A 144,179-nucleotide genomic window follows, 5' to 3' on the forward strand; every position below is an offset into this window, starting at 1 on the left:
GATCTTTAACTTCCGCTTCCAACTTTTCAAGTTCAAGTTTTTTCTGTCTTAGTTGTTCACAAACCGCTTGCAATTGGTCCTTTGTACTGGTCAGGTCCCTATCATGTTGGGACCGCGTCATGATTTCATTCCACTGTCGGATCTGTCCCATAATGGCTAGGGACCATCTGGTTCGTTATTTATTTTTCATTTTTTCTCCAGACCCTTTTGATCTCGTCCAAGGACCATTGTCCTTGGAGGTACCATACTTTTGTTCGATCTTGATACAGGTTTTAGATAAGTCGAATTGTTGCTCTATGTATTCTTTCAACTGTTGGAGGATTTCATCTATCGAAACCTCAGGTGGGGCCCGCCCGTCTTTAACAGTTGTAGGCAATTCTTTGCTCTTATCTTCTGCTGTCATAATACTGATTTCTTTACTGGGGTCTCGAGTCGTAGGCTTTCCAGCCGGGTCAGTGGGTCGGTAATTAATTAACGAACACACCGCCGAAATTAGACGTCTATATGGAACTTTGAGCCGGCTACCAACCGGACAGTTCGCAAACCGGAGACTTTCGGAATTGCGCAGAGGGGCGGTGGGGGTGGGGGGTGGGGGGGCGGGGGTGGTGAATTTAGACAATTGACCGAGGACTTTTATAAAGAGGAGTCCTTACCTCAGTATGCAGGTCCGATGTCCAAAATTCAGTTTCTTCCCTCAGCTATCCTGTTCATAACGCCAAAATTGTTAGATCTCTTAATTCTCAATGAGATTCGAATTCCGGTTGTAGTTTAAAGTAACTTTATTTCAGCAGCAGCAACAAGCTTCTTGGCAGCATGCCAGGTCTTTGTTATACTGGCAGCACATGGCTAAAATGGCTGAATTTATACCTGGATTAGCTTACAACTATGAACTCGGCCCCTTTGATCTTATTGGCTCAATTGATTCAACAGTGTATGTTGTTAACCCATGGTTGGCTCTCAGCCCAAAGTCCTGAGATCTCAAGTGTGATTGATAGCCCAATGCATCGTGCCAGTTCACACGTACACATCCAACTGTTTCCTCCCAACTTAACAACTTGCTTGTATTCTCTATCACTTTTGATAGTTGAAAAAGTGCTTCATAGAAACATAGAAACATAGAAAATAGGTGCAGGAGTAGGCCATTCGGCCCTTCAAGCCTGCATCGCCATTCAATGAGTTCATGGCTGAACATGCAACTTCAGTACCCCATTCCTGCTTTCTCGCCATACCTCTTAATCCCCCTAGTAGTAAGGACTACATCTAACTCCTTTTTGAATATATTTAGAAACACAGAAACATAGAAAATAGGTGCAGGAGTAGGCCATTCGGCCCTTCGAGCCTGCACTGCCATTCAATGAGTTCATGGCCGAACATGCAACTTCAGTACCCCATTCCTGCTTTCTCGCCATACCCCTTAATCCCCCTAGTAGTAAGGACTACATCTAACTCCTTTTTGAATATATTTAGTGAATTGGCCTCAACAACTTTCTGTGGTAGAGAATTCCACAGGTTCACCACTCTCTGGGTGAAGAAGTTTCTCCTCATCTCGGTCCTAAATGGCTTACTCCTTATCCTTAGACTGTGACCCCTGGTTCTGGACTTCCCCAACATTGGGAACATTCTTCCTGTATCTAACCTGTATAAACCCGTCAGAATTGTAAACGTTTCTATGAGATCCCCTCTCATTCTTCTGAACTTCAGTGAATACAAGAACAGTTGATCCAGTCTTTCTTGATATGTCAGTCCCGCCATCCCGGGAATCAGTCTGGTGAATCTTCGCTGCACTCCCTCAATAGCAAGAATGTCCTTCCTCAAGTTAGGAGACCAAAACTGTACACAATACTCCAGGTGTGGCCTCACCAAGGCCCTGTACAACTGTAGTAACACCTCCCAGCCCCTGTACTCAAATCCCCTCGCTATTAAGGCCAACATGCCATTTGCCTTCTTAACTGCCTGCTGTACCTTCACATGAGTTTTTATCATTTGCAAAGGCTGTATAGGTGGGTGGGGGAGATGGAGTGATTTTAAGCCCACTCGCTCATCAGAAACCTGGCAGGTGAGCAGTTAAAATCGTCCTGGCTCTTACATGTCCAAAAGCCGCCATGGTTGCAACATCTGCAATTGTTACCTGCTCTCCTAAGCAGGCAGCAAGAGCATGTGCCTGGAGCTAACAGGGTCCTTCTTTACATATCCATGTTGCGGCCCACATATCCATGACATCATTGAGACCAAACTGTAATGTGAACTCAGGTCTGGGCAGAGAATCCATCTGTTGTTAAAATTGGGGCCGGTGATCTTTGAAAAAAATTTAAGAAAACCCAATGTGGAAACATGAAATAGAGTGTTACAAGTTGGCTGCAAGTGTCTATGCTGTATGATGACAAAGAAATGAGCAAGCTGAGCCAACACACTCCCAGCAGGCGGGTCGACCATATTATAATAGAGCAGTGTGAGTCAACTCCCATAAAAGTAAGATACTCAGACTGCTTGCACAAGTGATTGGTGCCACTGAACCCAAGAAGGTATCAACGGCAGATAGGAATTTGTAATGAGTGAGTACCAGGTGGTCACTCTGCATTGGAGCTTGCTTGTGAGTAAATGAGCGTGCGTCATGCAGGGTAGTTATGTGGTAAGCTTGCTTTGTAGGGCATTATGTCAAGTGATCAATTGACAACAGCAATAAATGCTGGCCTTGCTAGCGACTCTCATACCCGAGAAACATGTTTTTTAAAGTTTCAGCAGGAAACATGCCCTCTTGCAGTATGGGCATACATGTCAAGCTGCAACCATTCCTCATCCTTTGATGATGCAGTGAGACAAGTGACTATTTCATCAGTTTCTGTTGATGGTGGATTGCCTTAACTGAACCTGACATGCCTGCATATTTTGAGACAAGCATTCACTTGCATGATGCTCACAGATGACTGGCACACTGATGGAATAAAAGCCCTTGCATTTACAAAAGTGATGGGATTGGTTGCAGGGGCCGGTAGGGCCACTTGAGATGATGTGAGAGTGACTGCCCTTGACATCAAGGCAGCATTTGACTGAGTGGGGCATCAAGTAAAATTGAAGTCAATGGGAATCAGGGGGTGAAACTCTCGACTAGCTGGAGTCAAACCTAGCACAAAGGAAGATGGGTGTGGTTGTTGGAGGTCAACTAGCTCAGCCCCAGGACACGGCTGCAGAAGTTCCTCAGGGCAGTGTCCTAGGCCCAACCATCTTCAGCTGCTTTATCAATGACCTTCCCTCAATCATAAGGCCAGAAATGGGGTTGTTCACTGATGACGGCACAGTGTTCAGTTCCATTCGCAACTCCTCAGATAATGAAACAGTCCAGGCCCGCATGCAGCAAGACCTGGACGACATTCAGGCTTGGCCTGATAAGTGACAAGTAACATTAGTGCCACACAAGTACCAGGCAATGACTATCTCCAACAAACAAGAGTCTAACCACCTCCCCTTGACATTCAATGGCATTACCATCACCAAATCGCCCATATTCAACATCCTGGGGGTCACCATAGACCAGAAACTTAACTGGACCAGCCACAAAAATACTGTGGCTATAAGAGCAGATCAGAAGCTGGGTATTCTGCGATGAGTGTCTCACCTCCTGACTCCCCAAAGCCTTTCCACCATCTACAAGGCACAAGTCAGGAGTGTGATGGAATACTCTCTACTTGCCTGGATGAGTTCAGCTCCAACAACACTCAAGAACTCAACATCATCCAGGACAAAGCAGCCCGCTTGACTGGCACCCCATCCACCACCTTAAACATTCATCATCATCGTAGGCAGTCCCTCAAAATCGAGGAAGAATTGCTTCCACTCTAAAAGTGAGTTCTTGGTGACTGAACAGTCCAATACGGGAATTACAGTCTCTGTAACATGTGGGACAGACAGTCGTTGAAGGAAAGGGTGGGTGGGGAGTCTGGTTTGCCGTACACTCCTTCCGTTGCCTGTGCTTGCTTTCTGCTTGCTCTCGGCGACGAGACTCGAGGTGCTCGGCGCCCTCCCGGATGTTCTTCCTCCACTTAGGGCCTGATCTTTGAACACTCTGTTCCTCAGGCAGCCGAAGGCTGCGTTGGTGCACTGGAGGCGGTGTTGAACCTCGTCGTCGATGTCTGCCCTTCCTGATAGTAGGCTCCTGAGGTATGGAAAGTGGTCCACGTTGTCCAGGGCCGCACCGTGGATCTTGATGACTGGGGGGGCAGTGCTGTGTGGTGGGGTCAGGTTGGTGGAGGACCTTTGTTTTACGGATATTTAGTGTAAGGCCCATGCTTTCGTACACCTCAGTCAAGATGTTGATAATGGTTTGGAGTTCTGCCTCTGAATGTGCGCAGATGCAAGCATCGTTCGCGTACTGTAGCTCGATGATGGGACGGTCTTGGATCTGGCCTGGAGACGACGAAGGTTGAACAGGTTCCCACTGGTTCTGTAGTTTTGTTCCACTCCAGCGGGGAGCTTGTTGAGTGTGAGGTGGAGCCATTGCAGCGAGGAAGATCGAAAAGAGGGTTGGCGCGATGATGCAGCCCTGCTTGACCCCGGTCCGGATGTGGATTGGGTCTGTGGTGGATCTGTTGGTCAGGATCACGGATTGCATGTCGCCGTGGAGCAGGTGGAGGATGGCAACAGACTTTTGGGGGCAGCCGAAACGGAGGAGGACACTCCATAGTCCCTCGCGGTTAACAGTGTCAAAGGCCTTTTTTAAGGTCAAAGAAGGCCGTGTCCAAGGGTTGGTGCTGTTTCCTGCATTTCTCTTGAAGTTGTCGTGCCGCAAAGATTATGTCCATTGTACCCCATAGTTAACAGAATCCACACTGTGACTCTAGGTAGAGCTCCTCAGCCACAGGGAGAAGACGGTTGAGGAGGATTCTAGCGATGACCTTCACAGTGGCTGATAACAGTGAGATTCCTCTGTAGTTGCCGCAGTCGGACTTGTACCCTTTTTTAAAGATGGTCACGATTACTGCATCTCTGAGATCTCCTGGCATACTCTCCTTCCAGATGATAGAGATGAGGTCATGCAATCGTGTCAATAGTGCCTCGCCGCCATACTTTAGTGCTGCAGCGGGGATTCCATCTGCTCCCGATGCCTTGTTGTTCTTGAGCTGACGGATGGTCTTTGGGGTTTTGCTGAGATGGTGACGGGGAGCATGCTGCGGGCTGGAGTCGAGGACACTCAAGTCAAAGGAAGAGTCTCGATTGAGGAGATCTTCGAAGTGCTCCTTTCAGTGGGTCCTGTCTGCCTCGGTGTCCTTGATGAGTGTCTCCCTGTTCTTGGCCAGCAGTGGGGTGGGGCCTTGGGTGCTTGAGCTGTAGGTGGACTTGACTGCAGTGAAGAATCCTCACACATCATGGCTGTCGGCCAGCTGCTGAATCTCCTGTGCTTTCTCCACCCACCATCTATTCCTTAGGTCGCGGGTTTTTTGTTGGACTTCGGACTTAAGCCGTCTGTAAAGCTGCTTTGCTGCTCCCGAGTTGGTTTTTTTTTAGGTTCAGAAATGCCCTGCGCTTGCGATTTATTCGTTCTTAGATGTCCTGGTCATTCTTATCAAACCAGTCTTGGTGTTTCCTGGTTGAGTGACCGAGCGTCTCTTCACAGGCACTGATTATGGAGGCCTGGAGGGCAGACCAATCGCTGTGGGCATTCTGCATCTTGGGGTTATCAAGGGTCGCCAGGTTAGCAGTGTGGTGCTGGCTGTATAGAGCTCTCTTAGCTGGGTCTTTGAGTGCCCCGGCGTTGAATTTTTTGTGGCATTGCTTCTGCTGCCGTCGTTGCTTTAGGGCTATATTGATGTTGATGATGGAACGGATTAGGCAGTGGTCCGTCCAGCAGTCATCAGCTCCTGTCATGGCAAGGGTGATGCGCACATCCTTGCGATCCCTGGCTCGAAGAATGATGTAGTCGAACAGGTGTCAGTGTTTGGAGCGAGGATGCTGCCACGCTGCCTTGTACTTGTCCTTCTGGTGGAACAAGGTGTTAGTGATGACAAGGTCATGTTCTCGGCAGGGTATCGCAGAGTTAGTTTCCCCCCCCCCCCCCCCCCCCCCCGCTCTCTGTCGATCAAGCCTCCCCAGAAGTCTGTGTCCTTACTGACCTTGGTAAACATTCACTCTCTCCACCACTAGCGCACCGAGCCTGCAGTGTGTACCATCTACAAGATGCACTGCATCAACTCGCCACGGCTTCTTCGGCAGCACCTCCCAAACCCGCGACCTCGACCACCTAGAAGGCCAAGGGCAGCAGGCGCATGGGAACACCACCTGCAAGTTCCCCTCCAAGTTGCACACCATCCTGACGAGGAAATATATCGCCATTCCTTCATCGTTGCCGGCTCAAAATCCTGGAACTCCCTCCCTAACAGCATTGTGGGAGTACCTTCAGCACAGGGACTGCAGCGGTTCAAGAAGGCGACTCAGCGCCACCTTCTCAAGGGCAATTATGAATGTGCAATAAATGCTGGCGACACCCATACCCCAGGATCGAATATAACAAAAAACCATGGGGGTTATCAATGATGCCCTGGGCTTTAGAAAGTCCTGTTATGTGAAAAATAGCACTGCAATTTCATCCAGTTGCCAGCTGCCCATGAGAAAAGTGATGATAATTTTTGCTCTGACGACAGCACGTTGGTCATCTGCTTGATGCCGCTTTGAACTATAGATTGACTGATACTGGTGACGTCCCTGTGGCAGCTTGGAATGTGTCAGACATATAAAGGTTCAGGGCTGTGACAGCCACTATCAGGTAGAGGTTGGCTGAAGGTCAAATTCTGGGTGATGGCGCAACTCGATCACAACCTCACTTGCGAAACATAGTCTGCAAAAGTAGCTTTCCTCTGACTTTCCAAGGCAGGTGTGCCTTGATCTGAGATTTATGGCTTAATTTTCACCACCATTGGGTGCCGTTTTTTTGGCGTCCCCTGATTTATTTTGAGCACTCGTGAATTTTCCTGAAAGTTTGTATGCCGGCAGCGACTGTCAGAGCTGGATTTTTTGTACGCCAGACTTTTTTGGCGTAGGTCTGGGTGAAAACTGATTTCCGTGCCATTGTGGCCCTTTTTGGCCCTGTGGTCATCCCCCTGCAAAACAGATACACTGCTTTGAGTACTGTTGGGGGGGATGACTCATCAGGGGAGGGCAGCAGCAGCCAAGTTCATGGCACCGTGGCTGGCTGTGCTGCACAGGAGGGCAGGAAAAAGATTGGGAGCGCGATAGTGATAGGGGATTCGATGGTGAGGGGAATAGATAGGCGTTTCTGCGGCCGCAACCGAGACTCCAGGATGGTATGTTGCCTCCCTGGTGCAAGGGTCAAGGATGTCTCGGAGCGGGTGCAGGACATTCTGAAATGGGAGGGAGAACAGCCAGTCGTCGTGGTGCACATTGGTACCAACGACATAGGTAAAAAAAGGGATGAGGTCCTACGAAAAGAATTTAAGGAGCTAGGAGCTAAATTAAAAAGTAGGACCTCAAAAGTAGTAATCTCAGGATTTCTACCAGTGCCACGTGCCAGTCAGAGTAGGAATCGCAGGATAGCGCAGATGAATACGTGGCTTGAGCAGTGGTGCAGCAGGGAGGGATTCATAGAAACATATTCCTGGGGCATTGGAACCGGTTCTGGGGGAGGTGGGACCAGTACAAACCGGACGGTCTGCACCTGGGCAGGACCGGAACCAATGTCCTAGGGGGAGTGTTTGCTAGTGCTGTTGGGGAGGAGTTAAATTAATATTGCAGGGGGATGGGAATCTATGCATGGAGACAGAGGGAGACAAAAATGAGGCAAAAGCAAAAGACAGAAAGGAGATGAGGAAAAGTGGAGGGCAGAGAAACCCAAGGCAAAGAACAAAAAGGGCCACTGTACAGCAAAATTCTAAAAGGACAAAGGGTGTTAAAAAAGCAAGCCTGAAGGCTTTGTGTCTTAATGCAAGGAGTATCCGCAATAAGGTGGATGAATTAACTGTGCAAATAGATGTTAACAAATATGATGTGATTGGGATTACGGAGACATGGCTCCATGATGATCAGGGCTGGGAACTCAACATCCAGGGGTATTCAACATTCAGGAAGGATAGAATAAAAGGAAAAGGAGGTGGGGTAGCATTGCTGGTTAAAGAGGAGATTAATGCAATAGTTAGGAAAGACATTAGCTTGGATGATGTGGAATTGGTATGGGTGGAGCTACGGAATACCAAAGGGCAGAAAACGCTAGTGAGAGTTGTGTACAGACCTCCAAACAGTAGTAGTGATGTTGGGGAGGGCATCAAACAGGAAATTAGGAGTGCATGCAATAAAGGTGCAGCAGTTATAATGGGTGACTTTAATATGCACATAGATTGGGCTAACCAAACTGGAAGCAATACGGTGGAGGAGGATTTCCTGGAGTGCATAAGGGATGGTTTTCTAGACCAATATGTCGAGGAACCAACTAGGGGGGAGGCTGTCTTAGACCAGGTGTTGTGTAATGAGAGAGGATTAATAAACAATCTCATTGTGCGAGGCCCCTTGGGGAAGAGTGACCATAATATGGTGGAATTCTGCATTAGGATGGAGAATGAAACAGTTAATTCAGAGACCATGGTCCAGAACTTAAAGAAGGGTAACTTTGAAGGTATGAGGCGTGAATTGGCTAAGATAGATTGGCGACTGATACTTTAGGGGTTGACTGTGGATGGGCAATGGCAGACATTTAGAGACCGCATGAATGAATTACAACAATTGTACATTCCTGTCTGGCGTAAAAATAAAAAAGGGAAGGTGGCTCAAACCGTGGCTATCTAGGGAAATCAGGGATAGTATTAAAGCCAAGGAAGTGGCATACAAATTGGCCAGAAATAGCAGCGAACCTGGGGACTGGGAGAAATTTAGAACTCAGCAGAGGAGGACAAAGGGTTTGATTAGGGCAGGGAAAATAGAGTACGAGAAGAAGCTTGCAGGGACCATTAAGGCGGATTGCAAAAGTTTCTATAGGTATGTAAAGAGAAAAAGGCTAGTAAAGACAAACGTAGGTCCCCTGCAGTCAGAATCAGGGGAAGTCATAACGGGGAACAAAGAAATGGCAGACCAATTGAACAAGTACTTTGGTTCAGTATTCACTAAGGAGGACACAAACAACCTTCCGGATATAAAAGGGGTCAGAGGGTCTAGTAAGGAGGAGGAACTGAGGGAAATCTTTATTAGTCGGGAAATTGTGTTGGGGAAATTGATGGGATTGAAGGCCGATAAATCTCCAGGGCCTGATGGACTGCATCCCACAGTACTTAAGGAGGTGGCCTTGGAAATAGCGGATGCATTGACAGTTATTTTCCAACATTCCATTGACTCTGGATCAGTTCCTATGGAGTGGAGGGTAGCCAATGTAACCCCACTTTTTAAAAAAGGAGGGAGAGAGAAAGCAGGGAATTATAGACCGGTCAGCCTGACCTCAGTAGTAGGTAAAATGATGGAATCAATTATTAAGGATGTCATAGCAGCGCATTTGGAAAATGGTGACATGATAGGTCCAAGTCAGCATGGATTTGTGAAAGGGAGATCATGCTTGACAAATCTTCTGGAATTTTTTGAGGATGTTTCCAGTAAAGTGGACAAAGGAGAACCAGTTGATGTGGTATATTTGGACTTTCAGAAGGCTTTCGACAAGGTCCCACACAAGAGATTAATGTGCAAAGTTAAAGCACATGGGATTGGGGGTAGTGTGCTGACGTGGATTGAGAACTGGTTGTCAGACAGGAAGCAAAGAGTAGGAGTAAATGGGTACTTTTCAGAATGGCAGGCAGTGACTAGTGGGGTACCGCAAGGTTCTGTGTTGGGGCCCCAGCTGTTTACATTGTACATTAATGATTTAGACGAGGGGATTAAATGTAGTATCTCCAAATTTGCGGATGACACTAAGTTGGGTGGCAGTGTGAGCTGCGAGGGGGATGCTATGAGGCTGCAGAGTGACTTGGATAGGTTAGGTGAGTGGGCAAATGCGTGGCAGATGAAGTATAATGTGGATAAATGTGAGGTTATCCACTTTGGTGGTAATAACAGAGAGACAGACTATTATCTGAATGGTGACAGATTAGGAAAAGAGAAGGTGCAACGAGACCTGGGTGACATGGTTCATCAGTCATTGAAGGTTGGCATGCAGGTACAGCAGGTGGTTAAGAAAGCAAATGGCATGTTGGCCTTCATAGCGACGGGATTTGAGTACAGGGGCAGAGAGGTGTTGCTGCAGTTGTACAGGGCCTTGGTGAGGCCACACCTGGAGTATTGTGTACAGTTTTGGTCTCCTAACCTGAGGAAGGACATTCTTGCTATTGAGGGAGTGCAGCGAAGATTCACCAGACTGATTCCTGGGATGGTGGGACTGACCTGTCAAGAAAGACTGGATCAATTGGGCTTGTATTCACTGGAGTTCAGAAGAGTGAGAGGGGACCTCATAGAAACGTTTAAAATTCTGACGTGTTTGGACAGGTTGGATGCAGGAAGAATGTTCCCAATATTGGGGAAGTCCAGAACCAGGGGTCACAGTCTAAGGATAAGGGGTAAGCCATTTAGGACCGAGATGAGGAGAAACTTTTTCACCCAGAGAGTGGTGAACCTGTGGAATTCTCTACCACAGAAAGTCGTTGAGGCCAATTCACTAAATATATTCAAAAGGGAGTTAGATGAGGTCCTTACTACTCGGGGGATCAAGGGGTATGGCGAGAAAGCAGGAAGCGGGTACTGAAGTTTCATGTTCAGCCATGAACTCATTGAATGGCGGTGCAGGCTAGAAGAGCCGAATGGCCTACTCCTGCACCTATTTTCTATGTTTCTATTTCTATGTTTCTAATAACCGATTTTCGCCAAAAAAGATTTTTTTCAGTACGGATCACTAAAAAGTACTGATCAGAAAAACCCTACGTTAACTTAAGAAAATCGGCGCTGAGTATATTTGAGAGTTTTTGGAGCGAGAGTAGGAGACAATTTAAAACACAAATTCATGATGATTATTTTCAGAGGGAACTCGGAAAATGACTCGGAAAGTTAATTTCTCCCACAGAATGTTTTAAGAATGTTCCGTGAGAAGGCAAATTGTGACTCCACCACACCACTGAATCTCTGCTCACGGGGTTCCAGGCATGGATTAGAGGAGTGCCGGCCGGCAGGCGGCAGGATCGCTCCCTCGGCCAGACACAAGCACAGGATCTCGGCGCTTAGATTCCACCAACCCCCCCACCCCTCACCCCTTCCAAGGTTTCTTTCCAAGTTGAACGCCAATCTCCTGTGTTTCTGTCCGGCGGAGGGAGAGATCCTGTTGGCCGGCACTGTGCCTCAGAGACGGCACTACAGTTTTGTACACAGCAGCAAACATTCGCATTTTGGCAAAAGCTATAATTAAAGTGCCATAAATCACTATGCGTTGCGTCCCCATCGAGACAGAGCCTAGTGTTGCGCTGATGTTGGGGAGGGGTTAAACTAATATGGCAGGGGGATTGGAATCAATGCTGGGAGACAGAGGGAAGTAAAAAGGGGGCAGAAGCAAAAGGTAGGAAGGAGAAAAGTAAGAGTGGAAGGCAGAGAAATCAAGGACAAAAATCAAAAAGGGCCACATTACAACATAATTCTAAAAAGACAAAGCTGTTAAAAAAACAAGTCTGAAGTCTCTGAGTCTCAATGCGAGGAGCATTCGTAATAAGGTGGATGAATTAACTGCGCAGTTAACAGATATGATGTAATTGGGATTACGGAGACATGGCTCCAGGTTAACCAAGGCTGGGAACTTAACATCCAGGGGTATTCAATATTCAAGAAGGATAGACAGAAAGGAAAAGGAGGTGGGTAGCGTTACTGGTTAAAGAGGAGATTAATGCAATAGTAAGGAAGGACATTAGCTTGGACGGGCGAAACACCAAAGGGCAGAAATCGTTAATAGGAGTTGAGAACAGACCACCAAACAGTAGTAGTGAGGTTGGGGATGGCATCAAACAGGAAATTAGGTACAGCAGTTATCATGGATGAACTACAACAATTATACATCCCTGTCTGGCGTAAAAATAAAATGGGGAAGGTAATTCAACGGTGGCTAACAAGGGAAATTAAGGATAGTGTTAAATCCAAGGAAGAGGCATATAAATTGGCCAGAAAAAGCAGAAAACCTGAGGACTGGGAGAAATTTAGAATTCAGCAGAGGACTAAGGGTTTAATTAGGAGGGGGAAAATAAAGTATGAGAGTAAGTTTGCAGGGAACATAAAAACTGACTGCAAAAGCTTCTTTCGATATGTGAAGAGAAAAAGATTAGTGAAGACTAATGTAGGTCCCTTGCAGTCAGAATCAGGTGAATTCATAATGGGGAACAAGGAAATGGCAGACCAATTGAACAAATACTTTGGTTCTGTCTTCACTGAGGAAGACACAAATAACCAAATTTTATATGTTTCTATGAGATTCTGATGGGATTGGACAGGTTAGATGCAGGAAGAATCTTCCCGATGTTGGGGAAGACCAGAACCAGGGGTCACAGTCTAAAGATAAGGATGAGGAGAAACTTCTTCACTCAGAGAATTGTGAACCTGTGACATTCTGTACCACAGAAAGTTGTTGAGGCCAGTTTGTTAGATATATTCAAAAGGGAGTTAGATGTGACCCTTACGGCGAAGGGGCTCAAGGGGTATTTAGAGAAAGCAGGAATGGGGTACTGAAGTTGCATGATCAGCCATGATCATATTGAATGATGGTGCAGGCTCAAAGGACCGAAGGGCCTACTGCTGTACCTATTTTCTATGTTTCTATGTTTCTATGTAACTTCCCAAAAATACTAGGGGACCGAAGGTCTAGCGAGAAGGAGGAACTGAGGGAACTGATGGAAATCCTTATTAATCAGGAAATGGTGTTAGGGAAATTGATGGGATTGAAGGCCAATAAATCCCCAGGGCCTGATAGTCTGCATCCCAGAGTACTTAAGTAACTGGCCTTAGAAATACTGGATACATTGGTGGTCATTTTCCAACATTCTATGGACTCTGGATCAATGCCTATGGATTGGAGTGTAGCTAATATAACCCCACTTTTTAAAAAAGGAGGGAGAGAGAAAACAGGGAATTATAGTCTGGTTAGCCTGACATCGGTAGTGGGGAAAATGCTGGAATCAATTATTAAAGATGTAATAGCGGTGCATTTGGAAAGCAGTGACAGGATCGGTCCAAGTCAGCATGGATTTATGAAAGGGAAATCATGCTTGACAAATCTTCTAGAATTTTTTGAGGATGTAACTAGTAGAGTGGATAAGGGAGAACCAGTGGATGTGGTGTATTTGGACTTTTAAAAGGCTTTTGACAAAGTCCCACACAAGAGATTAGTGTGCAAAATTAAGGCACATGGGATTGGACAGGTTAATTGAGTGGGCAAATGGATGGCAGATGCAGTATAATGTGGATAAGTGTGAGGTTATCCACTTTGGTGGCAAAAACAGGAAGGCAGATTATTATCTGAATGGTGACAGATTAGTAAAAGGGGAGGTGCAACGAGACCTGGGTGTCATGGTACATCAGTCATTGAAAGTAGGCATGCAGGTACAGCAGACAGTTAAGAAAGCAAGTGGCATGTTGGCCTTCATAGTGAGAGGATTTGAGTATAGGAGTAGGGAGGTCTTGCTGCAGCTGTACAGGGCCTTGATTAGATCACACCTTGAATATTGTGTGCAGTTTTGGTCTCCTAATCTGAGGAAGGACATTCTTGCTATTGAGGGAGTGCAGCGAAGGTTCACCAGACTGATTCCCGGGATGGCAGGGCTGACATATGAAGAAAGATTGGATCGGCTAGGCTTATATTCACTGGAATTTAGAAGAATGAGAGAGGATCTCATAGAAGTGTATAATATTCTGATGGGATTGGACAGGTTAGATGCGGAAGAATGTTCCCGATGTTGGGGAAGTCCAGAACCAGGGGTCACAGTCTAAGGATAAGGGGTAAGCCATATAATATTGTCTATGTAAGCACTCTGTTAATGACTCCACGAGGCAGGGGTATGGCACTTGAACTGTACAGACTGTAATCCTTTATTGCAGCTCCTAGAGTGAGGACACCGAGGTGAGCTCCCTTTTATACTGGGTTACCTGCAGTGTACAGGTGACCCTTAGGTCTCCAGCAGCAGCACCCTCTGGTGTACAGGTATTGTATATACATTCAGGTCTAGTGTTACAGTATATCATTGACATGCATACATAACAACACTCCCCCCTAAGCCTTTCCCAAGCCCTTATTGCCATGACATGGGGAGGTGATCAATAGTGGGCTGTGGGAGGTTGTGGTGAGGGTTGTGTGGGTGCCAGGTGTGATCCCTGTACTTGTGGCTGCCCTCATCCATTTCCACCTCCCCCCAACCCCCTCCCCCCCCCCGACTCCCCCGACACACAGACCATGTGGGTGTCACTGTTGGATGATTCCTCGGTGGTGGAGCCAGTGCAATGGGTAGAGTACATACACTGTAGAATGGGTAAGTGGTGGTATTTGATGGTGGACAGGGCCACAAGGCTGTGTGGGCTCCTTGTCCTCCATTGATGGTGGAAGTCTGGTCATCCCAGGGTCCGCCGGGAAAGCTGGAGGGTACTGGCCTCTCACTCCTGGCGCTGGCCCTAGTGGCCAGGGGGTGTAGGGCCGATCTGGGGCAGGTTACCAGTGGTGGAGGCTGTGCTGCCCATTGACCGCTGTCCCTGCAGTGGGTCTCCTCTCACTGGGTGTGTGTGAGCCCTTCTTGGGGCATCACATTTGTCGCAAAAGCCCAGGCTACATGGTCAGGTAGCCCGCTGGACCTGAGTGTCTTCCACGGGGCATTTCCTCTGGCATTGACATTATACCATTAGAACCCGGTGTCCTTTAACAGTCTACTTTTTACATGCATGACACATTGGCTCCGATTGCAGCTAGTCGACTCTACACTGTTACCTCTCTTCACATTATCACATTTTGCACTTACAACACTTTCTTGTGTATCGGTGTCTCCATACAAGGTTACATTTATCATATTAGCATTTCTGGCATCATTATTTAATGGTACAAACTTGTTACTTACATCACTTTTAAAAGCATTCATTCCATTTTTTCCATTAGTTTTTCCAGCATCACCATTCAACATTACATTTGCATACCTGCATTTGCTTACTGCACTTTTAACTTTAATGTCATTGGCATCACTGTGCCTAGAATGAAACTGTCTCTTTAATTGCCTTGAGTTGCCGGTCTCCTTTAAGAGGGCCTTGCAATCTTTACCCCAATCCGGTTCGTCGCTCGCTGCCACATGTTGCTCCTCCAAAACTGCCTCTCGTGGTCTGGTTGCGGCCATTTTGATTCCAGGTTCTTCGCCTCGTGGTGTGGCCACCATCTTCACGCTCTCCTCGAGGTAGGCTGTGGTGATCCTATTCTCCCCAGGGTCGGCCACGGACGCTGGGATTCCAACTTTTTCACCAATCTTCTTCCCTCGAAGTCCTGCCACAGCCCGGAAGGTGAGGTCTGGACGTTCGGGTTTGATGATCACGCCACAGTGTTGTGCAGTCTGTGTCGCCGGCATGCAGTCGAGCTGGACAATAGGATTTCTAGGTGCTGTGATGGATCCAAGTTTGGGGCCGCGTAGGACGTCGATCGCTGGGGCCCGGAGGTTGTCGTCGCTCCGACCGATTTGGACCTGCTTCATCCAACTTCTTCCCAGCAGCGTTGGACCATCGCCGGCAACGATCCACAAGGGGAACTTGTACATCGCGTCGCCATGGGACACCTGTACCTCCACGCTGCCAACAACTGGGATGGTGCCTTTTGTATAGGTGAGCAGCTTTGCCTGAATTGGGGACAGTTTTGGTCGTTTGGCGGGATTGTTCCAGAGTTTTTCAAAGGCCATCTGACTCATCAACGACTGGCTCGCCCTGTGTCGATCTCCATCGAAACTGGAACCCCGTTGATGTCCACTTCCATTTTCCATGGGAAACTCTCGGTGGAGCAGGTATATATTCCGTACTCTTCTTCCAGGGGCTGAGCAGGTTCGTCTTCATCAGTATCGGAGCCCGGGTGATCGGTCAACTCTTCAGCGACGCGGTGAGTAAAACTTTTTCTACACATTTGCTGAAGGTGACTTTTCGCGTTGCAGCCTTTGCAGGTACATTCTGTGAATCGGCACTGGTGGGCCCTGTGGTTTCCTCTACAGCGCCAGGACGGGGCTAGCCGGTTGGCCCCATGTGGCGGACTCAGGGTTGCGGGACTTCTTGCCTCTGAAAGTCACTGCACTTTGGGTCATCATTCGCTTGGAGTCACAGACCGAAATCATGAAAGCCTGGCTCACTTTGATTGCCTTCTGCAGGGTGACCGTAGTGTCTGTAGAGAGCAGTTTATGGAGGAGGCCCTCGTGGCCGATTCCAATAACGAAAATATTCCTTAGCGCTTCGGTGAGTTGGTCGCGAAAATCACACAGTGCCGCCAACCTTCTTAGATCTGCAGCATATTTAGCAATTTTTTGGCCTTCGGGCCGCCGGTTGATGTAGAACCAGTGTCTGGCTGTGAGGATGCTCTCTTTGGGTTTCAGTTGCTCTTGTATTAAAGTTATGAGCTCCCCATAGCTCTTGGTTGTTGTCTTCGCTGGGGCTAGCAAGTCCCTGACGAGGCCATGGATAGTGGGTCCACAACCGCTGAGCAGGATGGCCCTGTGCTTGTTCGACGGTGAGATCGTTCGTGATGAAGAAGTGTTCTAAAATTTCCACGAAGGCATCCCAATCTTCCCCATCAGTGAATTGTTGGAAGTTGCTGAGATTAGACATGTTGTGCGTAGAATTTGTAACCTCGTCGCCAGTTATTGTCTATGTAAGCACTCTGTTAATGACTCCACGAGGCAGGGTATGGCACTCAAACTGTACAGACTGTAGTCCTTTCTTGCAGTTCCTAGAGTGAGGGCACCAAGAGGTGAGCTCCCTTTTATACTTGGTTACCTGTAGTGTACAGGTGCCCCTTAGGTCTCCAGCAGCAGCACCCTCTGGTGTACAGGTATGGTATATACAGGGTGAAGGCACATTCAGGTCTAGTGTTACAGTACATCATTAACATGCATACATAACATACAGGACCAAGATGAGGAGAAACTTTTTCACCCAGAGAATTGTGAACCTATGGAATTCTCTACCACAGAAAGTTGTTGAGTTCAGTCCATTGGATATATTCAAAAGGTAGTTAGATGTGGCCCTTATGGCTAAAGGGATCAGAGGGTATGGCGAGAATGTGGGAGTGGGGTACTGAAGTTGCATGATCAGCCATGATCATTTTGAATGTGGTGCAGGCTCAAAGGGCCGAATGGCCTGCTCCTGCACCTATTTTCTATGTGTCTATGTTTCTATGCGCAGACCAGGGTGTGGTCCATTCTACTAGGACATCACCCAGCAAAAGGGTATGTGCTTCAGTAAGTAATCTCACAATAACAATAATAACAACAATAACAATAATACTTCTGGGTGCAACTCTGACTATGTCTCATATCATAAGGTCGTTTTGCATGCATGCTGTGCAGAGGCAACGAATAATACGACGTCAACATTGCAGAAACCAGATAGCTCGGGGATTGATGGGGAAGAGGCCGTACCCTGATTGAATCTACAGGGAGAGGAGCTCATACCTACTCCTGAGTGAGGCAGACTACATTCACAGGCTGCGATTTAGAAAGGAGGTCATCATAGAGATCTGCCAGCTAATACAGTCAAGAAGTGGCAGGAGGACTGCCCTACCTGTGGAAGTGAAGGTCACTGCAGCACTTGCCTTCTATGCATCTAGCCCATTTCAAGCAGCAACTGGGACATATGCATTTTGCAGCACGCCATACATTGCTGCATTTGACAGGTGACTGCGGCACTGTATGCCAAAAGGGACCAGTTCATCAATTTACCTAGAACCACGCAGGCAATGCGAGACAGGGTTGTGGGATTCTCCAGAATTGCTGGCTTCCCCAAGATACAGGGTGCGATTGACTGTACCCACATTGCCTTGAGAGCATCTTTGGACAACTCCGAGGGTTATTGCAACAGGAAAGGGTTCCACTCCCTAAATGTACAGCTCGTCTGCAATGATCTGCATCGGATCATGGCAGTGAATGCCAAATATCCAGGTTGTATCCATGATGCTTTCAGCCTAGCTGAGAGCGTTATATCTGCAATGTTTCAGGAGCTGCCAGAAGGACACAGCTGGTTGCTCGGGGACAAAGGGTACGGGCTCGCCACCTGGCTTATGACCCTCCTACGCAATTCCCGCACTGATCCAGAGCGTCGGTACAACATGTCACACATAACGACATGGAGCATCATAGAGCGGACAATTGGCGTACTGAAGCAGCGTTTCCGATGTCTGGACCTCTCTGGAGGCTATCTGCAATATGCCCCTCAGTTCACTGTCGTCTGCTGCATGCTGCACAACTTGAGGGGACAGGTACTGGACATTGACGATCCTCCTGAGGAGAGAAGGGGGTGTGGGGAGGAGGAGAAGGAGGAAGAGGTGGAGGCTGATAATGTGGATGAGAAGGAGGAGGAGGAGGACCAGCAGCAGGAGGAAGAGGACGAACCCATGTCACCACCTCAACCCACAGTACGACGGCTGAGGAGGTGACCTTGTGCACCTGTAGCCATAGCTAGAGACTTGCGTCAGTGGATAATCCGTGATCGCTTTGCTGCTTGAAGGCTAAATGGCCCGACAGTGTTGACAGTTTGCAGCTGTTAGTGTGAAAAAATAATATACATAATAACATACATAATAATGTACGTAACGTGTTGGTTTATGTTGCTTTAATTCAAAAAATAATGTGCAGGATTCTGCTTAAATTTAAAAAATAATTAGATTTATTAAACATTTGTACAGTTTTACTTAACTTTAATAAAACATTTTGTATCAAGCTTTAAACTTTTCAATTAAGAAAACAACAAGCAGCAGCAACAAACAAACAAACAAACTCTAGCTGCAGCCATCTCTCCTCCCCCTTATTCAAAGACCTTAGGGCTGTGCGCCCCTCTTGCCCCTGTTGTTGTCTCTACCCCTACCCATATCCATTGTCGCAGACTTCTTCCTTACCCTGACCCCAAGGGTTTTTCTGCTTTCTGTGTGAAGGCATATTTGTTGTTGTTGGACAGAGACAGAGAGAAACCTAGCAGACAGCATTGTGGAAGGCCTTGGTTCATCGTCGGACTCTTCTTCAGCTTGTGGATGAACCCCCGGCACACTACCTGAGGTTGGTCTGGGGATTGGAAAGTGAGTGTCAGTAGTTGACGCTGCCAATTGCTGTTGGGCAATGACAGCCTGGGTGTGTCCACTTATTGCAGCAGCTTTCTCCGACATTCCCTCCCTCATCTGTCCCGACAGTGCATCAGCTGCCTCCGACATTCCCTCCCTAATCTCCGACATGCCCTCCCTCATCTGTCCCGACAGTGCATCAGCTGCCTCCGACATACCTTCCCTCATCTCCGACATGCCCTCCCTCATCTGTCCCGACAGTGTTCCCATTCCTCCAGACAGTGTGGCTACTTCTACTGACAGTCCCACCAGTTCTACCCTCACCCTCACCCATGGTGGCCAGGAGCGATCTCGTTCGCTCTCCACACTCATTCCCATGAGCTGTTCTATGTCCCCTGCATCCTGTATTTCAGGTTGAGCTCTCCTTCCCACCCTCCTCGGCCGTCTCCCAGGTGTGGCTTGCTGCAACCCACTGGGACCCATAGGGTCAGACTCTACCCCATGAAATGACACGTTGGTTGTATCGCTCAGGAAAGGACTTGGCATCCTCGGGGGTTTCACCGGCTCCAATTCCAATGTAACTGTTATGTATGTAAACCTGTAATTACTATGTCTAACCACCAGAGGGCTTATCCCCTGGAGTCCCAAGGGATCCCACAATCCCTTGGGAGCACCTGTATATAAGGAGGCCTCACAGGCTGGAGATGCACTCTGAGATCTGTAATAAAGGACTACGGTCACACATTACTTTGAGTTTGCAGTATCTAGTCTGACTCTTTATTTAAGACATAACAACTGGCGACGAGAAACAAATGATGAACCCTACTGCAAAAATGCAGAGAATCGTGGGCATCCTGGAGAAATTTTCAGAGGGAGATGATTGGGAAACCTTCGTGGAGTGACTCGATCAAATACTTCGTGGCCAACAAGCTGGAAGGAGAAGCGAATGCTGCCAAACGAAGGGCGATCCTCCTCACCGTTTGCGGGGCACCAACATATGGCCTCACGAAAAATCTGCTCGCTCCAGCGAAACCCACAGAGAAGTCGTACGATGAGTTGTGCACACTGGTCTGGGAGCATCCAAACCCGAAGGAAAGCATTTTGACGGTGAGGTACCGGTTCTGCACGTACAAGAGGTCTGAGGGCCAGGAAGTGGCGAGCTACGTCGCTGAGCTAAGGCGCCTTGCAAGACATTGCGAATTTGAAGGACACTTGGAGAACATGCTAAGGGACTTCTTTGTACTTGGAATTGGCCATGCAGTAATACTTCGCAAACTTTTGACTGTAGAGACCCCGACCTTGAGCCATAGCGATAGCCCAGGTGTTTACCACCACCAATGACAATAATAAACAAATTTCTCAGCACACTAGTGCTGCTGCAAGTACTGTGAACAAAGTAACGTTGTTTTCGAATCGAAATGTACAGGGTAGGACTTACACGCCTGCAGCTGCACGTCCGCAGATGACTCAGAATCCACCATCATGGGTGGTGAATACAAGGCCATTAACACCTTGCTGGCGCTGCGGGGGTGATCATCGTTTCCATTCATGCCACTTCAAAGGATATGTTTGCAAGGGCTGTGGAACAATAGGACACCTCCAATGTATGTGCAAGCGAGCTGAAAACCCTGCTAATCCTGCAAACCACCATGTTGCAGAGGAGGACAGATCCACGGCAGATCATGACGAACCAGAACCTCAGACCGAGGAGGCAGAGGTATATGGGGTGCACACATTTAGCACAAAGTGTCCCCCGATAATGCTGAAGGTTGAATTAAATGGACTCCCGGTGTCTACGGAGCTGGACACGAGCGCAAGCATGTCCATAATGAGCAAAAAGACTTTCGATAAATTGTGGTGCAGCAAAGCCTCAAGGCCAGTCCTGACTCCCATTCATACCAAACTTAGAATGTACACAAAGGAACTGATTCCAGTAATCTGCAGTGCTACCATAAAGGTCTCCTACGATGGAGCGATGCACGAGTTACCACTCTGGGTGGTACCGGGCGATGGCCCCACGCTGTTCAGCAGGAGCTGGCTGGGAAAGAAATGCTGGAACTGGGACGACGTTCGCGCGCTTTCGTCTGTCAACGACACCTCATGTGTCCAGGTCCTAAACAAGTTCCCCTCGATGTTCGAACAAGGCATCGGAAAGTTCCAAGGAGCAAAAGAGCAGATCCATTTGATTCCGGTGACACGGCCCATCCATTCCAAGGTGAGAGCGGTACCTTACCTGATGAGAGAGAGGGTGGAGATCGAGCTGGACAGGCTGCAATGAGAGGGCATCATTTCACTGATCGAATTCAATGAGTGGGCCAGTCCGATTGTTCCAGTCCTCAAGGGAGACGGCACCGTCAGAATCTGTGGTGACTACAAAGTAATTATCAATCGTTTCTCACTGCAGGATCAATACCCACTACCAAAGGCAGAGGACCTATTTGCGATGCTGGTGGGAGGGAAAACGTTCACGAAGCTGGACGTGACCTTGGCCTACATGACGCAGGAGCTGGAGGAATCATCGAAAGGCCTCATCTGCATCAACACGCACAAAAGTCTCTTCATTTACAACAGATGCCCGTTTGGGATTCGCTCAGCCGCGACGATATCCCAGAGGAACATGGAAAGCTTGCTGAAGTCAGTCCTGCACACCGTGGTCTTCCAGGATAACATGTTGGTTACAGGTCGGGACATCGACGAGCACCTGCAGAACCTGGAGGAGGTTCTTAGTCGGCTTAATCATGTGGGGCTCAGGCTAAAACGCTCAAAGTGCGTTTTCCTGGCACCTGAAGTATAGTTTCTGAGGAGAAGAATTGCAGCGGATGGCATCAGGCCCACCGATTCGAAGACGGAGGCAATCAAAAACGCACCAATACCACAGAACGTGACGGAGCTGCAGCCGTTTCTAGGGCTCCTGAACTATTTTGGTAATTTCTTACCGGGTCTTAGCACATTGTTATAACCCCTGCACTCTTTACTTCATAAAGGACATGAATGGATATGGGGTAAAAGCCAAGAAAATGCCTTTGAGAAAGCTCGGAAGCTGTTATGTTCAAACAAATTGCTTGTGTTGTACGATCCATGTAAGCGTTCGGTACTAGCATGTGATGCGTCGCCTCAGTGCTTGGACCCCAGCTCTTCACAATATACATCAAGGATTTAGATGAAGGAATTGAGTGTAATACCTCCAAGTTTGCAGATGACACTAAACTGGGTGGCGGTGTGAGCTGTGAGGGGGACACTAAGAGGCTGCAGGGTGAATTGGACAGGTTAGGTGAGTGGGCAAATGCATGGCAGATGCAGTATAATGTGGATATAAATGTGAGGTTATTCTCTTTGGGGGCAAAAACGCGAAGACAGAATATTATCTGAAAGGCGGCAGATTAGGAAAAGGGGAGGTGCAACGAGACCTTGGTGTCATGGTTCATCAGTCATTGAAAGTTGGCATAAAGGTACAGCAGGCGGTGAAGAAGGCAAATGGTATGTTGGCCTTCATAGCTAGGGGATTTAAGTATAGGAGCAGGGAGGACTTACTACAGTTGTACAGGGCCTTGGTGAGGCCTCATCTGGAATATTGTGTTCAATTTTGGTCTCCTAATCTGAGGAAGGATGTTCTTGGTATTGAGGGAGTGCAGCGAAGGTTCACCAGATTGATTCCCGGGATGGCAGGACTGACAGATGAGCAGAGACTGGATCAACTGGGCCTTTATACATTGGAGTTTAGAAGGATGAGAGGGGATCTCATAGGAACATATAAGATTCTGACGGGACTGGACAGGTTTGATGCGGGAAGAATGTTCCCAATGTTGGGGAAGTCCAGAACCAGGGGACACAGTCTTAGGATAAGGAGTAGGCCATTTAGGACTGAGATGAGGAGAAATTTCTTCACTCAAAGAGTTGTTAACCTGTGGAATTCCCTGCCGCAGAGATTTGTTGATGCCAGTTCATTGGAGATATTTAAGAGGGAGTTTAATATGGCCCTTACGGCTAAGGGGATCAAGGGGTATGGAGAGAAAGCAGGAAAGGGGTACTGAGGTGAATGATCAGCCATGATCTTATTGAATGGTGGTGCAGGCTCAAAGGGCCGAATGGCCTAATCCTGCACCCATTTTCTATGTTTCTATGTACGGGATCGGGTGTGTATTGCAACAAGCTAATGAATTTAGGAATTTGGGTTGCTTATACATCCAGAAGTCTGTCTAAGGCCGAGAGGGCCGACAGTATAATTGAAAAAGAAACGTTAGCGGGGGTTTATGAGGAAAAGAAAATGCACCAATACCTGTTCGGGCTCAAATTTGAATTGCAAACCAACCATAAGTCACTTATATCCCTCTTTTCTGAAAGCAAGGGGATAAATACGAATACATCGGCCCGCATCCAGAGATCGGCGTAATTGTCCGTATACAACTATGGCATCCGCCACAGGCCAGGCACAGAAAACTGCGCCGATGCTCTCAGTAGGCTGCCATTGCCCACCACAGGGGTGGAGATGGCACAGCCCGCAGATTTAGTTATAGTAATGGAAGCATTCGAGGGTGAGCAATCACCTGTTACCGCCCAATAGATTAGAATTTGGATGAGCCAGGACATCTTACTGTCCTTAGTAAAAAACTGTGTGCTCCACGGGAGTTGGTCTAGTGTCCCGTTAGAGATGCAGGAAGAAATAAAGCCGTACCAGCGGCGCAGAGATGAAATGTCTATACAGGCTGAATGCCTCCTATGGGGTAATCGGGTCGTGGTGCCAAAAAAGGGCAGGGACACTTTCATTGGTGATCTCCACAGCACCCATCCAGGCATTGTAATGATGAAAGCGATAGCGAGATCCCACGTGTGGTGGCCCGGTATCGATGCAGACTTAGAGTCCTGCATGCACAAATGCAAAACTTGTTCACAGTTGAGCAATGCACTCTGAGAGGCGCCACTAAGTTTATGATCCTGGCCCTCCAAACCGTGGTCCAGGGTGCATGTCGACTATGCAGGCCCAGTCTTGGGAAAAATGTTCTTAGTGGTTGTAGATGCGTACTCCAAATGGATTGAATGTGTGATAATGTCGGCAAGCACATCCGCTGCCACCATTGAAAGCCTACGGGCCATGTTTGCCACGCACGGCCTGCCTGATGTCCTTGTCAGGGACAATGTGCCGTGCTTTACCAGTGCCAAATTCAAGGAGTTCATGACCCGCAATGGGATCAAACATGTCACATCTGCCCCGTTTAAACCAGCGTCCAATGGTCAGGCAGAACGAGCAGTTCAAACAATCAAGCAGAGCTTGAAAAGGGTAACTGAAGGCTCACTGCAGACTCGCTTATCCCGATTCATGCTCAGCCCGCACAAGACCCCATTCGCTCACTGGGGTCCCTTCCGCTGAACTGCTTATGAAAAGGGCTCTTAAGACAAGGCTCTCGTTAGTGCACCCTGATCTACATGAACAGGTAGAGAGCAGGTGGCTTCAACAGAATACATATCATGATCGCGCAAATGTGTCACGTGAAATTGAGATAAATGATCCTGTATTTGTGTTGAACTATGGACAAGGTTCCAAGTGGCTTCCTGGCACTGTTCTGGCCAAAGAGGGGAGTAGGGTGTTTGTGGTCAAACTCTCAAATGGACTCACCTGCAGGAAACACTTGGACCAAACCAAACTCAGATTCACGGACTATCCAGAACAACCCACAATAGACACTACCTTTTTCGACCCTCCAACATACACACAAGTGGCAACCGACCCAGCGGTTGACCACGAAGCAGAACCCATCACCCGCAGCAGCCCAGCAGGACTCATCACTTCCTGCAGCCCAATAAGGTCAGCCGTGCAGCAGCCCAGCGAGGGCCCAACAAATGACTCACCAAAACCAGCATTTGCACCAAGATGATCAACCAGGGAAAGGAAGGCCCCAGATCGACTCACATTATAAATAGTTACACAATTGACTTTGGGTGGGAATATTATTATATATGTAAACCTGTAAATACCATGTCTAACCAGCAGAGGGCTTATCCCCTGGAGTCCCAAGGGATCCCACAATCCCTTGGGAGCACCTGTATCTAAGGAGGCCTCACAGGCTGGAGAGGAACTCTGAGATCTGTAATAAAGGACTACGATCACATCTTACTTTGAGCTTGCAGTATCTAGTCTGACTCTTTATTTAAGACATAACAATAACCATCTCAGTATTGGAGTCTTCCTGCTGCCCTTCATTCTCCAGCTCATCCTCGTCATGATCTTGATGAAGAATATCTGGACTGATGGCTTCCTGATCATGCTCTGCTTGTACTTCTGCTTCAGCTTCTGTCTCATCCTGATGCGCAACCTCTGCAAAACATAACAGAGCAGATATTTGGTTAGCAGCAGGGGAGGGGGCAGAGGGGCAGGGTGACATGAGTATGCGGGTCACACAGTGCAGGCTCTTTTCAAAGACCATGATAATAGAACATTGGATAAACCGAAGCGTAGCTGACTGAAAACATCTCATAAACCGAAGTGTAGCTAGCCTACACAGTACTTAACATTTGGCCAACCCAGACTGTGCAATTTGCAGGGCTTACTCTCTGTCGGTAACCTGGGCCCAGCGTCCACATTGGTGGTTGATCTTCTCTTGCGAGATTTAATCATATCAGTGATCCTCTGTTCCACGGCAATTGGTTGCAGCCTACTTGGCGCACCTCCTCCAGTTTTCTCGGTTGATCTGTAACACCTTCGCTGCAAAGATGAAAACAGAACTTTTTTAAGAGAGGGTCCTTCTGCTGTGGTGACCACACACACACACACACACACACACATTAGTCACATTTACAAATGTAATTGCAGAGCATAATAAAAATATTACTTACAGTAACTGCTTGGCCAAGGCCCTGCCACTTCTTTTTGACCTGCGTGTCACTTCTCGGGCCATGGCAACTGCATTAAACTTGGTCCCACTGCAACTTGGTCCCAAAGTTTTGTTAGAAGAGAGGGTTTCAGTTTCTTTTGTCCTATTCTCCCTTTATTCATACGCATATCCCACCTCCTCTCAATGATGTCTATCAGGGGCTCAATTTCTTCGGTTAGAAATCTCTTGGGCCTTCCCACTATGCCTTCTCCGTCCCCTTCCCCTTCCCTTGGATCCATCTATTTCAGCTAAAATTTAAATGTCCAGACCCAGCTCCGATCCGAATGTGTTCTCACAAGCTGCTGATCCAGACCAGGAAGTTCACTGTGGATGCGTGGACACACCCGTCATGTGGAAAAAGTGATTTTTTTTTCCTGGCGCATAGTCAGAGACTTTTTGACACACACTTGAAGCTCCACCCCCAAACTTAATTTCGGGTACCGCAGTGCCAAAATGAAATTTTACTTTGGCGAAAGTTGCAACATTTTTTCGACGCAATCGGGCATTATCGGCCGTTAATCCTCCTGGGCGCCAAAAGTCAGCAAAGAGGAAAATTGAACCCATAGCAAGTAAAGTATACATAATGGCAGTCCACCTTTGATGCAGTCTGACTTCCCTCATATCCTTTCTTTCATCCTCTTCCTCATCCTCCAAATAGCACAGAATAAGAGAACTCTCCATTCAAATACGCATTGACAAAATTATAATAGTCGTATCTAAAAATGGGCACCCCAAACTATAGAACAAAATTCTGCAAAGAAATGTACAAAATAATAGTGCTGGAAATAATATCTAGCACGACTAAAAATAAGTGACATTTTTAGTTATTTTTTTTCATAAATGGCAAGTACCTATTTAAATACTGACTTCCCATTAGTATAGAATGTGCCTGCCTCCAAGACTCATTTTATAAAGCAAACTCAAGGCATAGTCCATTCCTCATGAGAATCATGGGAGAATACACATGTGGTCACAAGCATGTATTAATAAAATATTTTGCCTGTTTTTGGCAAAGGCCTTAAGTTCTGATGAAAAGTTTGCAAGGGATATAAATTCAAATCCCATCATAGTAAGCTGTGAAATTGAATTCAATACATTGTGGGCTATCACCAAATAATTACCATGTAAGCTGTCAACATAACCTTCATTATCTCCAGGCCAGATCCAAGACCACCCCAACCTCTGTCATCGAGCTACAGTATGCAGATGACGCCTGTGTCTGCGCACATACAGAGGCTGAATTCCAAGTCATAGTCAACGTATTCACTGAGGCATACGAAAGTATGGGCCATACGCTAAACATCCGTAAGACAAAGGTCATCCACCAACCTGTCCCCGCCGCACAGCACTGCCCCCCAGTCATCAAGATCCACGGTGCGGCCCTGGATAACATGGACCACGTGGACCATTTCCCATACCTCGGGAGCCTCCTATCAACAAGAGCAGACATTGATGACGAGATTCAACACCGCCTCCAGTGCACCAGTGCAGCCTTCGGCCGCCTGAGGAAAAGAATGTTTGAAGGCAAGGTCCTCAAAACCGCCACCAAGCTCATGGTCTACAGGGCTGCAGTAATACCCGCCCTCCTGTATGGCTCAGAAACATGGACCACGTACAGTAGACACCTCAAGTCGCTGGAGAAATATCACCAACGATGTCACCGCAAGATCCTGCAAATCCCTTGAGAGGATAGACACACCAACATTGGCGTCCTCGACCAGGCCAACATCCCCAGCATTGAAGCACTGACCACACTTGATCAGCTCTACTGGACAGGCCACATTGTTCACATGCCAGACACAAGACTCCCAAAGCAAGCGCTCTATTCGGAACTCCTTCATGGCAAAGGAGCCAAAGGTGAGCAGAGGAAACATTACAAGGACACCCTCAAAGTCTCCCTGATAAAGTGCAACATCCCCACTGACATCTGGGAGTTCCTGGCCAAAGACCGCCCTAAGTGGAGGAAGTGCATCCGAGAGGGCGCTGAGCACCTCGAGTCTCATCGCCGTGAGCGTACAGAAATCAAGCGCAGGCAGCGAAAAGAGCATGTGGCAAACAAGTCCCACCCACCCTTTCCCTCAAAGGCCAACTGTCCCACCTGTGACAGGGACTGTGATTCTTATTTTGGACTGTTCAGCCACCTAAGGAATCATTTTTAGAGTGGAAGCAAGTCTTCCTTGATTCCGAGGGACTGCCTATGATGATGATGATGATGCACTAGCCATCAAATGAGCTCGGGGGATTTGGGGGCGGGGTGGGGGGGGAAGTTGGAAGGTGCTGTTGAATGCAATTGGAAGAAATCACAAGACTGTAATGAAGCTGGGGTGGGTTCCCGATCACTGCGCTTGCTCAGACTTGGGTGTGGTCCATACAGACCTTGGGGAGCGAGAACAAAGAACCTGTCCTGCCTTCTTGCCATTTTGAGCTTCTTGCATAGGTAAAATTGAGCAATAATGACAATGCCATATCTTGTGCGAGCCTTCTGCATCACGGTACTGTGGAGGAGACTATTGGTTCGACGTGCATGAGGAACTTCAGAACCTGTAGGGTGACGGGCAGGAGACCTTACCCACCTCGAGTATATCGAGACAGGTGTTTGTACCTGCACCTGAGTGATACAGACTGTGTCAGAAAGCTGTGTTTCAGCAAAGAAGTTGTAACTGAGATCTGTGTGTTGGTGAAAGCAGACCTGCAACCTAGAAGCATCAGGAGGACTGCTTTGTCTGTTGAAGTAAAGGTTACAGCTGCACTTTCATTCTATGCATCCGGATCGTTTCAAGCTACAACTGAGGATGTGTGCGCCATTTCTCAACCTGCAACATATGTCTGCATTCGGCAAGTGACTGCTGCACTATATGCCCGGAGGAATTACTACATAAAGTTCCGCATGACCATCCAGGCAATGCGTGACACGGCTGTGGGCTTCTCCAGGATTGCTGGCTTCCCAAAGGTACAGGGCTGCATTGATTGTACCCATATCACCTTGCGAGCACCTTTGGAGGATTCCGAGATGTACAGGAACAAAAAAGGCTTCCACTCTATTCATGTACGGCTTGTGTGTGATGGCATGCATTGCATCATGTCAGTCGATGCAAGATACCCTGGGAGCATCCTTGATGCGTTCATCCTATGCAAGAGCATTATATCTGTCATGTTTCAGCAACAGCAGGAAGGGCTGAACTGGCTACTGGGAGACAAATGGTACAGCCTTGCCACCTGGCTCATGTTGCCCCTACGCGTAACCCGATGGAAGCTGACCGGGAATACAACATGTCACACATTGCGACGCGCAGAATCATGGAGAGGACCATTGACATCTTGAAACAGCGTTTCCGATGCCTGGACCATTCCGGAAGCTACTTGCTATACTCCCCTGAGATTGTCAATCAGTTCACTGTTGTGTGCTGCATGCTGCATAACTTAGCCATCATGAGGCAGCAGCAGCTGGTAATAGAAGACCCACCTGAGGTGAGAGTGGCTATGATAAATATGAGTAAGATGCAGATGGCGATCAGGAGGAGGACGAGGAAGCCATGCAAGTACCTGAACCCGGAGCATGACAGCAGAGGAGGGTGTGTCATTGTGCCCCTTTAACAATTGCTCGAGCCTTGCCCCAGCAGCTCATCCGTGAACGCTTTGCCGCCTGAAGGTTCAGCGACAACTATTCCACATGGACCAAGTTTACTGTTTGGACCTGTTTCGTAATGTTGTGTTGTGTTAATGGAACAAATGATGGCAATCATAGAATCATAGAATCACAGAAGTTTACATGTGCAGGAAGTGTATCCAGCTGCAGCTCCTGACAGACCGCATTGCGGCACTGGAGCTGCGCATGGATTCACTCTGGAGCATCCGCGATGCTGAGGATGTTGTGAATAGCACGTTTAGTGAGTTGATCACACCGCAGGTAAAGGTTACACAGGCAGGTAAGGAATGGGTGACCATCAGGAACAGCAGTGGAAGGAAGGTAATGCAGGGGTCCCCTGCGGTTACCTCCCTCAAAAACAGATACATCGCTTTGGGTACTGTTGGGGGAGATGACTCATCAGGCGAAGGCAGCAGCAGCCAAGTTCATGGCACTATGGGTGGCTTTGCTGCACAGGAGGGCAGGAAAAAGAGTGGGAGAGCTATAGTGATAGGGGATTCTATTGTAAAAGGGTTTCTGCGGTTGCAAACAAGACACCAGGATGGTATGTTGCCTCCCTGGTGCAAGGGTCAAGGATGTCTCGGAGCGGCTGCAGCACATTCTGGAGGGGGAGGGTGAATAGCCAGCTGTTGTGGTGCATATAGGTACCAACGATATAGGTTAAAAAACAGGATGAGGTCCTACAAGCTGAATTTAGAGAGCTAGGAGTTAAATTAAAAAGTAGGACCTCAAAGGTAGTAATCTCAGGATTGCCAACAGTGCCACGTGTTAGTCAGAGTAGGAATTGCAGGATAGCTCAGATGAATACGTGGTTTGAGGAATGGTGCAAGGGGGAGGGATTCAAATTCCTGGGACATTGGAACCGGTTCTGGGGGAAGTGGGACTAGTACAAACTGGACAGTCTGCACTTGGGCAGGACTGAAACCGATGACCTAGGTGGAGTGTTTGCTAGTGCTGTTGGGGAGGGTTTAAACTAAAATGGCAAGGGATGGGAATCTATGCAGGGAGGCAGAGGGAAGTAAAATGGGGGCAGAAGCAAAAGGAAAGAAGGAGAAAAACAAGAGTGGAGGGCAGAGAAATCAATGGCAAAAATCAAAAAGGGCCACATTACAACATAATTCTAAAAGGACAAAGAGTTTAAAAAAAACAAGCCTGAAGGCTCTGAGTCTCAATGCGAGGAGCATTCATAATAAGGCGGATGAATTGACTGAATTAATGGGTATGATGTAATTGGGATTACGGAGACATGGCTCCAAAGTAACCAAGAACTCAACATCCAGGGGTATTCAATTTTCAGGAAGGACAGACAGGAAGGAAAAGGAGGTGGGGTAGTGTCACTGGTTAAAGACGAGATTAACGCAATAGTAAGGAAGGACATTAGCGTGGATGATGTGGAATCTATATGGGTAGAGCTGTGAAACACCAAAGGGCAGAAAACGTTCGTGGGAGTTGTGTACAGACCACCAAACAGTAGTAGGGAGGTTGGGGATGGCATCAAACAGGAAATTAGGGACGCGTGCAATAAGGGTACAGCCATTATCATGGGTAACTTTAATCTACATATTGATTGGGCTAACCAAACTGGTAGCAATACTGTGGAGGAGGATTTCCTGGAGTGTATAAGGGATGGTTTCTAGACTAATATGTCGAGGAACCAACTAGAGAGCAGGTCATCCTAGACTGGATGTTGTGTAACGAGAGAGGATTAATTAGCAATTTGGTCATGCAGGGCCCCTTGGGGAAGAATGACCATAAGATGGTAGAATTCTTCATTAAGATAGAGAATGACACAGTTAATTCAGAGACTAGGGTCCTGAACTTAAAGAAAGGAAACTGCGACGGTATGAGACGCGAATTGGCTAGGATAGACTGCAGAATGATACTTAAAGGGTTGACAGTGGATAGGCAATAGCAGACATTGAAATATTACATGGATGAACTACATCAATTGTACATCCCTGTGTGGTGTAAGAATAAAGGGAAGATGGCTCAACCGTGGCTAACAAGGGAAATTAGGGAAAGTGTTAAATACAAGGAAGAGGAATATAAATTGGCCAGAAAAAGCAACAAACCTGAGTACGAGGAGAAATTTAGAATTCAGCAGAGGAGGACTAAGGGTTTAATTAGGAGGGGGAAAATAGAATATGAGAGTAAGCTTGCAGGGAATATAAAAACTGACTGCAAAAGTTTCTATAGATATGCGAAGAGAAAAAGATTAGTGATGACGAATGTAGGTCCCTTGCAGTCAGAGTCAAGTGAAATCATAATGGGGAACAAGGAAATGGCAGACCATTTGAACAAATACTTTAGTTCTTTCTTCACTAAGGAAGACACGAATAACCTCCCGAAAATACTAGGGGACTGAGGGTCTAGCGAGAAGGGGGAACTGAAGGAAATCCTTATTCATCAGGAAATGGTGCTAGAAGAATTGAAGGGACTGAAGGTCGATAAATTCCCAGAGCCTGATAGTCTGCATCCCAGAGTAATTAAGGAAGTGGCCCTAGAAATAGTGGATGCATTGATGGTCATTTTCCAACATTCCATGGACTCTGGTTCAGTTCCTATGGATTGGAGGGTAGCTAATGTAACCCCACTTTTTAAAAAAGGAGGGAGAGAGAAAACGGGGAATTATAGACCGGTTAGCCTGACATCAGTGGTGGGGAAAATGCTGGAATCAATTATTAAAGATGTAATAGCAGTGCATTTGGAAAGCAGTGGCAGGATCGGTCCAAGTCAGCATGGATTTATGGAAGGAAAATCATGTTTGACAAATCTTCTAGAGTTTTTTGAGGATGTAACTAGTAGAGTGGATAAGGGGGAACCAGTGGATGTGGTGTATTTGTACTTTTAAAAGGCTTTTGACAAGGTCCCACACAAGAGATTAGTGTGCAAAATTAAGGCACATGGTATTGGGGGTAATGTATTGATGTGGATAGAGAATTGGTTGGCAGACAGGAAGCAAAGAGTGGGAATAAACGGGTCCTTTTTAGAATGGCAGGCAGTGACTAGTGGGATGCTGCAGGGTTCAGTGCTGGGACCCCAGCTATTTACAATATACATTAATGATTTAGACGATGGAATTGAATGTAATATCTCCAGGATTGCAGATAACACTAAGCTGGGTGGCAGTGCGAGCTGCAAGGAGGATGCTAAGAGGCTGCAGGGGGACTTGGACAGTTTAGGTGAATGGGCAAATGCAGTATAATGTGGATAAATGTGAGGTTATCCTCTTTGGTGGCAAAAATAGGAAGGCAGATTATGATCTGAATGGTGATAGATTAGTAAATGGGGAGGTGCAATGAGACCTGGGTGTCATGGTACATCAGTCATTGAAGGTAGGCATGCAGGTACAGCAGGCAGTAAAGAAAGCAAATGGCATGCTGGCCTTCATAGCGAGAGATTGAGTATAGGTGCAGGGAGGTCTTACTGAGACCACACCTTGATGAGACCACACCTTGAGTACTGTGTGCAGTTTTGGTCTCCTAATCTAAGGAAGGAAATTCTTGTTATTGAGGGAGTGCAGCGAAAGTTCACCAGACTGATTCCCGGGATGGCAGGACTGACATATCAGGAAAGCCTGGATCGACTAAGCTTATATTCACTGGAATTTAGAAGAATGAGAGAGGATCTCATAGAAAATTATAAAATTCTAACGGAACTGGACAGGTTAGATGCAGAAGAATGTTCCTGATGTTGGGGAAGTCCAGAACCAGGGGTCACAGTCTAAAGATAAGGGGTAAGTCATATAAGACCGAGATGAGGAGAGACTTTTTCACCCAGAGAGTTGTAAACCTGTGTAATTCTCTGCCACAGAAAGTTGTTGAGTCCAGTTCATTGAACATATTCAAAAGGGAGTTAGATGTGGTCCTTTCGGCTAAGGGGAACAAGGGGTATGGAGAGAAGGGGGGGGAGGGGGTGCTACTGAGGTTGCATGATCAGCCATGTTCTTATTGAATGGCGATGCAGGCTCGAAGGGCCGAATGGCCTGCTCCTGCACCTAGTTTCTATGTTTCTATGTTTACAGCATGGAACAAGACCATTTCGGCCCATCGTGTCCATGAGGGAAATTATTCTTGTTTACTTCAAAAGTTGTGTTAATGATGGAACAAATAATGTAAATGATTCAGTTATAATTTAAAATATATTTTATTCAAAAGTTAACATTTGTACTTAACAAATAAAAATATTCTTGTATCAAACTTTAAAGTTTTCATTTAAAATCACTTACAAACTTTAAGATCACTTACAAACTCTAAGATCACTTAAAAACGTTAAGATCATTTACTAACTTTAAACTTGTAAATTTACATAACTTACAAAAACTTTTAATTTGAGAACAACAGTTACAACAGTAACAACAATGATACTAACAACAACAACAGCAGCAAAGAAAGACTGCACCCATCTGTCCTCCACCTGCTTCTAAGACCGCCCGCCGTGCTTGTTCTTGGTGACTCCACTACCCCTGCCTTCAGGCGGTGGTGCAGCATTTCTTGGGTTGGTACCAAGCTTATTCTTTCTAACATCTCGGGTAATGCGCACCTGTTGGCGGGGTGGGGGTAGTGGGGGCAGGCAGCAATGTGGAGAGCCCATCTTGGGGCTCTTCAGAGGCTGGTCTGAGGATTGGAATGTGAGTTGCAGTTGAGTCTGTCAATGGGCGTGGGGTTGGGGCGTGTTCCCTTATTGCAGCAGCTCCAACATTCCAACTCCAACATTCTCTCCCTCATGTTGAGCAAAAGTGTCTCAACTACCTGCAACATTCCTTCCCTCATATTCACTGAGTGTCTGAACTATCTGTGACATTCCCTTCCTCATGGTCACTGTCAGCGCATCAGCTACCTGTGACATTCCCTCATGTTCACTGATATGGTTTCAGCTGACTGAGATATTTCCTCACTCATGGTCCCAGACATCATTCCCATTTCTTGTGAGAGTGTTGTTACTTCTCCTGACAGTCCAGATACCTCATCACCCACCCCACTGATGGTGTCCAGGAGTGATCGTGTAAGGTCAATGCTCTCCGCACCCATTGCCATCATGTGAACCACATCTGTTAGATCCTGCACCTCAGGAGAGCGCTCCTTTCTCTCCTCACCCTGGGTGTGGCTCATAGCATCTCAATGATACCCGCAGCCTGGGTCGGTGGGGCCCTGTGTGTGCCTCGCTGCACCCCACCACTGGGACCCACAGTCTCGGTCTGTGGGGCCCTGGGTGTGGCTCGCATCCCACCACTGGGACCCGCAGCATCGGACAGTGGGGCCCTGAGTGTGCCTCGCTGCACCCCACCACTGGGACCCACAGTCTCGGTCTGTGGGGCCCTGGGTGTGGCTCGCATCCCACCACTGGGACCCGCAACATCGGACAGTGGGGCCCTGAGTGTGCCTCGCTGCACCCCACCACTGGGACCCACAGTCTCGGTCTGTGGGGCCCTGGGTGTGGCTCGCCGCACCCCACTGGAAACCCCAGCCTCGGACGGTGGGAAACCATGGAATGTCCCACCAACATTCAAACCACTCGTCAGGGAAGGGGCTGGCAACTCAATCGGCGGCATCTCCGCCTCCTCCAAAGTGAGTACAAGAGATGGGGCTTCATCCATCCCCTGCACATCCCTCTCACCCTCACCCCCATGCTCTTGGTCTGGAGGGTGGGATTGGAAGATGTTCTCTGCAGAGCTTGTCCTTGTCTGAATATTATTCTGCATCGTCAGGGTTGGCTTCAAGTTCTGCAAAATATAACAGAACACAGACAAATGGTTAGCAACAGAGGATGGGGCAGGGTTGGTGGCATGAGTAGGCTCACACAGCGCAGGCAGCAGGCTGATTTGAAGGACCACGATGAATGATAGATCATTTCATCAACCGAAGTGCAACTGACGGAGACATCCCCATTAACCGAAGCATGGCTAGCCTGCGCAGTACTTAACATTTAGCAAAGCCAGACTGTGAAATTTGCAGGACTTTCCCTCTCCCTCGAGTGTGGGCCCAGCTTGTGCAGTGGTGGTTGCTTTTCTCCAGGCAGGACCCATCAAAGCAGCGACCCTCTCTTCCAAGGGTGTCAGTGGGTGCAGATTTGCTGGGCCTCCTCCTGTTTGAGTTCTTTCCCTTTTGTTTTGTGCCACCTTGCTCTGCAAATATGAAAATACAACTTTTTAGAGAGGGTTTATTTCTACTGGTGGGATATATACAGCTGGTCACATTTACATTACAATTGCAATTGCATTGAATAAATGAAAATATTACATACACTGACTACTTGACCTAGGTCCTACCACTTTTTTTTGCACTGGCCTCCAGATCTTTGGGCGGTCACCATTGCTCAGTAATCTTGTGCAAATTGGTTCCAACGTTTCTTCATTTCTTTGGGTGGAACATTTATGTGACCTCTGCTGGTGTCCAGCTCATGCCATCTGGCCTCAATCACAGTAACAAGTGCCTCCACTTCATCCTGTAAGAAATTCTTGGTCCTTGTACTGTGTTGCATCTTGTATTGCAGCTGCGATTTTTCCAATGTTCTCACACAGCACTCAATGTTCTCACACGCACAACTGGCTCTTTAAAAATGGCCGATTGCAGACCGGGAGCTGTACTGTGCATGCATGCCCATAGGAATAACATCAAAAATGTCCTTTCTTTCGCGCATGCGCAGAAGGTACGGCATCATTTTTTCACCGCAGCCAGCAGGCTCTACACGGAGACATCGTTGGTGGTATTTCTCCAGCTACTTGAGGTGTCTACTGTACATGGTCCATGTCTTTGAGCCATACAGGAGAGCAGGTATTACTACAGCCCTGTAGACCATGAGCTTGGTGACAGATTTGAGGGCCTGGTCTTCAAACACTCTTTTCCTCAGGTGGCCAAAGGCTGCACTGGCGCACTGGAGGCGGTGTTGAATCTTGTTGTCAATGTCTGCTCTTGTTAATAAGAGGCACCCACGGCATGGGAGATGGTCCACGTTGTCCAGGGTTGCGCTGTGGATCTTGATGACTGGGGGGCAGTGCTGTGCAGCGGGGACAGGTTGGTGGAGGACCTTTGTCTTTTGGATGTTTAGCGTAAGGCCCATGCTTTCGTACGCCTCAGTAAATACGTCAGCTATGTCCTGGAGTTCAGCCTCTGTATGTGCACAGATGCAGGCGTCGTCCGCGTACTGTAGCTTGACGACAGAGGTTGGGGTGGTCTTGGACCTGGCCTGGAGACTGCGAAAGTTGAACAGGTTCCCACTGGTTCTGTAGTTTAGTTCCACTCCAGCATGGAGCTTGTTGACTGTGAGGTGGAGCATGGCAGCGAGGAAGATTGAGAAGAGGGTTGTAAAACAATGGCGTCTTTCTGCGCCGATTTCTCAATGTGCGCTGCTTGCTCTTAACTCACCAGAAGGTTTTTCGGGAGTGGCCAGATACGCCGACCTCGGAGACATTTTTTATGGGCAAACTTTGAAAAATGATAAAAACTGGCGCAGACATGCGGTAACGCCCCCTATGACATCAAAAAATTATAACTTAAAAAAAATCCTAACTAACTCAGTTACACTGGCGCAGATTCCTTGGGAAACTTTATTTTAAAAACTTACGCCATAAAAACTGGCGCGCGCCAAAAAAGCGGCGCAAATGACCAGGGAAAATTGAGCCCAAAATATTTATCTAAACTCACATTTTACCCTCCACTGGTAGGTCCCTTGGAAATGACAATTCCATCGTCCCAACAGTGCAGGAACCACAATATTCCACACAATGTTTATTCATTCCAGCTTGATTTCATCCTTGTGATCCCCAATCCTATTTCCAACGATATTCATCCAGCTCTTTTTAAAGAGGAATTAATTCAGCATTAACTAATTTTGGCTGGGAGCTCTGTCCATATTTCCATCATTCATTGGGAGAAGATGTTTTCAATCTCGAGTTGTGCGTTGTTAATATTATTCTCAGTTTCACTAGTTCTGTATTCATAGTCCAATCTAAATATCTGTTTACATTAAATCATAGAATGATACAGCACAGAAGGAGGACGTTTGGTCCATTGTTCCTGTGCCCGCTCTTTGAAAGAGCTGTCCAATTAGTCCGCTCCCCTGCTCTTTCCCCGTAGCCCTGTACATTTTTTCTTTTCAAGTACATATCCAATATTCTTTTGAAAGTTAATATTGAATCTGCTTTCACCACCCTTTTCACGCAGTGCATTCCAGATCATAACAACTCACTGTGTAAACAAAATTCTCTTCATCTGCCCTCTAGTTCTTTTTACAATTACGTTAAATGTGTGTCTTCTGGTTATTGACCTTGCTGCCAGTGGAAACAGTTTCTCCTTATTCACTCTATCAAAACCCTTCATGTGTTATTCATTTCTCTCAGCATTTTGAAAACCTAAATCATGTCAGCTTAATCTTTCTTTCTCTAATGTAAGCAAGTTCAGTTCTGAGCATGTCTTTTCAGAGCTTCTAAGTTCTGGAATCATCCGGGTTCTGCCCAATGCATCAATCCCCTTTTACTCCAATCATAGTCTATAAAGTTTCCCTTTTATCATAGTAAAGATTTCTTTCACTTTTGCTACCTTTGTGGATTTCAGACCAAACCCATAGCAGACAGACTCAACACAGATGATGCAGATACTGATGTTTTACAATACTTGTTTATCAAGGTCTTCTGCAGTATTAACAAAGGCATCAACACACATTTAAGTTTACCTCTCTTATCACTCCTTTGAGTTTTTCTAGTTTTGAAAGGATGGAATGTGCTGAAAATTAATGCTTGAGGTCACTCGTAATCAGTGCAATTTAGCACAGAGAACAAATAAGAAGAAATTCATATTTTTGCCAGAGCTGCCATAAAAGATAACTTAACAATGTTTCGATAAGCAAAAGTATCATCATCATAGGCAGTCCCTCGGAATCGAGGAAGACTTGCTTCCACTCTTAAAATGAGTTCTTAAGTGGCTGAACAGTCCAATAAGACACAGGTGGGACACATAGTCATTGAGGGAAGGGGTGGGTGGGACAGGTTTGCCACATGCTCTTTCCGCTGCCTGCGCTGATTTCTGCATGTTCTCACAAGTATAAGCAGGCCGCTCAATAATAGGTTCTGAAGTATTCATCTCCTTGAATTCTGATCTCTTTATCCTTTATATGCAAATGTTGCTGGTCATCTACACAAACTGCATTTAACAAATTCTACATGCTGAAATTATAAAACGGACACAATTCTATGCAAGTTGATGGGGCTTTTTTTGCTGTAAACTTTGTGTATATGAACATGGGTTTACTTTTCAAAAACAGATTTTTGATAAAATCAGATTTTTTACATTATTCTTCCCCAAGTTTTAAAATGCACATTACTATATCCTAAAATGTTATTCTTTAAAAAATAAGGCTGTAAATTGGAGTTGGTGATATTAGTTAATGAACTGTTAATTGTGTTCATAAAACACTCCTCTGTCTACTATTTTAACACAGCAATTAATCCATTTATTTTAACTCATTTCTAGGCTAAAATAAAATTCAGAATCTACACAGATACATTATAGGAGCAAAGGCAATCTTCCTTAGTTATCACAATTGCCATTAATCATATCTGTCTTTGGAAAAATTCTGGAGTCCATCATTAAGGAAGTAGTAGCAGGACATTTCGAAAATCGTAATACAGTCAAGCAGAGTCAGCATGGTTTTATGAAAGGGAAATCATGTTTGACAAATTTGCTGGAGTTCTTTGAGGATGTAACGAGCAGAGTGGATAAAGAGGAACCAGTAGATGTCGTGTATTTGGATTTCCAAAAGGCATTCGATAAGGTACCACATAAAGGATTACTGCACAAGATAAAAGCTCACAAGGTTGGGGGGAATATATTAGCATGGATAGAGGATTGGCTAACTAACAGAAAACAGAGAGTCGGGATAAATGGATCATTTTCAAGTTGGCAAACTGTAAGTAGTGGGGTGCCACAGGGATCAGTGCTGGGGCCTCAACTAGTTACAATCTATATTAATAACTTGGATGAAGGGACCGAGTGTAATGTAACCAAATGTGCTGATGATACAAAGATAGATGGGAAAGCAAGTTGTAAGGAGGACGCAAAGAATCTGCAAAGGAATGTAGGTAGACTAAGTGAGTGGGCAAAAATTTGGCAGATGGAGTATAATGTGGAAAAATATGAGGTTATCCACTTTGGGAGGAAAAATTAAAAAGCAAATTATTATTTAAATGGGGAGAGATTACAAAATGCTGTGGTACAGAGGGATCTGGGGGTCCTTGTATGTGAAACACAAAAAGTTAGTATGCAGGTAGAGCAAGTAATCAAAAAGGCAAATGGAATGTTGGCCTTTATTACAAGGGGGATGTATAAAAGTAAGAAAGTCCTGCTACAACTGTACAGGGTGTTGGTTAGACCACACCTGAAGTACTGCATACAGTTTTGGTCTCCTTATTTAAGGAGGGATATACTTGCATTGGAGGCAGCTCAAAGAAGGTTCATAAGGTTGATTCCTGAGATGAAGGGGTTGTCATATGACGAAAGGTTGAGCAGGTTGGGCCTATACTCATTAGCGTTTAGAAGAATTTCTTATTGAAACGTATAAGATTCTGAGGGGACTTGACAGGGTAGATGCAGAGAGAATGTTTCCCCACGTGGGGCAATCTAGAACTAGGGGGCACAGTTTCAGAATAAGGGGTCGCCCATTTAAAACGGAGATGAGGAGGAATTTCTTCTCACAGAGGATCATGAATTTTTGGAATTCTCTACCCAAGAGAGCAGTGAAGGCTGGGTCTTTGAATATATTTAAGGGGGAGATAGATAGATTTTTGAATGATAAGGGAGTCAAGGGTTATGGGGAGCAGGCAGGGAAGTGGAGTTGAGGCCAAGATCAGATCAGCCATGATCTTATTGAATGGCGGAGCAGATTCGAGCATCAAATGGCCTACTCCAACTCCTATTTCTTATGTTCTTATAATAAGAAAGTAGCTGTTTTTTTGTTATTTTGCATCTGACAATATTTGCTAAATACTTTATTGATCATAATATCAAAGAAGACTGTGATCCTATGGTACATAGTAGGAAAAGGAGTTAGATAAAACATGTTATTAACCAGGACCGCATAGAATAACAGTGCCTAAAATATATTGGTGCTTGTTGAGGATTTCTTTATATTTGTGACTGTTAATAGGAACTTAGTTAGATTTAGTGATCTGTTTTTTTTCTGAAATTACAATTTGAGATTTATGCTAAGGTTGCAAAATGCATTTGATGGAGTAACTCATGTTGGTATTGGCACAAAGTCACAAAAAACATTTGATGGAATAATGACAGTCAGGTAATAATAATTTTAAAAAAACAAATCTTTCTAAAACTCTCTCAGTGGGAGGCCCATCGGCTGGATTTAGCTAAATTGCTACTGCATGTTTTATAGTGAATTCAATGTCATATGGGTGATCACTCAGAATGTTATTATATAGCTACAGCTTTCACTCAGATGAAAAGTTTGTGTGTACTGGGCCAAAAGCTACATTATGTCAGCCACGTTAAATTTATGAACACACTATAGATATCACTTCAACAAACTGTGATTTGTTAAATACAGTTCCAAAAATTACTTGCTTAAGACCTAATTTCTCTAAGATTTGATCGCTGCATGATATAAAGCTTTATTTTTAGTAAAATCTGACAGGTAAATTGATGTCTTTGGTAGACCCATGCAGTTACATGCCAGCAGTGGTTTTCCTTTATCAGTTTCCCTACGGAGAAAAGTTTATTCACCTGGTCAATGTGGTGTAGATTTCCAGATATGCAGGGTGCACCTGGTAGTTGAGCTTAAACATCAGACTATAATAAAACATGTGCAGCTAAGCGCCTGTGCTTTTTAAGGAAATGTCCGTTAGCCAGCAAAAATGAAGCATTCTTTTGGAGCTATTAAATATTTCTAAAATTGCAACCAAAATAATCATCACGGCAATTTATCACAAGGTTTTACTTATTATTGCCAGAATTTACTGCATTTTCACTTCATGAGCATCCCTTTTACAAATGCATTTATATGAGATACCTTTGCCAATTTTTTTAACGGACTGGTTATTTGACTCTCTCTGTGCATTTGCGCCCATTTGATACTATGCACACAGACTCGATCCGTCGCCCATGCGCAGTATCCAACGATGCGGCAGCTGCGGCCTGAACCACCATGCTTTCCTCGGCTCTGTAAGGAGAAGGTTATGGGATCTGTTGGTGGCCAGGTGGGAGAGGGGATCAAAGGAGGGGTGAAGGGATCGGAGAGGAGGTTGGGAGAGAGAGAATCGGATGGGGAGGAGAAAGGATCGGATTGGGGGGGAGCTGGAAAGAGGATCGGTTAAAATCTCTCCGTGGCCTTACCGCTTCCTATCTAAACTCAGCAATGTGAGTGCTCCTAGCTGGATGGGTGAGCTCTGTCTGTTCTCTGAAGGCAGTAGTGTTAGCACTATGAGCTCTGCACCTTAGCTGTCACAATGAAAAGATCAAATTACACTTTGCAAAGATCTTGATTACTCAGGCAGGCAGGATCTAGTTACACATTCCAGACAAACTGCTGGGTGTGTCTTGTCCTGCAGGGGGACCAATCAGAACTTTGTTGTTGCAAATAATTACAGCCTTATTTTAATGAAACCTTTAATCCATTTATTTGAAAGAAGTTAAAATACCAGACAGATAAATTTCACATGGCCACCTGAAACTTTTGATCAATGATGATGGTGGGGGATTTAGCGATGGTTGTGATTGGGCATTTTGCTATTGGAGATGTTCATTGTCTGGTACTTATGTTGCATGAATATGATCTGCCACATATTAACCCAAGACTGGGAGGCCGAAATTGCCCCTTTACTTAAGAGCCATTACTGCCTCAAAGAGGCGGCCATGGCATGGTAAACACTCACCGACGAGTCGGCGTGGAGTTGCTGAAAATTCCGCCATTGCCCGCCATGCTTTTTGGAGTGGATACCATCACCGCCCCGCTCCCTCCACTTCCGCCCTGCTCCTGCATATGTATCCCGAATGATGTCAACATACTGTACACAGGCCCGGACCCGCCCCAGAAGCCAAATTGCCCTCAAATAGGCTTCTCGCCGCTTGTTGGGGCCAGCAACAGGTTTAGTTAACAATGCACAATGCAGAATCCTGGCCTAAATATAAAAATCAAAGTTTCCCCAATCTTTGTGCGCCAGCGTAACTCAATTAGTTACGATTTTTTTAGGTTCGTTTTTTTTTGTGTCATGGGGGCGTAACCCGATGTCTGCTCCAGTTTTTCCACAATTATGCAGGTTTGGCCAATTTACATTTCCCCGAGGACAGCGTATGTGACCAGTGCCGAAAAACCTTCTGGCACTTAAGGAAAACCAGCGCACATTAAAAAATTGGCGCAGAAAGACCCTATTGTTTTTAGGCGAAGATTTGGAGCGAGTCTAGTACACATAAATATGCATAATCAGGCTTACATTTCTAAAACTTAAAACACAGGAAATGGAAATTTCATGGAATTCTTTAAGTTTTGATTTTTAAAAAACTGTCTATCCACCACTGAACATCTCCAAACCGGGCTCGAGGGTCGGAGCGTCCTTCGCCTGGACACAGGAGCTCAGGGTTCGGCTTGAAAAGAAGCTCGGGCGAGCGGGGGGGCTGTGGAAGGCAAACGGAAGGCATGAGCAGCCTTACACTATGCATCAAATGAAGCTCGGGGAGGGGGAGGCGGAGTTTCCTGATCATTGCACCTGCTCAGGCCTGGGTGTGGCCCATACTAGGGCATCGACCTTGGGGAGGGAGAAAACAAAGAACCTTGTCCTGCCTGCCATTTTGAGCTTTTTGCAAACGTACAATTTAATCATGGGAGCAATACTGACAGTGCATACCTTGTGCAAGTCTTCTGCATGATGGTGCTGCGGAAGAGATAACTGATTCGACGTCATTGCATGAGGAACATCAGAGCCCCTAGGGTGACGGGCAGGAGGCCTTACCCATGTCGGGTATATCGAGACAGGCATTCGTGCCTGTACCTGAGTGATGCAGGCTGTGTCAGAAGGCTGCATTTCCAAAAAAAAGTTGTAACTGAGATCTGTGAGTTAGTAAAAGCAGACCTGCAACCTAGAGGCATCATAGAAACATAGAAACATAGAAAGTAGGTGCAGGAGTAGGCCATTCAGCCCTTCTAGCCTGCACCGCCATTCAATGAGTTCATGGCTGAACATTCAACTTCAGTACCCCATTCCTGCTTTCTCGCCATACCCCTTGATCCCCCTAGTAGTAAGGACCTCATCTAACTCCTTTTTGAATATATTTAGTGAATTGGCCTCAACAACTTTCTGTGGTAGAGAATTCCACAGGTTCACCACTCTCTGGGTGAAGAAGTTCCTCCGCATCTCGGTCCTAAATGGCTTACCCCTTATCCTTAGACTGTGACCTCTGGTTCTGGACTTCCCCAACATTGGGAACATTATTCCTGCATCTAACCTGTCTAACCCCGTCAGAATTTTAAATGTTTCTATGAGGTCCCCTCTCATTCTTCTGAACTCCAGTGAATACAAGCCCAGTTGATCCAGTCTTTCTTGATAGGTCAGTCCCGCCATCCCGGGAATCAGTCTGGTGAACCTTCGCTGCACTCCCTCAATAGCAAGAATGTCCTTCCTCAGGTTAGGAGACCAAAACTGTACACAATACTCCAGGTGTGGCCTCACCAATGCCCTGTACGATGACTGCATTGTCGGTTGAATTGAAGGTTGCAGCTGCACTTTCATTTTATGCATCTGGGTTGTTCCAGGCCACAACTGGGGATGTGTGCACCATTTCTCAACATGCAACACATGTCTGCATCTGGCAGGGGACTGCTGCACTATATGCCCAGAGGAATGACTACATAAGGTTCCCCATGACCACCCAGGCAATGCGTGACAGGGCTGTGGGCTTCTCCGGGATTGCTGGCTTCCCAAAGGTACAGGGCTGCATTGATTGTACCCACATCGCCTTGCTAGCACCTTTTAAGGATTCTGAGATGTACAGGAACAGAAAAGCCTTCCACTCCGTTAATGTGCAGCTCGTGTGTGACAACAAGCATCGCATCATGTCAATCGATGCAAGATACCCTGGCAGCACCCATGATGCGTTCCTCCTATGCGAGAGCGCTATATCTGCCATGTTTCAGCAGCAGCCAGAAGGACAGAGCTGGCTACTGGGAGACAAAGTGTATGGCCTCGCCACCTGGTTCATGACGCCCTTACGCATAACCCGGACGGAAGCTGACCGGGAATACAACATGTCGCACATTGCAACGCGCAGCATAATAGGGAGGACTATTGGCATTTTGAAGCGTTTCCGATGCCTGGACCATTCCAGAGGCTACTTGCAATACTCCTCTGAGATTGTCGGTCAGTTCATTGTTGTGTGCTGCATGCTGCATAACATGCTGCATCATGAAGCAGTAGCAGCTGTTAGTAGAAGACCCACCTGAGGTGAGAGAGGCTGATGATGATGAGGAAGATTCAGATGAAGAGGAGGATGAGGACGAGGAAGCTATGCAGCTACCTGAACCCGGGGCACGACGGCGGAGGAGGGCGGGCCATCGTGCCCCTTCAACGATTGCTCGAGCCTTGCGCCAGCAGCTCATCCTTGAAGGCTTTGCTGCCTGAAAGCTCAGCGGCAACTATTCCACATGGAACATGTTTACTGGTTGGACCTAATCCATTATGTTGTGTTGTGTTAATGGAACAAATGATGGAAAATGATTCTTGTTTACTTCAAAAGGTAGTGTTAATAATGGAACAATTAATTGAAATGATTCTTCTTTAGTTCAAAAAGACGTGTTAATAATGGAACAAATAATGTAAATAATCAGTTATAATTTAAAATATATTTTATTCAAAAGTTTAACAAAAATTTGTTTGTACTTAACTTAACTTTAATAAAAATATTCTTGTATCAAACTTTAAAGTTTTCAGTCAAGATCACTTACAAATTTTAAGATCACTTACATACTCTAAGAACACGTAAAAGTTTTAAGATCACTTACAAACTTTTAAACTTGTAAATTTACATAACTTACAAAAAACTTTTAATTTGAGAACAGTTACAACAGTAACAACAATAATAATAACAACAACAACAACAGCAGCAGCAAAGAAAGGCTGCACCCATTTCTCCTCCACCTTATTCTATGACCGCCCGCTGCGCTTAGTCTTGGTGACTCCACCCCTGCCTGCAGGCAGTGGCACAGCAGTTCTTGGGTTGGTACCAAGCTTATTCTTTCTAATATCTTGGGTAATGCGCACTTCTTGATGGGGGGCGGGGGGGCCAGGTGGTAATGTGGAAGGCCAGGCTTGGGCCTCTTCAGAGGCTGGTCTGGGGATTGGAGTGGGAGTGGCAGCTGATTCTGTCAATGGGTGCGGGGTCTGGGCCTGTTCCCTTATTGCAGCAGCTAACTCTGACATTCCCTCCCTCATGTTCACTGACAGTGTTTCAGCTACCTGAGACATTCCCTCCCTCATGTTCCCGGACCGTGTTCCCATTTCTCATGAGTGTGTTGTTACTTCTCCCAACAGTCCCGATACTTCATCACCCACCCCACTGATGGTGTCCAGGAATGATCGGGTAAGGCCAATGCTCTCCACACTCATTGCCATCATCTGAACCACATCTGTTAGATCCTGCACCTCAGGAGAGCGCTGTCAAGCTCTCCTTCCCCTCCTCAACCTGGGTGTGGCTCGCTGCATCCCAATGGTACCCATAGCCTGGGACGCTGGGGCCCTGGGTGTGCCTCGCTGCACTCCCACTGGTACCCGTAGCCTGGGACGCTGGGGCCCTGGGTGTGCCTCGCTGCATCCCACTGGGACCCACAGACTCGGATGGTAGGAAACCTTGGATTGTCCCACCAACACTCATATCACTCAGGAAGGGGTTGGCACCTGCACCTTCTCCAGAGTGAGTACAACAGTGTGGGCTTCATCCATCACCTCCCCTTCCCGCTCACCCTCACTTCCATGCTCTTAGTCTGGAAGGTGGGATTGGAAGATTTTCTCCTCTTCAGGCTCATCCACATCTGAATACTCTTCTGCATCGGCTTCAGCCTCGTCAGGGTTGGCTTCAAGTTCTGCAAAATATACAGAACACAGACATATGGTTAGCAGCAGAGGACGGGGCAGAGTGGCATGAGTAGGCTCACACAGCGTAGGCAGCAGGCTGATTTGAAGGACCACGATGAATGATAGCACATTTCATCAACTGAAGCATAGCTGACGGAGACATCCCCATGAACCGAAGCATGGCTAGCCCACACAGTACTTAACATTTAGCAAAGCCAGATTCTGATATTTGCAGGACATACCCTCTCCCTCGAGTGAGGGCCCAGCTTGTGCAGTGGTGGTTGCTTTTCTCCAGGCAGGACCCATCAAAGCACGATCCTGTCTTCCAAGGGTATCAGTGGGTGAAGATTTGCTGGCCCTTCTCCTGTTCGAGTTCTTTCCCTTTTGTTGTGTGCCACCTTTCTCTGTAAAGATGAAAATATAACTTTTTAGAGAGGGTGTCTTTCTGCTGGGTGAGACATATACAGATGGTCACATTTACAATCGCAATTGCATCGAATAAATGAAAATATTACTAACACTAACTACTTGACTTAGGTCCTGCCACTTCTTTTTGCACTTCCAGACCTCGGGGTGGTCACCATTGCTCAGTAATCTTCTGCAAGTTGGTTCCAGCGTTTCTTCATTTCTTTTGGTGGATTTTTTATGTGACCTCTGCTGGTGTCCAGCTCATGCCATGTACCCTCAATTACAGTAACTAGTGCCTCCACTTCATCCTGTAAGAAATTCTTGATCCTTGCACCGAGTTGCATCTTTTATTGCAGCTCCAATTTTTCCAATGAGAATTAAAGTTCGCACACACAACTGGCTCTTTAAAAATGGCCAAATGCAGACTGAGAGCTGTAGTGGGCATGCGCGCCCGTAGTAATCACGTCAAAAACATCCTGTTTTTTCCCGCGCATGTGCAGAAGGGGGCTGGCATCATTTCTTCAGCGCAGACATTAGGCTCTACTCCCCGAAACTACAGAACAGGCTGCGTGGCGCCAATTTCTAAAAATAGAATGCGGAAACTTGCTACTTTTTTTTGGAGTAGTTGGGGCCAAGAGAAATGGACATAACTCTGGCAATACGCCAAAAAATGGCATTGGGGAAAATTGAGCCCATGGAGATAGAAGTAACCGGTCTTTATGATGGAGAGTATATGAGATCGGAAACTGAGCAGATAGGACACTGAGGTTGCAAACAATCATGTTTATCTATTTCTAATTATATAATGTACATAAAGTGTTCTCAGGAATCAATTAGCTTTACCTTGACAAAATTATTTTTTATTTGCGTGAGATAAAAATAGTTATGGCTATATTATGACCTCACATAATTTGGCTTACGACTCTAGATTGTGGCCAAGACTGATAAGAATCTACACATGGTTCCCTTTATCAGAGAGAGAAAACAGGAAATTGCTTTTGCTTTGTTTCTGTCTCTTGCTGAATCACAACACTTAGACAATTGTGTGGGAAAATGTTGGAAATCCAGATTCAATGAGAATTTGGTCCTACAAGATAAACTAATTTACATATGTACTCTAACTGAGGCAATGGAACTGCAACACTTAAGTTTCGTTTTAGCAAGTATTTTCTTGGCCTATTACATGAAATGCCACGTTTATGTGGCTGCAAAATTAACATAAGGTTGGAATGTTAAATTCCATTTTCTAATGTTTAAAGAAATAACTATGGTAAAGTATGTCATTCACCCTTATGTTTTCCACACTCATTCCCTGCAGGGCCTGTAGCCTGGTGAATGTTTCTGACCCTAAACCAGTTATGTCTAGAACTTCTTGAGTTAGCTCTGATTGTGACCTTAGAAGGAGCCATAATAATAAACTATGTGGGTATAAAAAACACTAAATCTGTAACATAGTATTCATGGTCTGCCATGCTTTCTGAGAATGATTGGCAGATTTGCATTGCAATTTTCTGGTGAAATAGAATAGTATACACCGTATCATAATTGCATAGAAGATTAGTATATTTCAATTGAAGAAAGGAATTCCAAAAGGCAAATAATACTTGTTTTTATTTTTTTACTTTCAACTTTACAGAAGAATACATTTTACAGGAAGACTGGCTGAATCATACCTTGTGTAAGTGTAAAAGCTCTTTTGGTACTATACATGTTGAGCATGTATAATTGCTGCCCAGCCATTAGCCTGGTATTCTTTGCATTCTTTCAATGGTAGTTTTTAACTGAAGGTAGACTAAGTGACTCGATGAAAGGTAACATGCAATTACACTAATTAAACAGTATTACAACTGAAATGGTAGCGTCGTGGTTATGTTGTGGGGCTAGTATTCCAAAAGCCTGGATAATGATGCAGAGACGTGAGTTCGTAATCCCAGCATGGCAGCTGGGGAATTTGAATTCTGTTAATTAAATGGTGAGCATTGTCGTAAAAAAAATCTGGTTCACTACTGTCTTTTAGTGAAGGAAAGTTGCGCTCCTTACCTGGTCTGGCCTATATGTGATTCCGGTCACAGCTATGTGGTTGACTCTTAACTGCCCTCTTAATGGCAGAGTGAACCACTCAGTTGTACCAAACCACTACGAAAAACAATAATACTGCAGCTGTTCAAGAAAGCAGCTCACCACCACCTTCTCAAGGGCAATTAGGGATGGGCAATAAATGCTGGCCTTGCCAGCGACATCCACTTCCCAGGAACAAATTTTTTTTAAACGTACCCGCTTGACCTTCACTAGTGTGCATAGCTTACTGTGTACTAGAGGTAAACATAAGAGACACGAGTTTCTACTTTGGGCGCGATCAGTGATCTGGGCGCACGTTGCGCTAGTTTTTAGAAGTATTTTCTTTTCTCAAGTTTCCGCTCAAACACATTTGCATATTGCCAAACACAAAAGCTGCCATGAACCGTGCAATCGAGCAGCATTTTAGGCCGTGACGGGGTGAAATTCATTATCGTGCCGTTTGGGGGCAGTAACTTTTGAAAGCCGAGAAACTTAGCGCCAGGCGCTAATACTTCCCAGCTTTCAAAAAATTGACTTTAGCTTTCCAGGAAGGAATTGGAGAGCTAAATCAAGCACTCCACTTCCTTCTTGGAGCGCTAAAGGATGCAGGTGGGGCAGTGACCTCAGCAGTGCTGCACACTATCCGTGGAGGGTACCCTCCATCATTTAGGGTGGCACTGCCACTGTGCTAAATGGGATAGTTTCAGAACAAATCTAGCAGCAGCAGAATTATATTCCACCACAAGCTGTAACCTCATGGGTCGGCTTATTCCACACTCTGCCATTACCATCAAGTCAGGGGACCAACCCTGATTCAATGAGGACTGTAGAAGAGCATGCCAGGAGCAGTACCAGGCACATCTAAAATAAGGTGTCAACGTGGTGAAGCTACAACACAGAACTACATGCATGCTAAGCAGCGGAGGCAGCATGCTACAAACAGAGCTAAGCGATCCCACAATCAACGGATCAGATCAGAGCTCTGCAGTCCTGGCATATCTAGTCGTGAATGGTGGTGGTCAATTAAACAACTAATGGGAGGAGGTGGCTCCGTGAACATCCCCATCCTCAATGATGGTGGAGCCCAGTTCATGAGTGCAAAAGACAAGGCTTTTCAAGCAGGTTATTGGTGAGTAAGTGCTGCTTGATAGCACTGTCGATGACATCTTCCATCACTGCTGATAATTGAGATTGGAATGATGGGGCGATAATTGGCCAGATTGAATTTGTCCTGTTTATTCTGGACAGGACCTACCTGGACAATTTTCCACTTTGTCGGCTAGATGCCAGTGTTGTAGTTATATTGGAACAGCTTGACTAGAGGTGCGGCTACTTCTGGAGCACAAGTCTTCAGCACTACAGCCAGAAGTACCGAGTGTATAATTCATCTTGCTCTTGTCCTGAGGTCCCTACTAACACAGAACCCATCTTCAGCCAATTCGATTCACTAAACATGATATCAAGTAACGACTGAGCGCACTGGATACAGCAAAGCCTATGGGCCCTGACAACATCCATGCTGTAGAGCTGAAGACTTGTGCTCCATTTGCAATTCCTCAGATAATGAAGCAGTCCGTGACTGCATACAATAAGACCTGAACAACATTCAGGCTTGGGCTAATAAGTGGCTAGTAACATTCACGCCACACAAGTGCCAGGCAATGACCATCTCCAACAAGCAAGGGTCTAACCACCTCTCCTTGATATTCAACGGCATTACCATCGTCGAATCTCCCACCATCATTATCCTGGGGGGGTCACCATTGACCAGAAACTTAACTGGACCAGCCAAATAAATATTGTGGCTAAAAAAGCAGGTCAGAGGCTGACTATTCTGCGGCGAGTGACTCACCTCCTGACTCCCCAAAGCCTCTCCACCATCTACAAGGCGCAAGCCAGGAGTGTGATGGAATACTCTCCACTTGCTTGGATGAATGCAACTCCAGCAACACTCACAAAGCTCTACACCATCCAGAACTACTTGATTGACACCCCATCTACCACCTTAAACATTCACTCCCTCCACCACTAGTGCACCGTGGCTGCAGTGTGTACCATCTACAAGATGCACTGCAGCAACTCACCAAGGCTCCTTTGACAGCACCTCACAAACCTGAAGGAGAAAATGTGTCCATTGATGTATTTCATATTGTCATTTTAAGTAGGGACAGTGTAACCATCCTAGGCAGTATAGAAACCAAACTTTTCCAATGGCGAACTTCCGCCTGCCACTTTCACCTCACCAAATTCATGGGACAGTGTCATTTAAATAAAGGGATTGCACATTCATGCCTGTCGTGGCGCAACAGGAGTGCATACCTAATTGAGGCAGCAAAACTCACAGCGGCATTGTGCTGTTCTGCTAGGGGGAACCAGAGGCCCAGTTCAGGCCAAAGACAAAGGTCAAGTTTATTTTTATTTTTATACTGTAATTCTCAATAGCCTGCAGTATCAATGACAATTGATTCTTCTGGTATCAATTGCCTTTGCCTTTTTCACCTTAGGCTCCAATTTGGGGCCACAATGGGACTTATGCCTGCTGGTCACTCGGGCCTATCAAGCGTGTTTCTCACAGAACTCCTGGGGTAGAACAGGAAGATCTTCAGAAACCCCTTCAGAAACTCCCCCAAGCTGGAATTAGCAAGTAAAAATAAAGAAAGTGATTTGAAGGAGCGAGGAATCAAGCAGGAAAAAAGGGTAAAAAAACAAACTTAAAGGCACTTTGTTTAAATGCACGTAGCATTTGTAACAAAATAGATGAGACAAATGGATATGATCTGATAGCCATTATAGAGACGTGGTTGCAAGGTGACCAGGACTGGGAATTAAATATTATGGGGTACTTGACAATCTGGAAGGACAGACAGAAAGGAAAAGGAGGTGGGATAGCTCTATTGATAAAGGATGGAATCACTGCAATAGTAAGAAACGATATTGGCTCAAATGATAAGGGTGTTAAAACAGTTTGGGTGGAGATAAGGAACAATAAGGGGAAAAAGTCAATGGTGGGCGTAGTCTATAGGCCCCCTAACAGTAGCAACTCTGTTGGTCAGAGCATAAACCAGGAAATAGTGGGGGCTGGTAAAAAGGGAACAGCAATAATCTTGGGTGATTTTAACCTCCATATTGATTGGACAAATAAAATTGGTTAGGGTAGCCTTGAGGAAGAGTTCATAGAATGCATAAGGGACAGGTTCCTTGAGCAGTATGTAACAGAACCAACCAGGGGACAGGCTATCTTAGATCTGGTCCTGTGTAATGAGACAGGATTAATAAACAATCTCCTAGTAAAGGATCCCCTCAGAATGAGTGATCATAGCATGATTGAATTTCAAATTCAGATGGAGGGTGAGAAAGTTGGATCTCAAACCAGCGTACTAAGCTTAAATAAAGGAGACTATGAAGGTATTAGGGCAGAATTGAGTAAAGTGGATTGGGAAAATAGATTAAAGTGTAGGACGGTTGATGAACAGTGGTGTACGTTTAAGGAGATATTTCACAACTCTCAAGAAAAATATATTCCAGTGAGGAGGAAAGGGTGTAAGAGAAAAGAGAGCCATCCGTGGCTAACTAAAGAAATAAAGGACGGTATCCAATTAAAAACAAGGGCATACAAAGTGGCCAAAACTAGTGGGAGGACAGAAGACTGGGAAGCTTTTAAAAGCCAACAAAGAATGACTAAAAAAATGATTAAGAAAGGGAAGATAGACTATGAAAGTAAACTGGCACAAAATCTAAAAACAGATAGCAAGAGTTTCTATAGGTATATAAAAAGGAAAAGAGTGGCTGGAGTAAATGTTGGTCCCTTAGAAGACGAGACCAGGGAATTAGTAATGGGGGACATGGAGATGGCAGAAACTCTGAACAAATATTTTGTATCAGTCTTTACGGTGGAGGACACTAACAGTATTCCAACAGTGGATAGTCAAGGGGCTATAGGGGGGGGGGAGGAACTTACCACAATCACAATCACTATGGAGGTGGTACTCAGTAAGATAATGGGACTAAAGACAGATAAATCCCCTGGAGCTGATGGCGTGCATCCTGGGGTCTTAAGAGAAGTAGCGGCAAGGATGGTGGATGCATTGGTTGTAATTTACCAAAATGTCCTGGATTCTGGGGAGGTAGTGCAGTAGATGTGTATATATGGGGGCCGAAATTCAGTACTGTAAGAAAGCTGGCACACCTCCCAGACCATCATGGCCTGATCAATTTTCAGCTCAAAAAGTAGAAAAATGGTTTCCAGCGCTAATGAGCACCTCCGTAGTGCAGTTTCCAGAGGTGTGACTGTGGTAATTGAAGCAGAATGCACACACAGATATTCAGCATGTTGGTAATGTGTTTGTAATGAGCCAGCTGCTCCCTGGCACTTCTTAAAGGTCAGGGTTTGCAGCTAGGCCTTGAGATGGGAAGGAGTTGACTTTGAGGATGGCTGGTGTGAGAGGAGCAAGGAGGGCAAGCCACTTCACCGATGCCTTGTGCAGGGTGTAGAGAGCAGGAGGAGACTGTTGTATCCCGACGTCGGGAGACTAACTCGGCAGGTCTTGACTAATGCATGGAGGGAGACAGCAGGGGAGGTCTCAGGCACCTACATTATCAGAGGACTCCCATGCAGTGCCGGAAATGATTCCACGACATTTCTGTCTTATGAAATGAGTACCTCTTTCAGCAACTGCTGTTCTTGCATCTGCGAGCCTCTCCTTCAACATTCTCTTATTTCCCATCTTCACTGTTTAGTCACTCAAGCAGCATTTCATTGTTCACGCCTCTATACATATAGGTGTGTGTTCTCGCAATGAAAGCTCCCTTTCATCTCACACTTACAAATGCATGTCAGGGACAAACACTTGTGCACTCATTTCTGATGCATCATCACAGTGATACTCACCAACAATGCTTTCTTTTGCAGGCCAAACTGGCTCACAATAGAGTTCAGCAAAGGAGGACGGATGCTGGCGAGGCAGACACGCAGGTCCTCACACCTCGAAAGGAGAGGGTTTGAGATGCTCGTCGGCGGATATGGTGCCTTCCCTGTGGGCCAGGGTAGTGCTGACACCGATGTGGCAAAGCGAAGGCCCTCCTTTGCTATTGAAGTGAAGGAGGTCTGGTACTGGCGACGCCGATGTGGGCAGCATGGATAAGTGAGGTCCCTCCTTTAATGCGCTCTCCCCTTGAATGCGCCAGCGGCTATTGTTCCTTTCCTTCTGGAAGTATGCTAGTTGCATCCTCCATACCTTCATCCCCCACCTCGCCCTCACGGCAGCCCTTCTCCCATCTATGCTTCCACGTGACATACCCACTATTGGCTCTGGTACTGGCAACGCTGATGTGGGCAGCATGGGTAACTGAGGGCGTCCTTGAATGCGCTCTCTACATGAGTGTGCCAGCGCCTACTGTGCTTTTCCTTCTGGAAGTCTGCTATTTGTAGGCTCCACACACCAATCCCCCACCTCCCCCTCACGGCAGCCCTTCTCTCATTTATGTTTGCAGATGACAGACCGAATGGCAACACACCGAGCATAATCGCCAGTGACAAGAGATGACATTGAGAGTTCAAGCCCTGTTGCGAGCATCCACAGCACTCTGTCATTTTGGGATGCCACTGAGGAGGAAGAGGAAGAGGAGGACACTGCTGGCACCAATGTGTCACTACTTCCACCCACACGCGGCAGCTCAGATACTGGGAGTGCGCGGTGTGATATAGATGAGGTGGTACAGGGGTCTGCACTGGGTGTAGCACGGGGGCCTAGCGGGCTGCACCATGGTGATGGGGCTAGGCAACCTCATGTGCTATCTCTCTCGGTGGGGGGGGGGGGGGGGGGGCGAGTCCGCACCAGAGTTCTGCCGACGAGGACTCAGATGATGCCATCGATGTAGCGTCATACAAAAGATGGGTGGAGACTATGCATTCGCAGATGCTGGGGGCACTGACAAGGGTGCCAGATAGGCTGCTGGAAGTGGTCAGGAGTGTGCAGGAGTCCACCGCCCGCATAGTCGACAGCTCTGCACACACCATGGAGCCCATCATTGCCAGTGTGCAGGCGATGGTGGACTCCCAGAGAAACCATGCAGATCCAGCTGTGACGCTGCAACCTGCAGGTGATGTGGCAGCTGCCATTTCGGCACAGGCATGAGGGAACGAGTGCATCGGTGCTGGATTGGAGAGGATGGCCACGGCCCTGGAAGCTCAGAATGCTCTTATGCTCTCTGGGCAACAGGCCACGGAGCGTCTTATTGCTGCCATGGAAGGTCAAACTGCTGCCATGTCTGGTGGCTTTGAGACTCTGGCTGCTCTCATGCAGTCTCAACTCGATGCCACCTGACACCAAAGGACTGCCAAGAGACCTGGCGGTACTTTGGCAGGGAGATTCCTCAAAAAGATCTGCAAAGACCGCCCGGCGGCAAAAAAACGACTTACGGGTGGGAGCTCCCAATCTCAGCGGCAAATGCAATCCTCACAAAGTGCCGCCGAGGGTCGGGCTTGGGGGGAAACACATAAAAGCAAAAATTTACACCAAAAAAAACCCCACTGCAATACCTTCAGAGGACCCTATCCACCTGAACTGCCGTAAAAAAAATTAAAATAAAAAGTTTACTAACCTTTTTTTGCAGGTCTTCATACTTACCGTTGAGGTTAGACCTGCCTCCACACGACAGTCCTTCCCCCTGCTGCCGCCAACTCCCTTCCAGAGCAAACTGGCAGCTTGGCGGGCGGGACTACACTTATGCGCCTTGCGCGCTAGCGGACATCAGCAGGCTCCCAGCGGTCCTCCCATCCCGCCAGCGGGAGGCCTCCATAAAACTGGCATCGAGGGGAGACCGCCCAATAAACTCGGCGGCTGTTGGCGACAGCGGGCGGTGAGTGCACCAAGTTCAGGGCCCAAGTTTTCCTTGTGGAGCTCAAAGGAGCAAACCTTTACTTAGCTTCGTGGCCATTGTTATATATGTAAACTTGTATAAACCTTGTACAGCCACCAGAGGGCTCATCCCCTGGAATCTCAAGGGATCACACAATCCCTTGGGAGCACAGGTACTTAAGGAGGCCTCACAGGCAGGAGAGGCACACTGGAGACCTGCAATAAAAGACTACGGTCACACTTTACGTTGAGCTCACAGTATCCAGTCAGACTCTTTATTCATACATTATAGCCATCTTCTTGGCCTATTCCTGCATGACATCAGGTTTCCCTAGCGAGGTTGGCAATGGGTGCCACACGGACGACTGCATGTTAAAATCTCACTGGGATGCGAATAGCGCCATTAGACCCCAACTTTTGCAGTGTGAACAGGGTGGGTACCATGTAGCTGATATCTTAACCTCTGCGCCCCCCCCACTCCCGCCCCCACCTCTATTCCCATCAAGCATAAGGAGTTAAATCAGGCCTTTAGTTTCCCATTATCTTTTTGATGCTGCCTTTTGTTCTTTTTATTTTGAGGGGAAATTTCTGATTTTTTTTTTAAGAGTTTTTTGTATTTTTCCTCATTCAGTTATTTAGATTTTTTTTTGCAATACTATGTTTTTGTTGTACCAAAAATAGCCAAATATTGCCAGCAAGTTCATTGGAAATGTTGGGAGTTCTTGCTTCCCCAGCCTAGGAGCAGGTTGGGACAAGATGAAGGGAGGTGCACTGGCCAACTGAATGGTGGTTGTGGGGCCTACCTTGGGTTTCCAGGCTGAGGACTGTGGCCTAGAGTCCTGAAGATAGAGGTATAAGGTTTTTTATATATCAGTGGAGACATATTCTGGGGATGGACCCCATGTGGAACTGGCAACACTTGTTGCAGTTTGCTACCAGGAGGTGGAGGCAAAGCATCCACCAGAGACATTTGAGGTGACCTCCCTCCGATCCTGCAAACTCTAGTGAGGTCATTGGCAATATCTGGCCCAGGAGTTTTTAGGTCCAAATGCACTGTAATGAGTAAATAAAAACTGACATTCAAAAAGTTGTTCCAATAATACATGTACTATTAATAGAAAATTTGGAAAGACTGAAAAAAGCCAGAAAAGGACACTTGGTATTCATTTACATAGTTTTACATGAAATGTGGGATTGTAAAGGGCCTGTGATAGATCACAAATCTATTTTGTTTTGAATCATAAAGGACTCTATAGGGTGAGCTTTCTTCCATGCGATGTGACTCCGATCAGCAGGATGAGTAGGAACTGATCAATTGCAAAGCTAGAGGTCTTGCCTGATCTCCATTGAAATTGCCCCATGCATATTTTCATTGGGACTGTACATGCGTGCCGACCACTTTAGTTCTATTTGTATGGGAGCCTTAGGCATGCATGCAGCATGCTAATATAGGCCTTTAGCAGGCTCATTTGTGTTTTCAGTGTTTGGGTAGAAGTCCTAACAGGCAATACATCCACCCATTACAATGGGTGCTCTATTCCCTCTCCAAGCTAGAAACTCTAAGGCAGTAGGATTGATATTCTGTAAATTGAGAAGCACATACATACTGACAGACATGCCAAAGCTACAGCCAATCCTGGGTGTTGTTATGTGATTGTGCATCATGCAGCTAAGTTGTGTGATAGTTCTTTTATGAGTGAGTCCCTGTGAAGATGTGAGTGTGTCAAAGCTTGCGACTGTAAATTACACCTGTGAGTGTGCCAAGACCTGACATTGTAAATGACAGTTGTAATATGTGCCGTATAGCTATGCATGTTCAACAATGAAAGAGCTGTACGGTTGTGTGAGAGCTTGGCATGCATGGGCCAACATTAAATATACAAGAGGTTGCTCAGCAACACTTTGCGGCATGCACATGTGGGCCATGTGCCTAGTAAATGGAACCATTGTATACTCCTAACTTGGCACCTTCCTTAAAGTTGTGCAATTTTCCTCAACATCTGTTCTTAGGTGTTATGGGTAGTACAACTAGTGTTGACCCTGGCCACCACTTCCTGCTAGGGCATACTGCCCAATAAGTCCTCCTCACATGCATCTCATGAAATAGCAAGTCCACTTTTCCAGCCATCAAACAAGGAGCTTGACAGCTGCAGAGGCCCAGAAAAATGGCAGGAGTGGTGTTTACGCCATTTTTCTGGGGTGCCTTGTGCTCGTATGCTGAAGTTACTGTGAAAAAGTGGGAGAACTCCATGGAAATTCACCTCCAATGTGCTCGTTACCTTTTTGCCACACAAAGCCTTCAGAAAGACTCAATATACTTTGGAATTATTCACAGCCTTTTTGAAGGTTGATATAAATGTTGGCCCATCTGAAGTGACTTACTTTTAAATGGTTGCATTCCTATAAATATTTCTATAATCCTTTGTTGACTGGAATACCATTTACATTATTATAATTAGACTGACTCCAGAGATTCCTGTGTAGGCAACTCTCTACCAATCAGCTGAATACAAATGTTGCCATGCCTGCCTCAAACCAGGTCTGGCCTAGACTGTAATCACTTTACAATGGTTAGTGCACAGCAGGGCCCAGCCAGTTTAAATATAACACATGGATTGAGGTAAATTTGATGAGGTGCCCCTCCTGTTTCATCATTGCTTGAAGGGAGCACAGATTGGAAAATCAGATGTTTAAATCAGTGCACCAATTCAGTATATTCCTGGTGATTAAAATTAAACCTACTATCTGACCTGCTTTACTGCCATCTATGGCATGTTGATATGTAAATAATGGGACTTTGAGTTCCTTTCCTTCTCTAACGTCTTTCAATTATATTTGAGAAAATTACACATAACCATAGCCAGGCTATGGAAGGTGAAAGTTTCTCACCTTATTGGTTGCAAGAGAATGCCAGAGTTAAGGCAGTTTGCAATAGAGAAGCCAGCGACTATCAGTTACGGGTTCGTGAGCTTTCAGGTAGCTACTCACAAGTTGTCTGTCCAGAAATTGTTTCCAACTACTAGTCTGCAAGAAGAAGATGAAGCTAATTGTTTGGGATTACTGACCCATCAGGAAGTGTGAGTTTGTTGTAACAGGCCATTCAATCAGTGTCTGATACTGGTGCTGATATTTTGAAACCAGGACTGTGAGTTAAGTATAGTTCTATAATCTAATGTATTGTGCTGTGCTTTCTCATGCCCAGCATAAGTGACCTGAGAAAAAGTATTTGGAGAGCACTAATATTGTAAGAGATTATGACACAAAATGTGTACTAATACATTCCCTAATTGTCCTCTACTTTCTCTCTTCAGTGGCTCATCATCTTTCTCCCCAATCTTATGTGCAAGTGCAGCCAACTGGAAAATTATAAAGAGATGCAGTTTGGTTCAAAACATGCCTCAGGTCTGCAGATCTATTTTTGTGATCCTTTGGTCATCTTGTGCTTGCATAATTGACACAGCTGATCAGAAATATATTCTTAAATCTTTCTGTTAAAGCCACCACAAGCATACAGCGATCAGGAAAATGTCGAAACACCAGACAATTAAAATAGTTAACAATTGACTAGCGATGGGAGTACATAATGACATCGATGAGATGAATGTTTTTCTGTAAGATCCAATGAAAACTATGAAGATAATTTTTTCTTATATCTGCTGCATGACGTATCCCCTAATTGTCCTCTACTTTCTTTCCTCACTGGTTCATCATCTCTCTCACAAATGTATGAACGATCTACATCAGAGATAGTAGGCCAGGCAGGTTTCTGTCAGGCCACAGCCTGTACAACTCTTCGACACCCATCAGAAGACATGCTACAACAGTCTGGGAGAGATTTTCCACCAGTTTTCCTCTGTTGCCTCTGATCAGTGGCACCCACTGCATCATGCCTGGGTTTGTGAACTTGGGGGAGTAGAAATTAAAGCCATGCTGCCCTAGAAAGAGAAACTATTATCTGACTGCAATGGAACGTGATTTTATGACTGGAGTATTAACAAAAGTTCAAGAATTCTTTGATCGACAAGTTTGAACCAGCTGTAGCAAAGTGAGAAAAATACTACTGACAACACCCTGTCAAGCAGAGTTTACATAGGGATGGTTCTACCATGCAGTGAGGCATTTCATGAGTGGTGTCTGAGGCTTTTAATCTTCAAGTAGATCAATCAGTCAGTGAGTAGTCACGGTTTAACCCATAAATATCTGCATGTTGAAGTCCCAATCCAGAAAGGAAAACATATTTCACCATCTCCCGACTAAGACTAAGATTATATCCAGAAAAATAAACAATATTGCCACATTCTTTTGAATTTTAGGTCTCAAAAAATAAATAGGGAATGTTTCCTAAGAATTTATTAATTAGTTGCAGATAGTAAATGTTATGTATGGAGCGAGAATCAGACTGAACACTGTGAGCCCAAAGTAAAGTGTGACCTTAGTTTTGTACTGCAGGTCTCCAGAGTGCCTCTCCAACCTGTGAAGCCTCCTTAAATACCTGTGCTCCCAAGGGATTATGGGATCCCTTCCTACTCCAGGGGATGAGCCCTCTGGTGGCTGTGCAGAGTAAATACAAGTTTACATATAGAACAACACTCCCCCGCCCCCCCCTCCCCCCCCAAAGTCAATAGCAGAACTATTTACAATGTGAGTCGATCTGGGGCCCTTCTTGCCCTGGTTGATCGTCTTGGTGTGAAAGCTGGTGTTGTTGAATCATTTGTTGGGCCCTTGCTGGGCTGCTGTGCAGCTGGCCTTGCTGGGCTGCCTGGTGTGTTGGGTCCAGCTGGGCTGCTGTGGGTGATGGGTTCTGCTTCGTGGTCAACCGTGGTGCTGGTTGCCACTGCTGTGTATGTTGGGGGATCAAAAAAGGTAGGGTCCAAGGTGGGTTGCTCAGGATAGTCCGTGAATCTGAGTTTGATTTGGTTCAAGTGTTTCTCTTTGCCTGGATGAGTGCAACTCCAACAACACTCAAGAAACTTAAAAGGTTCAGCGGGGGTCCTGTTTATGATGGATTGGGAAAAAGGCCAAGGAAATTCACCCACCCTGATCTCCCACTATTCCTGTGAGAAGTATCTTCTGATGCATCAAATGAGATCAGGAACCTACCATATGAGTAATTGGTATATTACTCATGTCCCAGAAACTAAAGAGTATTTGACAATTTGGAAGGACAGGCAGAAAGGAAAAGGAGGTGGGGTAGCTCTGTTAATAAAGGATGAGATCAGTGCCTCAGTGAGAAATGATATTGGCTCAGAAGTTCAAGATGTTGAATCAGTTTTGGTGGCGATAAGGAATAATAAGGGGAAAAGTCACTGATGGGTATAGTCAATAGGCCCCCTGACAGTACCAAAACTGTTGGATGAAGTATAAATCAAAAAATAATGGAGGCTTGTAAAGAAGGAAGGCAATAATCATGGGTGATTTTAACCTTCATATTGATAGGACAAAGCAAATTGGCCAGGACAGCTGTTATGTTCATAATAAAGCAATGCAACTGAGTACTGTAGACATGAGTAAGTGTGACCTTAGCGCCTTTATTCAAATTCCAGAGTGTTGGTACAGCATGGGAGGCCTGCTTATATACAGTGCTCCTAAGGGATGCTGGGATCCCTTGGGACTCCAACAGGTATGCCCTCTGGTGGCGGTATGATACAGGTTGCATAGGGTTGCATACATAACATCCCTCCCTCCCAAAGTCAATAGTACACTTATTTACAGGGTGAGACGATCTGGGGCTTTTCACTCCCTTGTCGATCGTCTCGGGACAAATGCAGGTGTGCGTGAGTTGGTTGGTTCTTTGCTGGGATGCTGGGGATGGTGAGTTCAGCTTCGTGGTGAACCGTGATGTCGGTTGCCACTTGTGTGTGTGTTGGAGGGTTGAAGTTGATGATGTCCTCTTCCCAGATTGCTTGTGACTGTCTGCGAATCACAGTTTGATTTGGTCCAAATGCTTTCTGCAAGTTAGTCCATTAGCAAGTTTGATCTGAAACAATCTACTCCCTTCTTTGGCTATGATATTGCCAGCAAGCCATTTAGGACCATGTCCATAGATGAGTACAAATACAGGGTCATTGACTTCAATATCGTGTGACAAATTTGTGCGATCATGGTATATGCTTTGTTGATGGCGCCTGTCCTCGATGTGATCATGGAGATCAGGATGGACAAGAGAGAGCCTTGTTTTGAACGCCTTTTTCATGAGCAGCTCTGCTGGGGGAAGCCTGGTGAGCGAGTGGGGTCTGGTGCGGTAGCTGAGCGGGACTCAGGACAGGCGGGTCTGCAGGGAACCTTCAGACACATGTTTCAAGCTTTGCTTGATGGTTTGGACTGCCAATTCTGCCTGACCGTTGGATGCGGGCTTGAATGAGGCAGATGTGATGTGCTTGATCCCATTGCTGGTCATGAATTCAATGAATTCAACACTGGTGAAGCACGGCCCATTGTCGGTGACAAGGACATCAGGCAGGCCGTGCATGGCAAACATGGCTCGTAGGCTTTCAATGGTGGCAGTGGATGTGCTTACAGACATTATTACACACTCAATCCATTTTGAATAAGCATCCACAACAACCAAAAATATTTTGCCTAGAAACAGGCCCGCAAAGTCAACATGGATCCTGGACCATGGTTTGGAGGGCCATGACCACAAATGTAGCAGTGCCTCCCTGGGTGCATTGCTCAGTTGAGAGCAAGTGCTGCATTGGTGCACGCATGACTCCAAATCTGAGTCGATGCCGGGCCACCACACATGGGATCTGGCTATAACTTTCATCATTACTATGCCTGGGTGGGTACTGTGCAGGTCGCGTATTAATGTTTCCCTGCCTTTCTTAGGCAAAACTGTTATGTATGAAGAAAGAGTCTGACTGGATACTGTGAGCTCAAAGTAAAGTGTGACCTTAGTCTTTTATTGCAGGTCTCCAGAGTGCCTCTCCAGTCAGTGAGGCCTCCTTAAGTACCTGTGCACCTAAGGGATGCTGGGATCCCTTGGGATTCCAGGGGATAAGCTCTCTGATAGTTTACAAGATAAATACAAGTTTACATATATATAACAAAAACCATGCGATTGCCCCACAAAAGACAGTCCGCCTGTATGGACATTTCATCTTTGCGCTGCTGGAACGGCTTAATCTCTTCATGCATCTCTGCTGGGATGCTGGACCAGCTCCCATGGAGGACACAGTTTTTTTTACAAGGGACAGTAAAGGGTCCTGGCTGGTCCAGGTCCTGATCTGGCGGGCCGTGACGGGTGACTTTTTGTTTTCAAATGCATCCATCACCAAGAGCAAGTCTGCAGGCTGTGCCATTTCCACCCGGTGGTGGGCAATGGTAGCCGACAGAGCGTAGTTCTCTGTGCCTGGTCTGTGGTGGATTGCATAGTTATATGCAGTAAGCGTAAGCACCCATCTTTGGATGCGGGCAGAGGCATTGGTATTAATATCTTTGCTCTGAGAATAGCAATATGAGCGGCTTATGGTCAGTTTCTAACTCAAACTTCAGACCAAACAGATGCTAGTGCATTTTTTTCACCCCGTACACGTATGCCAGAACTTCTTATTCAAGCATGCTGTAGGCCCTTTCGGCCTTGGACAAACTCCTGGACGCATACGCAACCGGTTGCAATGTTCCCGATTCGTTTGCTTGTTGTAATACACACCCGACCCCGTACGAAGACGCATCAGAAGCTAGCAATAAACGTTTACATGGGTTATACAGAACACGCAGTTTGTTGGAACATAACAGATTTCTGGCTTTCTCAAAAGCAGCCTCTTGTGATTTCCCCCATACCCAGTTGTCTCCCATGTGTAGCAGCACATGTAGGGGTTCTATCAAGGTGCTTAACCCGGGTAGGAAATTACCAAAATAGTTGAGGAGTCCCAGGAACGACCGCAGTTCTGTCACATTCTATGGTCTCGGTGCGTTCTTGATGGCCTCCGTCTTGGCGGCGGTGGGTCTGATGCCGTCTGCTGCGATTCTTCTCCCTAAGAACTCAACCTCTGGCACCAGGAAAACACACATCGAGCATTTCAACCTGAGTCCCACACAATCTAGCCAACTTAGAACCTCTTCCAGGTTCTACAAGTGTTCGATGGTGTCCCAACCAGTGACAGTATGTCATCCTGGAAAACCACGGTGCGTGGAATCGACTTTAGCAGGCTCTCCATGTTCCTTTGAAAAATTGCCACAGCCGATCGAATCCCAAACGGGCATCTATTGTAGATGAACAGACCTTTGTGTGTGTTGATGCAGGTGAGGCCTTTCGAAGATTCCGTCAGTTCCTGTGTCATGTAGGCCGAGATCAGGTCCAAATTGGTGAAAGTCTTTCTTCCAGCCAGGGTCGCAAATATGTCATCTGCCTTTGGTAGCGGGTAATGGTCCTGTAGCAATAAATGGTTAAGCGATACTTTATAGTCCCCACAAATTTTGACCGTGCCATCCCCTTTGAGAACCGGAACAATCGGAGATACGTCCTTACTACACAGTATAAATGCACACGAGGCCCATGCTTGAGAGAAGGTCAGTCTGTGACCTGTCCTTTATTCCTTAGCACTCAAGTGATGAAGGTGGGTGGAGCTTCCCCTTTTATACCTGAAGGTCCAGGTTAGGAGTGTCTCCCACCTAGTGGTCAGTGTTCTCACGGTGTACAACTTAGGTCAGTTTATACATGGGTTACAATGCTGGTTGAATACATGATATCACCTCCCCCGCCAAAGTCTTACTGGGATCACAGGTTGAGTCTCTCTGGTGGTTTACGCTCCCTTGTAGAGCGCCTGAGTTGGGGCTCCAGTTGTTGGGCGCTGGCCTGAGTGTCTGCTGTTTGCAGTGCCTCAGGCCTGTCCGGACTGCCCACAGTGACTGGGCTCTCCTCCCTTTGGTTCCGGTGTTCAGTCACCTGTGGTGGAGTGAACTCTATATCGTGTTCTTCCTCTGCTTCTTCTATGGGGTTGCTGAACCTCCTTTTTGTTTGATCCACATGTTTGCGGCAGATTTGTCCATTGGTAAGTTTAACTACCAGAATCCTATTTCCCTCTTTGGCAACCACAGTGCCTGCGAGCCATTTGGGCCCTGCAGCGTAGTTGAGGACAAAAACAGGGTAATTTACATCAATACATCGCGCCCTCGCATTCCTGTCATGGTAGTGATATTGTGACTGGCGCCTGCTCGCGACAATTTCTTTCATGGTGGGATGTATAAGGGATAATCGTGTTTTGAGCGTCCTTTTCATTAGTAGCTCTGCGGGTGGAACCCCTGTGAGCGAGTGTGGTTGGGATCTATAGGCCAACAGGAGGCGTGATAAGCGGGTTTGTAGGGAACCCCCTTGGAATCTGAGCATCCCCTGTTTGATTATCTGCACTGCTCGTTCTGCCTGGCCGTTTGAGGCCGGCTTGAACAGTGCCGTTCTAACATGGTTAATTCCATTGCCTGCCATGAAGTTCTGGAATTCAGTGCTTGTGAAGCACGGGCCATTGTCGCTGACCAAGATGTCCGGTAGACCATGGGTGGCAAACATTGCCCGTAGACTTTCTATCGTGGCAGAGGATGTGCTTGAATTTAAAATGTCACACTCGATCCATTTGGAGTAGGCGTCTACTACAACCAAAAACATTTTCCCCATGAAAGGACCTGCGTAGTCCACATGGATGCGTGACCAAGGCTTGGCGGGCCATGGCCAGGGGCTAAGGGGGGCTTCCCTGGGCGCATAGCCCAGCTGGGCACACGTGTTGCACCTGCGAACACAAAGTTCCAGATCTGCGTCTATCCCTGGCCACCAAATGTGTGACCTGGCAATTGCCTTCATCGTGACAATGCCCGGGTGCCCATTGTGGAGTTCTCTGATGAACACCTCTCTGCCCATCTGGGGCATGACTACGCGGTTTCCCCACAGTAGGCAATCGGCCTGAATCGAGAGTTCATCCTTGCGCCTGTGAAATGGTTTAAATTTCTCAGGGCATGCCCTATACGTGGCTGCCCAGTCCCCATTCAGGACACATTCCTTGACTAGAGACAATAGCGGGTCTCTATTTGTCCAGACTTTAATCTGACGGGCTGTCACGGGTGAGCCTTCGCTTCCGAAAGCTTCAACAGCCATGACCATCTCAGCACCATGCTCGGTAGCCCCCTCAGTGGTGGCTAGTGGGAGCCTGCTGAGTGCATCGGCGCAGTTTTCGGTGTGTGCCGAATTGTGTAGTCATAGGCAGCTAACGTGAGTGCCCACCTCTGTATGCGGGCTGATGCATTTGCATTTATGGCCTTGTTGTCGGCCAAAAGGGACGTTAGGGGTTTGTGATCTGTCTCCAGCTCAAATTTCCTGCCAAACAGGTACTGGTGCATTTTCTTTACCGCATATACACATGCGAGCGCCTTCTTTGCGAGAGACTCCTGGAGGCATAAGCTACCGGCTGTAACTGACCATTGGCATTCACATGCTGTAACACACACCCGACACCATAGGACGACGCATCGCATGTTAACACAAGTTTCTTACATGGGTCATATAGCGTTAACAGATTGTTGGAACATAACAAATTGCGTGCTCTATTAAAAGCCCTTTCCTGACTGTCCCCCCAGACCCATTCGCGACCTTTGCATAGGAGCACGTGTAGCGGCTCTAGCAGCGTGCTCAATTTGGGAAGAAAGTTACCAAAATAGTTCAGGAGCCCCAGAAACGAACGCAGCTCCGTCATGTTACGGGGTCTGGGTGCTCTCTGGATCGCTTCCGTCTTGGATGCAGTAGGGCTGATCCCCAGGAATTCTACCTCTGGAGCTAGGAAGACACACTTCGCCTTTTTCAGTCGCAGACCTACCCGGTCCAGTCTGCGTAGCACCTCCTCCAGGTTGTGGAGGTGTTCTTCAGTATCGTAACCCGTAATGAGGATGTCGTCCTGAAAAACCACCGTCCCTGGAATCGACTTGCGGAGGCTTTCCATATTTCGTTGGAAGATCGCGGCGATTGAGCGAATCCCGAACGGACATCTGTTATACTCAAATAACCCCTTGTGTGTCGTGATGGTGGTCAGCTTCTTCGACTCACTCGCCAGCTCCTGGGTCATGTAAGCTGAGGTCAGGTCCAATTTTGAAAAATGTTTGCCACCGGATAGCGTCGCAAAGAGGTCCTCCGCTCTCGGTAGCGGGTACTGGTCTTGGAGTGACACCCGATTGATGGTGGCCTTGTAATCGCTACATATCCTGACTGAACCATCCGCCTTGAGCACCGGCACGATCAGGCTCGCCCAGTCACTGAATTCGACTGGCGAGATGATGCCTTCCCTCAACAGGCGGTCCAATTTGCCTTCTATCTTTTCCCGCATCACGTACGGCACCGCTCTGGCCTTGTGGTGTACTGGTCTGGCGTCCGGGTTTATGTGAATCACTACCTTGGCCCCCATGAAAGTGCCAATGCTGGGTTGAAATAATGAGTCAAATTTGTCCAGGACCTGTGAGCATGATACTCGCTCCACAGAGGAAATTGCATTGACATCGCCCCATTTCCAGTTCATGACAGCAAGCCAACTCCTCCCCAGTAGTGCGGGACCGTCCCCTGGGACAATCCAGAGTGGCAACCTGTTCTCCGAATCTTTGTGGGTCACGACTACCGTGGCGCTGCTTAGCACCGGAATGATCTGCTTTGTGTAAGTCCGTAGCTGTGCGTCAATCGCCGATAATTTTGGCCTCCTGGCCTTGGATGCCCACAACTTTTTGAACTGTTTGATACCCATCAGGGATTGGCTGGCACCCGTGTCTAACTCCATTGATACTGGGATGCCATTGAGGAGCACTTTCATCATTATCGGTGGCATCCTGGTGTATGAACTGTATACGTGCTCCACATGAACTCGCTGAACTTCAGCTTCCAGTGATTTCCCCCAGTGTCCATTTCTGCAATTTTTGCAGGTATTTTGCTCATCTCTGCAAACTCCGGCTGAATGTATCCCTCCACGCCTCCAGCATCAGTTGCTGTTTAAAACAAAAGGTCCCATGCCAGTCGATCGTCCCTGACTGCCCCTGTTATTGTCCTTGAGTGCACCATTAACAGGTGTTGATGGCCCCATTACTGGCCGCACTGTCCCTTGCAATGGCGTGAATCGCTGTTCAGCTTGCCATTGTCTCTGTCGAACTCCCCCTCTGGGTTCGACTACATGTTGGGGCATGCCTGACTGCCCTTGTCTGCCTGGAGAACTGTGTGCTGCTTTAACAATGTTGAATCTCTGTCCCAACCATTTCTTAACACAGTACCTCTCGTCTGTTCTGCTAGTGGCCATGCTCGCGTGGTTTAAATCCCAGTTTCTTGTCGCCATTGATACGTCCTTACTACACAGTATAAATGCACACGAGGCCCATGCTTGAGAGAAGGTCAGTCTGTGACCTGTCCTTTATTCCTTAGCACTCAAGTGATGAAGGTGGGTGGAGCTTCCCCTTTTATACCTGAAGGTCCAGGTTAGGAGTATCTCCGACCTAGTGGTCAGTGTTCTCACAGTGTACAACTTAGGTCAGTTTATACATGGGTTGCAATGCTGGTTGAATACATGACTGTTTACATGGGTTATACAGAACAAGCAGTTTGTTGGAACATAACAGATTTCTGGCTTTCTCAAAAGCAGCCTCTTGTGATTTCCCCCATACCCAGTCATCTCCCTTATGTAGCAGCACATGTAGGGGTTCTATCAAGGTTCTTAACCCGGGTAGGAAATTACCAAAATAGTTGAGGAGTCCAACAACGACCGCAGTTCTGTCACATTCTGTGGTCTCGGTGCATTGTTGATGTCCTCCGACTTGGCGTCGGTGGATCTGATGCCATCTGCTGCGATTCTTCTCCCTAAGAACTCAACCTCTGGCACCAGGAAAACACACTTCGAGCATTTCAACCTGAGTCCCACACAATCTAGCCAACTTAGAACCTCTTCCAGGTTCTACAAGTGTTCGATGATGTCCCAACCTGTGACCAGTATGTCGTCCTGGAAAACCACGGTGCGTGGAATCGACTTTAGCAGGCTCTCCATGTTTCTTTGAAAAATTGCCACAGCCGATCGAATCCCAAACGGGCATCTATTGTAGATGAACAGACCTTTGTGTGTGTTGATGCAGGTGAGGCCTTTCGAAGATTCCGTCAGTTCCTGTGTCATGTAGGCCGAGGTCAGGTCCAAATTGGTGAAAGTCTTTCTTCCAGCCAGGGTCGCAAATATGTCATCTGCCTTTGGTAGCGGGTAATGGTCCTGTTGCAATAAATGGTTAATCGATACTTTATAGTCCCCACAAATTTTGACCGTGCCATCCCCTTTGAGAACCGGAACAATCGGACTGGCCAACTCGTTGAACTCCATCGGCGCGATGATGCCTTCTCGCTGCAACCTGTCCAGTTCAATTTCCACTTTCTCTCGCATCATATATGACACCGCCCGTGCCTTGTGGTGAATGGGTCATGTTCCGGGAACCAAGTGGATCTGCACCTTTGCCCCCGAGAAACTTCTGATGCCTGGCTCAAACAACAACAACGGGAACCCACTCAGAACCTGGGCACATGAGGCAGCGTCGACGGACGAGAGCGCTCGGATGTCGTCCCAGGGGATTTGTAGGATCTTGTGGAGACATCGCTGGTGGTATTTCTCCAGCTCCTTGAGGTGTCTACTGTACATGGTCCATGTCTCTGAGCCATACAGGAGGGCAGGTATTACTACAGCCCTGTAGACCATGAGCTTGGTGGTAGATTTGAGGGCCTGGTCTTCAAACACTCTTTGCCCGGTGCCATGCGCTCAGTGACATCTTTGATATTGGCACCAGCGAGGCAACATACCATGCTGGAATCATGTCTGTGGCCACAGAAGCACCTGCCTGTTCCCCTAACTATTGAATCCCTATCGTTATTGTTTTCCTGACCTCCTCCTCACTCCAGTACAGCTGAGCCACCCATGGTGCTGTGGACTTGGCTTTGGTTGTACTCCCCAGAGGAACTATTGCCCTCACCAATAATACGCTTAGAGACCAGAAATAGGAAGATAGTGTAGATGAGTGTGTGGCTGAAGAGATGGTGCAGGAAGCAGAGCTTTAGTTTCCTGAGGCATTGGGACCATTTCTGGGAGAGCTGGGACCTGTACAAGCTGGACGGGTTGCACCTCAACAGGGCCGGGACCAATATACTCATGAGGAGTTTTGCTAGCGCTGTTGGAGAGAGCTTAAGCTAGCTTGGCAGAGACTGAGGTGCCCTGCCATGCCTTTATTTATTAGACTACTTACCAGAAACTAGCTTAGCTGAGTATAGATTCAGAAGGGAGAGAAGCAAAGCTGGTAATGGAAGGCCGAAAATTAGTAAGCGTGTTTGGAAGCAGAGGAAGCAAACTTTGGAAAATAGACAACAAGGGAGTTTGGTCGTGCTTAATGGTATATACTTCAATGCAATAAGTCTAGTGAATAAGGCAGATGAGCTGAGGGCACAGATAGACATGTATGATATTATTGTTGAAACATGGCTTAAAGCAGGACAGGTATGGCAGCTCAACATTCCTGGTTGGTTACAGACAAGAGAGAAGGGGCTAAAAAAGTAGGGAGGTCACGATATTGGTTAAAAAAAACAATTTCAGCTGTGAGGAGGGATGGTATGTTCGAAAAATCACCAAATAAGGCCATATGGGTTGAACTGAGGAACAGAAAAGCACAATCACACTGCTGGGAGTGTACTATAGACACCCAAACAGTCAGCGGGAGATAGAAGGGTAAATATGTAGGCACATTTCTGAGAAGTACAAAAACAATAGGGCAGTTCAACTACCCTAGTATTAACTAGTATAAAATCAATGTAAAAGGTACAGATGGTGCAGAATTCGTAAAATACTTTGAGGAGAACTTTTTTAGCCAGTACACAGCAAGCCCAACGAGAGAGGGAGCTGTTCTGGACTTCATTTTCGGGAATTAAGGTGGGCAGATGGAAGGGATAGAGCAAATGAAGAGCATTTTGGTGGTAGTAATCATCATTCAATTAGATTTAGCGTAGTTATGAAAAACAACAAAGATAGACCATGAGTAAAGACTCTCATTTGGTGAAAGGCCAATTTTACTAAGCTGAGATGTGATTCAGCAAAGTGGACTGGAAGCAGCTACTTGAAAGTAAATCAGTGCCAGACAGGCATTCAAGGAGGAGATAGTGAGGGTTCAGTACAAATATGTTCCCATAGAGAAAAAGGGTGGGACTCCAAATTGTGGAGCCCCCTGGATGTCAAGGAGCAAACAAGGTAGGATAAGGCAATAAAGGGAAGCGTATGTCAGATACCGAGAGCTCAATACTGCAGAAAGCCGAGAGAAGTATAGAAAATGCAGGGGTGAAGTTAAAACGGAAATTAGGAAAGGAAAGAGAGGGTGTGAAAAAATATTGGCAAGTAAAATCAAGGAAAACCCAAAGATGTTTTGTAAATACATAAAGAGCAAGAGGATAACTAAGGAATGAGTCGGGCCTATTAAAGATCAAAATGTAATCTGTATGTGGAGGCGGAAGATATGTGTATGGTTCTTAATGAATACTTTGCATTTGTCTTCACAAAAGATGGGGATGATGCAGACATTGTAGTTAAGGAGGAGGAGTGTGAAATATTAGATGGGATAAACCTAGTGAGAGAGGAAGTGTTAAGGGGTTTAGCATTTTTGAAAGTAGATAAATCGCTAGGCCCGGATGAAATGTATCCCAGGCTGTTAAGAGAAGGAAGGGAGTAAATAGTGGAGGCTTTCACTGTCATTTTCCAATCCTCTCTGGCTATAGGCATGGTGTCAGATGTCTGGAGGGGTATAGAAAGTACAGGAGTGAAGTTAAAAAGGAAATTAGGAAAGCAAAGGAAACCGTTGTTTAAAAAGGGATTAAGTGATAGACTGAGTAATTACAGGCCAGTCAGCCTAAGCACGTTGGTAGGCAAATTATTGGAAAACATTTTGAGGGACAGTATTAATCATCATTTAGAAAGGCACAGATTAATCAAGGACAGTCAGCATGGATTTGTTAAGAGAAGGTCATATCTGACTAACTTGATTGCATTTTTTGAGGGGCTAACAAGGAGGGTTGATGACGGTAGTGTATTTGATGTCGTCTACATGGATTTTAGCAAGGCTTTTGACAAGATCCCACATGGCAGACTGGTCAGAAAAATAAAAACCCATGGGATCCAAGGGAAAGTAGCAAGTTGGATCCAGAATTGGCTCAGTGGAAGGTAGCAAGGTGTAATGATCGTGGGGTGTTTTTCTGACTGGAAAGCTGTTTTCAGTAGGGTTCCACAGGACTCAGTATTAGGTCCCCTGCTTTGTGTGGCACAAATCAACGATTTAGACTTAAATGTAGGGGGAATGATTATGAAGTTTGCAGATGATACAAAAATTGGCCATGTGGTTGATACTGAGGAAGAAAGCTGTTGACTGCTAGAAAATATCGATGGACTCATCAGATGGGCAGAACAGTGGCAAATGGAATTCAATCCAGAGAAGTGTGAGGTAATGCATTTGGGGAGGGCAAACAAGGCAAGGGAATACACAATAAGTGGTAGAATACTGAGAAATGTAGAGGAACAGAGAGACCTTGGAGTGCATGCCCACAGATCCATGAAGGTAGCATGATGGGGAGATAAGGCAGTTAAGAGGTCAAACGGGATACTTACCTTTATTTACCAAGGAATAGAATATAAAATCACGGAGGTTATGCTAGAATGATATAAAACACTAGTTAGGCCACAGCTAGAGCACTGCGTACAGTTTTGGTCACCACATTACAGGAAGGATCGCACTGGAGAGGGTACAGAGGAAATTTGCAAGGGTGTTGCCAGGACTAGAGAATTTTATAATGAGGAACGATTGGATAGGTAGGGATGGTTCTGTTTTGAAAATAGAAGGCTCAGGGGAGATTTCATTGAGGTGTATAAAGTTATGAGAAATGGAATGGGTAGAAAGGACTTATTTCCCTTAGCAGAGAGATCAATAAGTAGGGGGCATATATTTAAAGTAATTGGTAGAAGAATCAGAGGGGAGTTGAGGCGAAATGTTTTCACCCAAAGGAAGGTGGTGGTTTAGAACTTACTACTTCAAAGAGTGGTAGAGGTAGAAACCCTCACTGCATTTAAAAAGTACTTGGATATGCACTGTTGGGGAGGGTTTAAACTAATATGGCAGGGGGATGGGAATCTATGCAGGGAGACTGAGGGACGTCAAATGGGGGCAGAAGCAAAAGGTAGAAAGGGGAGATAAGGAAAAGTGGAGGGCAGAGAAATCAAAGGCAAAAATAAAAAAGGGCCACATTGCAACATAGTTCCAAAAGGACAAAGATTGTTAAAAAAACAAACCTGAAGGCTCTGTGTCTCAATGCGAGGAGCATTCGTAATAAGATGGATGAATTAACTGCGCAGATAGCTGTTAACGGATATGATATAATTGGGATTACGGAGACATGGCTCCAGGGTGACCAAGGCTGGGAACTCAACATCCAGGGGTATTCAATATTCAGGAAGGATAGACAGTAAGGAAAAGGAGGAGGGGTAGTGTTACTGGTTAAAGAGAAAATTAACGCAATAGTAAGGAAGGACTTGGACGAGCGAAACACCAAAGGGCAGAAAACATTAGTAGGAGTTGTGAACAGACCACCAAACAATAGAAGTGAGGTTGGGGCAGGCATTAAACAGGAAATTAGGTACAGCAGTTATCATGGGTTACTTTAATCTACATATAGATTGGGCTAACCAAGCTGGTAGCAATACTGTGGTGGAGGATTTCCTGGAGTGTATAAGGGATGGTTTTCTAGACCAATATGTCGAGGAACCAACTAGAGAGCAGGCCATCCTAGACTGGGTCTTGTGCAATGAGAGAGGATTAATTAGCAATCTTGTCGTGTGAGGTCCCTTGGGGAAGAGTGACCATAATATGGTAGAATTCTTCATTAAGAAGGAGAGCGACACAGTCAATTCAGAGACTAGGGTTCTGAACTTAAAGAAAGGAAACTTCGTGAATTGGCGAGGATAGACTGGCGAATGATACTTAAAGGGTTGATGGTAGATAGGCAATGGCAGACATTTAAAGATCACAAGAATGAACTTCAACAATTGTACATCCCTGTTTGGCGTAAAAATAAAATGGGGAAGATGGCTTAACTGTGGCTAACAAGGGAAATTAGGGATAGTGTTAAATCCAAGGAACAGGCATATAAATTGGCCAGAAGAAGCAGCAAACCTGAGGGCTGGGAGAAATTTATAATTCAGCAGAGGAGGACAAAGGGTTCAATTAGGAGGGGGAAAATAGAATATGAGAGTAAGCTTGCAGGGAACATAAAAACTGACTGCAAAAGCTTCTATAGATATGTGAAGAGAAAAAGATTAGTGAAGACAAATGTAGGTCTCTTGCAGTCAGAATCAGGTGAATTTATAATGGGGAACAAAGAAATGGCAGACCAATTGAACAAATACTTTGGTTTTGTCTTCACTAAGGAAGACACAAATAATCTCCTGAAAATACTAGGGGACAGAGGGTCTAGCGAGAAGGAGGAACTGAAGGAAATCCTTATTAGTCAGGAAATTGTGTTAGGGAAATTGATGGGATTGAAGGCCGATAAATCACCAGGGCTTGATAATCTGCATCCCAGAGTACTTAAGGAAGTGGCCCTAGAAATAATGGATGCATTGCTGGTCATTTTCCAACATTCTATAGACATAGAATCATAGAAACATAGAAAATAGGTGCAGGAGTAAGCCATTCGGCCCTTCGATTCTGCACCACCATTCAATATGATCATGGCTAATCATGCAACTTCAACTGATCATGCTGCACAGGAGGGCAGGAAAAAGAGTGGGAGAGCGATAGTGATAGGGGATTCAATTGTAAGGGGAATAGATAGGTGTTTCTGCGGCCACAACCGAGACTCCAGGATGGTATGTTGCCTCCCTGGTACAAGGGTCAAGGATGTCTCGGAGCGGGTGCAGGACATTCTGAAAAGGGAGGGCGAACAGCCAGTTGTCGTGGTGCACATTGGTACCAAAGATATAGGCAAAAAACGGGATGAGGTCCTACGAGACGAATTTAAGGAGCTAGGAGCTAAATTAAAAAGTAGGACCTCAAAAATGGTAATCTCGGGATTGCTACCAGTGCCACGTGCTCGTCAGAGTAGGAATCGCAGAATAGCTCAGATGAATACGTGGCTTGAGGAGTGGTGCAGCAGGGAGGGATTCAAATTCCTGGAGCATTGAAACCAGTCTGGGGGAGATGGGACCAGTACAAACTGGACAGTCTGCACCTAGGCAGGACCGGAACCAATGTCCTAGGGGGAGTGTTTGCCAGTGCTGTTGGGGAGGAGTTAAACTAATATGGCAGGGAGGGTGGGAACCAATGCAGGGAGACAGAGGGAAACAAAATGGAGACAGAAGCAAAAGACAGAAAGGAGATGAGTAAAAGTGGAGGGCAGAGAGACCCAAGGCAAAAAACAAAAAGGGCCACATTACAGCAAAATTCTAAAGGGTCAAAGTGTATTAAAAAGGCAAGCCTGAAGGCTCTGTGTCTCAAATGTGAGGACTATTCGGAATAAGGTGGACGAATTAACTGTGCAGATAGCAGTTAACAGATACCATGTGGTTGGCATCACGGAGACATGGCTCCAGGGTGACCAAGGCTGGGAACTCAACATCCAGGGGTATTCAACATTTAGAAAAGATAGACAGAAAGGAAAAGGAGGCGGGGTGGCGTTGCTGGTTAAAGAGGAAATTAATGCAATTGTAAGGAAGGACATTAGCTTGGATAATGTGGAATCGGTATGGGTGGAGCTACGGAATACCAAAGGGCAGAAAACGCTAGTGAGAGTTGTGTACAGACCTCCAAACAGTAGTAGTGATGTTGGGGAGGTCATCAAACAGGAAATTAGGGGTGCATGCAATAAAGGTGCAGCAGTTATCATGGGTGACTTTAATATGCATATAGATTGGGCTAACCAAACTGGAAACAATACGGTGGAGGATGATTTCCTGGAGTGCAAAAGGGATGGTTTTCGAGACCAATATGTCGGGGAACCAACTAGGGGGGAGGCCATCTTAGACTGGGTGTTGTGTAATGAGAGAGGATTAATTAGCAATCTCGTTGTGCGAGGCCCCTTGGGGAAGAGTGACCATAATATGGTGGAATTCTACATTAGGGTGGAGAAGGAAACAGTTAATTCAGAGACCATGGTCCTGAACTTAAAGAAGGGTAACTTTGAAGGTATGAGGCGTGAATTGGCTAGGATAGATTGGCGAATGATACTTAAGGGGTTGACAGTGGATAGGCAATGGCAGACATTTAGAGACCGCATGGATGAACTACAACAATTGTACATCCCTGTCTAGCGTAAAAATAAAAAAGGGAAGGTGGCTCAACCGTGGCTATCAAGGGAAATCAGAGATAGTATTAAAGCCAAGGAAGTGGCATACAAATTGGCCAGAAATAGCAGCGAACCAGGGGACTGGGAGAAATTTAGAACACAGCAGAGGAGGATAAAGCGTTTGATTAGGGCAGGGAAAATAGAGTACGAGAGGAAGCTTGCAGGGAACATTAAAATGGACTGCAAAAGCTTCGATAGATATGTAAAGAGAAAAAGGTTAGGAAAGACTAACGTAGGTCCCCTGCAGACAGAATCAGGGGAAGTCATAACTTGGACCAAAGAAATGGCAGACCAATTGAACAAGTACTTTGGTTCGGTATTCACTGAGGAGGACACAATTAACCTTCCGGACATAAAAGGGGTCAGAGGGTCTAGTAAGAAGGAGGAACTGAGGGAAATCCTTATTAGTCAGGAAATTGTGTTGGGGAAATTGATGGGATTGAAGGCCAATAAATCCCCAGAGCCTGATGGTCTGCATCCCAGAGTACTTAAGGATGTGGCCTTGGAAATAGCGGATGCATTGACAGTCATTTTCCATCATTCCATAGACTCTGGATCAGTTCCTATGGAGTGGAGGGTAGCCAATGTAACCCCACTTTCTAAAAAAGGAGGGAGAGAGAAAACAGGGAATTATAGATCGGTCAGCCTGACATCGGTAGTGGGTAAAATGATGGAATCAATTATTAAGGATGTCATAGCAGCGCATTTGGAAAGAGGTGACATGATAGGTCCAAGTCAGCATGGATTTGTGAAAGGGAAATCATGCTTGACAAATCTTCTGGAATTTTTTGAGGATGTTTCCAGTAGAGTGGACAAGGGAGAACCAGTTGATGTGGTGTATTTGGACTTCCAGAAGGCTTTCGACAAGGTCCCACACAAGAGATTAATGTGCAAAGTTAAAGCACATGGGATTGGGTGTAGTGTGCTGACGTGGATTGAGAACTGGTTGGCAGACAGGAAGCAAAGAGTCGGAGTAAATGGGTACTTTTCAGAATGGCAGGCAGTGACTAGTGGGGTACCGCAAGGTTCTGTGCTGAGGCCCCAGCTGTTTACACTGTACATTAATGATTTAGACGAGGAGATTAAATGTAGTATCTCCAAATTTGCGGATGACACTAAGTTGGGTGGCAGTGTGAGCTGCGAGGAGGATGCTATGAGGCTGCAGAGTGACTTGGATAGGTTAGGTGAGTGGGCAAATGCATGGCAGATGAAGTATAATGTGGATAAATGTGAGGTTATCCACTTTGGTGGTAAAAACAGAGAGACAGACTATTATCTGAATGGTGACAGATTAGGAAAAGGGGAGGTGCAACGAGACCTGGGTGTCATGGTACATCAGTCATTGAAGGTTGGCATGCAGGTACAGCAGGCGGTTAAGAAGGCAAATGGCATGTTGGCCTTCATAGCGAGGGGATTTGAGTACAGGGGCAGGGAGGTGTTGCTACAGTTGTACAGGGCCTTGGTGAGGCCACACCTGGAGTATTGTGTGCAGTTTTGGTCTCCTAACTTGAGGAAGGACATTCTTGCTATTGAGGGAGTGCAGCGAAGGTTCACCAGACTGATTCCCGGGATGGTGGGACTGACATATGAAGAAAGACTGGATCGACTCGGCTTATATTCACTGGAATTTAGAAGAATGAGAGGGAATCTCATAGAAAGATATAAAATTGTGATGGGATTGGACAGGTTAGATGCAGGAAGAATGTCCCCGATGTTGGGAAAGTCCAGAACCAGGGGTCACAGTCTAAGGATAAGGGATGAGCCATTTAGGATCGAGATGAGGAGACACTTCTTCACTCAGAGAATTGTGAACCTGTGGAATTCTCTACCGCAAACAGTTGTTGAGGTCAGTTCGTTAGATATATTCAAAAGGGAGTTAGATGTGGCCCTGATAGCTAAAGGGATCAAGGGGTATGGAGAGAAAGCAGGAAAGGGGTACTGAAGTTGTATGATCAACCATGATCATATTGAATGGTGGTGCATGCTCGAAGGGCCGAATGGCCTACTCCTGCATCTATGTTTCTATGTTGAAGTGTTGTAACCTACAAGGCTACGGACATGGAGCTGGAAAGTGGGATTAGCCTAATAGCTCTTTTTCAGCCGACACAGGCACAATGGGCCAAATGGCCTCATTTTGTGATGTAAATTTCTATGATTCGATGAAAACATGTTTATGACTTTTTTTTAACCAAAATGCAAAACAAATGGTTGGAACACCTCATATATTATAAATGTCCTCTGTGAGAAACACAATTTAGATTGTGGAAATAAAAAAGTATGACACGCCTGCAATAAAATTATTTTCTTATTTCTAATGCAGGCAATGAGCCGCTTTGATCTTTATACAGTTTAAGCAATTTGAGAATGTTGCAAAAGTGTGCTTAATTTTAGCCAAGAATGGCTCGACAGCAATAATGCAGACAGTTTAAATAAATATCATCACTGAATGATGTGAGTACATATTTGGTGGAGAGGTAAGTCATAAAATCATGTAAAGAAAGGAGATGTAGCAAGCAAAATATTCATAGTGAAAATATCCAGGCTTCACAAATTACATAATACATGTCACAAGGAGGGCATGACGAGCCAACTACATAGTGTGGAACTGGAGTCACATGTAGACCAGACTGGGTATGGGTGGCAGGCTTCTTTTTCTGGGGAACATTATTAACTTGTTGGGTTTTTTCAGTAATCCAGCAGCTTTCATAGTTATTTTCTGGTAGTAGCTCATAAATTACACAATTAATAAACTTCAACTTCACTATTTTATAGTGGGAATTTGAACTTTCGAGTTGCTGGACCATAACCATTCATAACCATTACAGTACTGTACCCTCTATGGGCCCAAATTTCCCCATGAGTTGCACTGTTTTTTTGTGTAACTTGATTTTTCTGGCGTATTTTTTAAATTCAAATATGTCCATTTAATTTGCGCCAGTGTAAGTGAGTTGGTTAGGCTTTTTGTTAGGTCAGTTTTTTTTTCAAAAGGGGTCGTTCCCAGCCACTTACACCATTTATGCCAATTTGGCCAGAAAAAAGTTGTACTAAACTAACTTTGGGCAGTGTATGTGTCCACTTTTGTCCGCACAGAAAGACCTTACTTACAGTTAAGGAAGCGGCACAAGTAACTACATTTAAAGCACCACCAGGCACCAAACAAAGCACAAAAAGTAATAAGCAATTAATTAACAAATAAAATAGAAGGAACCCTGCACCTAAAGCACTAAGACCAAAGTAATAAGCAATCAATAAATAACAAATAATAAAATAAAAGGAACCCCGCACCTAAAGCAACAAAATCAATCATTAAATAAAAAATAAAAAATAGAAGCCCTACCTTAGGGAATGCAGCGGGCCGCCGATGAGGGAGCCCATTCGACCAGGGCTGGGGGGGGCGGGTGGAGAGGGGGTGGGGAGGGGAAGGAGTGAGGAAGAGAGGAGGAGGGGTTAGCGAGGGGGGGAGGGAGGGGGGGGAGAGGAGGGGGGAGGGGGGGAGAGGAGGGAGGAGAGGTGGATATACCCTATTGATCAAATGGTACAAATTCTCTGGAAGGTCTGGAGCCAGCCCCTTGGACTTCAGTATCCTGAGGATCTTGTTCGCCTGAGATACGGTGGACATTCCCTCTGCTCAGGCGAAGCTGTTCCTGATGTCGGGGCCATTTACTGGGCTGCCTGCGCGATGCGGTTACTCCCGTCCTCGCTCAGAGGGCCTGGCTTCACGTTTGGGGCACTGATCTTGGACGGCTTTGGTGATGAACGCTTGCTGAGGACAATGGTCCACAAACCCCTTCAGAGTCCTCGAAGCATGTCTAGACTGATGTCCGGTATGGCATCAAACACCCGCATGAATCCCCGGTTCGTCTGGTCGAGAGTCACAAACCCAGACCCCCAGAAACTCTTCAGGAGTTTTACAATCAGGTCAGAGTTGACACAGCCTGCAGAGCACAGTCTGACCGCCGATGAGGGAGCCCATTCAGCCAGGGCTAGGGGCGGCGTGTTTCAGGCCCCTCCCACACAGCCTGCAGTGCCCGTTTGCAGAAACGGTCTGCCAGGAGCTACTACACATGCGCGCAGACTCTAGCGCGCATGTGCAGAGGTCCCAGCACTATTTTCAGCACCGGGACCTGGCTCAGCCCTCGATCCATTGGGCCACGCTGCGCCACGACCAAAGAGAGGCTGGGAAGCGGCCAGAATACCGACGTCTTTTTTCGGCATGCTTGGAGGCGGACAAAAACGCGCACCTCAGGTGAAGGCACCACAAAAACAGGTTAGGGAAATTCTAGCCTGTATGTCCTATTTTGTAAAAATATATGGGCTGGAATTTCTGGTCCTTTGTGCTCCGGCTTTCGCCCCGGAGCGGTGTGAAAGGCAGCGTTCAGGTCTCCTGCGCCCCATCGTGATCCTCCAATCCCGTTTTGCGGTGGTGCTCTGGGTGTGCACTGCTCTGGGTGTGCACTGCTGCTTGTTGCAATACCAGCAGTACTTTGGACTTTTGCCCGATCCGTCCACATGGAAGTGCGACCGCAATGTCCGCCTGGGAAATCAGTGCGGTCCAGCACAGCCGGCGGTGCAGAGGAAAGTAAGTACTCTGAAGATAAGTGCGAGTGTTTCTTCTTTTTATTTTTTTACCTATTTGTGTTGTGGTGGTGTGGGAAATATTTTTGGGAATGTTTTTGTGGGTTTTTTTAAGGTTCCCCTGCCCCCACGCCCACATGAAGTATTCAACACATTGCAGCACTGCCTGGAGCAGCTAATGGCACCATAAACATCTGACACAGTGGCCTCCATACCATCCAACGTGGATGCTTTAATCAATTACCTTCAGGCCTTGGGGGACAATTGGAGAGAATGATGGAACGTGGCTTCCCAGAGCTTTGGCAAGACATCTCTCAGACTGAACAGAATAAAACTGATACCATTAGGTCTGCATTCCCATTTTTCAGTGGGTCTTCAGATCTAAGGCCCAGCACAACATGCCTAGAATCTACCTTCATGAGGCTGTCCTATCTCCTCATGGCAGCTCATGTGACCTTTCTAATCAGCTCCCTCAGATTCCTGCTCATGTAGGTGCCAGGATACAGGACCAGGCTGGCCACTGAGCTACAGTGACAAAGTAACCTGCTGGAGACCTCCCAGGGCTCAGAAGCCAGTGTCCTTGGCCATCAACTACACCTTGGGACTTCACCAGACCTTGGGACAACACAGAGAGGCACTGGAGGTAGGCACACTGGTAATAAGAAATGCTTGCTGCAAACATAAAGGTGTGCAGTAAAACCACTTTATGATATGAATCAAAGGGAGTATGATATTATAGCTATTGCTGAAACATGGCTGAAAGAAGGGCAAGTATGGCAGATCTCAGATTAAATTCTGATTTCCTCTTGGATTTGTTTCCAGTACATTGGATGTAGGATATACTACTGGTACGTTACTTATATCAAAACTATCTGATCAGTCAGAAATAATGGAATCATTCCCACCTTCAACTACTTTCACGTCTGTAGGTAAAATATGATCAATATGAACAAACCTAACCTGTCCATGATCAAACATCTTGACCAAATATGTGCGAGGACCACATATCTTCACCACTCTTCCTGGTAACCACTTTAACCATTTATGGTGATGGTTCTTCACTCTCACCTTCTGATTTAATTTCACACTTCTCTCTTTTACTCTACCTCTATCATGAATCTCTTTCTGTCTTAATTGTTTCTCTTCTACGGACTGTGCCAAGTTCGATTTTAGCAACGAAAATCTGGTTCGTGGATCTCGTTTGAGAAATAACTCTGCAGGTGTTCCATTAATAGTTGTATGAGGAGTACTACGATACATAATTAGAAAATTAGCCTATTTGTGGTCCAAAGACAAATGTCATTTCTTTGGATTTGGATCCAACATCTGTCTGATGAGGGCAAATTTTACAATTTGTACTGTGCGCTCTGCTGCACCATTTGAAGCAGGGTGATACGGTGGAACCTTGGTATGTTTCACACCATTTTTGCTCGTGAACTGTGCAAATTCATCTGAACAAAATTGTGGTCCATTATCAGAAACAATTTCTTTTGGGAAGCCAAATGAAGAAAATAATCTTCGCAAAATGTCTAATGTTTTACTTTTTGTTATTTTCCACATTGGAAACACCTCGACCCACTTCGAATGGCTATCAATCACAATGAACAATTATTGTCCTTCGAGCTCAGCAAAATCGATATGTAGCCTTTGCCACACCTTGGGAGGCCATTTCCATGGCTGTAATGGTACTGATGGTGGTTTCTTGCTTATCGATTGACATGTCGTACACTGACTGACGATGTACTCTATATCTTTATCTAGACCTGGCCACTATAAGTAACTGCTTGGTCAAGCACATTCCCAGGTGCTGGTCATGGAGGTCTCCTAATAACTTGGACCTGAATTTATTTGATATAACCAATTTTGCACCCCACATTATACAATCTTTATCGACTGATAATTCATTCCTACGAATGAAAAATGGATGAATATCTTTGTCTGTTACCTGGTCTGGCCAGCCATTTGCAATATAATCATACACCTTTGAAATAACTGGGTCACATTTGGTTGCTCTACCAATCTCTTCAGCTGTGACTGGCAGTTCATCAATGTATGAAAAAAAGAGCACTTCTTCCCCATCGGGTGTAACTTGTGATGGGGAAGGCAATCTAGACATAGCATCAGCATTACTGTGATCAGCTGATCGTCTGTATTCAATATCATATGTATATGTTGACAAAATCAAAGCCCATCTCTGCATTCGGGCTACAGCTAATGTTGGAACTGGGAACTTTTGTTGGAGGATTGCTGTCAGGAGCTTATGGTCCATTATGATGGTAAACTTACGACCATACAAGTATTTGTGGAATTTCTTGACCCCAAAAATTAATGCCAAAGCTTCCCTTTCGATTTACACATAATTACGCTCACTTGCACTGAGAGTGCGTGAAGCAAAAGCAATTGATCTCTCCTCCCCCCTATGTAGTACATGAGAGATCAATGTCCCAATGACATACGGAGAGGCATCGCATGCTAGCTTGATCTCCTTAGATACGTCATAGTGAACTAACATGGTGCTCTCTACCAATTTGCTTTTACACTCCTTGAATGTTGTATTACATTCTTCTGACCACTTCCAAATGACATGTTTTTTCAATCGTTCATTCAGTGGATGTAATACTGTAGTCAAATTTGGTAGGAACTTCCCATATAGTTCAAAAGACCCCAAAATGATCGAATTTCAGTGACATTCTTGGGAGTGGGTGCATTTCTGATTGCATCCAGCTTTCCCTTGGTTGGACGTAAACCATCTTTGTCTACTCTGTACCCTAAGTACTCCATTGAGTTTTGAAATAACTCACACTTACGAGCAGACACTCGTACTCTGTGCTTCTCTAGCCGTTTGAGGACTTCATTCAATATGTTATTATAAATTTGCCCATTTGGTGCTGAAATTAGTATGTCATCTAAATAACATACTAGTCCTTCAATACCTTGCAAAATCTGGTTCATCACCCATTGGAATATGGCAGTGGTGGAAGACACTTCAAATGGTAGCCTATTAACTTGATATAGGCCTAGATGAGTATTTATAGTCAAGTATGACTCAGACTATGCATCTAGTTCAAGTTGTAAGTAGGCATTTGTAAGATCCAACTTTGAGAAGATCTGACCACCTCTCAGTGTTGTGAACAAATCTTCTACATTTGGCAATGTATTGGGGAGATTACCCTCTAGAACCTGGTTTACGGTTACTTTATAATCACCACACAATCTTACCTTACCATCGGACTTAGGTACAACAACAATGGATGTAGCCCAATTACATAAATCTGTCTTAGAAATAATGTTCTCAGTCTCTAGTCTTTTGAGTTTTTGCTCAACTTTCTCCTTGCGTGCATATGGTACGGAACGTGGCTTGTAGTACACCGATCTAGCGTCCTTTTGTACCCTGACACTAGCTTTGAAGCATTGGATCGGACTGCCTGTTTCGTAGAATACCTTCGGATAATTCTTGATGACATCATCCTTTGATGCAAATCTCATTTCAACATGATAAATCTCACTCCAATCCAGCTTCAGTGATCCCAACCAATTTCTTCCTAGTAAGGCAGGCTTGTCTCCTGCCATTACTTATAGAGGCAAGCTCTGAAATTGATCCTTGTATTTCACCGGTACAGTGATATGACCTACCACAGGAATGTTCTCTCCCGAGTAGCCTTGCAGCTCTATCTTGGATTTCTCCAATGGGAAATCACGCAATTTGTTGAGGTATAGCGACTCCGGTACTACGCTCACGGATGCACCAGTGTCGATTTCCATGGGTATTTTGGTTCCTGCAACATCCATGCAGATGATGATACTTTTTGAATCACTGTTAGTTAACCTCGTGCTCCTGATGTGTAGCTCTAAAACCTCCTCGTCCTGTTGTTTTTCTTCCATGCTATGTAGTCTCTGGGGATTTCTACTTATAGCTTTGAAAGTTGGTTTACCCTTCAGTCAGCATGCCTTCGCAAGATGTCCAGTTTTTCTGCAGATGAAACACTCTGCCTTCACATATGGACAACTTTGAGAAATGTGTTGTCCCAGGCACCAATAGCAGGACTTCAATGCTCTGTTACCATTGCCAGTTTCTGAGACCTTGGGGCCCAACTGCCTTTTACTTTTAACCTGCAGGCGATTCACCTCGGTTGTCTGAAGACTGGAATAGTATGAAATTTTCAGGAATATTGGTCGGCCATGTCCATTGACAAGCTCAATCAAAAGTCAAGTTAGGGATTGTCAATAACTTTCTTCTGATCGCATCATTTTTCATCCCACAAACAAAGCGGTCACACAATGCTCGGTCCTGAAAGTTTCCGAAATTACAGTGAATTGATAGCTTCTTTAATGCTACAATGTACTCACTGACATTTTCTTCGGTGATCTCGTATTCCGAAATGATAACTTTCAGCAATTTCCAGGGGCTCAGGACTATAGTGCTGTTCTGCTTAAGAGTTGTGTCCTTTGGCTTGACAAGCATAAGCAAAATTTTTCAGGGTTTTATACACCTCGGACCCTGCTTCAGTTAAGAAAATAGCCCGTTGTCTTTCCAACACCACCCGGTTATGGTTTTCATCATTGGGGACTGTGATGATATTATTTGTGGTGAAAGACATTTCTAGCTGCTCCACATATACTCCGAAACTTTCACAGTCATTTTGAAACTCCACTAAGTGCCCTATTATTCTCATAGGCGCGGCCATCTGGATTCTGGCAGTTCAGGCAAGTGTGCTTATAATTTACCTTGGATTTGTAGCTGTTAATTAAAACACAGAAGCTCTCAAATTCTCTCTGTCAGTTGGCTGAATCATCCACCAACAAAAATTGCAGCTTTGTTATCCAATTATCCCATTCTTGTCACCATTTGTTATATCTTCAGTACAACTCACAAACACGCACAAGCTATAAGATGGCTGCTAACATCAGGAACCTAGTCAGGTGACCTGTTCCTTCTTTATTGTTGTAAACAGCACTGGCTGCAGTGCCACAGTGGTCCACCAGATGGAGCTATATATATATTACAATAACTAAAGAAAAAATAGGGCCTATTAGTGACCATAAATGTAATCTGAGTGTGGAGATGGAAGACGTGGGTATGGTTCTTAATGAATAATTTGCATCTGTCTTCACAAAAAAGAGGGACAGTACAAATATTGCAATGGGGAATGATGAGCGTGAAATATTAGTGCGAGAGGAAGTATTAAGGGTTTTAGCAGCTTTGAAAGTGGATAAATCCCCAGGCCCGGATGAAATGTATCCAGGTAAAAGAGGAAATAGCAGAGGCTCTGACCATCATTTTCCAATCCTCTCTGGCTAATGGTGTTGTATTGAAGGATTGCTAACATTGTACCTTTGTTTAAAAATGGAGAAAAGGATTGACTGAGTAATCATAGGCCAGTCAGCCTAACCTCGGTGGTGGGAAAATTCTGTGGCATAGGATAAATTAATCAAGATTAATCAAGGACAATCAGCATGGATTTGTTAAAGGAAGGTCGTGTCTGACGAACTTGATTGGAATTTTTAAGGAGGTAACAAGGAGGGTCGATGAGGGTAGTGCGTTTGATGTAGTGTATATGGATTTTAGCAAAGCTTTTGATAAGATCCCACATGCAGACTGGTCATGAAAGTAAAAGCCCATGGGATCCAAGGCAAAGTGGCAAGTTGGATCCAAAATTGGCTCAGAGGCAGGAAGCAAAGGGTAATGGTTGATGGATATTTTTGTGACTGGAAGGCTGTTTCCAGTGGGGTTCTGCAGGACTCAATACTAGGTTCCTTGTTTTTGTGGTATATATCAATGCTTTAGACTTGAATGTAGGGGGTATGATTAAGAAGTTTGCAGATGACACAAAAATTAGCTGTGTGGTTGATAATGAAGAAGAAAGCTGTAGACTGCAGGAAGCTATCAATGAACTGCTCAGGTGGGCAGAACAGTGGCAAATGGAACTCAATCTGAAGAAGTGTGAGGTAATGCATTTGGGGAGGGCTAAAAGGCAAGGGAGTACACATTAAATGGTAGGACACTGAGAAGTGTAGAGGAACAAACCACTACCACATTTCTTTTTAATCCCCAACTTGAATGACCCCCTGTACCACGGTGCTGTTTGCTCATCCTCCTTGTCGTCCCTGCTCTTGTCCACACAGGGAGTAAGAGCCTTGAACCTGTTGGACAAGAACAAGGGCTGAGGCTCTTCCATCACTACCTCCTGGGTCCCCATACCTGCCTCGCGCATAGTCACACCCTCTGATTCCCCGACCATGGACCAAATTTGAATTATTTAACTTAAGGGGTGTGACTCTCTGCTGGAACACAGCACCAAGGTAACTCTCCCTCTCCTGATGTGTTGCAGTGTTTGAAGCTCGGACTCCAGCTCATCAACATGGAGCCGAATTACTCGAGCAGCCAATACTTACTGCAGATGTGGTTGCCGTGGACCTCAATGGTGTCCACCAGCTCCCACACACTGCAGCAGGAGCACATCACCTTCCCTGCCATCTCGAATATATTTTATTTAATTAATTAAGTTTTGAAGTTACTAATGTTTAATTTTTAATCCCAGCTCTTAAATTGAACCAATGCCCAAGAAAAAGAGAGAAACACTGATCACTTCCCAGCTTTCCTGTGGTGTCTTTTTACTTCTCTCACTCACATGTCGTTTGGTGCTGTTTGGCAGCTTCTTTTATCCCTGCTGGTCTGGTGTGTTCTCACGCTGGTCAGCACTACTCCTTTTATCCCCGCTAGGCTGCAGTGGGACAGTATACTTAGGGAGATAGATACTGTTCGCTGCAGCCAAGAGCGTGAGTCCCAAAGACTCTGTTACCTGTCCGATGCCAGGGATAAGGACATCCCCTCTCGGCTGGAGAGGAACTTGGAATGGGAGGGGAAAGATCCAGTTGTGGTGGACCACGTAGGTACCAACAACATAGGTAGGACAAACAAAGAGGGAGTATGAGCATCCCGGGACTAAATGAAAAAGCAGAACCACAAAGATAATAATCTCTGGATTACTACCTGAGCCACGAGCAAATTTGCATAGGGTGAATAGGATCAGAGAAATGAACGTATGGGTCAAACATTGGTGTGGGAGAAATGGGTTTCAATTCATGGGGTACTGGCACCAGTACTTCGATAGGAGGGAGTTGTTCCGTCGGGACGGGCTTCACGTGAACCAGGCTGCGGCCAGTGTCCTGGCGAATCGAATAACTAGGGCAGTAGGTAGGGCTATAAACTAAATAATGGGGTTGGGGTGGATGCGATGAGCAGAAATTTAAAAAATCAAAGGGAAAGGAGAAGGCAAAACTGCAGAGTAGTGATAGGGGAAATGATAACCAGAGTGTGACAGGAAGGGACAGAGTATATAAACACAAGACGAAATTAAAAGCTCTATATCTGAACACATGAAGCATTTGTAACAAGATAGATGAGTTGACGGCACAAATGGAAATAAATGGGTATGATCTGATTGCCATTGCAGAGACATGGTTGCAAGGTGACCAAGGCTGGGAACTGAATATTCAGGGGTATCTGTCATTTCATAAGGATAGGCAGAAAGGAAAAGGAGGTGGGGTAGCTCTGTTAATAAGGGATGAGATCAGTGCAGTAGTGAGAAATTATATTGGTTCAGAAGATCGCAGTGTAGAATCAGTTTGGGTGGAGATAAGAAATAATAAGAGAAAGCAGACACTGGTGAGAGTGGTCTACATGCCCCCAAATAGTAGCCACACTGTAGGACAGAGTATAAATCAAGAAATAATGGAGGCTTGTAAGAAAGGTACGGCAATAATTGTGGGCAATTTTAATCTTCATATTGATCAGACAAATCAAATTGGCAAAGATAGCCTTCAGGAAGAGTTCATAGAGTGTATTCGGGATGATTTCTTGGAACAATACCTTGTGGAACCAACCAGGGAGCAGAATATTTTAGATCTGGTTGTTGTCTATGGAGAAAGAGTCAGACTGAACACTGAGTTCAAAGTAAAGTGTGATCTTAGTCTTTTATTGCAGGTTACCAGAGCGCCTCTCCAATCTGTGAAATCTCCTTAAATACCTGTGCTCCCAAGGGATTATGGGATCCCTTGGGACTCCAGTGGATGAGCCCTCTGGTGGCTGTACAGAGTAAATACAAGTCCACATATGTAACAACACTCCCCCCAAAGTTAATAATGTAACAATTTACAATGTGAGTCGATCTGGAGCCCTTCTTGCCCTGGTTGATCGTCTAGGTGTGAAAGCTGGTGTTGTTGAATCATTTGTTGGGCCCTCGCTGGGCTGCTGTGCAGCTGGCCTTGCTGGGCTGCCTGGTGTGTTGGGCCCTGCAGTGCTGCTGTGGATGATGGGTTCTGCTTCGTGGTCAACCGTGGTGCCGGTTGCCACTGGTGTGTATGTTGGGGGATCAAAAAAGGTAGGGTCCAAGGTGGGTTGCTCAGGATAGTCCGTGAATCTGAGTTTGATTCCGGTGAAGAGTCCATTTGAAAGTTTGACCCGAAACACCCTGCTTCCCTCTTTGGCTAGGACAGAAGCCACTTGGGACCTTGTCCATAATATAATACAAATACAGGATCATTGATTTCAATCTCGCGTGACACATTTGCGCTATCATGGTATGCACTTTGTTGAAGCCGCCTGTTCTCTACTGTTCATGTAGATCAGCGTGAACTACCGAGAGCCTTGTCTTAAGTGTTCTTTTCATGAACAGTTCAGCAGGTGGGATCCTAGTGAGTGAGTGGGATCTCGTGCGGTAGCTAAGCAAAACTTGGGAAAGGCGAGTCTGCAGTGAGGCTTCAGTTGCCATCTTCAAGTCTTGCTTGATGGTTTGCACTGCTCTCTCTCTGCCTGACCATTGGATGCTGGTTTAAACGCGGCAGATGTGAATGTTACGGGTCATGAATTCTTTGAACTCAGCACTGGCAAAACATGGCCCGTTGTCGCTCACCAGGACATCGGGTAAGTCGTGTGTGGCAAACATGGCCCACAGGCTTTCAGTAGTGACAGCGGACGTGGTAGCCGACATTATCTCACATTCAATCCACTTGAAGTACGCGTCTACAACCACAAGGAACATTTTACCCAAGAACGGGCCTGCATAGTCGACGTGTACCCTAGACCACGGTTTGGAGGGTAAAGATCATCAACTTTGCGGCGCCTCCCTGGGTACATTGCTTTACTGCGAGCATGTATTACATCTGTGAACTCTGGACTCTAAGTCCACATCGATACCGGGCCACCACACGTGGGATCTGTCTATCGCTTTCATCATTACGATGCCTGGGCACTGTGGAGGTCATTGATGAAGGTGTCTCTGCCTTTCTTGGGGACCACTACTCGATTGCCCCACAGAAGGCAGTCTGCCTGTATAGACATTTCATCTTTGCGCCACTGGAACGGCTTTATCTCTTCTTGCATTTCCATTGGGACACTGGACCAGCTCCCATGAAGCACACAGCTTTTGACTAGCGATAATAAGGGGTCCTGGCTTGTCCACGTTTTGATCTGCAGGGCAGTGATGGGTGATTGCTCACTCTCAAATGCTTCCATAACCATGGCTAGATCTGCGGGCTGCACCATTTCCACCCCCGTGGTGGGCAATGGCAGCCTACTGAGAGCATCGGCACGGTTTTCTGTGCCTAGTCTGTGGCAGATGGCGTAGTTATATGCAGACAACGTGAGCGCTCATCTTTGGATGCGGGCCGATGCGTTGGTATTTATCCCTTTACTCTCGGAAAACAGGGATATAAGTGGCTTATGGTCAGTTTCCAATTCGAATTTTAGCCCAAACAGGTATTGATCATTTTCTTTACCCCCATAGACACACGCTAACACTTCTTTCTCAATCATGCTGTAGGCTCTCTCGGCCTTAGACAGACTCCTGGATGCATAAGCAACCAGTTGCAGTTTCCCAAAATCATTAGCTTTTTGCAATACACACCCGAAGCCATATGACGATGCATCACATGCTAGTACCAAACGCTTACATGGATCATACAACACAAGCAATTTGTTTGAGCATAACAATTTTCTCGCTTTTACAAAGGTATTTTCTTGGCTTTTGCCCCAAACCCATTCACCCCCTTTTCGTAGTAAGACATGTAGTGGTTCTACCAGTGTGCTGAGACCCGATAAGAAGTTACCAAAGTAGTTCAAGAGTCCCAGAAACGGCCGCAGCTCCATCACATTCTGTGGCCTCGGTGCGTTCTTGATTGCCTCCGTCTTCATGTTGGTGGGCCTGATGCCGTCCGCCGCAATCCTCCTTCCCAAGAACCCCAGTTCAGACACCAGAAAAATGCACTTCGAGTGCTTTAACCTGAGCCCCATGCGGTTGAGTCGACTAAGAACCTCCTCTAGGTTCTGCAGATTCTCGACTGTGTTCCGACCTGTGACCAAAATGTGGTCCTGGAAGACCACGGTGTGCGGGACTGACTTCAGTAAACTTTCCATGTTTCTCTGGAATATCGCCGCTGCTGATCGGATTCCAAACAGGCATCTGTTTTAAACAAAACGACCTTTGTGCGTGTTGATACAGGTGAGGACCTTCGATGATTCCTCCAGTTCCTGCAGGCGGTGGTACAGTGTTTCTGGGCTTGGTACCAAGCTTATTCTTTCTAAGATCTCAGGTAATGCGCACCTGTTGGGGGGGGGGCGCAGTGGTGGGAGCAGGCGGCAATGTGGAGGGTCCGTCTTGAGGCTCTTCAGAGGCAGGTCTGGGGATTGGAATGTGAGTGGCAGTTGATTGTGTCAATGGGCGCGGGGTTGAGGCATGTTCCCTTATTGCAGCAGCAATTACAACTCTGCGATACATCATGGAGGGGGAGAGTTACCTGGACACTGTGTTCCAGGAGGCAGTCACACCTCTTAGATTAATTAATTCAAATTTGGTCCGTGATCAGGGACAGGAGGGTATGACTACGAGTGAGGAAGGTAAGGGGACCCAGGAGGTTGTGTTGGAGGAACCTTGGCCCTTGCTCTTGTCCAACAGGTTCGAGGTTCTTACTCCCCCCATGGACGAAAGCAGGGACTGCAGGGAGGATAAGCAAACTGACCACAGCACTGTGGTACAGGGGGAGTAGGGAGAGTAAAAATAAATGTTGTAGTGGTAGGGGATAGTATCATTAGGGGGATAGATACAGTTCTCTGCAGCCGAGAGCGTGAGTCCCGAAGGCTGTGTTGCCTGCCTGGTGCCAGGGTTAAGGACCAGTTGTTGTGGTCCATGTAAGTACCAATGACATAGATAGGACAAAGAAAGAGGCTCTGCTGAGGGAGCATGATCAGTTCGGGGCTAAATTAAAAAGCAGAACCACAAAGGTAATAATCTTTGGATTACTACCTGAGCCATGAGCAAATTTGCATACTGTAAATAAGATCAGAGAGTTAAACACGTGGCTCAAAGACTTATGAGGGTGTGATGGGTTTCAATTCCTGGGGCACTGGCATCAGTACTGGGGTAAGAGGGAGCTGTTCCGTTGGGACAGGCTCCATTTTAACCATGCTGGGACTAGAGTCCTGGCGAATCGAATAACTAGGGCTGTAGAGAGGGCTTTAAATTAAATAATGCGGCGGGGGTGGTTTGTGAGCAAAAATTTAAAAAGTCAAAGAGAAAGGAGAAGGCAATAAAGCAGGATAGCGATGGGGAAATGATAACCAGAGGGTGACAGGAAGGGGCACAATGTATAATAGAGGGTATCGGAAAGTTGGGTCGAAGCAGGAAAAAATGGTCAAAAGACAAAATTAAAAGCTCTTTATTTGAATGCATGCAGCATTCGTAACAAGATAGATAGATATAAATGGGTATAATTTGATAGCCATTACAGAGACATGGTTGCAGAGGCTGGGAACTGAATATTCAGGGATACTTGACAATTTGAAAAAATAGACAGAAGGGAAAAGGAGGTGGGGTAGCTCTGTTAATAAAGGATGAGATCAGTGCAGTTGTGAGAAATGATATTGGCTCAGATCAAGATGTAGAATCAGTTTGGCTGGTAATAAGAAATAATAAGGGGAAAAAGTCACTGCTGGGCGTAGTCTATAGGCCTCCTAATAGTAGTTACACTGTTGGACGGAGTATAAATCAAGAGATAGTGGAGGCATGCAAGAAAGGTACGGCAATAATCATGGGCAATTTTAATTTTCATATTGGACAAATCAAATTGGCCAAGATAGCTTGGAGTAAGAATTCATAGAGTATATCCGAGATGGTTTCCTTGAACAGTATGTTGTGGAACCAACCAGGGAGCAGGCTATTCTGGATCTGGTACTGTGTAATGGGACAGGATTAATAAATGATCTCATAGTAAAGGATCCTCTAGGAAAGAGTGATCATAGCATGGTATAATTTCAAATTTAGTTGGAGGGTGAGAAAGTTGGATCACAGACCAGTGTCTTGATCTTAAATAAAGGCGATTACAAAGGTATGAAGGCAGAATTGGCTAAAGTGGACAGGGAAAACAGATTAAAATGTAAGATGGTTGATAAGCAGTGGCAGACATTTAAGGAGATATTTCATAACTTTCAACAAAAATATATTCCATTGGGAAAGAAAGACTTCAAGAGAAGTGAATACCATCTGTGGCTAACTGAGGAAGTAAAGGATATATCAAACTGAAAACAATGGCATACAAAATGTCCAAGATTAGTGGGAGGACAGAGGGTTGGGAAATTTTTTAAAACCAGCAAAGGATGACTAAAAAAATAATAAAGAGAGGGAAGATAGATTATGAGAATAAACTAGCAAGAAATATGAAAACAGATAGTAAGAGTTTCTACAGATATATAAAACAAAAAAGAGTAGCTAAAGTAAACATTGGTCCCTTAAAGGATGAGGCTGTGGAATTAATAATAGGGAACAAGGAAAGGGCAGAGACTATGAACAAATATTTTGTATCAGTCTTCTCGGTAGAAGACACTAAAAACATCCCAATAATGGATAATCAAGGGGCTATAGGGTGGGAGGAACTTAAAACAATAACTATCACTAAAGAAAAAGCACTTGGTAAAATAATGGGACTAAAGGTGGACAAGTCCCCTGGACCTGATGGCTTCCAGCTCAGGGTCTTAAAAGAAGTGGCTGCAGAGTTAGTGGATGCATTGGTTGTAATCTACCAAAATTCCCTGGATTCTGGAGAGGTCTCAGCAGATTGGAAAACCACAAATGTAACACCCCAATTTAAGAAAGGAGGGAGCCAGAAAGCAGGAAACTATACACCAGTTAGCCGAACATCTGTTGTTGGGAAAATACTGGAGTCCATTATTAAGGAAGCAGTAGCAGGACATTTGGAAAAGCATAATACAGTCAAGCAGAGTCAGCATGGTTTTAAGAAAGGCAAATCATGTTTGACAAATTTTCTGGAGTTCTTTGAGGATGTAACGAGCAGGATGGATAAGGGGGAACCAGTGGATTTGGATTTCTAGTAGGCATTCGATAAGGTACCACATAAATGATTACTGCACAAGATAAAAGCTCATGGGGTTGGGGGCAATATATTAGCATGGATAGCGGACTGGCTAACTAACAGAAAACAGAGAGTCGGGATAAATGGATAATTTTCCAGTTGGCAAACGGTAACTGGTGGGGTGCCACAGGGATCGGTGCTAGGGCCTCAACTGTTTACAATCTATATTAATGACTTGGATGAAGGGACCGAGTGTAATGTAGCCAAGTTTGCTGATGATACAAAGATGGGTGGGAAAGCAAGTTGCAAGAAGGACACAACGAATCTGCAAAGGGATGTAGACAGGCTAAATGAGTGGGCAAACATTTGGCAGATGGAGTATAATGTGGGAAAGTGTGAGGTTATCCACTTCGGCAGAAAAAATAAAAAAACAAATTATTATTTAAATAGAGAGAGAATACCAAATGCTGCAGTACAGAGGGACCTGGGGGTCCTTGTGCATGAAACACAAAAAGTTAGTTTGCAGGTACAGCAAGTAATATGGAAGGCAAATGGAATGTTGGCTTTTATTGCAAGAGGGATGGAGTATAAAAGCAGGGAAGTACTGCTACAACTATACAAGGTATTGGTGAGACCACACCTAAATTACTGCGTACAGTTTTGATCTCCATATTTAAGGAAGGATATACTTGCATTGGAGGCAGTTCAGAGGAGGTTCACTAGGTTGATTCCTGAGATGAGGGGGTTGACTTATGAAGAAAGGTTGAGTAGGTTGGGCCTGTACTCATTGGAGTTTAGAAGAATGAGGGGATCCTATTGAAACATATAAGGTACTGAGTGGGCTCGACAAGGTAGATGCAGAGAGGATATTACCACTCGTGGGGGAATCTAGAACTAGGGGGCATAGTTTAAGAATAAGGGGTTGCCCATTAAGAACTGAAATGAGGAGAAATTTCTTCTCTCAGAGGGTCATAAATCTGTGGAATTCTCTGTCCCAGAGACCTGTGGAGGCTGGGTCATTAAATATATTTAAGGCGGAGATGGACAGATTTTTGAAAGATTTGGGGGCCGAACTTGGTGGACTTACCTGCTGCTGCCATCGAGTTTTGTGGGCAGTCTCCCCTCCGAACGAGTTTGGTGGAGGCCTCCGCTGGCGGGGAGGGAAAACCGCTGGGGACCGCCCGCTGATGTCCGCTGGCGCGCAATGCACATAAGTGTCCCCCCGCTCGCTGAACAGTTTGGGCCGGGCGGTCCTCCGCTGCAGCAGGGGAAAGGACCACCGCATGGGGGCAGGTCTAACCTCAACGGTAAGTATGAAGACCTACAAAAAATGGTTAGTAAGCTTCTTTTCTTTATTTTGTTCCCAGCAATTCAGGTGGATGGGGTCCCCTGAAGGTTTTCCAGTGTTTTAAAAAAAAATGTTTTGAAATGTTTAATTTTATTTGTACCCCCCTCCCTGGGGCCGACTCAATTCTCGGCGTTACTTTGCCGAGGATTGTATTTGCCGCCAAGATCGGGAGCTCCTGTCCGCTGCCGCCCAGATTTATGGCGTAAGTTGCTTTTTTGACGCCGGGCGGACTTTCCCGGACTTTTTCATGAAACTTCTGCCCAAAGTACAGTCATGATCTTAGCGGTGTTTTGGGCGGTACTTGGGCGGAACTTAGCTTCCACCAATGTCGTGGCCAAGGAGTGAAGGGTTATGGGGAGCGGGCAGGAAAGTGGAGCTGAGTGCAAGATCAGATCAGCCATGATCCTATAGAATGGCAGTGCAGGCTCGAGGGGCCGAATGACCTACTCCTGCTCCTATTTCCTATGTTCCTTTGTTCCTATGTTCCTATCACCCCTGTGCTCGCTGACCTACATTGGCTTCCTGTTAAGCAATGCATTGATTTCAAAATTCTCATCCTTATTTTCAAATCCCTCCATGGCCTCACTCCTCCCTATCACCATCAGCCTCACAACCCCCGCGCCCCCCTCCCCCCGTGAAATGTCTGAGCTCCTCTAATTCTGCCCTCTTGAGCATCCCTGATTATAATCGCTCAACCATTGGTGGCCATGCCTTCTGTTGCCTGAGCCCCAAGCTCTGGAACTCCCTGCCTAAACCTCTCCGCCTCTCTACCTCTCTTTCCTCATTCAAGACGCTCCTTAAAACATACCTCTTTGACCAAGCTCTGCGCTAATTTCTACTCACGCAGCTCGGTGTCAAATTTTTATCTCATAATACTCCTGTGAAGTGCCTTGGGACGTTTAACTACGTTAAAGGCGCTATATAAATACAAGTTGTTGTTGTTGTAACCTGCAGGTCGCTGTCATATCCTGCCTGAAACTGCTGAAAGTTTGCAGAATTTATTAGTTCTTAGCCATGTCTTAATTCCGTAGCTAAGAATTTTCTGATCACTTCATTCAAAGCTGACCTTTCAGGCAAAGTTTGTCGGCATTCAAAACCTGTGAACTTAATTATTTTCTGTTTGATAACCCACACAGTTAATTGATCCCTCATTTCTACAGGCTTAACTTAAGTCAGGTGCAATTCTGGTGTGAATTGCAGAATTTCTGAGACAGCACGTTTTGCCCTCGTTTTCCTGTTATTTGCGCCAGTTTTAAACAGGCACCTCTTCTGTCAACAGCCAAGTCTATCTGAATTTAGTATACATTTCAATCTGGCATATCTTGTTTATGCCCCAAATTCCAGTCCCCTACACAAGAATGACACTACTTTCATACCAAATAAATTTTGAAATTTTGGGCCCATGCTTTTGAATGCAAAACTAAGCAGAACATTCAGAGAACGAGAACAAATTGGTAACTAGGTGCTCAATAAGCATACTGCAGACATCGATGCCTGTGTCTATGTCCATGCCTGTTCTCTTAATTAATAATATTTGCTCTTTTATTGCTGTTCAATGTTCAGCTTCTAACATCACCCATGTACACATATTTTCATTGTTTTTTTCCTAAAGTATTGTAACATAAATCTTTCCTTTAAGAGTATTATATTTATTTTTCCCCGCAATACTTTTGTCTTTAGTTCACAGATAAAAGACAGTTTGCATAAGATGGACAAATCTTACCTGAAGAGAACCTGCGCTCTGAAACAATGCTGCATGTGGGTTTGTTATGTATGGAGAAAGAATCAGACTGAACACTGTGAGCTCAAAGTAAAGTGTGACGGTCTTTTATTGCAGGTCTCCAGAGTGCCTCTCCAACCTGTGAGGCCTCCTTAAATACCTGTGCTCCAAAGGGATTATGGGATCCCTTGGGACTCCATGGGGTGAGCCCTCTGGTGGCTGTACAGAGTAAATACAAGTTTACATATATAACAACACTCCCCCTTGCCCCCAAAGTCAATAGTGTAACTATTTACAATGTGAGTCGATCTGGGGCCCTTCTTGCCCTGGTTGATCGTCTCGGTGTGAAAGCTGGTATTGTTGAATCATTTGTTGGGCCCTCACTGGGCTGCTGTGCAGCTGGCCTTGCTGGGCTGCCTGGTGTGTTGGGCCCTGCAGTGCTGCTGTGGATGATGGGTTCTGCTTCGTGGTCAACCGTGGTGCTGGTTGCCACTGCTGTGTGTGTTGGGGGATCAAAAAAGGTAGGGTCCAAGGTGGGTTGCTCAAGATAGTCTGTGTATCTGAGTTTGATTTGGTCCAAGTGTTTCCGGTGAATGAGTCCATTTGAAAGTTTGACCTGAAACACCCTGCTCCCCTCTTTGGCCACGACAGTGCCGGGAAGCCACTTGGGACCATGTCCCTAATTTAAAACAAATACAGGATCATTGATTTCAATCTCGCATGCCACATTTGCGCTATCATGGTAAGTACTTTGTTGAAGTCGCCTGCTCTCTACCTGTTCATTTAGATCGAGGTGAACTAACGAGAGCCTTGTCTTAAGTGCTCTTTTCATGAGCAGTTCAGCAGGTGGGATCCCAGTGAGTGAGTGGGTCTCATGCAGTAGCTAAGCAGGACTCGGGATAGGCGAGTCTGCAGTGAGCCTTCAGTTACCCTCTTCAAGCCTTGCTTGATGGTTTACACTGCAGAGAAACATGGAAAGCTTACTGAAGTCAGTCCCGCTCACCGTGGTCTTCCAGGATGACATCTTGGTTACAGGTCGGGACACAGTCAAGAATCTGCAGAACCTGGAGGAGGTTCTTAGTCGACTCAACTGCATGGGGCTCAGGTTAAAATGCTCGAAGTGTGTTTTCCTGGTGCCTGAAGTGGAGTTTCTGGGGCGGAGGATCGCGGCGGACGGCATCAGGCCCACCGATTCGAAGATGGAGGCAATCGAGAACATACCAAGGCCACAGAACGTGACGGAGCTGCGGTCATTTCTAGGACTCCTGAACAACTTTGGTAACTTCTTACCGGGTCTCAGCACGCTGTTAGAACCACTGCACGTCTTACTGCGTAAAGGGAACAAATGGGCATGGGGCAAAAGCCAAGAAAATGCCTTTGTAAAAGCGAGAATATTGTTATGCTCAAACAAATTGCTTGTGTTGTATGATCCATGTAAGCATTTGGTACTAGCATGTGATTCATTGTCATATGGCGTCAGGTGTGTATTGCAACAAGCTAATGATTTTGGGAAATTGCAACTGGTTGCTTATGCATCTAGGAGTCTGTCTAAGGCTGAGAGAGCCCACAGCATGATTGAAAAAGAAGCGTTAGCATGTGTCTATGGGGTAAAGAAAATGCATCAATATCTGTTTGGGCTAAAATTCGAATTGGAAACTGATCATAAGCCATTCATATCCCTGTTTTCTGAGAGTAAGGGGATAAATACTAATGGAGAGTTTCCCCCTGATTCCCATTGACTCCAATTTTACGAGGGTTCCTTGATGCCACATTCGGTCAAATACTGTCTTGATATCACTCTCACTTTACCTCTGGAATTGAGCTCTTTTGTCCAAGTTTGGACCAAGGCTGGGATAAGATCTGAAGCTGAGTAGTCCTGGCGGAGCCCAAACTGAACACCAGTGAGCAGGTTATTGGTGAGTAAGCTGCCGACCCCTTCCATCACTTTGCTGATGATTGAGAGTAGGCAGATGGGGCCGTAATTGACTGGATTGGATTTGTCTTGCTTGTTGTGGACAGGACATATCTGGGCAATTTTACACTTTGTTGGGTATTGCCAGTGTTGTAGCTGTGCTGGAACTGCTTGGCTAGAGGCCAGCTAGTTCTCGAGCATAATTCTGAGGCCATGGCCACCGGTGGGGCCATTGAAGCCATTTCAGATGAGGGTGTCTGCATACCTAATCCTCCTTCTCTCATCTCGCTTCTCCCTCATCCCACAACCGCTTCTGACAGAGCAGCTACTGATGGTATCATATTTGACCCTGAAATCAGCTTTCGACCACATATCTGCGGCATAACTAAGACCGCCTATTTCCACCTCTGTAACATCGCCCGTCTCCATCCCTGCCTCAGCTCATCCACTGCTGAAGCCCTCATCCATGCCTTTGTTACCTCTAGACTTGACTATTCCAAAGCACTCCTGGTGACCTCCCACATTCTACCCGACGTAAACTTGAGGTCATCCAAAAGTCAGCTACCCGTGTCCTAACTCACACCAAGTCCCATTCACCCATCATCCCTGTGCTATCTGACCTACATTGGCTCCCAGTTAAGCAACGTCTTGATTTTAAAATGCTCAACCTTGTTTTCAAATCCCTCCATGTCCTAGCCCCTCCCTATCTCTGTAATCTTTTTCAGCCCCACAACCCCGTGAGATGTCTGCGCTCCTCTAATTCTTCCCTCTTGAGCATCTCTGATTTTAATTGCTCAACCATTGGTGGTCGTGCCTTCAGTTGCCTGGACCCTAAGCTCTGGAATAACCTCACTAAACCTCTCCGCTTCTCATTCTCGTTTTAAGATGTTCCTTAAAACCTACCTCTTTGACCAAGCTCTCGGTCATCTGCCCTAATTCCTCTTTATGTAGCTCAATGTCAAGTTTTTTGTCTTATAATACTCTTGGTAAGCACTTTGGGATGTTTACTACATTTAAGGCACTATATAAATACAAGTTGTTGTTGTTGTTGTTGTAAGCATGCACTTCCTACTTTTCCTCACCTCTCACCACAATGCTACCCTTGGCCCTTTTTCCTTTCACATACCCAGGCCTTCCCAGGCAGTGCAGGAAGAGCAACAAGACTCACCGTCACTCGATTGCATCATTTCAGCCACCAGCTCAGATACTGACACTGCATGTAACTGTCGCAGATGCATTCGTTGCTGTCACCACCGCACAGTCATTGTGGAGACAAAGTCCCAGCTTCACACTGAGGACGCCATCCATCATGTTGTGTCGCATTACCACTGTGCTAAATGGGATAGATCCAGAACAGATCTAGCAGCTGAAAACTGGGCATCCATGAGGCTCTGTGGGCCATCAGCAGCAGCAGCAGAATTGTATTCCATCACAATCTGTAACCTCATGGCCCAGCATATCCCTCACTCTAACATTGCCATCAAGACAGGGGACCAGCCCTGGTTCAATGAAGAATGTAAAAGAGCATGCCAGGAGCAGCACCAGGCATATCTAAAAATGAGGTGCCAACCTTGGGAAGCTGCAACAAATGACAACATGCATGCTAAAAAGTGGAAGCAGCATGCTATAGACAAGGCTAAGCGATCGCACAAACAATAATCAGATTAAAGCTCTGTAGTCCTGCCTCATCTAGTCGTGAATGGTGGTGGACCATTGAACAACTAACAGGAGGAGGAGGCTCCATGAATATACCCATTCTCAATGATGGCAGAGAACAGAAAGTGAGTGAAAAATATAAGGCTGAGCATTTACATCTAGAAGTGCTGAGTGGATGATCCCTTTCGGCCTTCTCCTGAGGTTCCCACCATCATGGAAGCCAGTCTTCAGCCAATTTGATTCACTCCACATGCTATCAAGAAGCGACTGAGCGCACTGGATACAGCAAAAGCTATGGACCCCAACAACATTCCGTCTGTTATGCTGAAGACTTGTGCTCCAGAACTAGTCGCGCCTCTAGCCAAGCTGTTCCAGTACAGCTACAAGACGCATTTATCCGACAATGTGAAAAACTGCCCAGGTATGTCCTGTCCACAAAAGACAGGACAAATCCAATCAGCCAATTTCTACCCCATCAGTCTACTCCCAATCATCAGCAAAGTGATGGAAGGTGTCGCCGACAGTGCTATCAAGCAGCACTTACTCACCAATAACCTGCTCATCGATGCCCAATTTGGGTTCCACCAGGACCACCCAGCTCCAGACCTCATTACAGCCTTGATCCAAACATGGACAAAATAACTGAATTCCAGAGGTGAGGTAGAGTGACTGCCCTTGACATCAAGGCAGCATTTGACCGAGTGTGGCACTAATGAGCCCCCTGTAAAACTGAAGTCAATGGGAATCAGGGGAAACCTCTCCACTGACTGGAGTCATACCTAGCACAAAGGAAGATGGTTGTGGTGGTTGGAGGTCAATCATCTCAGCCCCAGAAGTTCCTCAGGGCAGTGTCCTAGGCCCAATCATCTTTAGCTGCTTCATCAATGACCTTCCTTCCATCATAAGGTCAGAAGTGGGGATGTTCGCTGATGACTGCACAGTGTTCATTGCCATTTGCAAATCCTCAGATAATGGAGCAGTCCATGCCCACATGCAGCAAGACCTGGACGACATTCAGGCTTGGGCTGATCAGTGGCAAGTAACATTCGCGCCATACAAGTGCCAGGCAATGACTATCTCCAACAAGCGAGAGTCTAACCACCGCCCCTTGACTTTCAACGGCATTACCATCACCGAATACCCCACTATAAACATCCTGGGGGTCACCATTGACCAGAAACTTAACTGGACCAGCCACATAAATACTGCGGCAACAAGAGCAGGTCAGAAGCTGGGTATTCTGCAGCGGGTATCTCATCTCCTGACTCCCCAAAGACTTTCCACCATCTACAAGACACAAGTCAGGAGTGTGTTGGAATACTCTCCACTTGCCTGGATGAGTGCAGCTCCAACAAAACTCAAGAAGCTCGACACCATCCAAGACAAAGCAGTCTGCTTGATTGACACCCCATCCACCACTTTAAATATTCACTCCCTCCATCACCGTCGTACCGAGGCTGCAGTGTGTACCAGCTACAAGATGCACTGCAGCAACTCACCAAGGCTTCTTCAGCAGCACCTTCCAAACCCGCAACCTCTACCACCCAGAAGGAAAAGGGCAGCAGGTGCATGGGAACACCACCACCTCCACGTTCTCCTCCAAGTCACACACCACCCTGACTTGGAACTATATCACCGTTCCTTCATCGTCACTGGATCAAAAACCTGGAACTCCCTCCCTCACAGCACTGTGGGAGAACTTTCACCACAAGGACTGCAGTGGTTCAAGAAGGCGGCTCACCACCACCTTCTGAAGGGCAATTAGGAATGGGCAATAAATGTTGGCCTTCCCATCAATGCCCACATCCCAGGAATGAATTTTTTTTAAAATTTAGAGCATAGTATAGAGGCGGGATCTGCACATGGTGAGACACCCGGGCTCAAGTGCACTGATGCCAGGGCAGGGGAAAAGGATAGTGCAGGTGCCAGCTTGCCAAAGAGCAAGGTCACGCAGTAACTGCCAGGCTACAGAAGAAGGCTGATGGATGTCGCCACCCTTAATGCTTGGTGCACTGGAAAGCACGCCAGAAAGCGTGCCCTCAATGTCAAGGAGCATGGAGGAGCCCAGCACCAATTGGCACAGTGCTTTTTGCAGAGCATGGAGCCAATTCTTTCCAGTGTGGATCAGGTGGCTACCTCCAGCAGCACGCCAGTGTAACCAACCATGATGTAGCATCTTAGAGAAGATGTGTCAGCTTCCATCACAGCACACACCAATTTCACCCAAGATCTGATTGCTGCAGTGCAGGCTCAGGCTGCTGTTATGCAATCTCAGTTTGCTGCCATGATAACTCAGACAGCTGCCATCATGGCTCTGGATACCAGTGTGCAAAGCATCTTCCAGGGCATCAGAGCACTCCAGCAATTTGTTCTCCAACAGATCTGCTCCCTCAAGACCATCTGCAGATGTGGCCTTTTGCTGAGAGCCCTTCTCCTCCTCCTCCTCCCTCTTCTAACAGCTTGTCCTACTCTGCGTGGCCTCTGCTCATTCTCCCAGACATACTAAATTCCAAAAGGAAGGCCCACTGGTCCATCCATGTCTGGGAGCAACTGGTCTGTGCGCAAACTTTTATGTCAGCAAAAAAGTACTTCACCATCTGCCAGACCACTCCCTGTGCAATATTGAAATTTTAATCAACTATAGAAAGCATCTAAAACTTGTAGAATTGCAGCAACATCTAGACGAAATAAACCAGAAATTAACCTGTAAGTAGTTGATAATCCCTTTAAATAGCGCTGGTGCGGGTCCTTCATTCCATTGAATGCGTGTTCAGCTCTGCGAAGTTAACAGCGGTTGTAGGCTGGAGAGTTGAACTCCAAAATAGCGCTGGCATCAAATCAGCGTTCATGTCATGATCTGCCTGCTCTGCATACTTCCAGTGGATGTTAGATGCGTGTGCGCTAACTCCTTTACCAACATTGTATTTGCCACACTTAGCAGCCGAAGAATGCGTGCGCGCAGCGGATGCCATTTTGGAACTTAAGGGGCCTCGTATTGTCCAAAAAATGGGCGCTACCAGCCCTATTTCGCCCTCCCCGCTTCCTGTCTGCTACCACATTTAAAAACTCATGGACATGATCTGACATAAAATACCTACGACTTTATCATTCATTTTATGTGATGAATAAGGAGTTCTGGTAACAATTCGATCAGAAGTGAGTCTATATAATTTTAATATCTACTAGTAGATTTTGCATGTTGTTGCTCCTGGTGAGTCAAAGGACGCACTGGCCTAGAAATTGGGCCATATAGGATTTGTTTTCCAGGAGCAACGCGGTCTCCTAAATCCCCAAAATGGCAGGCAGGAAGTATCAGATTGGATAAGGATAAACAAGATGCATCCTTAACCCATGTCCAAAACAGGGATTAGGTTCTTTGCATATGCAAATAGTGGCCTAATATGTGCTTGAAGTCCCCATTGCTAGATTGGGTTGCCCTGAGGCAGCTAGCACTCAGGGAAACCAACCCGACAGGACGCCTGCAACATAAAGAGGTAAGTTACTTACCTGAATGTGGAACCAGAAGGACAGGAGTGCTCTTCCCAACCCCACATTAAAAGCCCCTTCCGATCACTAGTCCTGACCCCAAGCTCCACAACCCCCGATCTTCCTCCCCCATGATCCCGAGATCCGCCATCAAGGCCCCAATCTCCCCCCGAGACCCGCTATGCCCCACCCAACCCCCTGAGGCTATCACTTACTTGTGGACTGCTGCGGCAATAGCAGTGGCCCAAACTTCTCCTGCCGCACCCTTCATATGGGAATGAGGTCTGATGCCCAATATCCGGTCTCCACAGACCCTACCATTCAAGCTCAGGGTAAGTATCGTGAGTGGGAATTTCTAGGGCAATGTTTTATAACAATAGGACTGTTATGTTATGTGGGACATAACATCAGGGTCATTGAGTTATTATGACTGACTAAGTATAATTTCATTTTTATTACATTGTATTCTGGGATTTTTGCATTGTGCATCCAATTAGAAGTATGTAACGAAGAGATGAATTTCCATCTTTGTTACATCAGTAAACCTGCATAACTGGGTGGATAGGAGAAGCAAAACGGAAGGGAAGCATTTCCACCCACAACTATTTCTGGGGATTTCTGCCAGGGGTGGATCTGGTGTATGGTACATCCACCCTGCGATCTATGGATAGTAGGAGCATGCGTGCGCACTAGGTCCGTGTAGCAGAGCTTGGTCTCCAGTCGTCTTGGTTGGCCCTTGTCACTGGATCAAGACCTAGCTCTGTCAGGCCCGTGTGGTGGCTGGTGTGCAACAGCCGCCCCGTATTAAAAGAATCCATGCACAAGCATCTTCCACCCTTCAGTATGTAGTTCGGGACCAAGAATGTCAGGTCCCTCATTGAAACACCTGTGAATTCATCCCTTTTTGGTGTGGAAGCAGGTCATCCTCGATACAAGGAACTGCTTAATACTATACTAATACATCCACCCAAATATGGATGGTCATATTATAATAGGACAGAGATGACAGGACGGTGTTATATTCGCAGAATAGTTATTTGGGATTGGTAATCAAGTCCTAATTATTTTCTCATTGGCAGTTTTCTAGTGTTTCAGTAAGGCCAGCTCCTACGCTGTGCCAGTTGGCAGGTCAGGTCTGGGAGAGGAGCCAATGCGGGGGTGGGGGTTTGAGCACAGAACGACAGCAGGCTGCAGTTTTGTTGTGGAGCCAGGAATAGCATAGTAACAAAGTAAATCACATTAAATTAAAGCACACAGGACATGTTGCTCCTGTGATATAATAAATTACTGTGGGCCTCAATTTATCTTTTCAATACATTTTCCTTTGAGCTATCCTATCTTCCAGCTTTGAATGGCAAACTGGAATCTGGCCAGAGTGCACACAAACTGGTGCAACGCTCACCCACACAGATGCCCAGAAGGGTAGAAAAGCTATCCACCCACGTCCTCTCAAGGAACAGAAAAACAAAAGAAAAGTATGAGTCAGGGCTAAAGCTTGGCCACAACATTATGGAGCCGAAATTCAGTGCAGCTAGAAAACTAGTGGTGTTAACCTGACATTGCCACACAGCACTGCCCCCTGGTCATCAAAACCGGCGGCGCGGCCTTAGACAACGTGGACCATTTTCCATACCTCGGGAGCTTACTATCAGCAAGGGCAGACATCGACGACAAGGTCCAACGTTGCCTCCAGTGTGCCAGTGCAGACTTTGGTCACCTGAGGAAGAGAGTGTTTGAAGATCAGGCTCTCAAATCTGGCACCAAGCTTATGGTCTACAGGGCAGTCGTGATACCTGTCCTCCTATATGCTTCAGAGACGTGGACTATATACAGTAGTCACCTCAAAGCGCTGGAGAAATACGACCAGCACAGCCTCCGCAAGATCCTGCAAATCCCCTGGGAGGACAGATGCACCAACGTCAGTGTTCTCGATCAGGCCAACATCCCCAGTATCGAAGCACTGACCATACTCGACCAACGCCATTGTCGGGCCACATCGCCTGCATGCCCGACACAAGACTCCCAAAGCAAGCACTCTACTCGGAACTCCATACATGGCAAGCGAGCCCCAGGTGGGGAGAAGAAATGTTTTAAGGATACTCTCAAAGCCTCCTTGATTAAGTGCAACATTCCCACCGGTACCTGGGAGTTCCTGGCCAAAGACCACCATTCAGATAATATTCTGCCTTCGTGTTTTTGCCCCCAAAATGGATAACCTCACATTTATCCACATTATATTGCATCTGCCATGCATTTGCCCACTCACCTAATCTGTAGTCCACTACTGATCACCTCCCCTGGTCATGGCAATAAGGACTTGAAAAATGCTAAGGGAGGAGTGTTGTTATTTTTGCATGCCTACAATGTTATGATGTAATGTTATATGTACTGTAACAGTGAATGTACCTGCACCCTGTACACAACTTACCTGTACACCAGAGGGTGCTGCTGCTGGAGACCTAAGAGTCACCTGCACACAGCAGGTAACCAAGTATAAAAGGGAGCTCACCTCTTAGTGTCCTCACTTTTGGAGCTGCACTAAAGGACTACAGTCTTCACAGTTTGAGTACCATATCCCTGCCTCGTAGAGTCATTAACAAGGTGCCTACGTACATAATAAAGGGAAATTAGGGATAGTGTTAAATCCAAGGAAGAGGCATATAAATTGGCCAGAAAAAGCAGCAAACCTGAGGACTGGGAGAAATTTAGAATTCAGCAGAGGAAGAAAAAGGGTTTAATTAGGAGGGGGAAAATAGAGTATGAGAGGAAGCTTGCAGCGAACATAAAAACTGACTGCAAAAGCTTCTATAGATATGTGAAGAGAAAAAGATTAGTGAAGACAAATGTAGGTCCCTTGCAGTCAGAATCAGGTGAATTTATAATGGGGAACAAAGAAATGGCAGACTAATTGAACAAATACTTTGGTTCTGACTTCACTAAGGAAGACACAAATAACCTTCCGGAAATACGAGGGGACCGCGGGTCTAGTGAGAAGGAGGAACTGAAGGATATCCTTATTAGTCAGCAAATTGTGTTAGGGAAATTGATGGGATTGAAGGCCGATAAATCCCCAGGGCCTGATAGTCTACATCCCAGAGTACTTAAGGAAGTGGCCCTAGAAATAATGGATGCATTGGTGGTCATTTTCCAACATTTTATAGACTCTGGATCAGTTCCTATGGATTGGAGGGTAGCTAATGCAACCCCACCTTTTAAAAAAGGAGGGAGAGAGAAAACAGGTAATTATAGACCGGTTAGCCTGACATCGGTGGTGGGGAAAATGTTGGAATCAATTATTAAAGATGTAATAGCAGCGCATTTGGAAAGCAGTGACAGGATCGGTCCAAGTCAGCATGGATTTATGAAAGGGAAATCTTGCTTGATAGAAGTTTTTGAGGATGTAACTAGTAGAGTAGACAAGGGAGAACCAGTGGATGTGGTATATTTGGACTTTCAAAAGGCTTTTGCCAAGGTCCCACACAAGAGATTAGTGTGCAAAATTAAGGCACATGGTACTGGGGGTAATGTATTGACGTGGATAGAGAACTGGTTGGTAGACAGGCAGCAAAGAGTAGGAATAAACGGGTCCTTTTTAGAATGGCAGGCAGTGACTAGTGGGGTACCACAAGGTTCAGCGCTGGGACCCCAGCTATTTACAATATACAATAATGATTTAGACAAAGGAATTGATTGTAATATCTCCAAATTTGCAGATGACACTAAGCTGTGTGAGCTGTGAGGAGGACGCTAAGAGGCTGCAGGGTGACTTGGATAGGTTCGGTGATAGGGCAAATGCATGGCAGATGCAGTATAATGTAGATAAATGTAGAGGTTATCCACTTTGGTGGCAAAAACAGGAAGGCAGAATATTATCTGAATTAGGAAAATGGGAGGTGTAACGAGACTTGGGTGTCATGGTACATCAGTCATTGAAAGTTGGCATGCAGGTACAACAGGAAGGGAAGGCGGCAAATGGCATGTTGGCCTTCATAGCGAGAGGATTTGAGTATAGGAGCAGGGAGATCTTACTGCAGTTGTACAGGGTCTTGGTGAGGCCTCACCTTGAATATTCTCACCCTGTCTTTTTCCCTTTCCCTCTCCCTCTCTCCCTCTCTCCCCCTCTCTCTCTCCCCCTTGGGTGCGGATTCTGTGTTGATCATCCTCAGGTTTGGATCTTACCTTCTTGTCTCTCTCCGCTCGCATGGCTCTGAGATCTCTGCCACTCTGCACCGACCGTAAAAGCTGGCGGGGGCACCGTTAACTGAAGGGCCGGCTTTTTCACGCTGAAAATGGGTCCGGGAGTAGAGCGGCAGCGGTGCGTGCTTGTAGCACATCGCTACTGCCGCAAGCCCCACACCGCCATGAGAGTAGGCGGTGGCCCATGCCGCTGCAAGACCTCCCGGGCCGAGGGCTGGAATTTCCAATGGCTTACCGCCCGGTTTCGGAGCAGTATTGGTCATTGTGGGCACTAAGCAGGTAAGCGGAAAATTCTCTGAGTTATGCCAGTGGTTTCGAGGTACCGCTGGGGAGCGGACCGCCGGCGTACACAGTCTTGAGATCGCCCTGGCGTGATACTTGGCTGAGTGGTGACCCAGAGGTGAGTATGAAAAAAAGTGCCCATGAGGATCAGCGGAGTTGGGTGGTAGGTGAGTACCTCTGCAAGAAAAAAATTGTTTTTTTGCTAATTATTTAAAAAATCTGTTGTGGTTATTTAGTTTAAAAGGGTCTTGAGAATGTTTTGTTGATATTTTTACGTGATGTTTTTTGAAAAATTATTTTTAGTGTTTTCCTGCTGCTTGGCCCAACCCGCAGCCTCGGGGTAAATTTTTAGTGATTTTTAAAATTTATCGCCCATTTTCATTTGGAACTGCCCAATCGACCCTAAATTGCACTTTTTTGCCCAGAATGGGGGTACAAGGCCCATGTTTATCGCTCGGCGGATTTTTTTGAGGGGGGAAGTTTTTGCCGACAATAATTTTCCCAGTCTTAGCGGTCTTTTGTGCGGCAATCGGGTGCTGGTGCACTGATAGGAAATTCTAGCCTCGAATCTATGTCAGGGCGGCCAGTTGAGCCCAAAGCGGCAGCCATTGAATTTTAATGAATGGCTGCTGCAAACGGGCAGTAACGATCCTTCCTGGGACTATGAATTTCGGGACCGATGACTCAAGGACGGCTGTTGATCTCATGCTGAAAATCATCACCTGAGCTATTGAGCCACAGTATGGAGGAGTATAAGGGATGATTCTACAATCATTTTTTTTTACTGTAAAAAGATCATTCTACAAAATTGCTGTTGGATTAATTAAGTTCTGATATATGTGGCTTAAGCAAGACCTTGTGCAGATGTTGCTGGCATATATAGCTGCTTTGATGAGCATAAAGTCATATTGGAACTAAGGCATAAGGTAATATTGCATAAAACACAACAGGTCACCGAACTGTCGCACACCTATTGTAATAGACCATCTGACATCACACCATATATTCAGAATTCCAAATTTTTGCTTTTTTGCACCTCAAGTGGTAGAATGTGTTTGACTACAAGATAAAGTTTCCCCCGTCAATAATTATTCTGCAGATTTATTTTTTTGATAAAATTATCAACAGGAAAATTTTCACCGATTTCTCTTTTGAGGGACCAGAGCAGGGTCAGCAGCCAGCTTTGGCTGCATTTATTTGCATCACAATTGGGTTGGACCAGATTTCTGATTGGTACCCTTAGAGGATAAGACACACCCAATCGTTTGTCTGGAATGTGTAATTAGATCCTGCCTGCTGGAGAGCAATTCAAAGTCTTTGCAATGTGTAAATTTTAGTGCCCAAAAAAAACCCAAAAAAAGAAAAACACAAAAAAAAAACAAAAAAAAAAGGGGGGAAAAAAAAAAGGGCCTTGTAAATGTCTGGAGTGTCACCCAGGTCGGGTGGCACCGTTTAATGTTTTATGTTTTGCAGGTGAACTCCAAAAAGAGTTGCAATGTGTAATTTGATCCAGTCTTTGTCACATGCAGGCTCCTCGAGCCAAGCTGCCTATTGCAACCATGACAATGGCATCTACCCGTTACTGTGGAGGGTCACCTAGAAAAGCAAGATAACTTTCACACGACCATGTGCAGCCTGCCTGGTTAACCTCCTCCCAATCATCAGCTGGATGATATAACTAAAATGTTGGCAATGTTCAGAAAGTCAGGCAGCATCTGTGGAGAGAGAAGCAGAGTTAATGTTTCAGCTCGATAACCTTTCATTAGAACATGAAACGTTGACTCTGTTTCTCTTTCCGTAAATGCTGCCTGACTTGCTGAATGAAATCCACAGTAGTGACTATTTTACATAGTCCCGTTATTTACATAAACCTGTTAACAATTCGTGACCCACACACAATGCCCCATCATTCACTGCAGCTCTCACCCAGACGGGTTTGACGGAGCGATTAGTGACAGTCTGGGTGCTTCTGGTTTACAATTGACCCGTGATGTCATCCTGCGCATGAGCCGGGCCACTCGATGACGTCATTCTCAGGGTATGTAAAAAATCATTCTGCTAATGATGTCACTTGCAATGACGTCACTCTCACTTGTTCACATTGAATAAAATGTGCCTCACTAAGCTAACTTTGCAGTTCAAATGATGTAATTCAGCAGCCCCTCTGGATCCCACATCCCCATTGTTCTCTCCGTGCACTCCCTCTCCACCCTCCACACCCCTCACCCCTACTGAGTTCCTGATCTTCTCCCCTCCCCGAGCTACTGATTTTCTCCGCCCCCCCCCCCAAACTTCTGATCTTCTTACCCCCTGCCCCTCCCCCCAAGTTCCTGATCTTCTCTCCCCCAGCCAGGGCTTTCAATGAGCCATTGCCACCTGCAAAACAAAAATCCTTCTGCTGCAATTCATACCATGACAGGCCAATCTTAACCACGAAAGAAATAATTGAATACTCACCCACTAACAGCCCTCAGGCTGTTATCTTGTCTGAAAGTGTTTGTAAAGAGTCAATTAAGGTCAAATAAATGCATTGTGACAGAATCTTGGGAAGTTTGCCAGCAAATGAGTGATGACATTTTTGACATCACTGCCTAGCTGCACATTCACAGAGCACAACTCTCTCTGATTCCAGGAAAGGAATGCATCTGTAGCAGTACATTGCACATGTTCTAATTTTTCCCAGGACCTGAGGAAGCTGAATATGTTATTCTGGTTCCTTAATTTCCCATGCTGACGAAAGGTGCAAAGAAAATATATTGAATGATACGTTACCTTAAGCACTGTCATAGTCCACTGGATGTTGTGGAGTCATTGTGATATCCCCTGCAGGTATTGAAAGATACCAGTAGCACAAAAGGTGACGGCAGTCATAATGTTTACTGATCGTGCAATAAGCACAATCTTGCCACTATCGGTTTTTGAATTAATTCCTACCTTGTAATGGAAACTAAGAACTGTTGGATTTGTCAACCGAAATCTCTACAAACAATGACTGTTGGATCAGCTTTTCTCCCTGTCCAGTCTCTGCATAATCTTCAAGTTAATGACTCAGGGATTGAGATTTGTTTTCTAACGCCACCCGTTACCGCCGGAGAGGGGTGGCAATGTATTTATTGTCGGCGGCGACTGGATTCCTCGGCTCACGTTAAATTTAGTTGGGCGGTAGTGGCGGCGCCAAGACGTACTGCTGTGTGCTCTGCCGCTGCCCACGTGGTGACATCATCGAGCGTGCAATGCCCCCTTGGAGCCGCGGCTGCGAAATTAGTGGTCTTACCGGCAAGCGTTCGTACAGCCTGGGAAAGCTGCTGGGACATCGGGGCTCCTGGGATCAAGGTAAGTGGTTATGTTTATTTTTTTTTTAGTATTTATGTATTAATGGGACCAGTGGGGAAGTGTGGGTGTGGGTGAGGAAAATTGTCAGAAAAATCTTTTTTCTTCATTTATTTCATCTCGCATGCCAGCAGCCGACCGTTGGGTAATTCGGTAGGCCTCCTGAGATGCCCCTCCGTTGGTGCCCGAGAATGAGTGTGCAATGCCTCTTTTAGCGCTGCTCTCTCAGCTTTGGGGGCAAAACTGAAATTTGCAGTTTGAGGAGGCACCTACCGCCTGCCGTTAAAATCAGCACTCAGCCGATGCCACCGCTTCAAAAATGGCAGGACCGAATTTCGACCCCTAAGAATTTTATTGAGTGAGTTCTAGAGCAGGGTGTCTAAACATTCAACATGCCTACACTTAAGACTTGATAAAAAATAGATTGTAGCATGTCCATATTTTAAAGAAGAAAATGGCCTGAAAATTATTTGTAATCAGAAAATGGCTTATAGATGAATGGGGTAGACGCTGGTATGCTTTAGTTTTATGTGTGGGTATGGGCATATGCATAAGGAAAAATATTTTGAGGGCTGGGAGAGGGCAGAGGACAGTGCAGCTGGGGACACTGTCCTGATTTAGTGCTCATTTAGGCCTGGATTTTAACGGGGAAGGCGGGTTGGGAGTGGCGAGGACTCCAAAGCGGTCAGGAAACTCAAGGGATGGGTTTCCTGCGGGCTCTGCCAAATTTGCATGGGAAACCTCTGTTTCCCACCCGCAGCCAGCCAGACTGAGAGGCTGGCTAGCTCCAGGCGGGTAGGCCTGCAGCACTAGACCGCAATGAGGAATGAGGAAGGGATCACATAGGAACCGGGGGCGGGGGGGTGGCCGGAGGAACACAGCCTGGGAGGAGCAGGGAAAGGGGTCAGTGAAGATTGGGGGCGGGGACTAGCATGGTGGGGAGATTGGTGAGGATCGAGGGCTGGAACCAGCACGGGGGTGGGGGGCGGTCAGTGAGGATTGGGGGCCAGGACCAGCACGGGAGGGGAGGGAGAGGGGAGGTTGAGGATGGGGGGACGGAGAAGTGGGGGAAGCAGTTAGGGCACGATCGGCGGCCAGAGGAAGATATCAGGAGCCGGAGGAGCATAGCGTGGGAGGGGTGACAGGCCTCCAGGAGGCTGGGGGGAAATGGGGGGGGGAATCAGAGACCTCTTCGATCGCAGAGAGTGGGTTAGGTAGTGACACTGGATAAGTGTAAAGGCACTTACCTCCTGGATCCACCAGTCCTCATCTTACGTTAGCTGGTGGGTTTCACAAGGCTTGCAAAACCCGACCAGCTAAAGTTAAATTCAAGTTGGAGCTTATAGTAGAGGTTTCCAGCCTCATTGTATTATTTAAGTGGATGAACCGGCTCATGGAAGTGGATTGGCAGCCCGCTTCCCCACCCCTGCCCCCCGCCCCGCCTGTTAAAACAGGAAATGGGCAAGTTGGAGGTGGCTTCTGGTTGGGATTCAGGTTTTTAAAATGTTGGGCGAGAAATTCGTGGCCTTAGCACCACTCCATAGCACCATTAAATGGCGCTAAAACACCGGCGGCCACTCTTTCGCCAGGTGGTGGAAAAGGCAGGAGAAAAGGAAGCAGATGGCAGGATGCATCCCAGACAGCCACTTTGTGGCTGGGATATCTGGGATGGAATCATCTGCCTGCAGTAACATTGACCACAACCCCGTCCCCTTTCAACATTTGTCCCACACTTTACCTTCACTCTGTTACTGACCATCACAGCGTCCTCTTGGCCGCAATACTGAAATAAAAGTCACCACAAAGCAAACTTTCCAATCCAACTTTATCCATCTAATATGACATCAAGAAATCAACTCATCACCCTTATGTATTCTCCTAGTGATTGTCTTGTGTGTGCCTTTGCCTATCCTACTGATGTCATGAGATGCTGCCCCAGTGGCTGCAGCATGATTGGTGGAAGGCTGCTGACTTTCAGTGGGTGACACTGCAAATGTCCTTGCTGGTTGACCGTGAGGAGCTGGTGGCTGGAAGTGTCAAATCAATCTTCATCTTCTTGTTCTTCTTTACTCTCCTCTCCCTCTTCTTGGTCACCCACTGGCTGGCCAGGCTGCAGTTTTTGGGTGTGTGAAATGAGGAAGGCACAAGGGTGGAGTTGTGGCGATGGTAGGGCAGGAAAGCAAGAGGTACATGCCAGAAAGAGGATAACGTATGAGAATATCAGCGTTTTTATCCTTTCAGCCCTGCCACTGGCCAAAGACTCAGCCACAAGCCTCCTCCAAGGGGTTGAGGTTAGACTAGGAATGGGAGAGTGTCTCGTGATTGGTGCATGTTGTTGGTAGGTGAGTGATTGGGGCGGTCATACATTGAGTAGTGTGTGAGGCTATTGTTACAGTAGGAGACGACAATTGAAGATGCATTTACTCACCTTGACCAGTGGTCTGAAGCTTCTTTTGGCACTGGAGCTGGTTGATGGGGGCAACACTGCTGGCAGTGACAGCCTCCCGAGTGGTCAAGGCAGAGGAACGGTTGCTTCAGCACCCCATCTCTCGATGGCAATCCTCATGGCAGCATGGCTCCCATTATATGAATGTTGTCCATGAGTGATGGGGTTCCGGAGAATAGTCATCAGCCAGGTGTCGAGCAGATAGCCCTTGTCACCGAGCAGCCATCCTCGGGTTCAACATGGTTGCTGGAAGATTGCTGGCACATCAGACTGGCACAGGATGAAGGCATCATGACTACTGCCAGGATAGCGGGCATTATCCAGCATGATGTGCTGCGCGTGGTCGCACACAAACGGCACACTAAGGGAGTGGTACCCTTTGCAGTTATGGAACATCTTACCATTGAGATGCAGTGCCCGCAAAGCCATGTGTGTGCAGTCAATGGCACCCTGCACCATGAAGAAGCCAAGTGCGCATTTCTCCTGCTACTCTCTGTTCAGAGAGAAGACAAATGAAGTTGCCTCTCCTAGCGTGCAGAGCGTCTGTGACCTCCAGAGGCAGCGATGGATGGCGAACTGCAAGATGTTTGCTATGTCACCTGCTCCAGCCTGGAAGGATCTGTTGGCGGAAAAATTGAGGGCCGCGGTTACCTTGAGGGCCACTGGCAGAACTGTTATCGCCCTACTCTGAGCCTGCAGGTCCGGTTCCAAGAGGTGGCAGAGTTCTGTAACCACCTCCTAGGTGAAGCGGAGCTGCCGATCACACTGCTCCTGGCTTAGGTGCAGGTAGGAGACGTGCTCCCTGAATACCCTAGGTGGTTAAGGCCTCCTGCTGAGAGCTTTCCTCCCCCTCGTCCTCCTCCCTCTGTGAGCAGTTTGTCTTCTTTGCTGCCTCTGCTCCATCTGCCGGTCATGCTTCAGCGTGAGTGGGGCTACAACTAGAGAACCCAAAACTGAGTAGCAGCCAATGCCTCCCAATGTCCAGCAGCACTCCCTGCACATTTTAACAACTTTTGAAATCTCTGACAGCAACCCAGTCCTCCAGAAACTCTGGAAGAGCGAATACAAAAGTAATAAGCAACTGACCTGCAAGTTGGGTGTATCCGTTTAAATTGTGCTTTCCCCCGTGCAACTGAATCCATGTTCAGCTGTGCATGTTTTGGAGAGGGCGTTGGATGGAGCGGCGACGTTGAAAATGGCACGTCGTGTGTCAAATCAGCATTATTGCCGACTGACCACGTGATCTACCTATTCTGCATACTACCAGCACATAAGAACATATATAAGAATTAGGAACAGGAGTAGGCTATCTAGCCCCTCGAGCCTGCTCCGCCACTCAACAAGATCATGGCTGATCTGGCCATGGACTCAGCTCCACTTACCCGCCCGCTCCCCGTAACCCTTAATTCCCTTATTGGTTAAAAATCTATCTGTCTGTGATTTGAATACATTCAATGAGCTAGCCTCAACTGCTTCCCTGGGCAGAGAATTCTACACATTCACAATCCTCTGGGAGAAGAAATTCCTTCTCAACTCGGTTTTAAATTGGCTCCCCCGTATTTTGAGGCTGTGCCCCCTAGTTCTAGTCTCCCCGACCAGTGGAAACAACCTCTCTGCCTCTATCTTGTCTATCCCTTTCATTATTTTAAGTGTTTCTATAAGATCACTCCTCATCCTTCTGAACTCCAACGAGTAAAGACCCAGTCTACTCAATCTATCATCATAAGGTAACCCTCTCATCTCCGGAATCAGCCTAGTGAATCGTCTCTGTACCCCGTCCAAAGCTAATATATCCTTCCTTAAGTAAGGTGACCAAAACTGCACGCAGTACTCCAGGTGCGGCCTCACCAATACCCTGTACAGTTGCAGCAGGACCTCCCTGCTTATACCATGCATATACCACTCGCATTATTGCCCTCACTAAGATGCCAAACATCACATGCTGTGCCGGAAATGAGGCAGACGCCTTTTTAAAGAAAAAGGCCCAAACTATTGTCGCTATGGGGTTGAATTTCGCCGTCATATACTCAAATCATCATCATATTTATTAAAATTGCCACAGGCAATAATCTGTTATCTGCAACACAAAGGAAATCTTGTATAAATTACTATTATTGTTTACAATGAATGCATTTTCCCCGGCATTAGTTTATTAACTAAATAATAGCTGGACTTTTTCTGCGAAAGAAGAACATAAGAAACTAGATTTTGAGACGAGGTCACCTGGCCCACAAACCCTAGTTTTGCCCTATTGTGACTTGACTCAACTTACCTGAGCAAACCTGAGGACTGGGAGAATTTTATAATTCAGCAGAGGAGGACAAAAGTTTTAATTAGCAAGGGGTAAAATAGCATATGAGAACAAGCTTGCTGGGAACATAAAAACTGACTGCAAAAGCTTCTATATATATGTGAACAGAAAAAGATTAGTGAAGACAAATGTAGGTCCGTTGCAGTCAGATTCAGGTGAATTTATAATGGGGAACAAAGAAATGGCGGACCAGTTGAACAAATACTTTGGTTCTGTCTCCACGAAGGAAGACACAAATAGCCTTCTGGAAATACTAGGGGACCGAGGGTCCAGTGAGAAAGAGGAACTGAAGGAAATCCTTATTAGGCGGGAAATTGTATTACAGAAATTGATGGGATTGAAGGCCGATAAATCCCCGGAGCCTGATAGGCTGCATCCCAGAGTACTTAAGGAAGTGGCCCTACAAATAGTGGATGCATTGGTGATCATTTTCCAACAATCTATCGATTCTGGATCAGTTCCTATGGACTGGATGATAGCTAATATAACACCACTTTTTAAGAAAGGAGGGAGAGAGAAAACAGGTGATTATAGACCGGCTAGCCTGACATCAGTAGTGGGGAAAATGTTGGAATCAATTATTAAAGATGAAATCGCAGCGCATTTGGAAAGCAGTAATGGGATCGGTCCAAGTCAGCATGGATTTATGAAAGGAAAATCATGCTTGACAAATCTTCTAGAATTCTTTGAGGATGTAACTAGTACAGTAGACAAGGAAGAACCAGTGGATGTGGTATATTGGGACTTTCAAAAGGCTTTTGACAAGGTCCCACACAAGAGATTGGTGTGCAAAATTAAGGCACATGGTATTGGGGGTAAATTACTGACGTCGATCGAGAACTGGTTGGCAGACAGGAAACAGAGAGTCGGGATAAACGGGTCCTCTTCAGAATGGCAGGTAGTGACTAGTGGAGTGCCGCAGGACTCAGTGCTGGGACCCCTGATATTTACAATATACATTAATGATTTGGATGAAGGAATTGAGTGTAATATATCCAAATTTGCAGACGACACTAAGCTGGGTGGCGGTGTGAGCTGTGAGGAGGACGCTATGAGGCTGCAGGGTGACTTGGGCAGGTTAGGCGAGTGGACAAACGCATGGCAGATGCAGTATAATGTGATAAATGTGAGGTTATCTACTTTGGTGGCAAAATCACGAAGGCAGAATATTATGTGAATGGCAGCAGATTAGGAAAGGGGAGGTGGAACGAGACCTGGGTGTCATAGTACATCAGTCATTGAAAGTTGGCATGCAGGTACAGCAGGCGGTGAAGAAATCAAATGGTATGTTGGCCCTCATAGCTACTGGATTTGAGTATAGGAGCAGGGAGGTCTTACTGCAGTTGTACAGGGCCTTAGTGAGGTCTCATCTGGAATATTGTGTTCAGTTTTGGTCTCCGAATCTGAGGATGGACATTCTTGCTATTGAGGAAGTGCAGCGAAGGTTCACCAGACTGATTCCCGGGATGACAGGACCGACATATGAGGAGAGACTGGATCAACTGGACCTGTATTCACTGAGTTTAGAAGGATGAGAGGAGATCTCATAGAAACATATAAAATTCTGACGGGACTGGACAAGTTAAATGCAGGAATAATGTTCCCGATGTTGGGGAAGTTCAGAACCAGGGGACATAGTCTAAGGATAAGGGGTAAGCCATTTAGGACTGAGATAAGGAGAAACTTCTTCACTCAGAAAATTGTTAACATGTGGAATTCTCTACCGCAGAGAGTTGTTGATGCCAGTTCATTGGATATATTCAAGAGGGAGTTAGATACGGCTAAAGGGATCAAGGGGTATGGAGCGAAAGCAGGAAAGGGTACTGAGATGAATGATCAGCCCTGATCTTATTAAATGCTGGTGCAGGCTCGAAGGGCCTACTCCTGCACCTATTTTCTATGTTTCTATGTTACTAAGAGACCAGATATACTACAGATTTTAACTGCAAAAAATCTTTCAGTTTTGTAGTGTGTGAAATTGAACAAATCAAATTTAAGTGGTTGTCTTAGATTAGCTGCAGGAAATGTTCTCATGTCATTTGACTTCAATGTAATCACAGCTGATATGGAGTGAAATTTAAAAAGTTTCCACGCTGTCCATGGAACAGCTGAAAACTGTTAAGCTTTCATTTTTGCTGGTAACAGCAAATGCTCTCTCAATATTATGCTTGACTGGCATTCTAATGCTGTGGAGCAGAGCAGACAGATACAGAAACATAGAAACATAGAAACATAGAAATAGGTGCAGGAGTAGGCCATTCGGCCCTTCGAGCCTGCACCGCCATTCAATGAGTTTATGGCTGAACATGCAACTTCAGTACCCCCTTCCTGCTTTCTCGCCATACCCCTTGATCCCCCTAGTAGTAAGGACTACATCTAACTCCTTTTTGAATATATTTAGTGAATTGGCCTCAACAACTTTCTGTGGTAGAGAATTCCACAGGTTCACCACTCTCTGGTTGAAGAAATTTCTCCTCATCTCGGTCCTAAATGGCTTACCCCTTATCCTTAGACTGTGACCCCTGGTTCTGGACTTCCCCAACATTGGGAACATTCTTCCTGCATCTAACCTGTCTAAACCCTTCAGAATTTTAAATGTTTCTATGAGGTCCCCTCTCATTCTTCTGAACTCCAGTGAATACAAGCCCAGTTGATCCAGTCTTTCTTGATAGGTTAGTCCCGCTATCCCGGGAATCAGTCTGGTGAACCTTCGCTGCACTCCCTCAATAGCAAGAATGTCCTTCCTCAGGTTAGGAGACCAAAACTGTACACAATACTCCAGGTGTGGCCTCACCAAGGCCCTGTACAACTGTAGCAACACCTCCCTGCCCCTGTACTCAAATCCCCTCGCTATGAAGGCCAACATGCCATTTGTCTTCTTAACCGCCTGCTGTACCTGCATGCCAACCTTCAATGACTGATGTACCATGACACGCAGGTCTCGTTGCACCTCCCCTTTTCCTAATCTGTCACCATTCAGATAATAGTCTGTCTCTCTGTTTTTACCACCAAAGTGGATAACCTCACATTTATCCACATTATACTTCATCTGCCATGCATTTGCCCACTCACCTAACCTATCCAAGTCACTCTGCAACCTCATAGCATCCTCCTCGCAGCTCACACTGCCACCCAACTTAGTGTCATCTGCAAATTTGGAGATACTACATTTAATCCCCTCGTCTAAATCATTAATGTACAATGTAAACAGCTGGGGCCCCAGCAAAGAACCTTGCGGTACCCCACTAGTCACTGCCTGCCATTCTGAAAAATACCGATTTACTCCTCTTTGCTTCCTGTCTGCCAACCAGTTCTCAATCCACATCAGCACACTACCCCCAATCCCATGTGCTTTAACTTTGCACATTAATCTCTTGTGTGGGACGTTGTCGAAATCCTTCTGGAAGTCCAAATACACCACATCAACTGGTTCTCCCTTGTCCACTCTACTGGAAACATCCTCAAAAAATTCCAGAAGATTTGTCAAGCATGATTTCCCTTTCATAAATCCATGTTGACTTGGACCTATCATGTCACCTCTTTCCAAATGCGCCGCAATGACATCCTTAATAATTGATTCCCTCATTTTACCCACTACCAATGTCAGGCTGACCGGTCTATAATTCCCTGTTTTCTCTCTCCCTCCTTTTTTAAAAAGTGGGGTTACATTGGCTACCCTCCACTCCATAGGAACTGATCCAGAGTCTATGGAATGTTGGAAAATGACTGTCAATGCATCCGTTATTTCCAAGGCCACCTCCTTAAGTACTTTGCGATGCAGACCATCAGGCCCTGGGGATTTATCGGCCTTCAATCCCATCAATTTCTCCAACGCAATTTCCCGACTAATAAGGATTTCCCTCAGTTCCTCCTTCTTACTAGACCCTCTGACCCCTTTTATATCCGGAAGGTTGTTTGTGTCCTCCTTAGTGAATACCGAACCAAAGTACTTGTTCAATTGGTCTGCCATTTCTTTGTTCCCCGTTATGACTTCCCCTGATTCTGACTGCAGGGGACCTACGTTTGTCTTTACCAACCTTTTTCTCTTTACATATCAATAGAAGCTTTTGCAGTCCGTTTTAATGTTCCCTGCAAGTTTCCTCTCGTACTCTATTTTCCCTGCCCTAAACAAACCCTTTGTCCTCCTCTGCTGAGTTCTAAATTTCTCCCAGTCCCCGGGTTCGCTGCTATTTCTGGCCAATTTGTATGCCACTTCCTTGGCTTTAATACTATCCCTGATTTCCCTTGATAGCCACGGTTGAGCCACCTTCCCTTTTTTATTTTTACGCCAGACAGGGATGTACAATTGTTGTAGTTCATCCATGCGGTCTCTAAATGTCTGCCATTGCCCATCCACTGTCAACCCCTTAAGTATCATTCACCAATCTATCATAGCCAATTCAAGCCTCATACCTTCAAAGTTACCCTTCTTTAAGTTCTGGACCATGGTCTCTGAATTAACTGTTTCATTCTCCATCCTAATATAGAATTCCACCATATTATGGTCACTCTTCCCCAAGAGGCCTCGCACAATGAGATTGCTAATTAGTCCTCTCTCATTACACAACACCCCGTCTAAGATGGCCTCCCCCCTAGTTGGTTCCTTGACATATTGGTCTAGAAAACCATCCCTTATGCACTCCAGGAAATCCTCCTCCACCATATTGCTTCCAGTTTGGTTAGCCCAATCTATGTGCATATTAAAGCCACCCATGATAACTGCTGCACCTTTATTGCATGCACCCCTAATTTCCTGTTTGCTGCCCTCCCCAACATCACTACTACTGTTTGGAGGTCTGGACACAACTCCCACGTCCTTTGGTGTTCTGCAGCTCTACCTATATAGATTCCACATCATCCAAGCTAATGTCCTTCCTAACTATTGCATTAATCTCCTCTTTAACCAGCAATGCTACCCCACCTCCTTTTTCTTTTATTCTATCCTTCCTGAATGTTGAATACCCTTGGATGTTGAGTTCTCAACCCTGATCATCCTGGAGCTACGTCTCTGTAATCCCAATCACATCATATCTGTTAACATCTTATTTGCACAGTTAATTCATCCACCTTATTATGGATACTCCTTGCATTAAGACACAAAGCCTTCACGCTTGTTTTTTTAACATCCTTTGTTCTTTTAGAATTATGATGTAGAGTGGCCCTTTTTGTTTCTTGCCTTTGTTTACTCGGCCTTCCATTATTGCTTTTTACCTTTCTACCATCTGTTTCTGACTCCATATTACTTCGTCCTGTCTCGCTGCATTGGTTCCCATCCCCCTGCCATATTAGTTTAAACACTCCCGAACTGCATTAGCAAATGTTACCCCCAGGACATCAGTTCCAGTCCTGCCCAAGTGCAAATCGTCCATTTTCCCTCCCAAATAGCAAAGTAGAGCCGGTGATATAACTGAGGACTGCTGTCCCTACATTGAGATAAAGAGGTTGGCCTCAAACCAGTACCTGCAGGATAATGAGTAGGAAGTAACTAACCACAGTTAGTATCATAAGATGATAAAGCTCAGTAAGATTTATCCCTGACTCCTAATCTAATCTAGCAAGAATTTCAGATCCGAGTCCAAGGGACTGAATTCAGTACTGCTGGAAAGCTGGTGCTCCTCCCACCTTTTTGTGGCCATTAGCGCCGACATTTTTTCATGGCTGGGCCACTCCATATTCAGCTCCAAAAGTGAATTAATGGGCTCCAGCGCTAATGAACCCTTCCAAAGTGGATTTTTCAGCGGTGTGGCTGTCTTAATTTAAGCATTATCACCACTGAGAAACTCAGCATGTAGGTAAAGGTTTCTAATGAGCCAAGTGCTCCCTGGCAGGCCAGGGTTTGCAGCAAGGCCCTGAGGGGGGAAGGAAGTTGGAAGGATGGCTGGTGTAAGAGGTGTAAGGAGAGCCAATAGGTTCACTGATATGGAGCTGGAGACACTGATGGATGGTGTAGAGGACAGAAGAAGAATACTGTTTCCTGACATGGGGAGACCTGGCAGACAGGCAGTACATAATGCATGGAGGGAGATTGCAGGGGAGATGTCAGGCACCTCCATATATGTGAGGACACACCCTCCCAGGAGGGTGTTGGCCCGTCTGCACCAGCCCTTCCAGGGTGGCGATGGGTCGACACCTCCTAGCTCTGGGGCGACGGGGATCCTCCTCCTCCTCCTCAGGTAGTACTGCTGGCTTGACCTCCAACGGTTGTCCCCTCATGATGGCCAGGTTGTGCAGCATGCAGCAGAACACAAAGATGATGGAGACCCATTAAGGAGAGTACTGCAAGGTGCTACCAGATTAGTCCAGGCACCGGAATCTCTGCTTAAGGATGCCTATGTACTGCTCGATGATGCACCTGGTGGCACAATGAGCATCACTGTATGGCTGCTCTGGCGCAGTCCTGGGGTTCCACAGTGGAGTGAGCAGAAAGTGGACAGGGGATATCCCTTGTCCCCAAGCAGCCAACCGCAATCCTGATTCGGGCCGGTCAAGACGGCGGGCACACTGGTCTGGCGCAGAATGAATGAATCATGGCTGCTGCCTCCCTTGCCCGCTGCCTGTCTGCACGGTGCTGATGGTGACACCTTCTCCGCGTGCCGCCCTGCTTCTGAGCAGGTGTACCAGGTGTTGCCCTCCCAACACTCCCATCCTCAGGGTGAATCCTGCCAAGCAAGTCTCTGCAGCCCACAGTCTCCATTAAAGAGTCAGACATGAAAGTTGTACAAAAGTACAGGGGTATGTGCAAACCTCTGAGCAGCACTCAGCAGGTTGAATGGAGCCAAAATAATTAATAAAACTATTAAAAGATAAATACAGTGGGTATTGTAATCTTAAATAAAATCACTAATAATTAATAAAACTATTTCCCTACCAAAGGGCCCCAATTGCGGCAACACTGCAACGGTGTCCCGTTCGAGCACCGACTCGAATACATCGCGGGGGCACCGCTGGGAAAAGGCTGGGAAAAGGCTCACCTTTTTGTAGCTGAAAGTCCTGGTCCTGATGGCTTAACAGTCGCCCACACGCTGCAGAGCTCTCCGCTGGAAAGTCTCCTTTACAGCGGCTTCACCGCGCCATTTCCAGCGGAAGTGCACACCGCTCAAATCCCCCCCGAGCCGAATATGGATCGGGGAGGGAAAATCGGGGAGGGTTAATTTCAGCCTCTAACGCTAGAACCTACACGATGCAACTCTGACCATTTGCATTCCATAGATGGGATTTGCTTAATAAGGCACAATGAGGCCGAAATTGCTCACCACTGGAAACGGGGCGCACGCACCCCGTTTCTAGTGTTTTTACCATCGCAGTGGTTGAGGTCGCCTCTTGAGCGAAATTCCGTTCTTTGGCTTTTTTTTCAGGGAGACCGGAAGTCCCTCATAACGCAGCGGTGAGCACACTTAAAGGAGCGGAAGTTGGGGCGCGGTGTAGTGACCGCCACTGTCAGTCATCAGCATGGTGCTGATGATGTCATCACAGCGCTGCATCACCACAGCTCTCCCCTTCACTTATAGGGGAGAGACTGCGCGATTTTAAAACTTCGGTCCACTGGGCTGGGCCAGCCACCTGGCATTCAAGAGGGGGTGCCAGGCTGCCTGTTGGTGGCCCGGCCGAACCCGGCAGCATAACTGTCGGCCCAACATGGCAGTCAGCCGACAAAAAAAAAAACATGGTGGCAGCGGCAGTGCGCCGCCCCCTTTAATGGCCATTTCAGAAAGCCACAGCCTCACTGCACCATCTCAAAAAAGCAGGTTTTGGCACCGCCCGGCAGGAGGAAGATTTCCTTGCTGGAATTTTGCCGTCGGGGGGGAACATCGGTGCTGCGTACTCTGATGACACACTTAGGATGGCTCGGCAGCAGCAGGGGGTGGGGGAGTGGTCACCACAGGAATACCGCAGGAGCGGAATTTTGAAAATAGCGGCCATTACACGAAAAATCAGTGGCCATTGTACTCTGCAGCATGGTCGCCGCTCTCCGGCGGTAACAGGCCTTAAGGAAATGGGCAATTTCGACCCCAATATGGCATGCAGACATACAGCACTCCCCGACCCCCAGTCATCAAGATCCACGGTGCGGCCCTGGACAATGTGGACCACTTTCCATACATCAGGAGCCTATTATCAGCAAGGACAGACATCGACGATGAGATTCAACACCGTCTCCAGTGCTCCACTGCAGCCTTTGGCTACCTGAGGAAGAGAGTGTTTGAAGATCAGGCCCTCAAATCTGGCACCGAGCTTATGGTCTACAGGGTTGTAGTGATACCTGCCCTCCTGTATGGCTCACAGATGTGGACCATATACAGCAGATACCTCAAATCGCTGGAGAAATACCACCAACGATGTGTCCGCAACATCCGACAAATCCCCTGGGAGGACAGAAGCACCAACGTCAGTGTTGTCGATCAGACCAACATCCTCAGCATCGAAGCACTGACCACATTCGACTAGTTCAGTTGGGCGGGCCACATCGTCCACATGCCCGACACAAGATTCCCAAAGCAAGCGCTCAACTCGGAACTCCTACATGGCAAGCGAGCCCCAGGTGGGCAGAGGAAATGTTTCAAGGACATCCTCAAAGCTTCCTTGATAAAGTGTAACATCGCCACCGACACCTGGGAGTCCCTGGCCAAAGACCACCCTGTGGAGGAAGAGCATCTGGGAGGGCGCTGAGCACCTCGAGTCTTGTCGTCGAGAGCATGCAGAAAGCAAGAACAGGCAGCGGAAGGAGCGTGCGGCAAACCAGACTCCCCACCCCCCCCCTTTCCTCCAACGACTGTCTGGCCCACCTGTGACAGAGACTGTAATTCCCATATTGAACTGTTCAGTCACCTGTGGAAGCAAATCTCCCTTGATTTCGAAGGGCTGCCTTTGATGATGACTCACATCCCTATCTGACGAACCAGCACTGACACTCACCCTCCTCCTAATGCAATCAATTTAAGTAACACCACAGAAGGAGGCCATTTGACATTGGCACCCCACTCTCTCAGTTACCCTTGTAAGTTATTTTGCCCTTGGTGGTTTCGAATCACCCCCCCTTACTCAGGACTCTCAGCCCGCAACAGGTCTAACATCCACTGCTGTGTTACATTAACTTTTCCGAATATGTACAAGGAAATCCTATCCCCCATTGCCGATCTCTTGACCTTGAGATCTTCCATAACTGTCTGTTCACTCAAATACCAATGTCCTGTCTCAGTCGCCAGATTCTGTAAGTGGTTTTGCCCTTGGTGGTTTCGAATCGCTCCCCCTTACAACAATTCTAGACAGCGGAATTATAGTGGTGAACAGAAATACACAGTTATAGCTCGATTTTTCGGTCTTGACCATCACAATGCTTTTATTCAAGTTAAAGCACACAACTGCACCCAGTAAACACACCCTAGTGGTGTAAAACAAACAAACACCGTACAACACACAACCCCGGCCCATCTGAATAGGCCCCTAATGCGAAGTACCCATGACTAAAACACCCCTGCTCAGATTCAAAAGTGCACCACCGAATCTGTCCAACAGAATTGTGCGTACACTTATGATCCTTGCAGGAAACCTCCCCACTAAACCCCTAAGGCTTGGTTGGGACACACGACACCCCTTTCACACTATGCAGTGGTCTTAAAGATGTGTGGGCTGGGATAAATGCTCACCAATTACTCCTCTGGCTTACTCGCTGCTTCTCCCAAAAGGCGTAGCTTCTGGTTCTGTACCAATCTCTGGTATTCAAGTCCAGTCTCAAGGCTAGCTTCCCTCGTCAAAGTAGTGAGGCTCTCTTTGCTCGTAGACGGTGTTTTGTCTCTCTGTCCCAGATGGAGTGCTCAGTCCTTATGTGTTGAATGAAGTGAGTAAGCGTAGAAGAGGAGAGAGAGATGGCAGCCAAAACTGCCTCTCTTATACCTGCAAAATGCTTCTGAATTCCTCATGCCAAAAATCAGTCCTTCGCCTGAGGCAGTGCAACTGAAAGAGCAAAAGAGACACCTCTTCAGCTCTGTCTTTGTCAACTGTCCTGCTCCTGGATAAGGCTCCAACAAATCTGGGTGGTCAAAAAGCTTCCTTTGTGTCTTGAGCACCGACCAATCTTCTTGATCTCTCACTGATTACATGCCAAAGGGCCCTCCCCATCAACCATATTCCCATCATTTCAGCCATTGATTCCTGCCCACCTGATGTGTATTCCTGTGGGACATGTTTGGACCTGTCCCACATCAGGCTGTCTGCCCTTGTGCAGAAACAGCCAAATTAAAGCAATGTCCAAAAGTATATGCTTTTGCTGTCAATATTTTCGCCGAATTCTTACACCCTCTACAGATGTAACCCATCCATTCCTTATACTCATTCCATCACTCTCACTCAAACTTCTCTTCTTTCCCTCCTTGCAGGAGAAAAGAACCCAGAATAATAGGGAGAGGGAGTGAACCGGAGTTGGCCCTCCAGTCTTCGCACACCTTACAGCAACAGAGGAGGGGGCTCTGGAGATCTCGGGAGCTCGAGAGACATTGGCAGTGGGAGACAGAGAGAGGTACATCCAAGCAACCTGGTGACAGAAGCACATCTCATAAAGCCTCATGGCATACAACAGTCACTCATATGGTGACTGATGTCAGCAGCCAGTGAAATGCCACCATGTGCATTATGGTAACGTTACTCATTCTTATTATAACACTTCTAATTCATCTCTTTACTCTCCCACAGGTTTATCAACTGCTCCGCACCGCCCCCCCACCGCCCCCACCACTGTCCATCCAGAGTAGGAAGACGACTCATCAGAGGAACCTCCAGCCTCTGAGGATGCAGCGGTCAGCAGCCCCAAGCGATCCAGCACCAGCGCAGATACGCACACCTTGGTGGGTCCTTTGTGCCATAGAGTTGTCAACTGGTGTCTCACAATTCACAAGTGAACAAGAGCAGGTGGTGTTGTTAGGGACTGCATTGGAGACTCCTTGCCAGAGGGCGCAGGAGGCTCCAGGCTCTGCTGAGCTGTATGCAGACACCGAGCCTCGGGGGGGCTTTGAGAAATAGGGTGATCTTGGAGGGGCAGCAACAATTGCATGATGCTGTGGTATCATTTGCAGCCGCGATGTCTGCAAATGTGCAGGGAATGGAGGAGTCCATCTCCAGCATGAGCACTACCATGTTTCAGGCGATGGCAACAATGTGCTCTTCTATGGAAAGGATGGCCACCTACATGGAGCAGCAAATGCACGACTCAAAGTGCAACATCCCCACTGATACCTGGGAGGCCCTGGCCAAAAACCTCCCTAAGTGGAGGAAGTGCATCCAGGAGGGCGCTGAGCCCCTCGAGTCTCATCACCGAGAGTATGCAGAAATCAAACGCAGGCAGCGGAAAGAGCGTGCGGCAAACAAGTCCCACCCGCCCTTTCCCTCAACGACTATCTGACCCACCTGTGACTGGGACTGTGGTTCTCGTATTGGACTGTTCAGCCACCTAAGGACTCATGGACAGTGGTGGAGGGGGCGGGAGGGAGGGGGCGCGGGCAGGGCAGTTGATAAACCTGTGGGAGAGTAAAGAGATGAATTAGAAGTGTTATAATAAGAATGAGTAACCTTACCATAATGCACATGATGGCATTTCACTGGCTGCTGACATCTGTTACCATATAAGTGACTGTTGTATGCCATGAGGCTTTATGAGATGTATTTCTGTCACCAGGTTGCTAAGGAGTGGAAGCAACTCTTCTTCGATTCCGAGGGACTGCCTATGATGATGATGACTCACATGAGCACATGCTAGCTGTGGACAACAGATGGCAGGCATTCATAGACCTCCTGTCAAGGAGGGATGTAAACGTAGACTTGGGCATTCATCGCCCCACTGCTGTGCAGCAACGTGCCCGCCAGCTCCTTGTTAGCAGGGAAGTGCGGGTGACCCATTAGCGGGATAATAGTGAGGGGGGACATGGAACTGGGAGCTCTTCTCAAAGCGCTTACACTTCTCCACCATTGCCTTCCCCTTAGCTAGAGCCCCACTTGCTTCTTCGGATCACGATGACTGAGTCTGCCCCTGCACAGTTGCAGGGTGAGCAGACTTTGGCGGGGCCCTCACAGGCTCCAAAACCCAGAGGACATCCACCAAAAGTGTCTTGATGATTCGCAGCAGGAAAATAAGCAGCCTGAAACTACCTCCCCTGAAGCCACAGGTAATGACACACAAGTAGATGTACAAGGGTAAAGCAAAAAATGTTAGTGGTACCTTTCAGTTATTTTGACGACACACATAAATGGTTTTCTTTGCACCACTTTCGGGTCTTGTCCATTTTTGCCTCAAACCTTAGAAGTGGCTTTGTAACTTGGAGTGAATGGTGACACATTATTTAACCTGGAGCATTGGGGTTTGGTGAGAGGAATGGATTGGTCAGTGTAGAGATGATTTATGGTGTCATTGGGGTGGGTGGGATAGAGCCTAGTATAGTATATAGCTGCATGCGAGCAAGTTAAGAAAATCTGGCCATGGTGAGTCCATCTCGGGCCTCCCAGGCAGCAATGTGCTGGTGCCATCTGCACCTCAGGTTCCTCCTCCTCGTCTTCCTCTGCCTCCTCTGAAGAGGCTGTGTGCTGTGCACCTTGCTCCTCCTGCAGCTCCAATCCTCGCTGCTGCATCATGTTGTGCAGCACACAATAAACGACACTGATTCTGGAGACCCTGGCTGGTGCGTACTGAAGGGCTCCTCTAGATTGATCAAGGCATTGGAAGCACATTTTCAGTATGTCTACTGCTTGCTCTACGAAAACATCTGGTGGACATGTGGCTCTCATTATAATGCTCCTCGGCCTCAGTACTGGGCATCCTCAGGGGTGTCATAAGCTATGTCTTCAGTGGATAGCCCATGTCTCCAAGTAGCCATTCAGTAAATCTGTTTGCAGGAGTGAAGAGCTGAGGGAAGGTGGACTGGCGCAGCATGAAAGAGTCATGATATCTGCCAGGGAATCTGGCACACACATGCATAATCATCTTTTTATGGTTGCCGACAAGTTGCACATTGAGGGAGTGGAAGCCTTTATGGTTCACAAACACTCCTGGCTGATGATGGGGCACCTTCATGGCCACATGTGTGCAATCAGTAACACCCGGCACCCTGTGGGACGTCAGCCAGAGCTGCAAAGCTGAGCGCCCGCTCAGTGATATTGGCCTCATCAGTGGCAAAGTTGCTATAATTGGCTGATTTGTGAAACATGGCATCGGTCACCTGGGTGATGCATCTGTGAGCCGCCAATTTCAAGATCCTGTAAATGTCTGCTGCAGATCCCTGGAACGAGCCTGAGGTGAAGAAGTTGAGAGTGGTGGTGACTTTGCAGCCATTAGTAAGAAGTGCTCACCAGGATCTCTGGGCAGCAGGTCTTGTTCCAGCAAGCTATAAATATTTGTGATGACGTGGTGCGATAGCATGAGCCTCCTGAAGCACTGCTGCTCAGTCATGTTGAGGAAGCTCATCCTCTGTCTGTATACCCTGAGTTGGGGGTATCAACTCCGGGGCAGTGCAGCCCTGAGGTGCCCACCTCTCTCTTGAGGAGCATCAGGTCATTGAGGCGAAGGCTGCTGTTGTGTTTGCTGTTGCTGCTGGTGTTGTGGCCGCTGCTCGTGGTGGAGGGGTTCATCTTGGTCTGATTCTAAGGACAACGGTGAGACAGTCTAAGCGGCAAAACATGCTGATGTAGTAGATGGCAGATAAAGTGGAGATGAGAGAGCCAATCCCTCAATGTTGTGAGAGTGGCATTGTTGAAAATTGCTCCCGGAAGTTTTTATTTAATAATTTAAGCCCCTACCGCTTTTAAAGCTGCAAAATGAATTATTGGATGTAGATATCTGGAGGGGGGAGGTGGTAGAAAGGGTCTAATCATCGGGCTTGTGGCATCATGAGTGTGGGGCATGCTTAATGGAGCACCTGATCTCTTCCTGCCCGTCATTTTCATATGTTCATACTGATTCCTGAGCAATTGGAGAAAGACCAATAAGGAAAGACAAAGATTATTGGGTTAAGGAAATAGTTAAATGTCACAGGGAGGAATTTGATATGAGCATGCTAAAGCATTCATTAAAAATACTACAGGTACTAAGATATTTTTGATCTCTTATGACTATTACGAGTTTGGATAAAAGATATATAAAAATAGTCAGCTTTAAATTATGTTAAAATATAACAGGTAACATGGTCAACTCAACTGTGCAAATGCTCGAGTACTGGCCTATCAACTAAGAAACGAGCCCCATCTGACATTTATTCTCAGGCTTTCTTTACGTAAGATATCAGTATGTCATTCTTATGTTATGGGGACGGGGGTGGTGATGATGATGAACTAGCCTTAAGTGACTTCTTTTTGAGATTGCTCAAGTTCATCAAGTATCAGCTGACAACATGGCATTGATGGCATATGTAGAAGTGATCAGGAGTATGGTTATGTTACTGGACTAGTAATCCAGACGCCTGGACTAATATCTGGAGTAGTTCAAATCCCACGGCAGTTGGGGAATTTAAATTCAAATAATTAAATAAATCTGGGATAGAAAGTTAGTATCAATATCATCATCATAGGCAGTCCCTCAAAGCGAGGATGACTTGCTTCCACGCCAAAAAGGAATTGAGTTGACAGGTGTTTCAATGAAGGTCCTAATGTTCCAGACCCCGAACTACATCTTGGAGGGTGGACGATGCCTGTGCTTGGATTTTTTTAACGTGTGGTGACCGTTGCACACCAGCCACCACACGGTCTTGACAGAGTTAGGACTTGGTCCAGTGGCAGTGGAGACCAGTTCTGCTGCACGGACCGAGCGCGCACACATATAGCAGTGTGGGCAGGCCCGTGCTGCCCCTGGGCCCTCGTCTCCTCTGGGCCCCGAACTCACGCCTCTCCTGGGCCCCAGTCACTTCCTTCTACTAACTTGCCGCTCCTTCGTCCCTCCTGCTGTGCCTTCCTGCACTGCAATCAGCGACCTGGCTTCGCAGCCGTCGCCCTCCTGCAGTGGTATGCCACTGCACGCTGCTCCCTCTGATGGCCCCGGCCTGCTGATGGTCTTGCAATAGTGACCATGAAACTACCAAATTGTCATAAAAACCCATCTGATTCACTAATGCCCCTTAAGGAAGGAAATCTACCATTCTTACCCAGTCTGGCCTTTATGTGACACCAGACCCACAGCAATGTGGTTGACTCTTAACTGCCCTCTGAGCAAGCCTTTCAGTTGTATTCAAGAAGGTGGGCAATTACAGTTGCGCAATAAATGCTGGCCTTGCCGGTGACATCCACATCCAATAAAATAAGGTTAGATTTGGCCCCAAAGGGAGAGAGGTGGCATGGAGACACAAACAATTAAATTGTAATATCCCATCACAGTAAAAGCCTTTTTAATCCTGTTTAAAAATTCCTTAAAGGGATGAATGTCTTATTCATAGACTGCATTCAATATTTCAAGGTACATTTCTACTTGAAAACTAGATTTCTGAAACTTGATACTCTTTAGCATGCACCTACTGTACAGCTTTAATTACAATGAGCATTAATCTGTCTTCAGTGAATTTTCCTTCAGATGCTCAGGCAACTGTGATTAGATAATTGCTCACTGTTGAATTTGAGATGTCAGTCATCAAGGCTCCTTTCTGTCTCTTCAGAGGAAAAGACAAAACTTTAATTTAGGTACATGTTCTGTGCCATGGAATTGAGTATAGATTGTTATACTAAAAGAGGAGACTAATAACAACGTAGCCATAATTCCACAGCCCAGAACACTCACAAGGCTGTTGCCGCTATTTAATCAGCCCCTGAAATGACAAGCAAATTTACCAAACTAGATTTAACTGCAAGTCTAGAGTCTACAGCCATCATTTGTGCGAATACCATGGAAGCGTTTTCTTTGTTGCAGCCATCAATGGGGCAGATGGCAACTTCATTAAAATCTGCATTGGTCTCCCCACCTCTTAAGTAGCCAGGGAACAGTTGGTCCTTCCTGCCCCATGGAAGCACAGACTGCAGCCTTGGTGACATAGGGAACAGATTAGACAGCACATTGCACACTGGTTTTTAAACATTTTGAGCTTGAATGCACATCCAGGGAAGCATGGTCTGTGAGAGGAGTAGGATGGCTTATACTCACTTTTGGATTGCTTGTAATAAGAAAGAAGATAAACTTATTTCATGCTCAGTTATTTGGAGATATTTTAAAGATTGGGCTTAGACATATAGGGACAAACAGGTTTGATATGCTGCGAAGTTCGAGGATGGGTGTTGCATTGAAGGAATTGGGAATAATGCAAAGAAGATTGAAATGGAGTAAAGGCAGTTGTTACAAAGGGAGACTGTTAAACCAATGAGAACACTAAATTGATAAATTGATCTCTGATGCTCCTTGCAACCATCACTGAGGAGTCTTCTGAGTCACGGTCTTCATGATGCTCCATTCCATGTTCTTCTACCTCCAAAGCAGGGTCACTTCCCTAGGAATTTCCATGTTTAGGCCTTTTTGGACTGCGAGTTGTGCAAGGTATACCAAGTTACCACTATGCAGGTTACCCACTTGGAAGCATATTGTACAGTCCCTCCAGATCTGTGGAAGCAGTGAAAGCACACCTTTAAGCCCTTGACGTTCTTTCAATTGCAAGTCCTGTAGAAGCAGCTGCCTCACTTTGGTGCTCTTCAGCAGCTGGTCTCACAAGTCACAGAAAGGTTGCAGAGATACACATTGTTGCCCGCGAGTCATCTGGTTACTTCAGATTCTTCCTTGCAGAAATCAGGAAAGGCAGAATTCCTGAGAAAAAGAAAGAAAGACTTGCATTTATATAGCGCCTTTCGCAATCTCAGGACATCTCTCGGCACTTTACAGCCAATGAAGTACTTTTGAAGTGTAGTTACTGTTGTAATCTAGAAAAAAGTGTTATGGCAACTTCCAGAAAATTTGACATTTACATGTAGAATTCTTTGTATCTGCTCACTTATCTGTACATTAAGCAAGCGGAAGCCCTTTCTAGTCAGAAAGTTTGGGGGTTTACTGTAGCAGGTCACAATGCTACATGAAGTGCCTTCTGTTGCACCCTGTACTTTTGGAAACCCAGCAACTTGATAAATTTGTGTGCCTCTATCATGCAGTTGTCTGGCATTTAAGCCAAGCTGAATGAATTCCCCTGCTCTCCTACAAATAAGGAAAATAAAAATTTGCATTTTACAACCAATTTGAAGTGTAGTCACTGTTGTAATGTTGGAAAATAGTTTTACTAACTGGATGAATGCATGGTACCCCTGGGTGATATTACAACTGCTGGTTGAAATGAGCCGGTGGCATAAATGTTGAGTGCCATTGTTACTATGACTGCCATAGACAGAGTTTCCTAGGCAGATGATCTTGCCTGCAGGACTGCATACAGAAGCTGACATTGCTCTCTTATAGCCTCTTCGATGAAGTGCACTCTGCTCATGCAGAGCTCATCGCTGAGGCCTTCATAAGATCTGCATGACCTGTAAATTACTTAGGGGAGGAGTTATTAGCCCTGAAATTCCATTTTGGCCTTTCCGCAGGCATTTTAGAGAAAAGATACGCACCTACCTTCAGCTGCTGCCCATGTCCGACTTTCCGATGCTGTGGCCTGAGCTGACTGTGCGTCGTAGCGCGTGCACGTCGGGACATGCGCAGGCCTGGAACTGGAGTCACATGGTTCTGGGCAGCCAATCAGGTAAAGTATATACTCATTCATAGTAATAGGAGTTCCATAGGGTCCTAAACGCCGATTACTATGAATGAGAACCCTCCCCAAACACCCAAAACAGTAATAAAAAATTGAAAATATGCACTACATTCATTTAAATTAAAGTTATTAAGGTCTTAAAAAATATATATTTTTCCAATTTTTAAAAAAGTTTTTAAAAATAAACTAACCATTATGGGGAGGATTTTTAATGATGAAATATGTTTTAATAACTTTATTTTTATATGTTTTTGTGTTTTTAAAACATTTGCGCCTGTAAAAGTAGGCAGGCGCAAGATTTTTGAGGATATTTGTATGCGTAAATATCGGAAATTTGCACTTACAAATGTCCTTGCTCCCGATCTGTGGAGGATCTGTCAAGCCAGAAACATGACAGATCAGAAAAGCCGGTTTTCAGCGCATGCACATTGCGCGCCGAAAACCGGCTTTTCCGATGCCTTCCCAGGTCTGTACAAACTTCATACGGACCCTGGGAGGCCGGAATTTCAAGGCCATTATCTTACAGGGAAAACCCTCCTCAAATGCTCTCTCACTCTCCTTTTGATCCATCCTCACTCTACTCCTCCAGTAAAGTAGCAAACAAGGGAATACCGACTGTGAATCCCATAACTGTAACCCATTACCTATCTGTGGAGGTGGGAACATTTTCCAGTGGGTTTCACAAGCCCACAGGCTAGCAAAGGCAAGCGCAGTACTGTTGATGTAATAAATCAAATTTAAAAATTCCAAAATTCTTTTGCAACCCAAACAATCACTCCTCAAAGTTGCCTCATTCTGCAGGCTCCACAATAAAGCACTTCTTCCAGTCACTGCTGATACTGGCAACAGGTGAACTTCTTTCACCTTGTCATTAATTACCTTGGTACACTGGGGCGCACGGCTTGGGCTTTGGGCATGATGCTGGTCATTCTCATTGTAATATATGCTAATATCTGCTAATGGTCTTGCAGCAGCATTAGCGAGCGTATCCATGAACAATGCCAGGTAGCACCAGAAACACCAGCGCAGCCATTACATGGCAGAAACTCAGTCGAAACAATCCCATTCCAGAATGCACCCCAAAAATGCCAGTAGGTTCAAATTACGTCCCAAGTCACTTCAAAATATGCATAAATTCTAAGCCCCGGATTCAAGTTGGGCCTTGACTCAGGATTTACATTATGCAAGTTTAGATTGTTGCGAAGCAGAAACCACTTCATAACAATGCTAAACCTATCGCGTAAATGCACCCTAGATGCATAACTTTGTTTCACTCTTGAGTTAGATTGAGCCTCATCTTACTGTAGGTTAGAAACAAAATGACTTTGAATCAGCACTACTCTTGTCACAGTAAATGCCCCTGGGAAAGCTATGGTTAAATAATAGTTTTGATTTGCTTCAATCAACTTATATGAACTCACATTTTCTATCACCTTGGGAATGCTGCAAAACATTTTTAATCTATTTGCAAGAACACACTGACCTTTCACAGAACCCACAGACAAAATGTAGGATAGTCTTTCAAATCACAGGACTTGATCATATTGACCGTTTGCCATTCAATGTACACACACACATAGAAAATTCTAACAATCTAAGATTACTTTGTTCTCCACAATACAACAAAGATCCTGCCTGACATTTTCTGTAAATCTCTGTGTTACATGTAATCCTGCTTCACACTAAGTTTCAGAATTTTGGCCCCAAGTTTCTCTAGGAGTTGCTCCGTTTTTTTTGGAGCAACCAAATTTTTTTAGGAGTATCTTAAAAATCGCAATTCTGCCCTTTTAATTTGCTCCAGTGTGTTAGTTAGGTTTTTTTATAGTTTAGTTTTTTTTTCAAAAGGGGGCATTACCAGCCAGTTACGCCTGTTTTGGCCAGTTAAGCAAGTTTAGACAGCTAAAAGTTACTCAAAACTAACTTAGACCAGCATATGTGGGCACTTGTGTCCGCACAGAAAAAATTTGCGGTGAGCTAAGAAATCAGCACAGGTAGCCAGAGATGTGGCGGGGGGTGGGGGGGTGGGGGGAAGAGAAGTGAGAAGACCTTGCAAAGCACTAAACATCTTCACAACAACATTAAAGAAGCATAAATACATTTAAAGCACCAAGCACTAAACAAAGCACAAAAATAAGCATTCAATAACAAATAAAAAATACAAGGAAGCTGAGAGGACCTGCACCTAGCACCGAGACTTACAAAGCACTAAACAAAGCACAAAAAGTAATAAGCAATTAATTAACAAATAAAAAATAGAATGAACCCTGTGCCTAAAGCACCAAGACCAAAGTAATAAGCAATCAATCAATCAATAAATAACAAATAAAAATTAAAAGTCCTACCCTAGGGAACGCAGCGGGCCGCCGATGAGGGAGCCCATTCGGCCAGGGCTAGGGGCGGCGTGCTTTGGCCCCTCCCACACAGCCTGCAGAGCGTCGAGAGATTCGGGCTGCGAGGAGCTACTGCGCGTGCGCGCACACTCTAGCGCGCATGTGCAGAGGTCCGGCACTGCTTTCAGCGCCGGGACCTGGCTCCACCCCCCACTGGATGTGCTGTGCCACGCCGAGGACGAAGATGTCCTGTGGGGCGAGGAGAACTGGAAGATAACTTTTCAGCACCCTTTTTAGTCTAGAAAGTCGGCGCATCTCTCGGAGGTGCGCCGTTTTTACAGGGGGGGAAACTTGGGCCAGTAATAACAAATACTGACAACAGTACTGACTGAAAACATGATGATTTGAAAAGGTCAACAATAATTACTTTTCTCAAAGGATTGATACATTTTGGAACCATTACAACAGCATAGTTACAGTAACATAATTGTAAAAAATAAATACAGGCAGCAAACTCATCATCATAGGCAGTCCCTCAGAATCGAGGAAGACTTGCTTCCAGCCTTAAACATGAGTCCTTAGGTGGCTGAACAGTCCAATACGAGAGCCACAGTCCGTGTCACAGGTGGGACAGATAGTCGTTGAGGGTAAGGGAGGATGGGACAGGTTTGCCGCATGCTCTTTCCGCTGCCTGCGCTTGATTTCTGCATGCTCTCGGCAATGAGACTCAAGGTGTTCGGTGCCCTCCCGATGCACTTCCTCCACTTAGGGCGGTCTTTGGCCAGGGACTCCCAGGTGTCAGTGGGAATGTTGTATTTTTTCAGGGTGGCTTTCAGGGTGTTCATGTAAAGTTTCCTCTGCCCACCTTTGGCTCGTTTGCCATGAAGAAGTTCCGAGTAGAGCGCTTGCTTTGGGAGTCTCGTGTCTGGTATGCAAATGATGTGGCCTGCCCAGAGGAGTTGATCATGTGTGGTCAGTGCTTCAATGCTGGGGATGTTGGCCTGGACAAGGACGCTGATGTTGGTACGTCTGTCCTCCCAAGTGATTTGTAGGATCTTGCGGAGGCATCGTTGGTGATATTTCTCCAGCGACTTGAGGTGTCTACTGCACATGGTCCATGTCTCTGAGCCATACAGGAAGGTGGGTATTACTACAGCCCTGTAGACCATGAGCTTGGTGGCAGCTGCTCCACACACCTTGCTTAAAGTAACTTCACAAAAGTACTTCTAAAAATTGAGTCTCCTGACCAACAGCAGCAGGTATTTACTTTTGTTATTCTTTTAAGAAATGTAGAGCTAATTGGACAAATCCTATGCCGTATTTTCCTGACACATTTCTACATTTCAGACAGTTAATGGCCCTGAAATTCCGGTCGGAGGATTCTTTCAAACGAACACCTCCGACCGGAGAATTTTTACCAATTTACCTGGTGGTCCCAGAGGTGCCTGGAATTCCGGTGGGGAGGCCTTCCCTTCCCGCGCTGCGAAACACGCTCCAGTCCTCCAGGTTCCAACGCAGAAGGTGCAGTCACATGTGACTGCTCAGCCAATCAGGTAAACTATTCCACAGCATTCTCATTAATAGCAATGAGAACTCCGCATCTACGAATTCTCGTTGCTATTAATGAGAAAAAAAAACACACTAAATACCATAATGAAAAATAAAAAACACAGCTCACATAATTAAAATTAATTGAAATTAAAGTTAATAAATGTCTTCGAGAAAAAGATTTTTAAATAAGTTTTGTAATTATATGGTTAAAAATAAACTTACCTTAGTGGGCAGGGTTTTTAACATTAAAATGTGTTTTTTAAATTTTATTTTTAAATTTTTTTGTATGTTTTAAAACTCTTACGCTGGACCAGGCGCAAGAGTTTTCAGGACATTTGCTGGGCACGAGATGGGTAAATACAGCAATCTCGCCCATGCAAATGTCCTGGCTGTGGAGATATGGAGGATCTGTCAAGCCTGAGCTTAACAGATCGGAAAAGCCGGCTTTTAGCGCATGCGCATTGCGCGCCGACAACCGGCCTTTGCAATGCCTTCCTGGGTCCATACACACTCCGTATGGACCCGGGGAGGCTGGGATTTCTGCCCCTTTGATGTGCTGAATTTACAATTCCCACAGCCTACATTTTAGCACTGACAATTCCAGTTTAGGAGTGTTGCTGATTTAATCAAATTCATTCCGTTTCTACTGCTCCTCCTACCAAGGTTGCCAGGTCTCTTCAAACAGAGGGAAAGAATGACTATGTCTGTTAAAACAATCCAGGTTCCAGAACTCACCCATTTAAATGATTGAAGCACATGGAAATGAACCTCAAAGAAAGCCTAGCAACTGACTTCATACATAGTATGTGAACTGGAAGATGAAACCTACCCTCATCTCCACATGAATAAAGAGATTAAGATTTCTCTCAGTGCTGCAAGGTCATTGACAGCCAGTGTCAACAGCCCTTTCTGCCCTTTCAAAGCCAAACTGTCAAACAACAGATCTTGGCACTAATGTATTTCTGGTCATTGATCATATCCTATTCACTGTTACCCCAGGAACACAGTGATCTGTTCAGCTAGGCTGAATTCTATCTCCCTAAAGTTTACACTTCTCTCTGCCCTCAATCTGGAGTTATGCCGGGCGCTATCAAGTTACCTGCTTGATGCATGCACTGTCGTGCCAGGAAGAACAGGAGACCAACAGGGATTTGAATCAGACTATTTACACCAGGCTGATTCAAATCTATTTGCTTTGGAACTAGTTTCAAACCAGCATCAGGAGATGATTGTTTAAGTGCCTCGTCTTAAGAACATACCTGGCATTTATGGCTCCTGAACTACAACATTTTCATTCAAAAAGTATTAACTAAAGACTTGCCTTTATGCAAAGGAGCTTGATTAATCCAGACTGACAGACTTGTAGAATGTTTTTCCAGAAGCAAATAATCATGCTGTATTTAATAGCATTCTGAATTTATTTAATGTACTTATTTTACAATAATATATATTTAAATTAAAAGTGATTCTTTCCTAATTATCTCTGCTATTGTTGCAGCACTAGTTAGGTCGAAACATCTAACTACAGAGCTCTCTATTGCTGTCAATGGTGCTTAATGATCACTCAGCAGGAGACAAGCTTCTATGGGGCGGGACAGTTCGTGCCAGTTTACCTTCCTCCCCCGAGAGATGCAGCACTCGACAGAATCACTGGGTTTTATCCAACAGCCCAGCCAAGAACTAGCAAAACCTACCCATTCACTGCAAATGTGAACTTAGGCTGGAATCCAAATTCAGGCCTTGTGGTTAGCAGCAATGCTCTACTGCTACAGCTTTTAGGCCACCCTGAGCAGCATGAGGTTTTGCACACTACCTAATAAATAAATGTCAGTGGTCTATACCATGACCCATTTATTTGTCTCTGGGTCACAAATATTTCTTCTACCAAGAAGTTAAGTTATGATTCCCAGTTTGTTATTCTTAATTAGCATTAGTAGGATAGTAAACAAATCCATATATTCATTTCCTTCTATCTTATAAGCACGTTAGAGGTACAGTTTTATACACCCTCATCTTTCAGTGTTGTGGAATTCATCCTGTTTATATCACGGGACAGATCTCACAGCTCCGGGGCAACTAAAAAAGAAGCTTGCACAGGGACATATATTTGAACATTATGGACTATGAATTATGATTTACTTACTGCCACCAGAATTTCACAAATGCCTGGGCTGCAGGGGGAGAAGTGATGAGGGGGCTGTAAAATTGCTAGAAGCCAGGGTGGGGGGCGGTGGGGGGGAGGGGTGAAACCCAGTGCAGCAGATAAAACCTTAATGAGGCAATGGCATTATCAGAGGAAACAGGCAACCTGGACAAGAAAAACAAGTGGCAAATTACTGTGCATGTTCTTGTAGCAGAGATATGTAGCCAGAGTGGAAATTAATTGGGAGAGATGTATGGCTGATTCGATATCACCCGCTTTATATTAGCGCCCAAAGTCAGAATTGCCACTGATGCCTTTACAAGTGGAGTGATAAAGGGAGAACACTAAAAAAAATGTCACATACTGGCTCGGAACTTGTGGTCCTGATGACGACAAACTGGCAGTGTTCGCCGTCATTTCATCTTTGAAACTGACTGCAACTTCAGGATTTAGCGCATGCGCAGCCTAACGCGGAAATCCTGAAGTTGAGATCTGACATTCACTGCTCCTCCACAGCCTGCGCTATGCCACCACCCCTCCAGAACCGACAATCAATGAAATCACTGATCTGATGAAAACTTCCACTTCTCCAAACAAATATCGCTGTTAGAAATCCCATAAAAAGTTAGACCCATTGAAATGAGGTGTAACTGAGTTTTTAATGGCAATCTGAGTAATAACTTTTGATAAACAACCATTCTGGCCCTGAAAAACTAATTTTATATGAGTGGAATGTCAAATTTCTCTATTAAGTTAAAAATTATTAGATTTTAAAATTAATAAAAAAATGTTTTTAAGTTTGTTCATGATAATTCAACTTCTACCTTAGCTCAATGTGTATGTTCCAAACATTATTTCGCTCTCTGTAATTATTAGTGCTTTCCATTTCCTGGTTCCCTGTCTGAGAAACCTGCAATGTGATTGGCTTCTTAGACAGCTTGTTGACGTCACAGCAACTCGCACTATGGGATTCCTACTAAACTACGTTGATTTCAACTACATGTCGGAAAAGCCGAACTTCTCGTCACAGAGATCGTGAGAGAGTTGTTGATGCCAGTTCATTGGATATATTCAAGAGGGAGTTAGATATGGCCCTTATGGCTAAAGGGATCAAGGAGTATGGAGAGAAAGCAGGAAAGGGGTACTGAGGGAATGATCAGCCATGATCTTATTGAAAGGTGGTGCAGGCTCGAAGGGCCGAATGGCCTACTCCTGCACCTATTTTCTATGTTTCTATGTTTCTATGAGATCTTTGTGAGAAGCTCACTTTGGGGCGAACGCTTTTGCTTCACTGCTGACTGCAAATTAGAGGCCACTGATTTATGTAGAATATCCACTGATAAATAGTAAATTCAGGATGTTGCCCCTTTAAAAAAACTTGAGCTGAAAATATTTAGTTTTTCAAATAGGGCTGTATTGTCAATAGATTAGTGTGCAAGCAACATTTAAAAATGTAACTAACAGTGCTAGAATTGGATTAAAATATGTACGTTTGCCAAAATGGTTCAGTTTGTTTAGATTGCATCCAAAGGTGGTTGTCCAGTAATTACAGATCTGCTGCCAGGGGACTGGAAAAAGTACTGAAAGTTCCAAATGGTGCCAAGGTTGATAATGTGAGCTAGGAAAGGGAGCAATTGAATCCAAAGACTTGTGTCAGAGATTAAAAAACAGAAAGTTTATATTTAATTATATGTGTAGCTAAATGGCAGGATGGAACAAGGCCACTGTTGCTGCAGTGAGAAGTTCTTTTCCAAATATCAAGTTTATGGAACAACTCTGAATAATCTGCTTTACAAACTCAGCTGAAGGCCCATGGTTTGACTACTGCTGTAATAATATAGTGCAATATCAGCTGTAGCTCAAACTCTTCCAATGATTCTTTGTTTCCATCTTTCATTGCAGAGCAAATGGTCTCAGTGGGTAAATGACAATACCATCGTAGGTGAATGAACCATGCGATGTGGTGCCAAACCATACATCTTAGAGAGATCTTGGGTTTGACTGTACTCAGTTTGTACTGAGTTACCTAATATCAGGCGGGATGGCAGGAAGAAAGAAGGAATTAACTTACATTTATATAGCACCTTTCACAACCTCAAGGCATCCAAAGTGTTTAATGCCAATTAAAGAAAGAAAGAATTGCATTTATATAGCACCTTTCACGACCACCGGACATCCCAAAGCGCTTTATAACCAATTAATTACTTTTTGAAATGTAGTCACTGTTGTAATGTATAGAAACGTGGCAGCCAATTTGCACACAGCAAGGTCCCACAAACAGCAATGTGATAATGACCAGATAATCTGTTTTAGTAATGTTGGTTGAGGGATAAATGTTGGCCAGGACACCAGGTAGAACTCCTTTGCTCTTCTTCGAAATAGTGCCTTGGGATTTTTTACGTCCACCCAAGAGGACAGAGATCTTGATTTAACCTCTCGTCCAAAAGACAGCACCTCCGACAGTGCAAAAGTCCCTCAGTACTGCACTGAAGTGTCAGCCTGAATTACGTGCTCAAGTGTCTGGAGTGGAACTTGAATCCATAATCCTGACTTAGAGACGAGTGTTATCTTTAAACCAAGACTGGGATGGTGGTGCCTTAATTTTAATGACCATAAAATCAGGAGTGGAGCGAATAGGGTATGCTGACCAACGCTCTAATTTGGGCTTCCATCAAGTGAATCTCTGTTCCAAGAACAGTCTCACAATTTGGGGGCTTATGTATAATCTCTCATACAAATTAACTTGGCTTTTGTTACAATCACTTCTAATTATGTTTCATTCTCAAAGATCTCATGGGGCATGTTCTAAATAGTTCACATCACACCAAATGCAGTTTCATTATTGATGCTGAGATAAGATGAGCACAGAACAGTCACAGAAGTAGAGATATTCTACTGCTCGGGGTTATAAACTTTCATTAAGACTTCTTGACCAGACAGATAACCAACACCTCCTGTGACTTTGGTTGTCAAAGCAAACAGTTCTCGTCTTCTGTCAGGAGTTGAACGCTGATTTAGAAGCAAATTATTTATTGAACTGCTGTTGCCAGTACTACTTAATGTTAAAGCTGCTCATACCTTCTATGCTTTTGGCAAATTTCAGGATCCTGCAGCTTTTACGATAGGCCTCAGTCAAGCTACCATACTGATTGTTTGCATAGGGTGGGAGATTGGCACACATTTTCCAGAAACAAGGGAGCAGCATCAGAAAATTCATATTTTTATAAAATGACTGATTGCTCCATAGTCCTGAGAGTAATAAATACACCTCAAGAGAGAGAGCCCAATCCTATTATACAAATGCAAAGAGTTGTTCTGTGAGAACATGCTGGTAGTCTGTACTGCACATAGCATCATTATTCATATGTTAGCTATTTCCCAGGATCTTG

The 144,179-nt window shown here is 45.9% G+C and overlaps 1 long non-coding RNA gene across 2 annotated transcripts; it reads right to left on the reverse strand.

Annotated features, from left to right (window-relative positions):
- Positions 1-24,954: 24,954 nt before the first annotated feature.
- LOC139259726 (uncharacterized) lies at positions 24,955-112,147 on the reverse strand. 2 transcript variants are annotated; one of them, XR_011592644.1, is made up of 4 exons: positions 111,933-112,147; positions 106,153-106,236; positions 25,757-25,910; positions 24,955-25,523 (listed from the first exon to the last, which is right to left on the reverse strand). It is a non-coding gene; the product is annotated as an uncharacterized lncRNA (long non-coding RNA). The 2 variants fall into 2 exon arrangements; XR_011592642.1 differs by lacking the exon at positions 111,933-112,147 and adding an exon at positions 111,771-111,815.
- Between the last annotated feature and the right edge of the window lie 32,032 nt (positions 112,148-144,179).

The sequence above is a fragment of the Pristiophorus japonicus genome, chromosome 1, assembly GCF_044704955.1.
Source record: "Pristiophorus japonicus isolate sPriJap1 chromosome 1, sPriJap1.hap1, whole genome shotgun sequence".
NCBI classification, from domain to species: Eukaryota; Metazoa; Chordata; class Chondrichthyes; family Pristiophoridae; genus Pristiophorus; species Pristiophorus japonicus.